Source organism: Corvus hawaiiensis, chromosome 1 (genome assembly GCF_020740725.1).
Source record: "Corvus hawaiiensis isolate bCorHaw1 chromosome 1, bCorHaw1.pri.cur, whole genome shotgun sequence".
Lineage (NCBI taxonomy): Eukaryota > Metazoa > Chordata > Aves > Passeriformes > Corvidae > Corvus > Corvus hawaiiensis.
In genome coordinates this window covers 48,477,320-48,621,498 of record NC_063213.1, presented here as the reverse complement: position 1 = coordinate 48,621,498, position 144,179 = coordinate 48,477,320, and the positions used below count along the sequence as shown (strand labels likewise).

Genomic DNA, 144,179 nt, shown 5'->3' with positions numbered 1-144,179 from the left:
AACAGGAAAACCTGTCAAAACTTTAGTTGTGCAAAGCACAGTTCTCCTTCTCCCTCCCGTCCTTCTACCAATGGAGTCATGTTGTGGCCAGGATTCCTGCTATTTCTTACCTCCAGTTGCTGACCTATACCACGAGTATGCCAACCTTCTCAGAGGGGATTATTCCTCTGCTGGGGAGCTTTCTCTGTCCCTCTTAACCCTCTGCCTTATACCATTCAGTGGGCTGCAATCTCATTTTAGGAGTCACTTAATGCTGCATATGTTTGTTGGTGTGACAGAGCGAACCAATCTCTTGTTGGTATGGTCCCAGACTGTACCCAGTTTAGCCTGTGCTCAGTAATGGCTGTTAACTTTTCCAGGTAGGCTAAAAGCATTTTGCTTCAACGAAAATTCCAGTTCTGTATTTCTGAGCAAGCAGAGAAATCCACAGTAACTTGCAGAGCTGCCAAGTCATGGAATACAGAGCCCTGGCAAAGGAGTTAGGACTGTGAGAGTCTTATCTCCTAAAGGCAACTTGCTGGTATCTGGAAGGCAGGCCCTGATTCTATATCTGTTAGCTACCAATCAGAATCTCTGGAAGACAAGACTATATGGATTTTTGGCAGAGCAGAGACAACTAAATGCAATTATGTATATTAAAATACAGCACTGATGAAAGGTGGTATGGCATATCCAGGGATGGTTTTCAAAAGATGATGTGTATGATCATATTTCCAAGCCCAGAGGCTTGAAAAAGGTCAGTGAATATCCATAGGGAAGCTGGAAAAGCAAGTTTAGGAGGAAGAACAAGGAATACAGGTTTGTTTGTGTAGTATAGGTGTTCTGGAAAACATTCTTTGGATTTTCAACTTGCCTTTTTACATATCGTGTTTTCTCCACTCTGTCCAAACAAAACATGCCGAGGTTCTGACTTCTATTATGCATCAGTTGTTGGAGAGCTCTGATGGGCAGCTGAGGCTCTCCTCATCTTTAGTCTGTCCAAAGAGAAATGCAACAATGGTACTGTCAAACCAATAAACTGCATCCCTCTTGAGTCAGGTGTCACGTGAGGTGGTGCAGAAAGCTGTCTGTGCTATGAGGAACACCACAGAATTCCTTGGAAGGGAGAACAACAGAAAGGACCTTCTGTTTGGGGAGCTGGCTCAAGCACTGCTCCAGCGCACAGTGGCCTTCATAGGAGAGGTTTTTGTATCTAAATGCTTGTAATAAAGCAGGAAAAAAAAGAAGAAAATAAAAAGAGAATGATATTTTAACTGGCACCAGAGACAACTGATGCAAAATAACTCTTATGAAAGTTCCTCTTTTAAAAGAGTAGCTATCCCACTTCTAATATAATCATCAGAAATGACTTGTTGCTGGAGGCTTAGTTCTGTGTAGCATATCACTCTTCCTTTCTTTTTGTTGCCTTTTGTATAATGGATGTGACTGGTGTCATCTGAATTGTTTACTGCATGAAAGATAATTCTTCCCTGTGCTCAAGTCTCCAGAGCCATCCTCAGTACAGTGCAAGGTGATGTACTTCTTGTCCAGCGCATGTCATTGTGAAAGATGAGGGATGAGTCACTTCCCTCGTGGGCAGTGATGACTAACTGCCTCTCCTTTGGGAGCAACAGTGTGGAGCTGCCACACCAGCAGCTGGGCACACAAGGAATCATCACCTCAAATCAGCTCTCTGATGACTGTATGATGTAAAAGAAGTTTATTAAGTTGTGTGATTAAAGACTTTTACAGCTCATAAAGGAGGAAAGCTCATAAGAAGGTAATAAGAGAGGGAATATTTAATTTTGCACCAGTCTTCCCAAAATTGTGCTGCTTCTGAAATGTAAATCATAAGAGATTTGTCTGCAAGTTTTCAAAATATGTCATGTAAGAATTCTTACTGAACTATAAAAACAATTACTTGCATGAGATTTTCTTAAAGAAAAGAAACTTCTTTTAGTGTACATGTCATAAAGCTCTTTAGAAACCTCTTGCTTTATTAACAATATGTAGTAGACAGTTAGAACTAGGGATAGGTACAAAATGTTCAGGGTACTTTTTTGTGTTGTAAATGTTCTGGGACTGACATGAAGTATTTAATTTTTAACTTTTCAACTGAGTCTATATGGACACCTCGAAGAAAAAGGCAAGAGAGAGATTGCAATCCAGACCAGACTCCTACCTTTCCAATAATATTTCCCTTAAAATTACTTTGGAAATTTTGCCCTATAGCAACGGTGGATTTACACTTGGTACAAAAAAGAAACATCATGGATTAAAGGTTTTGTCCTGTTCTTTCCAGGTCCTGAGTCGTACCTGTGATCCCGATCTTTACTGTTTGGGTCTCTTTTCCAAAATTCTGAGAAACTTTGGCTCATCAAAATAGCATGGTTTTAAATGTAAATACTCTAGTTCTGTGGAAATTTTTCTGAGGTACAGATGCAGGTCCAAATTTTGGTAGGAGGGAGAAGAATGTAGTGGTTCATGTCCATATCTCAGACTTGGAGAAACCCAAATTTAAGACCAGAAAAGCCAAACAGGTTTCACAGAACAGTTTTTAGTTATTACTCCTGCATTTTTATGGAAAAAAAATATGTTTCAAGGAGGGAATAAATGTGTGCCATTTATGAGGCAGTATTACAGATACTGTGTATAAACACCAATGACAATGACAGGAAGATGAAAAGTATTCTTTTTGTCTTCTAGTACTTTGTTAACAGCATTCAGATTTCAGGATGGTCATTATCTTTTTGGTTTGATCTTGAGAGGCAGCAGTTATGAATAGGGGCAGGGATAGAACCATATCTCCCCCCTGCTGAGGCAGAAATCTCTTCCTGATTGAAGCCCATGACAAAACTCCCATCAACATCAAAGCAGAAAAATTTCAAGAACAAGAACCTGAATGCATCTGAAATCCACTGTTGGGCAGCTTGGAAAGGTCAAGGGTTTTTCAAAGATTAGTAAGGAAAAGAAAAAGACTGAGAGCAAATCATGACTAGCATAAAGAGAAGAGGAAGTTGACAACTAAGTTCACAGTTCATTGCTAAATCTGTGTTTATGAGGGCAGCTAATTTTGGTGAAAACTGATACAGGCATTCAGCTGGCTTAGGTGTTTCTGCTTCAAATGAAAATGGTATTATTTTTTCCTTGGTTTGATGTTAAGGAAACATATATTTAAGAGTTGATTGTCACAAGTGGTATCTGTAGCACTATTGTGGCTGTTTACTTAACTAGCATATTCTGCAAAGAGAAGACAGAATCTCACAGAAGTAACACCTGCTAAAGTTTGTATTTTATGTATCTCATAACTTTCAATTTCCATGTGTTTGTACTATTAAAACAAAACAAAGCAACAAAATATTTTTCTTCACAAAGTGTTTGAAATTTTATTTTAAAATATTTAAAAACCTTTTGCAAAGGAAGTACTGAAAGAGGAAGAAAAGGTTTTGACATGAATTTGCTGCTTGCTCTGTATATACAGAAGGAGTTTCATTTATAACTTTGGTATTTAAATCTAGTCTCTAAATTCCAGTGATATCTCATAACATGGCTTTAGTATTCAAAACCAGAAAAATAACCCCCACAATGACATTTTTGCCTCTTTTTTTCCATACTGGAGCAAATCCAAACCCTATCAGATTTACGAAGTGAGTTTATTCTCACTTTAATGAGGTATAAGGAGTTTATTGTGTTAAGGGAGCATAAATTACTTCATAAAGCCACAAATGAACTCATTAAATTAATGTCTGCCTTATGAGCCTCTAGGGAGCACACAAGCAGTGTAAGGCATGCCCTCCTCGTGGATGAGATGGGAACTGACCAGCTTGACAGGTCCCAGGAGGCTTTTAGGAAGGGAGGATGGGCTGATGGGGAAGCAGAGTTCTGCTGCCCTGGAGCAGCTGGTGATGCTCAGGGGCAGGCTAGGATGGAGCCTGAGCTTCAAGGTGCTGGAGAAACTGTTTGTTACTCTATCAGGCCCTAATAAATTAGATTTTGGGAGATGGATGATGGTTAAAGCAGATAAACAGAAGTGCTGTGGTTTTCATCCTAGCTTCTCCAGCTTTTTTTTGCCCACTTGCTTACCTGTTGCTTTGCAATTTTAGCTCACTTATGTGTATGCTGAGGTTGCTCTTGTGCTGTTCATGTCTTCACTGTCAAAACAAGCTAAACTGCACCATGAGTTTGTAACTCCGTGTGCAAAAGCAGACTTGGATCCCTATTTTCCTTATTGCTTCCTGTTGTGTTATTTTTCAGTTTCTTGTTTGTAAGTCGCTGGCACAGAAAGGAATTAGTGGGACACATTATGGATGTAGCAGCACATCTTTAGCTGCACAGGACCCTAAAACTGAGTTCATGGCAAGGTTTCATCTCCCTGAATTCTGTAACTCAAAGGTTACTTGTCAATTTTGATGTCTGACACTGAAAGATGTTTTAAAGTATTTTTGGTACAATTAGTGTATTTTAAACTGTAATTGTTTTGTCATACTGAAACATGAATTTTCAGGAATTTATATTTTGGGTTTACTAATTTCAAAGGTAAGACTTAAGCTGTCTGTAGAGCCATCAGAATTTGGAATCAGTTGAAGCTATGCTTCCAGGGTACAAAATAGGGTTATTCTGTTGAATTTCTTTCTAAATCTGTTTTCAGTAGATTGCACTTCTCTGTTGCTTAAGGGTTTAATGTCAACTAAACTCATATCATTAAAGGCATCTTATGGTTTTTGATGAGACTAACACTAATATCAAAGGATGGCATCAAAAGGGAGAGTGTCACTAATCAGTCAGGTGTGCATCTCTCACCTGTAGAGGCAGCAATAATATGAGCTGTGATCCAGAGAGCTCACAGCTTAAGCAAACCTAAGCCTTGATTTCAGTTTGTGACTGACTGTGTACAGAGATGATTGACAATCAGTTGTTGGATAAATGAAGATTTATAGTCCTGAAGGCTCTGGCCAGGGTCAGCTCCTTGCTCTGTGTCATGGTAGTGAAGCATGTGTGCCAGGCAGAATAGTGTAACTACTAAAAACTCAGCTAAAGCTGAGGTAGAGCTTATGGATTGGCTTAAGTGAAAGGAAAAAAAATAGTGTGTGGAACAGAATGTAAGCTTTAATGCTCCATTAATATTTTATTTAAATGCTTTGCTGTGTATCATTATTTTCTTTTTTTGTAAACACTGGCAAAGTGTAATAAAATATATTAAGTAAGATCTATTTAATATTTTATGTTTATGTTAAGTCTCATGTTTATTCAAAAAAACAAATTACCATGTAACATTAGGAAATTAAACATTAAAATGCAGATTTTTCACTTCTGGAATAACTGCAAGGAACAATTCAAAAGATCTGCAGCCAATAATTTTTGAGAGGATGTTTGGGCATGGTGTTGATTAGTAAATACATCTGAAATGTAATCTGTGTCTTTATAAACAGTCTTTTTAGCTCTGTCTTCAGGATTTTTTCTTTATTTTATTCTAGTCAGAACTAAATTCCAAATTTCAGTGTTGTTCATCCTTAAAGTGCAAATAGGAAGGGGGGGTGAAGAGCTCTGTGCTATCACAAGGCAGTATTTACTTTGAAATTCAGGGGCTGTTTTCGTATTTTGCAGACAAGATCCTAATTCCAGGACATTGCTACATGCAGTGGAATCAATGGTGGTCACACCAGGTTCATGACACTCGGAGTAGGGATTCTGCTGATCCTCTTCTGCATGGTCTTCATCTGGGCCTCCAAACTGAGCTGAACTTCTGGAAAGCAAGAAAAGATAACCTTTTATTTAAAAATAAGCAAGTGAGAGATCTCAGGTATTATTGCAAACATCCAGGAGAACTTTCTTTCGGATTGCCTTTCTCTATGCACTTCAAAAAATGAAGTACCATTATGTTGTTTTGCTTTTGTAAATATTTTATAGTGGTTTCCCAAAGTAATCAGAATTTGCATAAATTACTAAAGAAAAACTGAGTTAAATATTAGAGGAAGTTAATGTCAGGGGGTTAAATAGCTGTAAGGGATTCTGTTGTTCTTGTCTGTCTCTTCTAAATTTCTTTCCATGACATTTCTCACACTCTGGAGAAAATGAGTTTGAGAATGAAGTTTATATTTAGGAAATTATTGCCAAATTTGGCCATGAATCAGACACTGTTGATTAATGATAACAATCATAGCTTGTTACAAGCCAAATAGCTCTTTTTAATTTAAAAATACAGGCAAGGTTACTTACTTTCCAAAGGCAAAATATTGTTGGGAGCTGTGTTTAAGCCTCTCCTTGTTCCGTTGCTTGTTATTCAGAGGGTTTTGATGCCATGATGCCAGGTGAGTGAGAATTGTGAAGAATCCAGTTCCTTCCCCACTTTTTGGCCATTCCAAGGATTTCAGCCAGCATGTATCAGTCTTTATTTTCTAGTAGGCTTGGGACATATTTATTCCTTAATTCTATGAGTGTACTTGTAAGATCTATTTTTTGGACAGGCAACCATGATCTTCAACTATTTTGTTTCTCGTTTGTAAAATTATATCTTCAGTGTTGTCTGGATCAAAATAAAAAATTTAAGATCTTAAAAGCCAAAAAAAGCAGGTATTATCCTGCTTTTCAGGACATTTTCAAGGAAGCAGAAGATGGTAAATGTAGAGTGAGTGAGATGGATAGTTTGTGTTTGTGTGTTTTTGTAACAAAGTAATCCGTAATTTGCCTTAACATGAGAGTGTAAGTCATGGTGCTAAGTTATGTAAGAGCTGCAGGAGCTTTTTTGTGTGCTGAGATGGCTCATTATTTTTTTGTTTGTTTGTTTGTTTTAAACTTTATCTGGATACTTTTCTTGCCATAAAAATAGGTGAGAGAGATAGAAGTAGCAAAATCGATTAGTATGTGCACTTTTTTCAGCTTTATTTTTGATACTTTAGATGCAGTAAATCTGTAGATAGATAAATTCTACTACAAAAAAAAAAAATAAGGCAGTTAGCAATAGAGAAATAATTAGCTAATATAATACCTTGCATGTAAAATTAAATTTTAATGAAATATAATAAAATACCAGCTCTTTCTATAATGCTATTCAGTTTAGGAGACACTAGTTCTGCAAAAAGCTTACACTTTCAAATATTTTTGTACCTATTTTACTCCTGGTTAAAGATCACTGATAAAGGTTTTTAATAAAACCTGAAAAATAAAACCATGCTTACAAATTTATTTCTTTTTTTTAATCCCTGTGTTAAAATTTTGGTTTGTTGATGGAGGTCATAATTTTGTATTAGTGAATTGAAATATAGTGAAACAGTTTTTGTGTTGACATAGGACTAGAAGTAAGGATTGAAGCTTCAATATTTCATCAGGTGTCTTTAATTAGCAATTAGTCTACAGTGACAGAGTGCAAAAATTTCAGGTCCCTTCTAAAATTTTGAGGCCAGATTTGTGTGGAACACCTTCCAGGTGACGGAAAGAAAGCATTATTCACCAGGACCTTGCCACAGGCTGGCATTGCTCTACATCTCTCATTTTAATGAATTTTTGAGCAGGAAAAGAACAGGCCTATGTTGAACAGAGACCAAAACAAGCTGCTTGTGTGAGTCTGAATTTTTCCCGTGTCATCCTTTGCCAGCAGGAGCCCAGAGCAGGTGTGTCATGCCTTCTGCTGAAGGGCAAAACAGCAGAAACTTCTACAAATGGTGAGAATAAGTTGTCAGTGTTTGTTAAACTTCCAGCTTGAGGAAAGCATGGAGTCCTTTTCCCTTTTGATGAAAAAGGCCAAGCCATTGAACATAACACCAGCGGTTGGAACACAGCTCTTTTTCAGAATGTCAGGATGTACTTGGTGCCAGATTGGACAGGAGTATTATCTGATATGTTATTAGACCTTTTGTGACCAGACCTAGCCTGTCCAACATACACCCTGTTTAAAATGGTTGCAGACTTCAGACTTATTTTCCTTTTATTCAAGGTAGAAATTTCACATTTCCATGACCTAGGCATCTGCAGTGATTCCTGCTTCTCCTTGGTCTCGTTGGCATCATTGAGAGGAACTGCAGACATTCTAGAAAGGTGTTAAGCATCCATGGCTACCAGCAGTGGAATGGAAACCATCATAGCTACTTGATGAGCCTTTGTGCAGCTTCATGAGCAATCTTTCATTGTAACATGCCACTAAAGCCTACATATCTTTCTATTTTAAATAAATAATAACTTACATTCCTCATTGAGTCTTGGTTAGCTTGGAAACCATCGTCTCTTAAGCCATAGTGTTTTTCCCTTTTATATTTTTACAGCACTTTTAAAAGCCCAAGATACTGATCTTTAGCTGAGACCACTGGAAAAATACATTCAGCTCTTTTGGAAGATGAAATTCCCAAAGATCCGTAATTTAATCCCACCTTTATTTCACGCCGTCTGCCTGATATGGAGCTACTCTGAGTTCTGTAGCATGCCTGTGTGAGTCATAGTTGCATCAGGTAGCTTCAAGTAAGGACTGTAAACCACCTAAGTACCTAATAAATAAATGTTAGCTGATACACAGGACACCATGGAAAAAGGCATGGATTTAATCTGTCTTTTAGCTGCCTAATAAACACTAAAATTACATTACAGATACTTTCAAGCAGTATTAGATTATTATATTTGAAGCTGAAATGAATAAATAGTCATCAGATAGTCATCAGCCATACCACTCAGGTACTGTGTATTTAAGAATGAAATACGCTTCTTGTCTACCGAAAAAAAATTCTCCAGAAGCCATATAACTTTTTCAGGTTGGGTTGCTGCTCCTTACCCCCCTTTGTTGGCATAAGTTTGCTGCCTCTTTTCTTATCACATTTCTTGGTAGCTGTTTCCTTACATGAATTTCAAAATGCTGGTAGGAGCTGCACAAGCCAAGAAAATATGGACTTTGCAAACAAACTGTGAATGACCTGCCTTGAGCCATTTTCTGTCACCAGTAAGCTTTCCCCATGCTTCCACTGAAACCATGTGTACTGCTGGGAGCAAGAGCACTTTTAAATGTTGGCAAGAAAAGACATTCTGTAGGGTTCACTGTTCTGGAGCATTTTTGTTGGTCAGGAAATAGGAAAATTATACATTACATATGCTTGTGTGATTCTAGGGTTGGGGAAGCCCTCTTCTGCTAATTTGCTAAGTGATAAAAGCTAGGAGGACTCATGTTGCCATTTCTGTGTTTCTATAGGAGAATTAGTACCCAAGGGCTATGGTGGTGTTATGTCAAACTTTTACTGAGAGGCAAAAACTCCCTTTACTGTTACTTTCTGAATGTTCACTGTACAGAAGATGATACATGAGAGCCAGTCTAGCTGGACTATGTTGAGCATATTTGGGGAGCACCTCAAAAGTGAGCACTGCATTATGAAATAATTATAAAACTAGAATAGTTAGAGGTAACAATTTTAAAATATAGTACATATTGGGGTTTTTGTTTATATATAAATTGAAAAGTAACTTTGTGACTTGTGTCATGACTACATTTTGAAACGTAATTTTTCAAAACAATTTTTTCTGCAGCCCATTTATTTACATTTTAGTCTAGGTTGTATCTTTCACCAAAAAATCTTTTCAAAGAAACTGAAGAAGCATTGGAGCATGTGAAAACAGCTAAAACTACCTTAAAAACTTTAAGGATTTATTCTTTAATCACAGAAACATGTTGGAGAGTTACTTCGCCTGTGCCAAGGAATTTAAACCATGGGATTTCACATCTGAGATGTTGTTTTCCAGATCTGATATGTTCCCTAAAAGCTCACTGAAGATTGAGGTATTACTTATTACCTGTGCTGCTGAATAAATACAGTATCTGAGAAATATGGGCTATTTTCAGTCATGCAGACAGCAAGACTCAAGTTTCTGATATCCAGAACACAAAATCACAGTGCATAGAGGAGAGTTCAGAGTGTTGAACAGGATGAGAATGTCACATGCTGTGCAAGGAGGAGACTAGTAATAGCATTATGAGAAATTGCAAAGGTGTTTCCTAAATCCAACCCTTCTTAGGGTTTTGAAAGTTGCTTTAGTAAAGTGCTAGTCTCCACATGCAGCTCATGGCTAGAACTTTCTCCTGAGCATGGCACCTGCCTCTAAGAACTAAGGACTCATCTATTTATAGCTAGAAAAAATGTAGTGTTTTAGGCTAGTCCTTGGATGAGACACAATACCCTTCATCTCCCTTTGTAAATCTGTGCCAATAAGCAAGGGAAAGTGGAAAATCTGAGGTCAGGAAAGAAGTGCAGAATGTTTTTCTAATATTGTGGTTAGTCAGCTGTGTAGGATGGGAGTAGCCATAGCTTTTGGTTCCTGCTCCTGGGGCCTTTTTTATTATTCTTTGCTGAAATGGGAAGCAGTTGTAGTAGGAGTAAAGACTGGCTCCTTATTGGAGTTACAGAATCATAGAATAGTTTGAGTTTGAAGGGAAGGTTGCCTCGCTCAATTCCTCTGCAATAAGCTGGAAAATCTTCAAATAGATCGGGTTGTTCAGAGCCCCATCCAACCTGGCCTTAAATGTTTCCAGGGATGGGGCATCCCAAACTTCTTTGGGCAACCTGTTTCTGTGTCTCTTCACCCTCATTCTAAAAAAACCTTCCTCCTAATATTCAGTCTAAACCTACCCTTTTTCAGTTTAAAACTATTATCCCTTGTCCTATAGTAACAAGCCCTGCTAAAAAGTTTGTACCCATCTTTCTTATATGCCCCCATTAAGTACTGAAAGGCTGCAGTAACATGTCCTCAGAGCCTTCTCTTCTGCAGCCTGGACAATCCCAACTCTCAGAGCCTTTCCTCCAAGGAGAGGTGCTCCATCCCTCTGATGATCTGTGTGGCCCTCCTCTGGACCCATGTCCTTCTGGGAACTGTGAGGCTCACTTTTGGGATCCGAGCTGGAAGACTATGTACTATAGTTCTGCAATTATCCAGACAGTGTGCCGCTCCACCCCTTCCCTATAAAATACTATCCAAGAGTAAGAAATCCAGTCTTACTGATTCTGACAGTGCCCACCACAGCAATCTGTGAAAGAGGTTTGGGGTGAATGTGCTGGCTCTTGGCTGTCTGTCATCAGAAAGAGAGGTTGAGGTGCTTTTTGTGCAGGTTAGCTGTAGCTGCTTGGGAAGAGCATCCTGTGCCAGCAGTTTTACAGAAGTGGCAGCCATCGTGCTGAGAGACATCGTGCACAGCCATTGTACATGAAGTAGCTCTTGCTGGAATTCTTTGTTCTTCATCATCAGGTGGGCCCACAGAGAGCCCTGCCCTGTGCCAGGGGGTGAGGGGACAGCTGAGGGAAGCTGAGGAGTTTGCAGTGATTGGGGGTCTGCTTGGGGAACTCACGACTGGTTTGCTCCTAGGGAGAATAGCTGTTGCTCATTTCTAAACATACAAGGAAACTGTTATTTTTATCCCTTTGGGGCATAAAACAATTACTTCATTCGAGTGAAGTCAGAGACCATAGAAATTAATTTGGCACACATTACAAAAGAGGTTAAAGTGTGTTCAATTTTATTCCTCTGGGAAAGATTTAAGTTTAATTTTCATAGCAACATTTTCTGTTATTATAATAAATCATGTGTTTATACATGAAAGTATGTGTTTTGGAGTGCTTGCCCTTTTTCGTCTAGGTCTTTTTTAACATAATCTGCTGAAATTGGAGCGGAGTTAAATGTGTATGCTCTATGGGACAATTCATTTCCACTTGTGTTTTAATCCTGTAAGGGACTCAACCAGGATAAAGCCTTGCTGGAAATACCTTTTGCTCCTTCACTTTTCTTTCATAGCTTATTCTGCCAAACCAGAAGGGAAAAGGTCAAATGGCAAAAACCATCTCAAACATAGGTTTGTTACTGACTTTTTTGTAGAGGTTAATTAATTTTTATTAATTTGATCACGGAAAATTTCATTATTATGTTGGAATTTCGAAAGCTGAAAAAGCTAGATTTTGATGGACTCAAGGGGGATATTTAAAGTGAGCAGGTCTGCAGAATGACTGAGTTGTTTCTGGAAAGCTCTTCAGAAGGAGAACATGATCCTTCAGACTACAGACACAGTAATATTGCACCCTGTACACAGGCATTTGTACTGCTTCTTCCTTGTTTATTCAAAAGTATCTGTAAACTTGGAGGTTGTGACACTGGGAATTTTATAGCTTTGAATGGGACTAGGCATGAGATAGGCTTCCAACACAGCTGGGTACAGAGTCTACCATTTCTTCTTTAAAACAGAAATTAATTTTCTTAAGGATAGATTTCTGGATGCTTTTTTCTGATCACGTGATTTATTTAGAAGTGTCACATGTAGAGAAATATTTAGATGGCTCTCGCCAAAGATTTTGAGTTTCAGTTCTGTATGTTTTTTTTCCCGAGTGTTAGGCTGTAATTTACATGCAGTTCTGGTGTAGATACAAAATCAGTTGATTCTACTCAAAAGATGGAGAATGTTTTTCTCTAAAATTCTCTAAAATGTTGGTTTATAGAAGTGTCTTGCAATAAAAGATAAAATAACTCCTAACACTCTGCTCATTAGCAGTCATGGTATGTCTTTGTGGTAAAACAGAATATTTATTACTGTGCTTTTTAGACACTTTTTTTTGGTAATTTTCAAAATTTTGATGTTAGTTCGTGGCTATTAATATCTTTGAAGTTGGAAAATTAGAGTTTTAGAAGGATTTAATCCCCTTCTAACATAAATTCAAATAAAGAAGCACTCCATCATATTATGTAGTTGGCTTTGCTGCCTGCTGGCCAGAGCACTTAGCTGGCAGGAAGGCAGCCAAATTCTGTCTCCTGTCCTTCATTTTTACCCTGAAGCTTTGTGGAGCAGGGAAATATTGATTAAATTCCACTTGAAGTGAGGGGGCTGGTGAGGCCAGGTCTGCCCCTCACAGGTGTGTGCCCAGCTCCAGGTGCAGATGTAATGGGTGCCCTGGGATAACTCCCTTCTTCACTATCCTGATCCAGAAAGGGATTCTCCTAGCTGTGTCCCTGCCATTTCCCTGTGCTCCTGGCACCTGTGTACCCACAAGCTTGCTGGGTTTGCCCAGATGCACACCATTAGAAGGTGGGCTCAGCCTCCCCAGGGGTATAATCTTTGCTGGCCACTGAGAGCTTGGATCTTCTGTATGGCAATTTTGGCAGTGTGTTAAGGAGAGAGATTGCTGTATGTGTGAGAAATGGTTTTTTTGGATAAGGTATTATTTAAACAGGCAAATTTTTGGAAACAGACCCAAATATTAAAGTTGTTAAAATAATAAATAACAAAAATAATATAATAAAGTATATATTAATGATACTTATAAGCAAATGATTAGCAGAATATAGAGTTTTACCGCTCCATTAGATGGAGTAGGAAGTATATTCTCTGTGTACATACACTGATTTTTCTTGCCAGTATATATCTTAATCTAGGTAATTAAAAACCCAGAGGAATGATCATAAACCAGATCTGAACTAAATTAATGGCACATGCTTAGTTCATGAAGAAGCCTTGTAGAGTTGTTAATGCCTTTGGACTAAAATCCCGGTACTGCTTTCAAATCCATAGCAAAGCTTTCCATATCTCAGGGCCAGGACTCATTACTGTTCTTCTGAATTTCATTGCTCCTGATAAAATTCCTGACAATTCACAGTAAATTCCTGCTGATTCCTGCACAAAGCTGCTTCAGAAAGGAGATGTGAATGGCAGCAGTGACCTACTGCTGCCTTTTTTCTCCCTTCTGAAACACTGGGAAGCTCTGAAGCATCCTTGTCTGTGGGAGATGTGGGTTCAAGACACCCCTTCTGAGGTATGTGTGTAGTTTACCTGGTCTTGCCTTTACCTCTGGAGGATTCCCTGCATACTGAGTGTATAAACATAAATGTTGGTGAGATGCTTGAATAACAGTTTTAAACTGTAATTGTGTACAGTAATTATCATATTTGTTCAGATGTAGACTGAAGGAGTGTTTGAGCTGATCCATTTTTGAGGTGATGAGTGCTTCCTTAGTGACTTGGCTGACTTAGGACAAAAGCAGCCTTTCTAGCACAGTCCTGAATGAGCATTCTGCATTATAAATTTGCTGACTTTCCAGCTTATTGCCAGGTAAAGCAGTCAATGAGTATTAGTTTTCCAGTTTGAGCCATTCTTCCTCATGCACGCAGTCTTAGTGTTGACAGCAGAAGCACAGTTGAAATACCAAGCACCAATTACAGACTGGTTTTACTGTCACCACTAAAATATTTATTTCCTAGGTTCTTCAGAAACTATTTGCCTTTGGGTTTTACCATCCTAATCAGGAGCTTTATCAAACATTAGCTGTCATCTTACAGCTAATTTATTTGTCAGAAACTTCAAGGCTCATGCTGTTAAGTGCATGATATATGAATAGTGTCCACATATTTCCAGGAAAAAGCCTTACGTGCTTCTGGATAGGCAGGTATCTGGTTTAAATGTGAATGGAATTGCCTGAAAACCAGAACAAAGCAGTGGTCTGGTTTGTGGTGTGACTGGGGGGTGTCTGATCCCAAAGAGTATCAAAGGGTGCTTAGCTTTCAGGGCACAAATATGGGCTTCTCAGACTTGGATTCTTGATGAGTAAATATGTATATTCTTAAAAGTTAATATATTCCAATTTAGCCACAGAATTATATCTAAATTCCTTTATTTGCCTTGAGGAAGTGCAGTAATTCATCCTGTCATGGGTTTTGTATATGTACAAAATATACAAGCCCATATGAGTGGGCTTGTACTGTGTATTCAAAAAAACCTCAAACAAACAAAATCCATGTTAGTTGAGGGATGGAGGGAGTTAGAAAGGAAGAAGATTCTTAAATAAACAAGTTAATTTGATATGCCCATTCAAAGGTGCTGGATTTTATTTAAATGTCCACCTAGGCTACTGATACTTCTATTTCTTTATTTACTTGTTTTTCAAGTGGCTTGCAACAGGAAAGAGGTGCAGAGAAGCTGCAAAGAAAAAATTTCTCAGTGATGATTAAAGTTTAACGTATTTAGCAAAGTAACAAGTGTAGCTTTACATGTACGTGTTGCATGTTGCCCTTTGTGTTGCTAACAGAACAAAGCAGAAGGTGCTGGAGCTCTCCCTTTAGAGCCAGCATTAATATGCACCTCTATTTTCTGCTCTGTTATTATTTTTCCAAAAGTCTGCATCTGTGAACATGGTTAATTACCTTGAGTATTAATAGAGTACATCTGTGCTATAGAAAATGACTATTGTTCTATAGCCTGATACATGTGGTAGCCATGGATTAAGATAACCTAATTAAATGTAACAATGACTCAGTCAAAAGATACTGTTTACATAGGGAGTTGACTTCAAGTATTTGAGTAGCTGAAGTCTGATGCGCATAACAACCTTCTTAATGATAATACATAGACATAATTTGGCCTTGTAAAAACTTGTTGAGAAGATCTTTATTTAACAGGAGGGTTACCAGGATGAAACAGCATAAAAAAGCAAGGGCAATATAGATGGCTATCCCTCTTACTATTCTTCTTAAACAAAGGAGTCACTAGTACACACGTATTGATTTTGCTGCAGTACACTTGCATTGTATCTGAAACTGTTATTTAAAATCAATCTGTATTTCTAAGCAAATCCTTCAGTTGCTAACTCAGTTTCTGTTAAAAAAACCCAAAACAATTCTCCCCGTTAATGGTATCGACCGTTGCTCATTGCTTAAAGCAGTACTGAAAAATCTCAGAAGTGTGTTCAGTGACAGAGGTGAGATATGTGTTTAGCATTACCATATGCCATCTATCAGATTTTTCTTCCATTGGAAAAACATGCATTTTATACTTTCTTCTCTTTCTTTTTTTTTTTTTAACATTATAGGAGTTTGAAGATGATTATACTGATTTTAAAGCCAAAATCCTGGATCTTGGCAGATGTGTTGCCTCAGTTCTTTGTGTAGAATTTCATGACTGTTCTAGTTTAGAATCTGTGCTCAAAGTCAGTACCCATATATATGAAACTGTTTCTTTATCATTAGTTTTGGGCATTAAATTACAGCTTTAGTTAAGCTATTTGTGAATTGAATGCCTTGAAATACTGACGTATGTATTGCAGCTGGGAATCAAACTGTGTTCTATGATTCTATTCTTGCTTTGGTGATGTTCTAACTACAGGTTCCTTCCAGAAGTTAACCCATAGCTAAAGCCAGATCTAAAATGTAATTCGAAGAAACAGGGATATTCTCAGCTCACTAACGCTCTGCATTTTGCATTTGTCTGCACGAGGCTTGGAGAATCCATGGATGGCAGGTGTGTCCAGGCTCTCCACCCAGTGTAGTGTATAGTTAACCTGGATAGTTGGAGCATGTTTCTGCTGTAGCATGTGTTATTCTTATATGGGAATAATGAAAATGTAAGATAGGAAATAACTGATTAGGAACAGTTTGTCAAAATATGAATTAGGAGTTGTCATATGTTGAACATGAGTAAGTGAAGTCACGTTATTAAGAAAGAGGTAAGTAAGTAAATGTTCAGATGAGTGGTTGTCCTGAAAGGCACAAGGATGTGAAATCTCACGTCTATCAGCCTTGATGAAGCCTCTAGTGGAGTATTGTGCTCAGGCATTACACTTTGGGAAAAAGGATCTGTTGATAGTCATTGAGGCTGAAGAAGAAGAGAGAGAACAGGCATGAATCTTCAAATACGTTAAAGATTTCTGCACACAGGAAGGAAATAGTCTATTTTCTACACCCTGAACGTACTGAACTTAATTTAAAGTGTATAAGGTTCAAGCGTGATGGCTGGGAAAACCACTCCATGCCAAGAATAATGAATTGCTAGAACAGATTGCTAGGGTAGGTGACAGGCTCTTCATTACTGAAAAATCTTTCAGGGAGAGCTAGAAAAAAACCTCTTTTGCAAATTGCATAGGTGTAGCAAATATCTTCTTGGGGCAAGAACATGAACTAATTGCTCTTGAAGTCCATTTTAGACATACATTCTATGACATTGTATTGCTCTCAAACTGTTTTACAGTATTGCAAATTAGTTGGGCTAAGTATAAGGCAGTAATAATGAATAGCTAACTGCTAATTTTGAATAAATGAATTTTCCTGAGGTTGACACTTTTGGCATTGTTAGCAATTAAATGAGTGTCTTGCATTTAATGTTTACCCTGTTTCTTTCCAAACTTGTAATCTCACTGATTTCAGATAATATATACACTATTACATCTACTCTTTCTAAAGGCAGATAACTTGTCCTAAGATACAGATATCAATGAGAATGGAAGGCAACTTGGAAAAATTACTTCTGCTTGCCACTTGTTTGGTAAGCTTTTACAGGATTAGGTGCTTTTTTTCCTCTAGAAAACATTAACTTAGAAGTAAGAGTTGGAATTTTTGTGAGACTCAGGAGGAAGAGCCTAGTGACTTATGAGAGAGGATATATCTGAGGAAAAAAAGGGGAGAAAACAAACAAGTTAGGAAGTGCAGGGTGGGATTTTGCTGAAGAGGTGGACTTGATGATCCTTGTGGGTCCTTTCCATCTCAGAATATTCTGTGATTTAGAAAGTATCAAGAGTGTGGGGTATATGTCTGGATCTGGAAAGTCGAATTCCATACTTTCTAGGATCTGAGCTAATCTGTCTTTCTTTAGCATTCTAGAATTCATCTGCTGGGGATAATTTAAGAGCATATTTAGAAACACGTGGTTTGTTGGTAAGCACATGACACATACCAACAGTATAGCTTGGTACGGTGCCAATCTCTGAACCTCAGAAACATTTTTGGTGAGATTTCATGTTAGGAGTACTACAGAAAGAACTCTAGTGCTTACTTTGCTGTTTGGGCTTTTTCTCTCTTTATTTTCTTTTCAAACTTTTAACCGTCTTGTAAACTTTCTAAAAAAAAAACTTGTCTGTGGAGATAATTTGCCCAAATTGCAGTATTTCATTGTAAATATTTGGTGAAGAACTGGATAACTGCAAACGAACATGATGAACACATTAAAAAGGTTTGAACAATGCAAAAATAAAAGAGCGTTTTCCTGCTGGTTCATAATACCTTAATTTATATTCTAATAGGCGGGGGGATGAGGAGGAGGTTATAATTAAATCATTAAGAAAAATATGCTGGTTACTTTGGGAAAGCCTAAATGGTCTGAAGAACCGAAGGAATGAATACAGACATTTTGGTCCTACATTTCATAGGAGCCCATAAAGGGTTTTATTGTTCTATGGAGGCAAAACTTTTGAAGATACTTATGGGGGACCTGGACATCCAAGTTATTTGAAAATTGTGGCCTGTCCCTTCCTCTTGTCCTGATCCTAAGCAAACATGCTTTCAGGTGGGAGTACAGGGGATGGAAGCTCCTGTGAGAGCTTTAGGCACACATGAATTAAATTGTTGAGTAATAACAAGTCCAGTGTTGAAAACTGACATAGCTAATAGCATGCAAGGAGGGGACAAATAAAGCTTTCCACCAGAATTTGTTCATGAAGTGCTAATGGTAAAAGAAAAAAAAAAAATTATTGGGTGTGGGTTTCCTCTTTGCAAATTCTTAGAAAGTCCAGAAAATACTTTTATTTCTCAAAGACATGTGGAGAAGTTAAAATCTCTTGACCAATATAAAAATCAGACCTACAGTAAATGGAAAATTCAGGTGGATTAAATTTGTCTGTTTAATTTAAACCAAGCTAATTAAGCGTAATCCTCAAAACAGACTCCTGATGGACCCTAAGGTGTGTACTTAGAACTGTGATTAAATATGTCACTGATGTTTGTCTTTGACTTCACAGTCAAAAATGACAGTAATCTTCTGAGGTATGAAAGAATCTTAAAATCTTAAGCCTTATATATTTTTATAGAAGCATGCAATCATTCAGGTTGGAAAAGACCTCCAACATCATCAAGTACGACCTCAAACCCAGCACTTCCAATTCACCACTAAACCACATCCCTAAGTGCCCCATCTACGTGCCTTCTAAGTATTTCCAGGGATGGTGACTCCACCACTTCCCTGGACAGCCTGTTACAATGCTTGGCAACACTTTCAGTGAAGAATTTTTTTCCTAACATCCAATCTAAACCTTCCCTAGCACAACCTGAGGCCATTTTCTCTTGTCCTGTCACTTGTCACCAGGAGGAAAAGACTGACCTCCACCTGCTACACCCTCCTTTCAGGGAGGTGTAGAGAGTGATAAGGCCTGTCCCAAACCTCCTTTTCTCCAGGCTAAACAACCCCAGCTCCCTCAACTGCTCCTCATCAGGCTCGTTGTCTTTGTTTTCCAGGCAGGAAATCTAGTTGCCCTACACCTGCTCAGGGAAGAGTTCTTACTTTAAACAGTAAAGGAGGTCATTACTGTAGTAAATGGTTTCCCCAGAGACACATGCAGGAATGTGATAATAACAGCTAGCTCTTACCCTGTAAAATGCAGTGGTTCTTTTAATTTTTCAAACTTCAAAAAGCCCTTAAATCCCTACTCCTAAATTGCTGAATACTAATTAAATGATGTCTCCTGTATGCTTTCTCATACTCCAGTCATTAAAATGGTATTTTAATGCCTGTGTATCTGAGGTTAAATGCAAAGTAAACAAAAAGTCATTGTGTTGGGGCTTCTGAAAGGATAAATGTAAGATGAACTGTTTCTTCCTTCCTTCCCTTTAGATAGAGGTTTTATTGAGAGAGGTGAAGTATTTCTTGGTGTTGAACCAACCCAATATTCCAGATTCTTCTTTAGCTATGTTAGAAAAGGAACAATTTTACATAACTTCCTGACTGTATAAAGTGTATGTATCTTTTCTTTTGTTCTTTAAATACTTGTTTTATGTGAATGATGGAAAATCAGTTCAAAAAGAGATGTTGTCTTTTGCTCCAATAGGGCCCATAGTTACTTTTTGCTAATTTTTTTTCTTAATAATGACCAAATCATGTTCACATTCGTAAGCCTCCTCCCAGACCCATACAGAAACTCCAGTGAGTATCTGTGTTACTTTGCCTTCCATGTCACAGCAGTAGTTTGGGACTGTTCAAATATTGACTCAAAAGGTAGAATTTGATGGCTGTCAGGTGGTGCTGTCTTACAGACGTCCTCGGCCACCTTTTTCTCTATATATTCTGCCCCACACTCATCCCAGTTATAATTTTTTTGAGTGAAATTTCGGGGAATTACCTGAATTAAGCAAAATTTGGTGGCAAGAATAGGTGGGAAAGCACAACAGCTGTAGTGTTTGCTACTGACACTAAAAGAAGGACTTACTAAGCTATCGTTTTAAGAGCAGCATGTGCATATGAGAGACCTTTATTTGGTCTGTTTTGGGATATGCACTGCACTGTAAATTCTGATAAATATAGTTGGGTGAAAGTTAAATTAATGTTTTTCATCAAATAATTATAACTTCTCTCCAGTATCAGTAAATTTTCCAGCCCATGGTGAAATTTCTATTTCTGTGCCCATCTGGTCTAGTACTTTCGGTAGAATTTTTGATGTGTACCTTTAGCTGGTTTTCTAGTTACTCTGAAGTGACTCAGATTCAAGCTTCCCTTTCTTGTACTTTTGATTCAGACAAAAACCACCTGTCAATATATCTTTTTCATCCTGATGGAATTTCTTTTCACTGAATGTTTTTTTCTTGGTTAGATCTTGGGGAGATTTGTGGAATGATAAAGCTATTCCCAGGCCATCTTTACATATTTGAAAGCATGTTAAAGCAGCAGGAATAGAACTCTCTGTTTTACTGTGTGGAAGATTCCCAACATAATTAAAATGAAGTTTTATGTGATTATACATATACTGATTTTATTAAGTTCAAATAGTTTATAATTACCAATGATCCATAAAATAAATTCTTTTACAGTTGGCAAAAATTCTAGTAAAAGCTATGACACAGAGTATAGTTTTGGTTGAATAATTCATCAACTATAATTTCTTATTCATAAGTAGATGCTGGAGTATTCTCACTGGGAGTATGCAGATTTTACTGGTATATTTCTGCCATGTGTGATACTTTTTGTTTAAAGAAAATATTACTCTGTTAAATAGGAGTTTCCCAAAGAATGGCATGCCATTAAGAATAGAACTGTGTCGGGATAGCACAGATGCCTCTTCAGGCATCTGACATCGCAGTTAATCAGAAGAAAATGCACTTTACTTGACGTATGTTGAATTCTGGGATCAGTCCTTTTTGTCTCTGTTTTTCTTAATAAGAACATAATCAGTGACAAGTGTTGCTACCTGTTCTTCATGGGTAAGCAGATGGAATCCAGAGAAAGATTTCAAATGGAAGGTCCCTTTAAGTTTGACGTGGAAAATCCGTGTGTTCATCTCAGTGAGGTGATGAGGAATCTCAGAAAAACATATTTGCTTATAACCTTTCAGTAAAAAAGTTAATGATATTTCAATGTACACATTAAAATATTTGTGAGTTGGGTCTTTTGGGGTTTTGTTAAGTTTTTGGGATTTTTTATTTGGTTTGTTTTGAGGGATTGTTTTGGAGGGTTTTTGTTTTACTGGTGTTTTGGGGGTTTTTGTTGTTTGTTGGTTTGGGTATTTTTTTTTTCAAGATGCTGGTATAATTCTAGTGCCACAAAATTCAGGTGTCTTGTTTCTCTTCCAGTGTTGCATATGTTCACCACAAAAAAATGTTAAAAATTCAGAATGCTTGCTCATGTTCTTTTACACAGCATGATGTCCTCTTGAATAGGGTAGTCTAAAGTAGACTATTTAGTGGACCTTTTTTAAAGCATCATGAGGGGACTTTGTTAACATTTATACAACTTTAAGAAGTGGTTTAATAAGTTAAAGAATACAAGAATATAAATTAACTTCTTTCTATGCAGCTTTTCTTTTATGGTTTGAATATAGAGTCCTTTGTGTACTTTTGGATGCTTTCAGAGGCAATGCAAACACAGCTTTGTAACCTCTTTGCCATAATTCTCTCATCTTTTTTTATATTGAATCATATATGGAGGATCTATAAATTTCACTGACAGGTTAAGTAAGCTCAATATACCCTACAACAACTTTGAGTGTTCCTTCCCTCTTCCAGGCAAATCAAGAGCATGAGATGCTGGAAAAAGAAATGTTTCTAATGCAGGAATCCATCTACAGAACTATTTGAAGTATCTATTCCAGGCTGCAAGCACATGAAACAATGTTGGAAAGAAGTGCAGTTGCTCAAGAAAGTGTGGGATATTTGTGTTTATATTAATGTAAGATTTTTCTTAGAATTACTTATAAATTTAGAATATATTTGAAAGTCATATTTTTAATTTGATCCTAGAAGTGCTATTGTTTTGATTTTAAAAAAATCAAATACCAAAGATTTTACTATTCCTTTTGTTTTTGAAATTATAGTTGCTATGTTTTAGGATACCCAGAGTAAAAATATCTCTGTTCCCAAGTGAACAATTTCAAGATAATCCCAAAGCAAAACAAACTTTGTAGTTTCCTTTAGAGTTTTTTAATACCAATAACTTGCTTGATTAATTAAAATAACTGAGTAAAAATTCAGAAATCCATAAAATTCCACTTCAGAACTCAGGATTGTACATTAGAAAGCTCTACAAATCTCAAAGCAAGAGTACAGAAAAGTCAGTGTACAGAGCCCTATGGGAAATCAGTCTTGCAAAGTTCTCTTTCCCTCAAGCTGCTGGCCTTCCTAGGCAAGGTTAAAAATACCTGTAAAAGATCTTCTTTCTGTAATTTTGTTTGTAGCACCCCCAGGAGGAGCTGCAGGGCAGCTTCCCCACATCTCCAAGGTGCACCTGTATGTTGCCTGTGGGTATAGGTGTGTGTTTAATGGCGCAAGAAAGTTGAACTTGTATGTTTTTGTCAGGTACTGAAGCATGAAACTGTTAAAATGCTTGGCTTTTGAGTTTAATTTAGAGAAGATGGATTATTATGTGTGCTTGCTAAGTGATGGTGGTGTAGGAAAAAATTAAGGCCCACGAGCTATTGCTGTAGGATGGGCTTTCCCCAGCATCCATTTATCTGTTTTGTAGCAGAAGCTTGTTCTTTACCAAATGTTGTTGATGCTTTTATCTGTACTTTCTGTTTCAGAGCAGCATTGATGATTGGGCTAAAACCCAGTGGAGAGAGATTAATGTGGAACAGATGGATGTGCAGCTCAGAAGGTTTGCCAAGGCAGGTTCCACAGCCGTCTATTTCTGTAATTTATCTGTCTCAGTGCCACCCCTTCCTCACTCTTCCCACCCACTTGGATGTTTTGGTGGGTTTATTACTCATGTCCAAACTGAATGTTCTGGAACATGCTTTGTTTTGGGGGCTTTCCTTTAAAACTTCATTTTTCTGTATGAGTTTCCAGCCCCTGTGGAGCTGTAGGTAAAACTATGCTGTCACTTTTCTGAGTTGAGGCAGTACGTGAAATAAAAAAGAGGGAGGGGGTTTGTGACAGACCCCTCCAGAAAAAAATGATTTTTACAGGTGGAATTTGTGAAGGTTCATCTGCTCTGCTCATGGACATAGCTCCAGAGTGTTGGGAGCTGCAGGGAAGGTACTCATTTTTAAAGGGAGGGCCCTTCTTTTGCTTGAAGTATCTTCAATGTTGTGTTGACAGTAGCCCTGCAGGAGAAAATTCCAATGGGACGAGAGAAGTATGAAGTAAAAATAACAACAAAGACTCCCCAGGCTATTTGCAGGACACTAGAGATGTGGCTCACAGACAGTACAGTGGTTGAATATAAAGTCTTGAACCTAACAGGTATAAAGTTTCTTCTTGTTTACACATTTGTTTCATTCAGAAACCAATAAGCTTCATTGCATGCCCAATTATTAGTTCTTTAAGAGAAAAATCAGACTTCATCATAGATGTCTTCTCCTAAATTGCTTCAAAAGTGTGGACTCCACCTAGCCAATTCTGATTCTTTTTTTTTCTGCCTCAAAATAAATCCCAGTGGTTTTGGTTCATAGGTTATAATGTGGATCAGTTGTTGGTTTTCAAAATTTGAATAAAATTCTTTTAAACCATTTTGAAAAAAAAAAAATTAAGACCAATTTCCAAATTTTTTTTGTCATTTTTAGAATTAAAAAATCTGTAAAGCTGGAAGCATAGAAGAGAGTGCAAGAGAACGGTTTTTTTTTTTTCAATATACCAATAAATTATCACATACAGTTTTAATAAAAGCACATTTCAACTTATTTTTAATGCAGAAAGCTCCTAAGCAGGATTAGCACAAAATTGTGATTTCTTTTTTTAACAAAAAGAAAATGAAAAAAGAATTGACTGTCATCTTTTCAAATCACAGATAAAAATTTCAAAGTTTTTTAAAATTGATATCCTACCAAGCAGTAACAAAATATTGCAAATACCCCCATCACTCCCCAAGGTTTCTAGTCTGCAAATACTGAGTCTGTATCTCACATCAGCTTCAATGGCAGCTGTGCAAATAAACTTACATTTAGTGTTATGAAGTACAAAACACCACAGTGCAAGACAAAACCAAAAAAACCTGTGACAGCATCAAGAAATATTTCTGCTAGGCTGATTAAGTCCACACTTTTGGTGTAAATCTGAAAGTACATCTGGTATCTAGAGTGCATATAACTATATTTAATTGTATTTTTTAGATTCCTTTTGAACATTTTGTTATATGCTTATGTCTGACTTTTCTTGTTCATTGGCTTATTTTGCTGCCTGCTGTCTCTTTTCTTTACAGGCCAGTCTTTTAGGAGCAGAAGATACTACCTTGTCAGACCTTCTGGGACTCCAGCTTCATAAAGGTAGAAGATGAAGTCCAAAGTGTAGTTGTCAACACTGCACAAGAGTTGAGTACTGAAAAGGTGAGAGATGTACATTTTTTTTCTTCTGTTTTTTTGCAGAATAGTATGTAACAAACTATTTGTTTGTTAAGGTTTTGTTGCTAGAGATTAATGATAGAACTGAATATTTTCATGTGACTTACGTAGGTATCAAAATTCACAGCTTAGCAAAATGAACTTCTTGTCTGTGGTGTAGCTTACCATCACTTTAAATTACATATAATTTAATTAAAGTTCTCAATTCAAAGTATGAAATGTGATATATATAGACAGATGTTATTATTGCTCTTATTATTCCCAGATTTTGGCAGGAATCAGCCAAACATGGACTGCCATGGAATTTTTTCACCAAGAGCATGAGAGAATAGAAATTCCTTTAATTCAGTCCAATGAACAGCTGCTTGAAACTTTATGTAACAATCAAATAAGAATTTGATTAATAGCAATATTATTATTGTATCAATACTATTCACTCCCTTGATACACTTGGTTAGTTAAAACTTTTTTCCTGAATCTTTATTGCAGATTTATATTTTTGCGAGGTTTTAGTACTGGGAATTTACATGTATGCTATGTAACTATATGTATCCTAAAAAATTCCTGTCTCCATGTAGGAGTTAAAAATAACCTCAGCTTTCTCAGCTTGTATTTCCTTCAATTTTTAAAAAATCCTTTGATAATATGCTGTCCGTTTTCAGTGTGTAAAGATGTCTTCTCTTATGATATACAATAGTAACAATTACAGGAGAATTTGTTAAGCTGTTGTTAGCTTTAGTTCCTCTATTTGATAAATTATTTTGATTAGTGCAGGTTTTTTTGGCTTTTTTAAAATTTGTTTTTCTGGTTTCAAATGCAAATGATTCTGAAGAGTAAATGTGTGGTATATTTCATTGAACAAATGAAAGGCTGGCAAAGTAAATTAAACGTGGCAGATTCTGTCATTCCCATTTGGATGGAATTTCAACACGTGGTATCTTCATCAAAGTAATTATGTGCCTTGTTTTCCTTTCACATAGACTGGCAGTTGGTGGTGTCACAATTTGAGACAAAGATCTGCAGGTCATTCCTTCACCTGTCTTTGAGATCTTCTTTTATTTACTCTTTGTTATCTTTTTAACCTCCTGGGGGCACATAGAGACACAATACTGCTGAGATGCAGAAATCTTTTCTGCCAACTCCATACCATTTAGGAAAGCGATGGTTGAAATACAAGTTCATGGTCTGTTATTTATTAATGGCCAAAGGTAACTACAGCAATCAACATAAACACTTGAACTGACACAAAACATTGTGCCTTAATTGTTCACTCTGACCCAAAAAAATCACTGAACCGTTGCATAGTAAAGATGATAATTTTGTGTTGTCAATATACCTGTAATTCAGTCTGCAGATACCAGGGAAAGTTCTCATCATGTACAATTCTGAAAAGCTAATATAGGATAATGTTCTATAGGGAGCTGCTGTGCTTGAAATTTAAAATATATTTCCAATTGTTTAAATCTGTAATTTAGAAACATTGACAGCAGCATGTCTCACTATATGCCAAAAAAAGTATATTTTTTGTACAAGCTGAGAACCCTGTTAAGAGCAATGAAATAATCTGTGGATAAGTTTCTTCATGGTGCATATTGAAAAAGGCATTGAGCTCACATGAGCAGAAATAATCTAAATTAATAATTCTGTTAAAATCTGTCATTTAGAAGAACTCTTTTAGAAGAGTTTTAATAGTATCATCAGTGATATTTGCAGTTCTCTCTGTTCATTTTACTTTTCTTTCACATTCAGTCTAAACGCTGTCAAAATAGGTGTTTGTGCCTTTAATTATTTTTCTTTTTCCATCTAAAAAATAGAACTTAAAGCAAGGTGATTAGGCATATTCTTCCAGCTCTTTTTCCCATGGTTTTCCTGTCCCAGTTTAGTAAACCATATGAAGTATAAAAAACAGAAATAAATTTGAGAGTTGAAATAGCTCCCTTTCTTTCCATATAGGAGTTGGTGACTGACATAACAAATAAAGAAAATGTGATGGAAGCTACAAGAAAGCCAAAGGTGTATGGAAGCTTTGAAGCTCTGCAGAACAGGTAAAATTTCCAGTATGATTACAAACTGTTCTAAAGTGTAGTTCTGCAACAATCAGGAAATGAGAGCTGTCAGATTGTTTCCTTTTTGTACATGTGTAAGATGACCTGATGATATTTTTGTCATTTCTGTTTGACATATCGGATTTGTGCTGCTTTTTATATGACCAATTAAACTTGAGGCATTGGTTCATTATTTAGGGATGGCATGATGTCAAAATTGTCAAATGTCTTAAAAATTTGTTCTGTTTGGATCAAATTCACTTTCTCCCTACCCACACTCTGGGAGCTGGGAGTCCTTCTTTCACACTTGCAACAGGAGGTAGTGGATTCCGTGCAACTAAAATCCTCCTTCCACACAGTTGAGGGAATGCCTTGAATTTCCCACTGGCATTCACTCTTTCTGGCTGTAGAGGCAGCAATGTTTAGAGTCACAGTCTGTTCCTCCTTGCAGGAAAATGTTGCAATAGGAAGTTAAAAAACCCCAACCACAACCCTGTTTCTTGAGATGTCACTTTTGTTCTGAGAGATACCAAGATAATAGCTGGAGTCCCTCAGTCAAACATAAATAAATGAGGCTTCTTTTTCTTTCCAGATAGGCATATAGTTGAGCATTTTGATCCTTAATACTTTTTGTGTCAACACTAACATGTGTTTTCATGTTTTTAACTCTTCGTACATCAAAAATAATATGTGCATCTTTTTAAAAAGTGATTACTTTTCTCCCCCACTCAACTGATTCTTATATACTTCTTCGTTTCTTGTTTTGGTCGTTTTCTTTTTAAATTTATCTGCAGATAACTGCCCTGTTGAGTTAGAAATTTTTTTTCTTCTCCCTTACTTGCTAAGGCTGGACTCTTTGAAAAGTTGAAGAGGAGTTTCCCCCTGGCCAGCCTTAATTTTTGGGGGACTTTTCTGGCACAATTCCATTCCTCTGGTTTCCTTGGTCTGAATGAACAAAAGATTATGTTCTCTTTCATTTTCTGGAAAGGAAACATGATTTGCCACCCTGTCTGTTCCTTACAACTGTGTTCATCATTATTATTTTAAATCAAAAGTGGATTGTATTGTTATGTTTTAATGTTTGGTTTGATTTTTACCTTATCTGGGAGGGAATTCTTGGCTTTAAGGTGATTAAAGGCATGTGTCATTAAAATCACTGCCTCTTTTTCAGACACTCTCTTTGTGAAAAAGCTTTGGCTGTATACTTAGAAAGCAAGAACATACTTTTTCCTCTCTTCTATTTTGGTTTTTCAGCAGATTTGCTAGACATCCTTTAAAGAGGAATACAGCCAAAACAGCTGAGCCTCTTTGTGTATTAATGTACTTCATCTTCTCTACAGAAAGGAAAGTTTTCCAGCTAACCTGGTGAGCTGATAACATCATTGAACAGCACCTTTGCATCTGAGCATTAATTTACTTTGAAAGTAGGAGCATTTTTTCTAAGGAAGATAGTAAACATTTTTTTCCCTCAGCTAAGTACAAGGTGTTCAGCAAGAAGAGATGAGAGGCATGTGACAAATCCCAGTCTGTCTTTGCTGGAAACTTAGCCACATGGAAGTTGCATTTATTTGGATTTTTGGGTTGTAGGTTTGCAGGAATTAGAAATGGAGAAGGTCAATGAGATCATCGAATCTATTCTTCTTCTAGCACAGATAGATCAAATTTCAGGCAAGCAATGCAAAGTGATGATAAGTAAGACTGGAAGATCTATGATGTCTGGTAGGCTGTTGCTGTCTGCACTGCTGATCCTTGCACGAGGAATGTTTTTGTAGCTGTCCTTCTGTGTTCCTGCCTTGAACAATAATCTGCTAGGTTTTGTGACATCAATCTGTATAAAAGCACAGGCACTTTGATGTATTACAGAAGCTTCATACTATGTTATCTACATGCCAGATGATACTCCTGGCCTCAGTTACTATCCAGCCACAGCCATCAATTCTTTGAGTGCTACAGTTTTTAGTGTGCCTCAGGCAAAACCTTTTTTTTTTGAAGGGATGAGTTGTAACAGAAGAACGGATGCTTTCTGAGATGATGAAGGCTTGAACACGGAGCCTTTTCAAACATGATGGTAGGTTCTCATAGATTCTTCACATAACTAAATCTCAGTGATTTTTTTCATCCACATACAAGGCAAGCAAACAAGTCTTCTGTTCTAGGTGTCAGGCATAGAGCATGCTGGTGTGCAGACAGTGATCTTCAAATTCCGTGGTCTTTGGAGAGATGTGTAGCTACAAAAGGCATTTAGATCTTAATAGGCAATTTTTAAAATAAGCATTAGCCATAAATAATAACATAAAAATTAACCATAAATAATAACATTAATTATGGCATTAGCCATAGATAATAACAATTTCAGGACTTCCCAGGTTTTTTGTCCTTCAGCCTCTTCTGACAGCTGACAGGAGTGTAACTAACTCCATTCACTGATTTATCATTTTGGCCCAGCTTTTCCCATAAAAGCCTCATGTGTAGTAATTATGCAACAGTCAGAGAGTCATCCACTTTAAGAGAGGCATGCATTAGTGTGATTGACACAAATCTAATGTAAATGGTTTCCTTATACATCTGATGGTTTTGGATGCAAATAGCCCATAATCTTACCAAACTTTGATAATGTTGCTGATCTTAAATTTCAAGAGAATACAGAGGAAATGTTGCCCTTGGGATGTACATCAGAGAAAAGGAGTATGTTCTGTTCCATGACAAATCTAGATCTAATGGTCAGAAATGTCGAGTTGTGTGAAACGTACTTCATGATTTTGCCCTCTTTGGGACGTAGATTAAATAGACACTTTCAATTGCATGAAATGCTACTTTTAATTATATAAATTTGGAAAAAATAATAAAAAATAATAAAACCAGAACATTTTGTTACCCAATACTGTGTAATTTACTAATAATTCAGTAAATTGTCTATCTTCCTCTTGAACATAAAGTGTTTTCTAAAAGAAGTGTAGAGAGTTTACTTTTTGGAAATAATGAAAATGAAAAAAACCAAGTACTAGAAGTCACACAACTGACCAAGACTGTGGTTGAATGTTACATTTCTCATACTACTTCTCTTCTTCTGCTCCTTTTACTTCATCTTCTATTATAGTCTTATATTATAAGTATTATATCATATTAGTAATATAATAGTCCTGTCTTATCCTTTAGCACACACCTCTCCAAACCTCCAGCGGATGCATCCCCTGTCAGCTGAACAGGGTTTCAGCTGGTTCTGAGCCTCATATTTTCCGACTGGCCAGCCAGTATGTGTGCTAACTGGGTAGTGGTAGGTCAGAGAGAACAGATCAGCAACTTCTGAGACAATAACTTACTGTTCTCAGAACAGTGCTGAATGCATAAGCATTCACATTGCGTAAAATCAATGTTGCTTGTGATTCTAATGATTGATTGTCGCAGCAGGGAGGCCCTAGACTGAATGGACAAATATATGCAGCTTGCCTCTTGGAGATGGATTCTCCAAGATACAGCTACATTTGAGTGCATAGAGACAGAAAAGCCTGTATTGTCTGTGCTTACTCTGGGGCTGCAAACACAAAAACTCCAGACTTTCATATTTGGAGCTCTAAGAGATTGTCTGTGTTCAAGTCAAGTGGATATGTAAAACAAAACAGTATCTGGTATCTCATCTGAATCCTACTGAAGGTACAGTGAGAGAGAAAATGGAGGGAAAAATCCACTCTTATTTCAAGTTTGGAAAAATGCTGACGTAAAGAAAAACCTTTCTGAAGATTAATGAGATGAACTTCCTTTGTATTTTAGTATAAAATGTACCTTTTATTTTATGTGCATAAATTCATGCATGCTTGGGATTTTTTGCATCAAAAGGTGAAGTCTTGGTTGGTGCACCTTGTGGAAACTGTATGTAATCCAGGACATCTGTGCTCCATGGAGGCCATACTGGCCTATGAAGAGAGGAAGGGAGAACAGTGAGGTTTTGACTATGTAGTCCAGGCTGAATTTACCACTTCACAAACCTGGTGGGTTTTAGATGTAGAAATGGCATCTGGTAGGCTGAATGAGGGCTTGACATCAGCCCTGAAGGATTGCCACAAGAAGTAGGTGTGGATACCTCCTTTTTGTTTAATTCAGAGAAAATAGTGTGAAAATGGTCCCATAAAAAGTTGTGATTAACATATTAAATCATTTTAATGCTGTACTAAATAAACTGCTATTAACACCCACTGAAAAAAGAAACATGGCTTTTTCTTCCATTTCTGCTACCTCACAGGCATTTTTATCACATTTTGATTACTGGGTTTTTGTGGGATTATTCTGAACTGAGACAAAAGCTAAAAGCAAAGATACTGCCACAATGGTGTGCTAAGAACAGAGTACACATTCAGTATGTATACAAATACTACACCCATATATTTGTGTCAGGAAGCCAAAGCTATTGGGCTTGTTTATGTCAAACCAAGCAGTTTATATCTATATTTAGTTTTAGTCCCATTTCAGAAGGATACCTTGATTTTTGCTTTGCCCTTTTTTACCTCAAACTTCTCCTGAATGTTTTTGTCCTGCTGTGAGCACTCCTTCTCTTTGTGAAAAGTTTCAGTAGTTTTGATTTTCTTTTCCAACATAGAATATCTGCTGAAGGGAAATATAAAATAGGAAAGAGACTTTAAAGGGGTCATGAATATCTGACAGAAGTGTCTAAACTTTCCCTGTAATAGAAAAGGCATTATATCTTTTTATTGATATTTCCATATATTTTTATATTTTCCTCCTTGGAATTACATGCAGTAGCTGAGATTGGGGTTTTCCCCCCATTAATATGAAACCTGAATATCTCCATAGTCACTTCATATTACATAACGCTGCGTAGTCATCTATATCGTATTTTGTAATCATCCCCTTATTGCTTTGTCTATTTTTAAAATGTCTCTGATCTTTCCTAAGGGCTATTTTTAGTTTGCCAATAAATGTTCTCGTACAATTAGTACAATTTTTGCAAAGTCCGGTACATATCTCTATGGAGAAGACCACCACGTAATTTTCAATTCCATTTCATGTGCATCTTTTTATCCATCCATTCCTCATACCCTGCCTAGCTGACCATCTGCAGCATTTGTGCTCACCTGGATTGTTGTTGTTTTGGAGACGGTTCAGATTTCTGTTTAAACCGGGATTTCTTCTGGCATCTCATGTCTAATACCAGAAAATTTGTATGTACAAGCCAGTTTTTATGGTGACTTAGTTCATGATGTAGGCAGAACTGATTTCTAGTAGATGGTACTGGAAACCATCTGGTTTTAGTGGGTTACCTGAATCTTTTCAGGTCACTGTGCTAAATGCTCTTTATTACCGAGCTGCTTGGAGAACTTTCCTCAGGTGAGCAAGAAAAAATCATGACCATTTGTGCCAAAGATGTTCATGCCAGAGAAGTGTCAGCAAGCTTTCAAGCCCAGAAGGTGTATGTTTGAATCAGCTATATTTTGCATTCACAGTTTGTTCTGCCTTCAGTAATTCACAGTGTGTTTTGTTGTCCTTTCAGAGGCATGTGCCTCTCCAAAGCAAGTCACTCCTCTTCCTGTGGTGACTTTTTATAAGTGCATACAACAGAAATTTTGAATGTTTATTTAAACCAAAGTGCTCACTCTGTGTGTAACTTTTGTTCAGGTAAAACTAAGGTGGTGGCACATGCTGTTGGTTTGAAAGAACAAACTTTCACCGGATTGGGATTGAAATAGGAAAGAATTCTTATTTTCCCTCTGACCTCCTGAGCCTCAGAAATAAAATGGGCTTTTAAGGTGGTGTTAAGATAAGAAGGAAAAAGGCTTGAGGAGTAAAATGAAACTCATTGTGGTCAAAGTAATGTCAGTTCCTGTGCAAAGACTGCATTGTTTGTATGGAGAGGTCTTGGCTTGATAGATGTGTTCTGCTGTAATAGCTCTATTAAAATTGTCTTCTATTACACTTGCTTCTGTATAAAAGCACTAATGCCTTGAGGTGCATCTAATCCTTTATAATAGGTTGTAGTAGTTATTAGTCATAAGTGACTAGGAATGAGGGGTGAGACCTGCTGATGACAGCTGCAGCTTTGTAATGGGTGGCATTTCTACCTTCTGAATAGCTCCTACCTGGCACCATGACTCTTTGATGGTTCTTAGATCTCCAGTTGCAGAGCTTTTGCTTGGCTGTCATAGCTATGCCACAGCTGGGATAATGTCCAGAAACACTGTTTTGCCAACATTTGTGATGCTCACTTTCAGTGCTTTTATGAGTACTTGGAAAATACCCCTTGGCAGGTTAACCTTCGACTGACAGGTAATGACTGCTACAAATAAGAGTGCCTGCTTCATCTATTTCAGTGAATGAAAAGTTAAATGTTTCTTAGAAGTTTGGAGTTCTTTCCTACCTCATGTATATATTATAAGGTTATCAATATATTTGAACATGTATGTGCATGTAGATATGCATACTCAAGAAATTGTATGATTTTAATGGGCATTACATTTATAATAACTGAAATATTTTTTGCATAAATTAATCTATATATTCATTGCCTAGTCTGAAGGGGGGATATGAGCAGCTCTCTAAGGTTAATCAGGAGTTTTCAGCAAAGATTTTTGTTCATTCGTTAAAGTATTTTTTTCACACCACATACAGTGGAACTTTTCTTTTCTGGAAAGGTTTGGGCTTCAATGTAGAATTTCTGGTTAAAATAAGGACTCCTAAAAGATACAGCCAGGCATCCTGGCTGGCTTAATGCTTACAACCCTCAGTTTTGGGGGGCAAATTCTGGGGCTCAAGTCTTTGAAATAGGCAAAGCAGCAACTATAGCCTCATGTTTCCTGTCCTGTGTGATCACTGATACGATATTCCTCCTTGCTAAAAAAATGTTGATGTGGTTAGTTTTCTTTTCTAAAATAAGCACTTTCCAAGTAGTACCACACCATGATTTTACATGACCATGGAAGAGATACATTTGTGGTTTAGGACATTAAAATATAATGAGAAAGTGGACTTGGAATAAGTCATCCATGAAGCATAAGAGTTATAAAAAAGGCCCTGATGTAGAAGTTCATTGCAATGCAAACAATCCCTTTTCTTATGTTAAGGTGTTATATTACTCTAACCCGGGCTCTCCACCTAGCCGTGAGTGGTGCTCCTGCAGGACCAGCTGGCATAGATAAGACAGAGATCATGGAAGATTTAGGCTGTGCCCTTGGCATGCTGGTGTAAATTTTCAGCTCTTCAGAACACATGGATGATGAGGTGAGATAGTCTGTTCAGCAGTATGGAGATTGCTGTTTAGCTTCTTTTTCATGTGAATTGCATTGAAAACTGTTGCTTTCAAGAAAACTATGTTAAATCTTTCACTTTTAATTTTAGCCTGTAGGGAATATCTATAAATTTTTGGTCCAGACAGGAGCTTTGGGGGTGCTTTGATGAATTCAATCATCTCTTGGTAGGAGTCTAGTCAGTGGCATTAGTACAATTAAAGACTATCCACAATAAAATAAGGAACAAGAAGAAGAGAGTAGCTTATTATAAATTATTATATTATAAATAAGCACTTGAGTGCTTATTTATCCTTTACAGGCTATAAATACTGAACCAGTAATATCTTCCTCCAAAGTTCCTCTGAAACTATTTCTAAATGAGGCAGTAGATGGTAACACAAAATCACCTGTGTCATGTACTACCCAAAAATAACCTTCTCTTCAAAATGTAGCAATAAATGTGAGTTAAATCCTGGTCCTACCAGATTACTATTTTGCTATCAAAACCAGTTCAAGTCCCACCATGTGAGATCATGGCATCCTATGGGTGAGAAGTGTGGAGGGATTCAACTTTGCAAGAAGTCTCAGTGGTTCCAGGACTTTCCAATGCTTTTTAGACATGCCTTGTTTTTCCACTGTCCTATGTTCTTTCTCTGGTTTTGGGTTTTTTTTTTTTTACTCAGTATTGTCTCCTGGCCCTTTTAAACCCTCTGCATCCCTACTAGTCTCCTTTATTCTATGTTTCAAAAGATGATTCCTGCTGTAGACATAAATATGCTCCAGCCTCATGCACTCTTTGTGGCTCTAACAGTCCAGTCTTTTTCTTCTGAATTCAGTGCCAGACAGATTACTAAAAGCTGATGCCTACCAGTGAAATACCTCTGTTTGTTAAGGTCAAGCAAGTTTTCCTTTTTTGTCATCTTTCTTTTAACACTTATTTGTGTTATTTTTCTTTTAACGGGTTTGTATTTCTTGGTGAAAACATTACACCGAAGTCGAGAGTTGGAATATTTATTACTATGAACCCTGGATGTGCAGGTCAGACAGAACTACATGAGAACCTCAGGTTCCCCATTCATACTTAAATATGACAAAATTAAAACTGGTCATTTATTTCAGCAGTATATTTCTGAAAGGGGAACAAAAGAAATATTTATGGTTTTCAGTAGTAAGAAAGAGTTCTGAGGAACAAGCTTGCTGCTTTGTAGCTGGCCTGAACACAGAATTCAAGATCTCTTCTTTGCTAGTATGTAACTTAAGTAATGATTTTAAATGAGGGCGTTGTTTAGCAATAGCATTATTACTTCATGTTATTTTAAAAATGAGATTGAATGAGATTTTTCTACTTTGTGTCATTAAAATTTTGTTCTAAAAATTCGAGCAGTTACATTTAGCAAAGAAACAGTAAAACCTCTAAAGGCAACCAAGCCTTCATCTAAAAGCACTAAAGCTCTCCAAAGATAATCTAACTGCTTTTAAAAAGGATGGCAGTTTTAGCCGTGGTTGTGTTGCACTTGACTTCCAGACCCTGTACAGCTGCTGGCTGTGCCTCCAGGGCTCGGGGCAAGTGACACCACTGCAGCCTGTGCCTTCTCTGAGTTCGGGCAGTACCTGTCTGTGTTTCTCAGATGCCTCTTTCGTGCAGTAGTGTTATGGAATACTAACAATCACCAGTGCCTAATTAGCTCATTTTGCTTTGAACTAGGGTCCTTGTCGGCTTTGATTGACACTCTTAATTGTGACTCTCTTGAGATCTGTTTTTAAAAATGTTTGCACACATCAGACATTTGATTTAACTGACTTATTCTTACCATGCTTAAATACTAATCTGTGTATTTGGATTATGGGATTTGTTTTCTTCCCTAGAACCTGTGCTGTGGTTGTCCCTGATACTGAACTGGTCTCTGAAATTATGTTGGCTGCTGAAGGGTGTATTGATGCATGTCTGTTAGCCAGGAAGTTCATCACCTTGTAACATCTCTGCAGGGAGCTGCTCCCTGAACAGGTGAGGGTTCTTTGGGCTTTTGGATTTAATACATATCCATCAACACACACTCCATACCAGTGCAGCTGAATACTGTGTAATAGGAGGCATTTATGTATATTGTCTTATCTTGTATTTTAAAGACACTTTACATCACATGTCTGTCCTTAATAAACTGTCAGACATAAATTTGGAAAAAAGTGTCCTTTCTTCTTACCTTGGGATGTTTGTAATGTGTTAGTTTTGCATTAAATAATTGTATATCACTACTTCATACCTGGGATGACTGACTACATTGTGCTGCTGTGTAACTCCCATGTAAATAACTATCTTTTGGAGAAGAGAATAACAAGGTAGAAATTATTTTGAAAAATAGATAGCATATTGTAACTGAATGAACATTTCTTTAAACTTTCCCCAGTAAGTACAGTGGAAAACTGTTTGGAAAAAAAAAGGGTGAGAAAAAGAATTTCTAAATAATGTAATTATTACATTAGAAAGAATCTGTATTTAGAAGTATTATCTTAAAAATGTAAAACCTAGAAGTTGCATGACTTCTTCCCTGTATATATGCTGTTTGAATAATTTCCAACTGTGTAATTTTTCACAAGACATTTTTAATATTCATTTTTATCAGTGGAATAAGAACTTGGAGAACCCTCGAACCTTAAGCTGTAAACTCAAATAGCAGGCAGGGCCATTATGAAATAAAAAAACCCTTTATTTTCATGCCTGCATAATTTTGAAATTATCCCTAAACATCCTGAAGATTTCCTGACACATTCTTGCAATTTTCTAGAGATAATGAAATTAAACCACGCATATCTAAAGATCATTAATATTGTTTGCTTCACTAGAACAAGGATTCCTTGAGTCTAATGATTACTTTGTCCCAGAGGCACATTCTGAACTGAGAAAAGTAATTTATACCATTGTTTGTCACTTCAGTATTAATCATAGTAACAATAGTAATATTAACATTAGTGTTTGAAGCAAAATCTAGAGTGTTCTTGTTTGTTTACTTTTTAACTCTCATTTGGTTTACTTTTAATGGCAATGGGAGAAATCAAATATCTCTGGGAAAAAATTCTGGGCTTCTGCATAAAATATACAGCAGCTCAGAGAGTTCTGAGAGTATTTCTCCTGTGTTGGGACTTTTAGAAATTTAAATATACCTTTGGGGCACTAGGATCCTAGCCTATGGAACCTGCTGCAGAACAGGGTTATCAGGGCTTTCAAGTCCATATGTTGTGAAGGAAGGGACTTCTGGTCCTGTCATGCCATGGCAAATAAAGTCCTTTTACACTGGGCAATCCAAAAATCAGGCTGCTTTTAAGATGCATATCCTGCTCTTTAACACCTTTTCAGACAGAAAAACAACACAGAAATTTTTCTGAAAAAAAAAAACCACTTCCCTAAATCTAACCAAAATCTTATTAAGCACAATATATACCTGAATTTCCTGGTTTCATTATCAACTCTGTTTAACTTCTTTGCCTAGATGTACCATTTCTAAAATGTGGAGACTCCTTTTCAGTGCAGATAATTGGCATCTTTATTACCTCAGAATTTTTTTCTTACTTATCATGAACTGCCCTGAATTTGAACATTACTTTTTTGAAGTATTATTCTTTGTGATGTATTTAATGCATTTGATTCACACTTACAGAGTTACTGCTGTCATGGAAGAGGATAGAGGCATGGCATCTGTCAACTTAAAATGGTGTATTTGTAAGTTGTGAATTTGCTTCCAGTTTTGTTGTTGTTTTTGGGTTGTTGGTTAGTTTTTTTTTGAGGGGGTGAGGGGTGGAATTGATAATACTAATAGGCTGTATTTATATTGAATTCCTAGATGTGGCTGCAGAATATGCTTTCAAACTTTACCCAGCTGGTAGCCAGTTAAGAATAGGGAACCAAATGGTGGAATATAGAAGATTAAATAGATATACAGATATATGTCTTTCACCCTTTTATTTTTTTTAGTCAACCTCTACCACTGACTGAAAGCCACTGGAAGACTACAGGTGAATAAAAATGTCTTGTTTTACTCTGTTTGTAAAATGATTGTTTTCTTCAAAAGCATTACCACTTAGTTTTATTTCATGTGCTCACATGACTATTTAAAATGCTTTTGTAGGGCTTTTATGACTGGGCACTTCATGCTATCAAGTGTTTTCATAATTGCTGGGTCCCTGAAAAAAGAAGACAAGAACAGACCTGAGGACTGGGTAAAATCTGTTTCTGGTGTTTTGCCTTTGAGTAAAAACAGAATCCTTAAAAAAAAAGGATTTGATGCTCTTGTGATATATTGTTTACCCTCCTTTTCCATGTGCTTTTGTGAGTCTTAAGAGACTTCAATTTGCATAAAATAGTGACAGATGATATCCCAGTTTTCACAGGCCTGATCAGTGACCTGTTTCCAGCTCTGGATGTTCCGAGGATGAGGAACCTACAGTTTTGAGCAGATGGTTAAACAATCTACCCTGGAGCTGTGGAGCTGTACTTGCAGTCAAAAGAGAACTTTATTCTCAAAGTAAAAGAATTCATTGTCTTTAATTACTCCCCTTAAGATTTTTGATCAAAATAATTTCTAGTGGGTTGGTTGTATTAGACATGAAGATTATTTTTGAGTATGTTACAGTATTGATAAAGTGTCTCTCAATGACTCAGTATTTTAAAGGCATTTCATCATGGCAGTGATGTTTCTCAGTATGATAAATATACCCATAAGGATACGTGTATCCTGTTCAGGAAAGCTGTGTGCAGTGACAGTCTAGAGTGATGAATGTGTTTGTTTGTATACAGTAACAAGAATTTGTACTTAGTAGCAAATCCATTGTTGGTCAGATATTTATAGTGAGGTAAGAAGAGTAAAGGAAAAAAACCATATATATAAGAAGGTGTGGGTTTGGAATGTGTGTGGCTGTAAGTGACTTTTGTGTGCTCTGGCTTTTATGAATAATATAATGCACGTTGTGCTATATACATTAAAAACATGCATGGACAGATATGCATGCATGTACACTCAAAAGAATTAGTTGCCCATAAGCTAAATTTAAGCACAAATTTAGTTTAATTACAGACAGGGTGATAAAGTGAAACACAGAAACACCAGGTATTATACAGACCAAATAAAAAGTGCACATATTTCCACCTTTCTTCAAGGAAATCCTCATCTGCTGTATGTGACAGCACACTCCTTACCTCTTTAGGGTATGTTGGAAATAACCAAGCTGGCTGAATGTGACTGATCAGAAGATTTACAAAGGATTTGTGCTCGTCTATCTTGCTCTGTTATCCTGACAGAAGGGTGAAAGACAATAAGATATGCCTTGGGTATTATGAACTTTACAATCAGCCTTCTGTAGAGTATTTTGTTTCCTGCTAGCTGGGTAAATCAGAAGAAAAGCACTGGGGATCATGAGCTTGTTCCTGTTAGACTTTGGAAAATCAGAGTGAATACTCTTCACTAAAACAGAAATCCACAAGCAGCCAAGCTATCTCCATTCTGTGACTCACAACTATTTCTTTGGAAGCAATGTATTACTTTAGGAGACTGAGTTTGTATTTTTCTGAATTATAGATGTACAACTGATTGTAGAATTCACTCTGCTAAAGCAATGGCAAAATTGTGATAACTGTTCTGTATCCCTGGGTTTTCACAGTCCTGCTGGACTGTGTGGCTGTCTGGCAGAATAGGATTTGTTCTCACTTGCTGGGGTAACTGCTTTCATTCCTTTGCGCCAATTCTCTTATCATTTTCTGAGAGACAGTGTTGCTTGATGCAACACCAGCTTCTTTGAGGCAATTCTGCCAAGAAGGTGCAAGCTTATTTTTTCCTATTAAAGGGAATAAAAAGGTAAAGGGAGGAGAACTTTTTTGTGAATAATTCTGTCTCTGTGATAAGAACTGCAACAGGAGAGGAAAGGTGCTCACTGTGTGTCCCTTCGGCGTGGTAGGATGCTCACCAGGAGGAGCAACCAGTGTGTCACTCTGTGTTTATTGCTGGAATTGCAGGGAATGGAAAGGGTAGGGTACCTGCCTGCCTGTGGAACATGTTTTCCATCTCACATTATAAAGAAACTGCCATGGTCCTTGCATAAAACATTCTTCATGTTGCCTTTGCCTGAAGCTGCAGGGTAATAACACGCTGCTGAGGCCACTCGGTCAGCCACATGATGTGCAATGGAAAGCTCAAATGTTGCAAGAAAATTCTACATTTTATGTGTTGTTTGCATGTCCCAAAGGACAGTTAATCATGGCATGAAGTAATGATCATTCAATCTGACAGATAGACTAAGTAATACTTTGTTCTGGAAGGAGAAGCAGGATGTTTTAATTAGGCTTCTAGACAGACATTATGGAATTTATCTCCAAAACACAGACAAATAATTCTAATACATAATGCTTGCCTATTTCTGCTACTAAATGTTGGCAGCTGCATAGATTTTCTTCTCCATTTAACACTTTCTATTAGAATTGAGTGCAGAATATGGCTGTTTCAGACTGGGAGCATCCTTTCCTATCCTTAGGCTTAATGGAAATTTGGGACTAAACTAGCACAGAGGCAAGGGTAAATCAATGTAAACCGTTGGCTGAGTGTGAGGATTTACAGTTAGAGGTCCAGTTCAGGAAAAAGTCAAGAATTTCTACTATTTGAAAATAGTATCACTGACATGCACCCTGTTCCTTCTTTTCAGGTTCTGAAAGTTCTTCATCACATGTACGTGCACACAAAAAAAATGCCAATTTGTAATGAACTTAATGCAGAAGTTCTGACAGCTGATGAACTGTGTGGTTTTATACACCAGGAAACCAGAGAGTGGAAAGATGGCAAGAGACATGTGTTCTTGCTAGGATGTCATTTTCCATCCAAAATGGACAATACCAGAATTCAGAGAATGTGTAAGAGATAGAATTCTTGTGTTTTTCTGAGTTTTGATGCAATGAAATGTGTGTGCAGAGCACTGGTGGTTCTGGAAAGGCTGGAGGGCAGGGCAGGATGCTGGTAGACAGAAAGTATTAGCCTGAACAATGTTGATCCAGCTGCCTTAAAGAGCCAGTTATTTTCTTCCCAGATGGTGCCTCCCTTATCTCACCCATATCATTAAGACTTATGACACAATCCTGTAATCAAAACAGGAATAGGTCATTATTACATAAAATGCAGTCATTTTGCTGTATTGAGTGTTCACTGAATTTTTTTTGTTATTTTTGCCACCTAATAAAAAAGCAAAGGAAGAAAACATGAGTTTGATGTTACAAAAGCTTCTTTTTTCACTGATGTGTCATCTTCTGAAGTTTTAATTGCAATGCAGTGTTGTTGTTTAAGCACTTAAGTAATAAGATTCTATTGAAATATAATTTTCAGGTCTCCTGTCATCTTCTCTGAGAGGATGACCCAATATTACCCAGGAGGGGCCAAAAAGGTTTGGTTTAAACAGGTATATAGATCCTATAAATCCTATAGATCCTATGTAGAATGTAGTCCCTTAACACTGTTATGGATGTTAACAAGGTGAGCCATTACAATTACAGTGGCTTCCCCTCTCCCTGTTTTCCCATTTTCTTCTTCTTCTATTTTTCTGGAGGCAGTTTTGCAGTATGCATTCCCTTTTTCTTTTATTCTTATCTTTCATCTGGTTTTCACTATTGCTAAATAATATTTTAGTACCTAATTAACACTTTATGCCTTGCCTATTTGGCACAACAAAAAGCCTTAAATTAGCCTACGAATACTGTAATGGTGACTGCGCCTCCTAGATGTGAGCTGATGTAATTTGAGATATTAATCATAAGATTATTGAAGCTGGTATTTGGAAAGTCTTGACAAAATAGTTTTAAGATTCCATTATTGAAGTCCTTGCATAACTATACTATGGAAAGCAAGTGTAGGAAATCTAAATCAGTCAGCTTAAGCACAGTAGGATACAGACCCCTTCTTTCCTTCTTAATTATGCAGCTAAACCAATTTTGTGGACTCTCTGAAATGCTGTAATAAAATGAAATCCAAATCTAAAATCTGAATGTAACCTTTGGAAAGTGATTGGAGTTTTGAGCTTTCCTTTTCTTAGAAGCTTAAACCCTAGTAACCCTCTGGTTACTCAGCAAGGTGACTGCCGGGGTGAGCCACATAATCTAACTCTTTCTGAGGAACAGAAAGTGGCTTTCTCAAGAAGCATTTTGGAGCACTTAAGTTTAGGTCCTGCTCTGAATCATTTTCTGATTATTTCCATTGCCCTTGAGAGAGATTTTTCCTCCTCTGCTTTTACCTGCTTTCAGGAGAACTCACATTGGTGAAGCAGGCTAGTCACCTTTTAAATTAGTTAAACTCTAAAAAACCCATACAAGGTCAAGTAAAACCTTTTGAATTTGTCATCCTCTGTATTTCTGGTAAAAAATTCTAGGCATGTTCAAAGAGAGTTTGTTTATCATTGTTCAAGAAATAGTGTGTGCATTGTGTTGCACTCTGTGGGGCTGTAATAAACACAATTGCCCTCATCGTGTTCCTGTTAAACCTGTTATCTTGGCTTTCCTTTGCTGAAAAGTTTACTGATGATTTCTAGGTTCTGACCCTTACAAACAATTAATGTGTGCCTATGACTCTGTCAACGTGGCTGCTATTTGAGGTACACATTTAAAAGCTGCTGCCCCAGCCACTATATCCAGAGCTGGTATTCTTCACCTGAACACCCAGGACCTGGGATGGAACCCATGAGTATCTGATGATATTGGTTGGCATTTTTAACATCCTTCTTGCAGATTAATTGCAACAAACTCCATTATATATATATTAAGTCTTCCTTATAATTTTTATTCTGTTAATGTATTATTTATTTGGTGCCTACATATATTCTCAAATAGGCATTTTTAAGAATTTTGCCGGTTAAGTGGTTTTTTTTCCTCTCTTACATATACTGCTTAATCAGAGCAGTAGTGTGGAGGGTTGACCCTGACTGAATGCCAGGTGCCAACCAAGCCATTATTACTCCTCCTCAGCTGGACAGTGGAGAGAAAAATATGATGAAAGACTCTTGGGTCAAGATAAGGACAAGGAAATCAAATACTCAGCACACTCTCATGGGCACAACAGACTCAACTTGGGGAAATTATTTTTATTTATTACCAGTCAAATCAGAATAGGGTAGTGGGAAAAAAAAACCCCAGTGTTAAAGATACCTTCCTTCCACTCCTACCTCCTTCCCAGTTCAACTTCACTCCCAGTTTTCTCTACCTCTTCCCCCCATTAGCTCAGGGGGATGGGAAATGGGGTTGCAGTCAGCTCATCCTAGTCTCTGCTCCTTCTTCCCTCTCAGGGGAAGTACTCCTCACACTCTTCCCCTCCCTGCTCCATCACAGTCCCTCCCATGGCAGACAGGCCTCCAAGAACTTCTCCAACTTGAGTCCTTCCCTCGGGCTGCAGTTCTTCATAAACTGCTCCAGTGTGTGTCCCCCATGAGGTTACAAGTCTTGCCAGCAAACCTGCTCCAGCATGGGCTCCTCTCTACACAGGTTCACAGGTCCTCCCAGGAGCCTGCCCAAGCACAGTCTTCACACAGGATTTCAGCCTTCTTTGGGCATCTACCTACTTTTGTGTGAGGTACCTTTTTTCCATAATAAGAGAAACTCAGGCTCCAAGTCCATGTAAATAATTGAAAATAATGTCCACAGCAACTGTACACCACAAATTGAAGCCTTAACATTTTCCTATGGCCACATTTATGCACAGATCATTTTTTTGCCAGCTAAATTATCTTCACACAAAGTATGTGAGTTCTAGAGGCAGCAAATCACTTCATCACCTTTCCACTATGCTGTTGAACAACTTATAAAGTTAGAGTTATATTTGTGGAAGACAAGTTGTAGAAGTTATGATAGTATGATATATACCTGTCAGTGGAGGAATAGAAAGCATGAGCTGGGAGCTGTAATTGCCTCTGTTTGAAGGTTTGGTTATTTTTGCACTTTTTTTCAGTGTGCTCTGCATAGGATATTCTCAAGTACTTAATGTTATTTTGATTGCATTAACTCGTATTGCACAACTTTTTAATGCTTAGATGAGAAGGAATTTTCCTGGGGAGATTAGAAGTCTATGGACATAGAGACATGGAGGCGATGATCAAAAGATATGATCCATTTTCAAATCTCTTGTTGTCTTTGAGGGTTAACATTTGATAGGAAAATACAGAGCTTGGAAAAGAAAGATTTATCAGGCAAGGAAACTTTTAGGTGCTCACAGTAGTTAAAGCTATTTATTGCCAACTGTTTGTCCAAATGGTTTTAGGTATGGTGAAAGCTAGGCCAAAAATTAAATTGAAATAATTGAGAAATTAAACCAACTACATCTTGCACCAGTCTTTGCTTCTCTAACAGTTATAGGGCTACTGGTGTTCTGTAAAGGCTGAGGTGGAACAAATGCATTTCAGCTACAACTACATTTCAAAAGCTTCCTATTAGAAGAAGTTAAATAAAATTTTTCAAGTAGAAATACTGTGTAAAAAGTAATCCAGTAAAAAAAAAAACAATTTCTTGTAGTAATTGTTTGAGAATGAAAGAATGGTGTATCCTGTTTCATCACTTTTTGGAGTTTACTCCTAGCCAGAGAGAGAGAAATTACAGTTTGCTTTTAAAAGTAAACTGTGATGTGCAAGTGTTTGATGGGTTTTTTTCCTTTTCAATTTTAGTCAGTCTTTGTTCACGCATTTTAGATTGTACATCTCTGATACTTTATTGATTTACTCGTAATAAAAGGCAAAGCAGTCTTGTTTGTTGGAAATGCTGGAGTAGGAAAACCAGGGTTTATAGGCAATAGGCTTGGTGCTGTCTCTGACTAGACAAGGCTACCTCCTGAGCAACAATTCATTCAGCTACCACACAACATCAGCAGTGCTCCAGAGTTCCATACGGATGTGAGGAACTTATCTTCCCACAACAGCAATGATAAAAAATATTCCACGGGTATTACAGTTTTATCACAACCATTGGATACTGCTCTTCTCTGGGCCTTGGCAAAGTTCATGGCTTTGCAAATCGGAAAACTTTGAAAGTTGTGGCAGGCAAGGGGAAGGGAGGAGGATGAAACTGCTTGGTGCAAACTGGAACTGACACTGTGCTCCCACAAGTTGCTCTCTGATTGCGGATGAGAAAACTTATCTTTACCTCTGTTCACAAGAAGCCTTGAGCCATCTTTGGGTGGCCTGGGTGTCTCTGCATGGTGCCTGTAGGTGTACTGAAAAGGATGGTCAGAAGTTGAGTTTACTTTTGCTAGGTACCATACAACGCCCAAGGGGGGTCAGTCCCTGTCTGGTGGAGTTTGGAGTCTCCGTAGGTGAGATGGATGCAGATCAAAGGAAATATAATGCACAAATGGAGAGGGCTGTAAGTTGGCCAAAAATGCTATACTGGTGGTAGATTTTGGAACAAGAGGAGTCAGAGAGTCAGAGCAAAATAGGCTCATAAAAGCTGTCTGTTTTGCTCTTCATGAAGAACACAATCAAGAGAGAGCCCAGTGGTCAGTGGATATGCCGTCTTTGCCATCTCTCTTTTTATCCTTCCCATAACTTGAACAGGAAACAACTATCCTGAAAAAATGATGTGCCCTCTTTGCTCTACAGCTTTTCATGACATGAAAAGCACTAGAGAAGTAAGTTAAAACACTGGCTTATCCTCTCAAATGTCTGGAAGATACCAAAAAACAATTTTTCAGTTTTAAAACTTTCTACAATTTTAGAGGTCTTCAGATAAAATCTTTAGAAACATTTATTACATTATTATTATAAATTACACATTGATGTGTAATTTAACTGCTTTTGCAATCAGTTGTCTAATTTTCAAGCCAATCTACATTGCTGCTAATGGATTACATTTTCACCAGGTTTAAAAAAATCGGTATCAATCCACAAATCTTAATTGAATAAGTTTTTACCCTGTTTTTCTTTCATGTTTTGTGTTAATTTCAATAATGTGTTGTAGTCACATCAGATAAGCAAAGACCATTTTGTCTTCTTTATACCTTAGTTTTTCCTTTGAAGTGTTTCCAAATTCACGTTAACATGGAATTCTGAATTAACAGAACTTAATCACCTTTTTGCCCCTCAAAATGAATGGAAAGATTAGGAGAAAAGAAATCTGCTGTGCATCAGAGTGAGATCATGAGCTGTTGTAAACTGTCATAGTTCCTCTAATGGGGAATCAGCCTTAAAAGGCTTTCAGAAATTCCTCTGATCAGGGAGAGATTTTTCAGCTAATGACTGCCACTCCAGTAGCAACTATGGCCATGGCTCTAGAGTACAAAAACATAACACTTTCCATTGCAAGGAGAAGCTGATGAAAGGAGCTCCTGGGCAGCAGAGATTGTGTATTCTTCTTGCAGGAAACTTCTTAAATAAACCAAAGAAGTGAAGTCAACATCACAGGCTCTTGTTCTCCAAGTGTGTCACACCCACCAACAGTCTTGTGGCATAAAGTCTGAGAGTTTACGAACCTTCTAACTGCACCTTCTAAGAAAAATTAAGACACGAGCAAAGAAATGGATCATCTCATTGTCTGCATCTCTTCCTTCTGTCCACTGCTCTTTAGCCAAGTTCCTCCTGTTAAATGCTCTGCTACCACGTCCCTCTGCTAATCACAGTGGGTGAAGAACTGCATGACGATCCAGAAACAAGTGCATGGTGTTCCCTTTCCATTGTGTTTACAACATTGTCTTGGTGAGCTGTGACAGAATGATTTTGTACTGTCATGTATAGATCAAAATTATGGCCTCTTATGTGATTTTTGTGTTTGTGTGTACCAGTATTTCTTCCTGGAAAATGCATTCAAGTGATACACTGAAATGCCTTCATGTGTCCTAAACTATCACTCCAAGCAATTATTTGGAACAGTCAAATTGTGGATTGTTTTCATAACGGAAAGAATCATTCACAGCAAATTGCACAAATGAGCAATTTAAATTAAGACTTAGTTCATTAAAAAGAGCTTAAGAGGTGAACTTGTTAAAGTATAGTGATTCACTACTATTCATTGCTATGCTTTTTCCATAGTTCACAGGTTAAAAGGTTTTTCTTACAGATCATACAACTTCTAATCTGCACTATTTTCTGTCAGTTCTCATCATATCTGTAGCCACATAACTTTTTTTGAGGTATCTGCTAGAGTGGGTGAGATTAGCATATAGTGTAGGGTTTTATTTAGCATTCCCCCAAGGCGTATGACTCACCCACTCTGCCTCTAGAACAGCAGAAAATTTCAAAATGTTGCTTGATGGAGGCATGTTCCGATGCAAACTAATATCGGTATATTAAGTATGGGGTCCTCAATAATACTTAAGTCAGGAACACTGCCACAGAGAACAAAAATGTGTAAGTCTATATAGATTACAGTTGTGGACCTTATTTAAAATTTAGATAAGGTTAAGGATCAAGAGGGAGGATTCCTAATTTGCGGTTTAAAATTATGGCTACACACTGAGATAAAAGAACAAAATTGTCTTTTATGTAATTAAGACACTTTAAGCCTTTCATATGCACATGGTTTCTGCAAAAAGTTTTTTCCCTTCTGTGGTAGTAAAGCGGGGTAAGTGCAGTCACAGCTTTTTTCCCCAAAATTTATGATCATCCAGTTGCAAATACATTGAGGTTCTCCATTTCTGTCCTGTCCTCCAGCACACCTTCACTCTTTATTTGCTTATTTTACTTCTTCAGTCAGTACCATCCTTTCAGCTGACTGTGACTAGACAGAAATGGCCTTGGAAGCATTTGTTACCTTTGTTGAGTTGGCCTGTCAAAATCACTGTTGAGGTTTGCAGATGATTCATTTCACCGAAAAATCTAAGATGACAGTACTTCTGTAGTCCTGCTGGAAACTGCTTGCAGTGATGTATTTGCTTATTCTGCTTTGCCCAAGGAACTAACAAGTCTGCTGCAACATCCAGCATTCAGCTGTCCCCATGTAAGTGCAGTTTCTATTTCATACAAGCTCTCATGAACAGGTTGCCCAGTTTTCAAAGAAGCAAGACTATTTCACAACCGTATACTTACATTTCAGTCTTTCTTTTGCCTAGCCCAAAGTATTTTAACACACAGTGCAACACAAAAGAAAAAAAGTCAGTAGTCTCAATTTTTGCCTATTCTACTTATTATACATAGAACAGATAATATATCTTTTTTCTTTCATACAGGCATTTCTTACTGAAAAATATTAAAGTCTTATTAAATTGTGGCTTTCATCATCTCAAAATCAATAGCAGGTGTATCCCAAATTCCTTACATTATTGACTGGATAAAAAAAAAAATCTCGATTAGATGTACATAACTTTTTGAAAAATCTTTTTCTTCTTGACAAACAGTATTGAGTCTGCATTAAATTCTCTGCTGTGCTGTAAGAATTTTAACCACTATATTCCCTAAATGTTTCATAACACCCTTTGGTTCAAATCCCAGCTCTGAGACAGAGAGAATTTAGCCTGCTTGTTGAAGATGAGAGTCCCAGTCACTGTGACTTACTGAAGTTTTCCTTGGCGTTCGCCTATTACTGTGGTTTTATTTTGTGCAAAATAATTTCTGTGATAATTTGAACAACAAAAATATATGACCTAGGAAGGAAGATTGTTAGTTTTCCAGTCCTGCTTTAATAAATTTCTAGTGATTTCTGCAGGTTCTTGTTTCCATGTGCAGAATAGAAAGTGTGCAATTAGCAATCAAGCTTCTGTGGAGGATGAATACTTTCTTATGTATCTGTGGAATACTTCACTAAGTGGCAAAAGTTGAGGATCACATCGTACCAGAGTTCAGAATTATAATAATGCTTAATAAAAGTTTTTTTCTTCTGTGTTTTCAACATGACTTAGCAGCTTTCTCTAGTTATTTTTTCACTTACATATCTAAGGGAAGCAGTGCAGTTGGATAAAAACTGTATAAACTGAAAGTTTGTGTCTCAATATTTTAGAGTTCTGATGAATACATAAGGACCTTTGAGTTAATTTATTCACTGTTGTAGTAAATTTGTACCTAATGGTCTGCACTGACCATCGTGTAAGCACCTTATTTAGGGGAATAGGCTGAAATTTAATACAATCACCTTAATATTCCTTAGTCTGGGAGATGATATTGCATTCGATTCCTGATTAAATGTCCTGATTTAATGATAGGTATCATTCATATTTTTGCACTTTACGTATTTTGGTTAAGTTCTTATTTAATCTCTCCAAGGAGAAGGAGAAAATAATCTGCTCACTGATTAATTTTCTGAGTGTCAGGATACCTGGGGAGTTCACATTCGAAGCATTTCAGTTTCAAAGGATGCAGATGGATATGCTGTGAGATTTTCAAAAGCTGTGAAGTAGTCAATCAAGTAAATCAACAAGACTTTTCTGGAATTCAGAATCCCAGGGTGATATGTTTTCAGAGACTGTGAGTTTCTCTGATTACTAAGGACTTCAACAGTTAAAAAAAAAACCAACCTTGTACTTAGTGAAACGTTTCATGAATTTGAGCCAGCATGATTTTGAATTCCTGATTTTGTTTAGTTTCAATGTTGCTTCATACGGTAATAATTTTTATGCCTTTGCGTTACATTTCACGGATATTTGGAAAAAAGCTGGAGAAAGAACCTGGTCATACCTATGGTCCAGTAAAAGAATGAGAAATTTATCTATTTTACTGGTGATTTGAATATGCCTGAAGTGGATAGATATGGAATGGATCAGCCTCATGCATTGATTCGGCAGCATGTTGATCATTGACCCTGGTGAGCATTTATTGATGCTATGATACACTTTCTGTAGTGTGGTCCATCATGGCAACCCTAAACCACAGAAAAAACAGAAAGCTTCAAAATTAATTGATTAAAGAGAAAAGCATATGCTTCTGGGAGGTTATAAACCATTTTAGAAAAGAGAAGCAGAAAGCAAAGGGGCTATGGAGAGCCTTGGAAGGAAGGTATCCTTCAGCTGCTTTTGATGGAGCTGCTGGATGTTGGCCCCATTGATTGGCTGTTGAGAGCAGGGATGGCTGAGATACAGATTCCCTGAAATGCAGCTTCCCAGGTGTTTAGCCTCTAACACTCTCTGCATTTTCTTCACCTGTAAAGACAACAGACAAAATCCGTAGAAGCTTTATGATACTGGTTCAAATGAACAGTCTGTCTCTGCCATGAGAATAAAAACATAGAAAATGGCCACTGAAGGATAATTCAGTTGATTTGGGTGAAGAAGGTAGTTACAGAAGGTAGTCACAGAATCTCAGAACTGTTAGGTTTGGAAGGGACCTCTGGAGATCATCTAGTCCAACCCCCTGCCAAGGCAGTGCCTCCTAGAGTAGGTGACAACAGGAATTCCCTTCTTACTTTCCAAAGGACAATTTAATTTTTTGGCAGTTAAAATATATTGGCATCCTTTCACCAGAACCTGTGTAAATATAAAGTTTCCAGTCCAAAATCAATGGATTAGTGTTTTAGTTCATTCTGTTACAGGAAGACCAATATCCTGTGTAAATAATTTGTTATCATAAATGTGCATTAGGTTCTTGTCCATATACAAGCATGTCATCTTATGTGACATGAAGAAAATACGTGACTTACAAAGAAAACATCGTGAATGATCTGTACTGTTCTTGCATCTTTTAATGCAGATGAAGTGTATAAATTTTTTCACTAGATCATACTTCATCCCATGAAGGAATGACACCACACGTCAGCTAGATATCTTGTTAAGGAACAAGATGTAAAGAGAAAAGAAAATGAAGCGACAACTCAAATCTGAAACATCTCTGGCTTGGAGAAATCAGTCAGGTCTAATTCAGTGACATGTAAAGCTCCTGTCTCAATGCTCTCCTGTTTTCTTCCCAAAACTATATTCTTTTTGAGATAAGAAACCTTTTGTTCTTTCACAAAGGTTTCAGAGTTCAGATCTCAAAGTCCTTAGTGCTTAAAAGGGTTGATGCTTCTTTCTTTTGAATGGTTTTGAATTCTTTTAAAATAAAGCCTACCCAAAAGTTAAAACTTTCCATTTTTACAAAACAGATCAAATCAAGAAAAATGCTGACCATGCAATTCAGGAATTTAATATAACTACTTAAGAATTGTAAAATAGAGTAAAATCCATTGTGAACACATGGAAAGAAAGAGAAGGCATTATTCTGTGAAGTTCTGGGAAGGAAAGATTTGTTGATTTGAGCAGAGAACAGCTGCATTATTCATGAGTTTTCATTTCACAGTATTTCTTCGAAAGACCTGCTTGTCCTAGTTCAAATGTACACTGACATCTAAAGAAACAAGATTCTCTTTATATTTGGACAAAAAGAATACAAATTGCCAGCAACTCAGAGCCTTTTTTTGTTGTTGTTTTTTAATTTCACTTTTTAGGCAGCCTCCTTTTAATTCACCAGGAGCTGTGTCATCTGGAGAGCCAGAAAGAGTGTTGGATAATGAAGCAAATAGAGGAGCATGCCCCCTCACACTCTATGATGATCTTCACTGGTTTTTTTCTTATTGAGATCAGGTAATTTTGCTCTTATCTGTGATGAGTGATGATTGTGTGCATTCTGATTTGTACTTCTTTTCACCATGCTTTACTCATCCAAGTAGATTTGGAGCCAGTTTCATTACAAAAAAGCTTTATCATCAGAAGCTTTTGTGAAAATGTAGTATCTTAATTGCAACAGAAATTTTGAAAAAATATTATGTGATAGAAAATGTGAGATTATTCTTAGTTTAAAAATGTCAATCCCAATTTGATACTTCCATGGATGTTGGTATCCCAGATTTCCTGTAGGACAGAACTGTTGATTCTTCAACTGAGGTTAAGCCTGGAAATGTACAGTTCTTCAGTGTTTTGTCACTAATATTAATCAAGCTGCATTTTCTTTCTCAATTATGTTAGGCAGAAGCTAACTATTAAAGAAATTCATAATTTTCAGTATGTTGCTTATATGAATCCAGCTGCTGGCAGCTTCATTATCAAGCCTAAGCTCCAGGCAGAGTTTGAAGTGTCATATTATAGCAATCCTGTATTTAATACATGAAATAATTACTATTTCGCTTTCCACTACAATAGGTAGGAGATGAAAGGGAATAGGAGAAAACATAGTGTTTGAAATTTAGTACAGGTTGAAAATCTTTCTGTTCTTATAGCTAAACACAAAGAGCCTCACTAGATTTATTATGACATGGAGAGTCCCCTGAATTGCAGTCTCATGTGGTCATTCACCTGTCAGATGTGCCCCTGGGGCTCGTAACCAGACATGCAACTGCTGTGGGACTGCATTAAGGATGAAGCTAGAAATGAAGTATTTTCTGTGACACACAAGTAGCTATATGCTCACCAGGCTGTATTGTCATTTAATACTTCATTGACTCTTATCTGCTGTCCAATGCTGGAGAATCTTCATCTCCTTTTCCCTTTTTATTTTCAGAGACATTTTGCAGTATTTGCCTTCAACTTCCTTTCTTCAGGCTCCCTGATTGCCATCTATAGAAAGATAGTTCACTTCCACTTCCAGCAACAAGCCTGTACTCCACCAGTAATCAAGAGTACTCGAGCCACCTTACAGCAGTTATATGTCTTCACCAGGCAGGAATTCAAAACTTCCCACCAACTGATATGAAGTTCCACTACATCCTTAATATGAGAGACCTCTCCAATGGCTTTCAGGTCTACATCATGGGCTAATGTGCCTGGCAACACTCTATTATTGTTGATATTTATAATCTAATGGTGGACATTGAATTGTGGACTGATGAAGAACAGATGCTTTTTGTACAAAGTAGAAGATGGTCCCTGCCCTAAGGGGACCATAGTCAGGTAGAGGAGATGGGTAGAAAGATGAGACATAAAATGTATTTAGTGGAAATAGAGCAATGGTTTGCAAACTTTTCTATGCTTACTGTTTTCTTTGGTTGGTTTTTGAGAGGAGAAGGTCAGCATTTCAAAGGGAAAAACAACTTTTGGAAGACTGGGTATAATAAAACAGAGATTGAAGAAACTCTGAAACAATGATAATAAAATCACAAAATTATTTAGGTAGCAAAAGACTTCTAGGATCAACGACACCAGCCATTAGTCTAGCATTGCCATGTCCACCATTAATCATGGACCTAAGTGCCACATCTATATATCTTTTAAATACCTCCATGGATGCTGACTCAGCCATATCCTTGGGTATCCTGTTCCAGTGCTTGACAACCCTTTCCATGAAGCAGGGTCTTCAAAGGGTAGCCAAACACCATACCAGAGATTAAAGACAGAAAGGAGGGAAGGATATAATAGGGTCAGTAAATCCTGGCCTCTCTTGTAAAATTACATGAGTCTGATCCTGGTTTGTTTTTATCTGCTTTTCTGTTCCTTGGAGTGCAGCTCTGTTCTTTCACAGAATATGATTTTTGTCTTCCCACCCCATGGATCACTGTGAAGGCAAGGAGGGAAGGACTTGTCAGGTCTTCTTGTACACCACACACCTTGTTTTGGTGGGATTGCACTGGCCCATCATGCGTGTTTGCACCCATCCTGGTGTGGAAGTTGTGAAAGAAGGAAGTTTGAGGTGACAGTTGAGAAAGTGCTAATTTTGTCATGATGACCTCTGTCCTGTTTTCTTGAGCACTGTTGGAAAACAGGGCTAGTGACCATGGAAGGTCCTGGTGGTGCCATTGCTTCCGTGTGTCCTGTGCCCACCTAAGCGTCCCAGTCAGTGGAGAACAGACATTTGTTTTAACTATATTTTGCATGTTCAACTGGCTGGAGAACTTGCTAATTTAGAGACATTCTGGTTCATGTTAAAGAATGTATGGTTTCAAGCACAGTATCTACTGGATATCTACTAAGTCTAACTAATGTCTTTGCAGAATATATCAGTTAGTCTTCCTTTAGACATCCAATTTTGATGCCACATGACAACATTAAAAAAGAAAATATTTTGTTATCTTTAGGGCATTTTGTTTCCTACACCCAAGTGTTTACAGCAACCAAATGATATTCAGTATCTCTGGATCATGAGTTGGCACATGTCTATGGGAATAAACTAGTGGAAAGCAAAGACTGTAATTTCTATTACAAAATTATGATGGACACTATGGACAAGTATTTTGAGGTATGTTTGTAGCTGGAAAGTATTTTGCCTCATGCCAGCAAGTTAAAAACTGAGTGGTGATAGGTCTTATTTACTGGAACTGTACATTGCAGTGGGGAGCAACTTGAGGAGCTCCTAGAGAGCTACAATGACATGCTACTATGAACCCAATTTTGTCTGAGGGTGCCATGCAGCGGGTGTAACTGGAATATCTAAAAAGGGAACATGTAATCCATCATGATGCTAACTATGCTTGCATGAAGTCATTGCTTTCTGCTGTTGAGGGGTTGTTGCAGTGCAGACTCATAGCACTCTTAGTGGAAGGTTTATGCAGGGCATGCAGCAATAGAGCTGATAAATAGACTTTGCGAGTGCCCTTATGGAAGAGCAGATTGTGGCTCAGTGTTAAAAATAACCTCCACTGTTTGTTTAAACAGAGATTCACCCTTTTTTTGCACTCCACAGAAATTAACACCACTTATTTTCTGAGGCTGGAAAGATAATCTATAATGCTGTAGACAGTTTGCCTTATCTTTTAATTAGTTAATGATGTATCAGGCCTTTATAAGAAAAGCAATATCTGTCTTTTGTTTCCAAGAAAAGGAAAATGCTTTAAAAATTAGGTTAGTTCAAAGCCAGGACAATACCTTAAGCATATACTAAATAATGCATGGCAGACCTGGAGCTGCTTTGCTGCCCAGCCTTGTACTTTTTTAAACCTAAACCAGCCAAGACTTCTAAGTGTCATCATAGATTTATTTTATTTATCCATACCTTTTTTTTTCATATGTATGCTTACCTTACTTCAGTTTAATGTAACTTGTTTCTGTCATGTCAGGGAATATCTTAGTACCCATCATGGCTCCAAATCTCAGCTTCTGTTATGTTTCTAAAATCTGATTTACTACATTTGCTTTGTTTTTCTGCACAGAAGAAAACCAGCCAGTTTTCAGAAGATGAAGATTTTGCTGAGTAAGTGAGGCACAGACTTCATTGTTGCCCTTGTCATTACTTGTAATCTTTCTTCAATAGATACCGTCACTCTGGTCATGTGTAATATCAGTGATTTCCAGAAAGAGACAGAGGCCCCTGCTGGCAGAGATAAGTTTTGTTGAAGCAGTTTGTATTATTGGCAGTGTCAAATGGTTTAACACACAAACTTTTCTTCTCAGTGAGTTGGACTAGGATTTCAGTGTCATCGTTTTTCACTTTGCGCGTAATCAGACAGGAGCTGTGTAAGAGAAGGACTCTTGACAAAGCAGTCTATTGTAGAAGTTTCACTCCAAGAGGATTAAAGAAATGCTTAAATTTCAAAGATAACCATATGGACCTTTCATAGGGACCGTAGGTTTTTTTAGGCTGATTTAGAGGTTGATGTGATAATCATCAGACCTCCAGACAGAAGCCTTCTCAGGTATCGCTAGTTTTGCTTGAAAATATTGGTAAGCCATTATCTTCTCTCTGAAGCCTAGTGACTGAGAGTAGTATCTTAGTTTGGCAAACAAAGTGGCAGAGTGTCCTAGGCTTACAACCTGGCAGTCCTGGAAAAGTAATTGTGAAATTAAATCCCGTAAGTTTTTTCTGCACCTTTTATGGGTTTTTTTATGGATCCATTGTTAAATAATGAATAAGACTGACAAAGTTCTACAGTGAAGTCAAAGAGAATTGGCTTCCAGTAATGTTTTTGTTGGACAGATTTTAGCTCTTTATTAGATGCAACCAGATTAGACACATTATCCCTTTATTTAAGAAGGTTCTCATCAATGTTTTTTTCAAGAGTTTTTTCAATAACTTTTTTGAGTGGCATGAGACATAAAGAGAATGAAGGGGATATTTCATTGATACATGTAAGAAAAATTGAGCAAAAGGTCCAACATGCTGTCTCTAAGATCTGGTCTTTCATCTTCTAGAATCTGCATCTGATATTAAAAATGAAATTTTGAAAATAATTTTAGATGCTTATAAAAATTTTTAGAATATAAACTGCAAGAGATTTCTGCCAATGTCTCAAACATAATTTTCTGTGAGAGGAATTACCTCAAACACGCATTTCAAAATTTTAGCAATTAGATCTTGTCTAATTTTGGGGCAAGTCCTCATCTGGCCTCAATCCTCCTATAGTATTCTATGATCAGCAAATAACAGCATGCTTTAATTATTCTGGGAGAGATATTCCAAGAGTAAATTAAAGTTTGATGCAAATTCGTCATTAAGTGATTCATCATCCTTCAGCCTTTGTGGTGCAGACTGCCAGATGTGAAATTCTCATATGCTCCTACAGCCCAGTCCACCTCCCTTCAAGCTCACTAGGACTCTGTTCTGAGTTCAGTAAGGGCCCATCAGAATCCTGGTGGGATTCTTTGGAGCAACTCAATGTAAAGAATGTGTAACCAGACAGCTCTGGTCATTGGCAGACCTTCAATATTTGATAAAGGAAAAGAACTCTTCACTTGCTCAAATAGTGCAAGCAATAGCAAATGCTGATGTGAAGATAATGTACATTTAGGTGTCAGGAGAACATTATTTCAAAAACAGACCAAAAAAAGAAAGGAGGGGAGGAAAAAAACAGGCTTGATGCAATAAAAAGGAATTGAGAAACTTTGCTTAGAAGGTTGTTGAAACTACTTTATGTTACTGTTACTTTATTGGTGTTTTGTCATCAGGTGCTGAATCAGTCCTATCCTATAAGCTTCTAGGGGTTATGAACTTCTGATTGGAGTAGGTGGTAAACACAGCTTGTCTGGACTGGCAGGATACATCTGCTCCCTGGAGCTTTTCCAAACTACACAGAAGAAACCAGGGCCTCAGGGTAAAATAATAGATATTATTTGAGTCTGTTGAGTTCACTACTTCAAGAATGTGTTTTGTTGCACAGGCTTGATAAAATCACAGGCAAAACAGTGGAGTTTACAGTAACAAGTCCTATGGTTCTTGTGGTTTCCAGCTGTACCTCTTGTTTTCTTTATTTGTGAAACCTGTGTAGTCAAAATGTATTTAAGTGCCTGCTTATATCCTTCACAGAATTTTAGTAGTTTCTCCACTTTTCCAAGGCAGCTGCTTCACATGTTACAAAGATGTGGTTGGAGTTCTGATATTTATAGTTAGTGGTTTAGTACAAATTTTTGCATGACATTGAGCATGTATTGGTTTAGGGGTGTAAAGTTGAAGTGGGTGAACATAAGAAAAAGTTTTGTCCTTGTTGCATGTGAGTCCTTTAGTCATCTAAACTGCCCATGCACAAAGATTAGGAATATAATTGAGTGAGATGCTCTTATCAGGTTTACAGACCTTGCAAGGCTGAGCCCTATGTGAGCAATCAGCACAGGAGAGAACATTTTGGTCTTCACTCTATGTGGACAGCAAGCAATATTTCTGAATTTCAGATGTGGATGAATAAGGATCTGATTGTGGCCAGATTTGGTGGATGCCAGTCCCCAAAAAGCCCTTCTGTTAGCCTTGGTCCATGACCAAACCACCACAGTGTGTGTAGCACAAGGCTTTCTCAGTCTCTGGTTTTCTGAGGGAAGTAGATGCTGTTCTGCTTTGGAAAATGCAGCATGTTCTTCAGTGTGTTCGCGGTGTCTAACTTCTTGTGCCCTCCTTCCCTGGTCAAATGATGTGTAGTGTAAGATGTGGACTTAAGTGGTCATTTCCTCCCTGCTGTTTCCAAGCAGGAAAATTTCTAAGCCCCTGTTAATAAGCCTGAAGATTTGCTTTGCTAGGTTCTGTGACAGCTTGTTCATAACAGCCAGCATTGACCTTATTCTGTGTTTCAAATGTGGTCACACTCAAATGTAACTGATGTGGGTTGTGTTCTTTCTGGAAACCAAAGACAAAAAGCATTCCATGCTTATACCACATGGTCCCATACCATGTCTCCCTCTGGGCTGCAGCCAAAAAAACAAGTGTAACAGTGTGCACCTCAGTTTTGTTGGGGTTTTTTGCAGCTGAGAAAGCTTTCCTAAATAAATTCTCTAACAAAAAAAAGTCTTTCAGAAACAACAGAATTTAAAATGGATCTGACTCTTCAATGCAATTCCCACACATTTTTGGTATGGTAATTGCTGTTCTTGATGGAACTTTCATGGCTGCAATATCCCTTTTTAGTACATTCATGGAGAGACTTCTTCAATCTTTACTACTAGGTCATGTCAAAACTTCAGTGTGTGATGTGGAAAATAAGACAAACTGCATTCCCCCTTGGATATTGTACAGCAAATTAGTGATATGTAAATAAACTGAGAAAAAGTAAGAAGTCACCGATGTGTTGCCACCACTAACGTGTATTTCACACTTTTTCTCTATCAACATTTTAACAGAATATGAGTGATTGCCTCCTTTCCTTACAGGTAGATCTTGCCAGTTTGTACATCAAGACTGGTGCCAAGAACATGCCCACAGTGTTTTTGCTGACAGATGCCCAGGTTCCAGATGAACGCTTTCTTGTGCTGATTAATGACTTGTTGGCATCAGGTGATTAAAGCAACAAATTTCTTGTAAGATCTTTTCCAGTGACAAATGATCTGTGTTTTCATTGAACTTTAAAGAGATTATTTCTTTTTCAGGTATTTGTAGGGGGAGATTTTAGAGTGGCCAAGTCAAGCCATCCAGCTTGCTTAAGACGGCACAGCCCGTTGAGGAGACAAGGCTTACCATTCATAAGTGCATTGATTTGGGGGGAAAGGAGAATATCTCTTTGACTTAATGTTATGTTTGTTTTGGTGTGATTTCACTAATTTCAAGCAATGTCCCTGTGACTGCACAACTGTAGCATGCAGCAATGATGCCTCACCCACGTTTTGAAGATTAGAGAATCTGGACTCTGAATGTGGGGGTGTGGGGATAGGATGGAAGAAAAAATGCACATCTGGACAGCTGGAGTGTATCTCGAAGGATTTTTTTAAAAGTTATATTTACTTTTGCAACCCGACTAGTAAGCAATTTACCAACAGCCTGTGAAATAAGGGACCACTATTCTGAGGGGCCCATAATTTGCAAGTGAACTTCCTATCAGGGCAAATATTTTGTCATTTCAAAACAATGTTGTTTCCTATCCCTTAAAAGAAAAAGAAAAAAGAAAAGAATAGTTCCTTTTAGGCAAAAAGACATAGGGAACAGGAGGAGACTGTTTTGTTACTAGATATATGTAGTATCATACCATAGCTCTTGTTACGTGCTTAAATCCCATTGGGGTGAATACCATGTAGAAGATTATTTGTCATGTGTTGTGTAAGGCGTCTCCTACCTACCCCTTTGTCTTTTCACAGGAGATGTTCCAGATCTGTTCAGTGATGAAGACATGAAGGTCATAGTTGCAGGAATTAGAAAAGAAGTCTGAGCCCTGGGCCTGATGGACATCAGAGAACACTGTTGGAGGTGGCTCTTGAGAGTGTGGCTGCAGTAGAAAGTAAGGCATATTTCAAGGGCAAGAAACAGTGATGAGCTGATCAAAATAGCAACATATTTCAGTTATCTCATAACCCAGCATATGTTGGCATACTTCTCTTGAAAGCTCACTTGCTGACGTGTGGCACCGAAACTGCCTCTCTTGTGTTACCCCTGTAATAACCTGCCTGTGTGGAGGCTTGGTGTACACCAAGTGTGCTCTCAGATCTGTTGACTTCCTGCCTGTTCATAGGAAAGTCACATAGCTGCTCTGTGTCTTAGTTTCATGGTCTTATGTCTTGGACATAATGATGCACTCCAGAGTGAAGTGAGGTGCTCATGAGGTGTTTGTGGTGTTGTTAATTCAATTGTAAATATGCTCCCTAATTACAAATGTTGTAATTCTGTATGTGTAGTCAAGTCTTAAGTATTTGCACAAATAATTGAAATTTCACAGAAAATGTTAATTCTTTCTACTTTTCCTATGCCATTTAAAACTGGAAAAGTAAAAATATCCATGTAGCTGTTTTCAGATTTAAAACTTTTTAGGAATACACATTAATATGATACCACAATTGCAACAACTGTCTCTCTTAAACCCTGTTTTAGAGGCACTGTTTTGGAGGGAGGTTGTAGTTCTCTCCTGAGAGCTGGAAAGCAGTATCTGGGAAAACTGGTTTTGCAGTGGCATCTTTAGGAACTTTCAGGTTATGTAGGCTTCAATTTCACACGTCATCTGAAACATCTGTTTAGCTGATAAGAAAATGAGAAGTCTGAAAACCATTAACCCTTAAGAAAGAGAATGTTTTGAAAGGGATATATGCTCCATACTTTTTGTATGAAAATGCTCAGCTTCATTGGGGATGAGAAGAGCCTTCATATAGCAGATTATTTCACAGTGATCTTCTATGTTTCTCAGTTTTCTGAGGTGTTTAACCACCACTGTTCTAAAGAGCAATCTGATTTGACTATGAGTTTTTGCCAAGTTCTCACCCTTTATAACATACCACACCACTTTCTCTTTTTCACCCCTCTCCTCTTCTCTTTTTCAATCCTGCTTAAATTTTGCTGAAGTTCCCTCCTATCTGTAATTTTGTTGCCATTACTTCTTCATTCCACAAATTTATTCTGCAACATAGAGGCCAGTGGAGATTTGTGTGACATATTCTGTATCATCTTCACTTTTACAGACTTCAGTGACATGGTCAATAGTGGTGCTTACCTTCTGCATATCCCTTTCTGACTGTGCTATTTGTCTCTGTTTCATGACTATTGCGTTCATATATTTTTTTAAGATAGGATGGGGAAAAAATTATTTCTAATATCTCTCTTCATTTTCTCCTTTCACATTTTTACCCTTTATGTTTTCCTTATTCCCACAGTAACCTTTCCTTTCCTTTCCTTTCCTTTCCTTTCCTTTCCTTTCCTTTCCTTTCCTTTCCTTTCCTTTCCTTTCCTTTCCTTTCCTTTCCTTTCCTTTCCTTTCCTTTCCTTTCCTTTCCTTTCCTTTCCTTTCCTTTCCTTTCCTTTCCTTTCCTTTCCTTTCCTTTCCTTTCCTTTCCTTTTAAGGGCTTTTTGAAAGCCAACTTTCAAACTCCTTTTACCTTGCAACAATTTCACCAGTCCCCTACTGTGCAAATTAGCACTTCTGGAGGCAAGAACAGGAGGTATCTATTCATGTTGCAGGGAAGAAAAGTAGAGACATTATAGTACTGAAGGAGACATAAATTTCATGACTTAACACACTGGTAGATATCTATATGAACTTTTAGTTGCAGCGTGACCTATCACCTCTTCATTTCCCTAGATTTGAAGAATAAAAGACTAATATAATGTGAAAGAGAACAAAAGGGTGAATTTAGGCACTTTCATAATGTTAAAGCTCAGTGAAGTGATATAGTCTCATTTTTCCCTTTCGTTTTGGAAAAATCAACATCCTACATTAAGCCACGTTTTCCCTCAAGCTCACTTATAATCTTACATCCTGCAGTTCTGTTTATGCTGAGGAATCTGTAGCTCAGGAACAAAAACTACACAGGGCTGTTCTTTGACTCTCTTTGGGTTTGTGTTGCTTTTGTTTTGATTGTTTGCAATCTGGACATTGCAGTCAATTCTGCTGTCAATGTACTGAGAACGTGCCATGTGTGTAGGTGCAAATTTAAGTTGAAAGTACATCAGGTGAAGACAATGGGTTGCACCATTATAAAATATGGGTCCACAGCTGAAGGGTATGTGAGGACAGATATGCACATGAGAATTTTAAGAACTTTCATAATGAATGATGAAATAAATTATAAAGGAAGAATGATGCTCAAGCAAACAAAGTTGATGGCTGAACATTGTAAATGTTAATGCACTGATGGGTCTAAGGCACACACAAGATGAGACATTTCTAAGGCTCAGCAATATACTTGGGTTCCAGAATTTTTTCAATATCCCAAATCTCTGTGCAGTAATCACTCTTAAATACTCGGCACATTACCAAAATTTTTTGGAAAAGTAAAGGCCAGAAGAAGCAATTATTTCTCAAAAGCATGAATATGATGAGTTCAGTCAGTCTTGCTGTTTCTGGAGCTCCATCTGATTTTATTATACTTTACTTTACTTGTCATGGTAACCCATCAGCTTTTCCCCAAAGATGTGAACACTGTGACCAAAGGCCTCACAGCCCTCATGCCCTACACAATCATACCCCCAAATGTACTCTTTCTAGTAAGTATACTCTTTGCAGCCTTTCATCTTTGCATGTTTTCCAGGTTCTCACTTCAGTCTCCTCAGTGTTCTTAAGCATTACTATATATTCTAAAGTCAGACATGCTAAGTGATTTTTCTTTTGAACTGAATCTGTGTTCAGTCCATGTGTATCCAATTTTCTTCGTGAGCTGCTGATGGGTACTACAAATACTTGCTCTTCCTTCCTTGAGCAAGTTTCTTCATAGTGTATTTTCCTCATGTAAAATTTACAGTCCCTCAGTGGCTGTTGTGAAGTCCCAGCATTAAGAATGAAATTTGCTTTAGGGGAATGCCATTTCTCCAATTTCCTTCCAACTTGGCATGACTACTTTAGTCATCACATCCTTACAATGATCTCCTCTTTCTATAGTCCTGTCAGGATTTAGGTGGCTCCCTATTTGCTGTGGAACTCAGCAGTACAGTATTTTCATGCTTCAACCAGAATTAAAGTCAAACATAGGCAGAGTGGGTGTCCTGAATTGCCACAGGCAATCTTGTCCATATTTTTATGATTAATTTTCTTTTAAATTATCACCTTTCATTTCCAAATCCTCTTTCATTAGGACACATTAACCTTTTCCTTTTGGTTTGTTTTGCCACTGACAGAACATCTATTTTTATCTGTGAATCTGCAAGGAACTTGTGAAGCCCCATCAGAGCTCAGCTTTTGGCCAGCTCTCATGGTTTTTCCTTTGAGGGCATAAATACATATCTATCTGCTTGAGTGCTTAAGTCCCAGCCAAAAAGAAGTATGTTTTTAGGGTTTATGATTCTGTGTTAAACTAATACTGACCTCAGATTTGTTTTGATTTTTGGTTCGGGTTTATTTTTTGATGTTTGTTTTGTTTGGTTCAGTGGGGAGTAGCTATCGAGGATTTCCAAGTCCTGTAGCACAGAAAACATCTGTTTCTGCAGTTGGCAGGCTCTTACAGAGTTCCTGTTTCTGTATGAAAAGCTCCAGGCTTTTCTGATTTGGATGTCAGCCATCTCTTCTTGAGCACTGAGAGAGCTGACTTTTAAGGATACATCTGTATTAGTAAAACTACGAAGGGCATTTTGTGGTCCTGAGGACTAGTAGCATGAAATGGCTGGCATCCATATGGATTTTCCTGCTCCTGCACAGCTTTTCCTGTGCTCTGTTCACAAAATGATGGTGGTGGCGTAGAGCTGGTCAGGACTGATTCCTGGTCTGTGCAGCTCCTCACTCCTGCAGCAGCACTGCTTAGCTTCATATGGGAAAACCACGAGAGTGCACTAACGCTGAAATAGGATGGGCTCCATCAGACCAGTGGTCAAGTATGCGCCAAGATGCTCTTTAGTCTTTTGTCTTGCTCTGTTCAAAGCACTTAGTGAACCTAGAGGGCTTGCATTTTTGAGAAGAGCAGGAGAAGGTTGGACCAAAACATATAGTGTAAGATGCACATCAGTAGTGAGAGTGACATGTGAGTGTGAGGCTCAAATGGACACTTGAGAAAACAGGGGGGTTGTGTTCTTCGGAGTGGCGAATGCTTCATGGAAGTTGATATGGATTTCACAAGATAACAGTTCTTTTTTCCACAATGATTGTCTTCATTACTCAGTTGTGTGTGTTTAAATCTCAAAAATCCTCAAAGAAAGGGATGTGTTTATCTTGGAGAACTTACTACATATTTCTATTTCTATATGATTTCTTCACTGTAATATTTATATCCTGGTTGTCTTGCAAGATATTCTTCATTTTTTACATGGAGAATTTCCTATTCTTTCCTATTCTTGGGTTTTTTCCTTCTGTCAAATTAAGCTGTAATGTATGGCTTGGACAAAAGATAAATGTTTTCAAAATAAGACCTTCTTGCTTATGCAAAGATTGTTCAAAATGTAGTCAGTAATAATTACTCAATTTTCCTCACAGCTCTCTTGCTATCAGATCACATGGCATCTTCATTATTCTGTGTGCAAAGCAAGCAGTGCACAAGGTCCTTTGTAGTATAGGGAATTCACTGGGGGGAATGCAAATGAACCCCGAAAACATGCCACATCAAATCTATGGTGAGAATTTACCAAACTTCGCTACAACTAAAGGAGAAAGAAGGGTTATGCTGTGGTCAGGATCTGGTTACATTCTTTTTATGACTAGCTTTTCAAGTATAAGCTGTATCCTATGTATTTGTTCACAAAAAGTAATTAACAAATAGATAGTTATCAGGGTATCATATTATATCCAGGGCTGTGCTGTAATTTTCTGCCTAACAATACAATGTAGTAAAAATCTCTCAGCTATGTGTTTTAAGGAAAAATAATGGAAATTATGAATAGTATGTTATGGTCTGAGCTCTAGGACTAGCTATTCCAAGAAGTAATTTATTAAATGATTGAGACATTTTTCTTCATCCTGTCACAATAATCTACGAAGTTTTTGTGTGACTCATTTTACCTATCACTACCTTTTTATTGGATTTGATAATTTCTCTTCATTCTCTGTAAGGTTTCTAGAATTCAGTTTTGCAGAATTCATCTACTTTCTCTCTTCTTAGCCTTCGTAACAGTTTCATTCAATAGTTGTCTACTGCTTTGTAAACCTGTACTTGTAAAATTGTGCTTATGCATTTGAATACATCTGCCAAGGACAAGGGGAGAACAGAGGAGTTCTGGGTGTCAGGAAATCTAGAATTTAGATATTGGAATAAGGTTTCAAGTAAACAGTCCTAAAATTCCCATCTTACCTTCTCAGGTATCTGCAGTTCATATAAACTAATGCAGCTCCTTATACATACAATTCTTCTAAATTGCTCCTAACAAATTACACTGGATAGGGAAAGCAACCTCTCCCCTAAAGTTCAACATAAGATTGATATAAACAGTAATCATCCCATACAAACAATTTTTCAATATTTAGGGAGAATAAAATATTACTTAGGATACAAGACTAAAGAAAACACCAAATTCTGATTTGCTTCTGGCAAACGTCCCAAGACTCTGATTTGAACTCTTCTTGCAGTCCAGTACTTAAGGAGTTAAGTTCATATATGAGCAATGTGAGGAGTGTAGGAGGGTGTAGAAGATGAAACTTCAAGCAAGTCTGTGTATGGTTTGCAGCTTTGGAGGAGTGATAGATTCAGTTTGGCACCACTGCTATAGCAAGGGCACTTGTGAGAAACACATCAAAGCAGGGACAGATCTCTCCAGGCTCTCCATTGCTGCTGCTACCACGGCAGGGATGGTGTGCAGATCTGAGAAGGTGGCTACTAGAGGAATAAAAAAAGAGAAAATTAAGTTCCCTGGGCTTCAACATGGAGCTGAGACACCATGAGTCTTGGTATTACAAATGACTGTAGATTTTTCCCAGAAAATGAAGTGATGTGAGGGAGAAACAATGTCTAACTGAAGGACACATAGTGTAACCAGGAAACAAATTCAGGAAACTCAGCAGTGTTCAAGATTGCGAAACAGACCTAGCAGATTCTTCCCCTACATTTTTTCTTCTCTGATTCAGTTTTGTGGCAGACACCATTTATTCTTCTATCTTTTTGGTTGTTTCTTCTGTGTGTGCCCATCTTTCTCATCAGCAGTAAATTCCAAGATCTTTCTGTGTCTTTGTACAGTTTTAGTGTAATTTTCACCACTTGTCTGGAATTCTACATGGACATTTCTGCCATTTGCCTCTTCAAACATTTAAAGTAGATCATTTTTTCTGTACCTTAAGCCAACTTGCTGATTGGTCTATCTTTGTGATGTTCTTAGACAACCTGGGTATTCTTGGTTTGACTTGGTTCTAGTATCTAGGTTATTTGTGTAAATTCCTGTCTTGTGTTTTCTAGTGCAGAGATGTATTTTTAGAAACTATGAGATAGTAGCAATTCTTTTCCATTTTCCTTTCAATCTTCTTTCCAGATACTGTTGAACCTTTTTTCTGTTGTTGCTTTCTCCTCATTCCTTTATCTCTCCTACCTGATTGCTTTAAAACTCAGTGAAGTATTGAGCCAGTTCAACCTCTTCCTTTCATCACCTCATTTTACTTATTTTCTTTCAGCTTTCTGCTCTTCTTCCTTTTTTATCCAGTTTTCTCTTAATAGGAATGTCAGTTCCCAATTAGTCCAAAGGAAAAATAAACTTGTCACTTCCCTGGCATGCCTGACTGGGCTGTGTCCTGGCACTTGTGGCTGTTGGACAAGTTATAAACTCTTCTGAAACCATTTGGTTATTTTCTATTGGAATTAACAACATCAGTGCCATATGGTTTGAGAGGCCCTGTACAATAGAAATAGCTCCTTTTTGTAAGAAGCATATAGGAGAGACTCCATTCTTGTCTTAACAGCCTGATGTCTGGCATTTTACCAATTAACCAAGAGCATATGCAATGGCCAAAGCATGTGCTACCTGCAGTAAGTAGGGTCAAGATACAGCTGAGGACTAGAATAACCCTTCCTTCTCAAATGCCAGTTGCTTTGTGTAGACCTGGTGATATCAAGACTCAGTCACAGTTTTATTTTCCTTTGAATACTTTGGCCTACCCTTTTTGGGCATCTCTTTGCACTTCTATTAAGAATCATCCCTTAAAATTCCCATTCCTGCTCTTTTAGAGGGGTCACACTGCATATTAAAGTGTCAGGAAGAGACTTGAATAGATTTATAAAGTCAAGAACTGGGTTTCTGTCACCATGGCCAGCTGAATGTGCACCTTCTGGCTGTCTGCATGCCAGACAGTCCCTGTGCCTGCCTTATCATCTATAGCTATCAAACTGAGTAACTGATGCCAACGTGGAGAGAGCAGAAGGAAGCTGCAAAAGTGCCATGTTTGTACAAGGGAAAGGGTGCAAAACCTATTTGCCCAGGGTTGCTGACAAAGTTTATTATCTGCCAAATTTGGCTTGGAGCCTCAGCTCTGTACTGGCTGGTGCTGGACCATGGTTCATTGCATGCCTCTCTTTGATGGCCTCAACTTGCCGTGTGATTCTTTTCTCTCCCTGTTCCCTCCCTCCTCTCTGGCACATTGTCGTGTGTTTCTGTCCCATCAGTGCCATGCTGTGAGAGTGAGCTGAGAACTTCCCAGCCATAGTTAACTGCCCTGCTATTGACTGGCTTCATGAGTGGCCATGGGAGGCCCTTCCCTCCAGCAGCAGGAGGTTCATTGAGGAAGCTGAAGGGGTCGAGGTACAGTTTCAAGCCCATCAGTTTCCTAAAAAAGCAACGGAGATCACTGAAAGATCGATAACTGAATAGGCTGGGGAAAAAAATTTACTCCTTCCTGCATACTTATTGCCTTTGGTGTTGTTCAAGTTCACCCCTGCTAAAAGCTGAATTTTAATGGTATGTCACTGCCTTCAGGAGAGTTTAGGGGGCTGTCTAGCACAGGCAGAGAAGTGAGGGAAAGAGAAGTATGTAATTCATAACACTGTCTTTGCAGAATCCTTCCATTCTAGTCTTTTTAGGATCTTATAGATACAGAGTTTATTTAGCCCTTTCCAATTCAGTTAAATATATTCACTAGAGCTGTAGCAAGTGAGGCTGAAATATTGCTGTGCACAGTCCAGGTGAACCAAAGAGTTCTCCGTCTATTCAGCAAATAGAAAGGTGGAGATTTCCCCTGTAAAGGCAATCCATGGCACTACATGGCAAATACATTTAGCATTTTAATATCTGGGCAATTATTCTCTTTTTGTTGCTGGTTGATGCAGAGCGTAACATGTTTGTTTTCAGAAAAAGCCCCAAACAAACCACATGCATTAGTGAGTTTCTCTTCAGGGGAAAGGAATATTCTCATATTCTTCTAAGAGTTTTAGCCAGCTGCCTCTGATGTCCTTCCTAGCATGGGACAACATGCAGCAACTTCCATGCTGGCAGTGAGACTGCTGGAGTTACTCACAGAGATCTGGAAAATGCTTACTTTCCTTCACCAATTGCCATTGCAGAAGTTTCCTTCTGGAGATTATATTTATATTATATTTGGGACCATTTATTTGGATAGGGGGGTTTTGATCATGTAAGACTGAGGATTTCAGGAATTCCCAGGGAAGAGCCATCTGGTTTTAGTCGAATGTAGCACCAGGCAGCTCTCTCTGCATTTGCAGTGTTTATCCTCCATTCAGACCCATACAAAACACAGCAGTAGTGGTGAAATGAAGGTGAAGGAGAGGAGAAGGGATGTCTTGTGCTGCTTCCAGGGAACCCGCGGGCATTCCCTGTCCCCGGGGCCGTGAGGGGAGCGGGGCTGCGGGACTCAGTCCAGGCTCCCTGGCTGCTGCTCCTGCGCTGTCCTGGCTCCGCACTCCGGCGGCACACGGATGCCTCCTGTAGGACTGCGGGGGAGGGAGAGATGTTTGCAAATAAACCTGGCATTTGTATGTTCCATCAGCTGCTCCTGCTTTATTTTAACAGAGATGTATAGTGTCATCAGCATAGTTATTTGTTGTCTGGTGAGCTGGAGGGGGCGAGGGGGGGGGGGAGGCGGGATATCCAATTGCATTAATTTTTTATGCGATACTAACTTCTTATTTGAAAGAAACAGAGAGGATTTAATGGAGAAAAGAAAATAGAATTTACTTTGACTTAAATATATTCTTTTCTCATGTCCTTATCTAATTATATTTTTCTCCTATGAAAATACATCTGGTCACCAGAATTTAGTCATTCAATATTGCTGTATATAAATATATAATAACTATACATCTATACATCTAATATATAGTATATTGATAAAATGTTTGGGGGGGATTATTTTAAAAAAAATAAGCATTATGTTCCTCTATCATTCTTTTCTTTTTAGATATTTAAGATTTCACTGATCTTAGCAACTGTTAATGAGTTCCTTTTTTCAAATTGGTGTTAACTGTTCCTGGTGAGTATCTTTACTGTTTGATTCCCAGGAAGTGACATAAATGTCAACTAACAAAATAACATGATGCTTTACTGACAGGGAATTAAGGGGTTTGTGTCATCAATGTACATGAACCAGTACTGGGTGCATGAGTCATATGCAGCCGATGGAAAGACCAACAAACAAAGAGCAGGATGCAAAAAATAATAGGATGAGGCAGGGGAAAGATTTTAAAGTGATGAGGAAAGTGTACTCAGAACAGAGGCGTTGAAATAACAGAGAAGCCATGTCAGTGCTATGGGGGGGGAGAGGAGACAGTAAGGAAATGCCAAACTGAACCAGAATGGTAGGAGAGGTGTAAAGCAAAGGGTCTGAGAAGGAGTAAAAGGAAAGTCAAGGCAAAATGACCAAGTTAGTAAAGGGAGGGGCAACAAGACAGCTGCAGAAATGTATTAGGATATCTAAAGAATGAGAGGGGCTGGGGGGAAAAGGACCACCCTGAAGAAGAGGGAATGCTAGAGTCTGCCGTCCCCTCTCCATCAAAGATTTTTGGGAAGTGGTCTCCTCTCCTTCTCTCTAGTGCTGGTGTGCTAATGTGTCATTTTGCTTGCTCCATTTTAGATACTTCAGGGAAGTCCTTTGTTCTTAGCACAGAAATCTTGTTAGCAAGTGCTCACTTATTCCTGGGCTTCTGAAACATACTGCAGTCATCCTGTCCCTTATTGTTGATCAGCAGTGTGAGGTCTACTGCTGAGTGATTATTTTGTCATAGTTGACACTTAGCTCCTAATTGTCTTTTCTACACTTTCAAAAAGTTGAGGAATAGTAGTTGATAAAGGATTTTTATTTAATGCTGTATAACAATATTACAGATTACTTTTAATTAGGGTAGCTTGAAGTTAAGCTAATGATAATTTTTTCTCTTAAGGGTTCAATACAAATACGGCATCATATTTATGTTGCTTTAACAAAAAATAGAAAATTTCTGGGTTTAAATGGTGAAGGAAAACCATAAAAAACTCACAGTGATTGTGGGAACCAAGAAGGAAGTTTCTGGGGGATTTGTTTGGGTTTTTTTTTCTCTACCTCTTTGTTTTCAAAACAATAACCCTTCTGGAAGACACAGGCTATCCAGGGAAAGAAGTGGGTCAGGTTGAGCTCAGCAGGGAGATGGTGAGCTGCACGGTCAGTTTGTTCCGTGGAGGGTGCTGCTGTGAACGTCCCTTTTGCCTGGTGTGAAAGTATCTGAACAGAAAGAACAAGCGATCCTCCCTGATCGTGGTGCCTGTTGGAAGCAGGCATTGTGAGACCCTTTTCAACTGGAAGGACATTAAGGGCAAGAAACAGTGAGTTCAGAGGTATTTGAAGGGAAATGGAAAGTATCAGAAATTTAATCAATTCTGATGTCTTTGATTTCTTGGGAGAGAGGAGAGGAAAAGAGCCCTCTTCTGTTTCAGTACTGAAATTGCTAAACCTCATTTTAAAGGAGCACAAAAAAAGAACAGGGTGTAGCAGCTCTGAAATCCATGTACTGAGCTTCATGAACTTACAAAGGTGCTTTTATACCTCATTTGATATAAGGCACGATCTACAGTATTTTAAAATAATCTGTGTCCAAGTTCAGCATGACAGGCACCCCCCCCCCCCCTTTCTTACTTTCATCTGGTGTCACATATGACTTAGTGCAGAATAAAAGGATCAGGATTGTTTAATTCACCTCTTTGAAAATAACAACCATATACATCTCTATCATCTTTGAGTATTTTATTGTTGCTGGTTTTTATGCTGCTTCTCTGCTGCTTAGCACCAAGCAGCACACATTGTTAAGCATACCAAGGATAAATTCATTATGCTCTTAGCTCATCCTACTCCAAGGTATTTTACAACATGCAGTGTGGCAAAGAAGCCACCTGGAGCAATATTTTGCTTTCTCTCCTTGCCTCTTAAACTCCTTCCTGTCCACCCACTCACATCTCCCAGGTACCTTTTCCTTCAAGCAAACACTGACTTGGCTTTTTTTCTCAATTTTGATAATTGCCTGCAACATGTGTTAATTTTCAGTGACACTGGTCTATTTTGTTCTTTGCTTGGCATGTTTCAGCTAGCTCAACCTAACTGCAAAGAGTTGAGATTTATATATTTGATAGTAATGACTATTTTGCATCCTGAGAAAAGATAGAGGGAGGATGCAGGCAAAATTCCTGTATAAACTGCTCGTAACTTGCCTTGGGGTTTTTTTCATGTTTAAAGTCCATCAGCCAAGGCCTAGAGTAGAGAGATTGTATAAGAATGAACCTACTTCACCCTCATATTTTCTTTCAGAATGTATATCGGTTTAATGCTCAGTTGTCTTTAGCACTAATGAATGGCTTTGATTTGTACCAGCCTAATCTTCATTACTGGCTTCAAGCTACTTTATGTTTTCTGGTGAACTGCTGTTAAATCAGATTTTGTTACTGTATCAACTCTTTTTTGTTTGCTTTTTTTTCACCCATAAAGAAGGCTAAATTAGCAATAATAATTTCCTTTGCCTACAACCCTGAATGGGCATATATTGAAAAGTACAATGTAGTATTAAAAAAAAAAAATCCTGGAGATAAATGAATGGCAGAATAAAAAATTTATGCTAATGAAATTACTGCAATTAGTAGTTCCACAATGACCCTTTTAAAAGCCACAGCTGTTAATGTCAGGAAGTGCTGTCACCGCTGACCTTATCATAAGAGAAAGTGACAAATTGAAAATGCAGGGAAGACCAATCCTCAAAGAGGTCTGTTCGGGAACGATTAGTGTTTTCTGAAAACCAGTGTGAATTACAACCAGCTGCTCTCTGGCTCGGCGTGGCTCCCATGCTGTGCCATTTTGTTAAGCTCGATAACAATAGTTATTTTGCCCCATTGAGACAAGTTGTCTCGGGCCACTTCCAGCTCCACCGGAACCCACTCCGTCCCTCACTGATTTACAAATGAAACTGTTGTTAGAGGGCTTTTCAGGGCTGCTGAGTAGAGACCTCTCATAAGGATCATGTGTAAGGAGGTCGTCTTTCACTGCGAAGAGAGGTACTGCAGGGTCCGTATGTGTCACAAACAATGAAAAAAGGAGAAAAGGGCTGAAACACATTTCAGTTGGAAGTTAAATGCTGCTCAAATCTGCATAAAATGTCTATTCCTGCTGACTAGCCTTGCTTTTACAAACAATTTTTTAAAAGATGAATTTATGCTACTTTGCTTCCACTAATGATGTTCTGGTTTTTCCTATTTGTAAAGCAATTTACCTCTGCTTTCCTTAAATGCAAATTATTCTTTATTTAGTTCTTGCTTTAATTTCTGTTTTTCTGATCATAGGTGAAATAAGTATTCTTCTAAACTAGCTCCGAAAAAGCACAAGAAAATAATGAGTTTTCTTACTGAGAAAAATGGCAAGTCTTACTGCATCAACCTGATTGAAATATTAATGATGTAGGCTTAAAACATTTGACTGCATCAACAGCCACTCACGAGCAATTTTCCCAAAGTTCCCTAAGCATTATTGACAATGCTTTGGTAAATTATGTGTGACTTTCCTAAGAGTTGGTGTAGCTCATTTAATTCATATTAATTGATTTTTAGGCTTCCCTTGATTAATTGAACTGGGTTCGTCTTGTACAGAATGCAATAAATAATCATTAAAATGAGGGAGATGTGACTCCACAAATTATAAAGTTTAAGTGTGCTGGAAGTCATAGAGGACAAAATGAAAGTTAGTTACAGTGATGAAGTTAAATGGGTTTTCTTAGAATTTCCCTTTTAATTTTGCATAGAGTACTCTTGCTTAGACACGTATGTGAATTTATTCTCATAATATATGTGGATAGCGTCCTTTAAAACAAACAAAAATTAATTCTGGGGATTTCTTATTTCTTGTTTATCCTGGGAAAGTATACTCTAATTCAAAGGACTGGAGTGGTATCTTGTATTTGCTAGTTCAGTTTTCAACAAATTTAGAAAAAGCACCTTTGAGTTTTGATCCTGAACCCCTCTTCTTGCTGTCAGAGGTGAATAAAGACAGGCATTTAACCTCTGCATTTTGATCAGAAGCACATGACTTAATGACCATCTGGAGCTGTTTTACATGTGCCTGGCCTGTTTTGATTTTTACATAGTTTGTGAAAAGAAATTTCCGGTCTCTGGCTGCATTTTGGTCCCTGTGATGAGAGAGAAACCCCACGTGGGGATGTGGGACCCAACACAGGACCACAGTAATGCTCTGGGGACCCTTCTGCAGTGTGCTGAGATTTGCTTGCAGCTGGAGTTATAGCTGGTGGTTTCATGCCTGGGTGGCACATAGAGAAGGGGGTCCACTGTCAGAGTTTGGAGTGAATCTGAATTCCATGAAGTCATAGATACTTTTCTGGTCAAATACCCCTTGAAGCTGATAGAAGGTCATTTTAGCACAGAAATGTTCCTGGTTTTTTGCCTTTTTTGGTATCTAGAGGCTCAGCTTCTGGAAGGACTCCACAGTGGTCTAAAGCCTACCTTCATTACAATTTGTTAGTCTATCTTTCAGAAGCACAGATAAGCAGGGATGGTACAACTTCAGAAATCTAAATTGTGGTGTCCTGTTCTGTTCAAACTGAAGTTAATGGCAAAAATGCACGTCACTCCAAATAGGAATTTGATGATATATCAAATGTGGGGGGACCAGTGTGATTAGAGCAACCACTCTACCGTATCTCTGTAACTGGTAGAGGATTTCTCTTAGGCAGGAGTTCCAGAGGTGAAGTAGAACATCCATAGAGTATTAACTCTGCATATAGCAGTATAGTGAACTGCTTTAATCTCTATTTCTAGTTTTTAGGAGCGTTTATCAAAAAATAATAAAGTATGTTGAAGCGCTGAGCTTCTGTGGAGATGAAGACTTGATAAATGCCAGTGCAAAATTAATTAATTTATATGCAAAACAGTAGGGGAACACTCATTTTGCTTTAATGTTTTTTACATGATGACAACATTATATTTAGGGTAGATTGAAGAGTTTTGTGAACGAGACATCCTTAGAAACATGTATGGATATACTTAACTCATATAGATATATTTAAGTTTAGAAGCATTTGTTTCTGTGTTTCCATTTGTTCTTTTTCCTTGGTTATGTACAGCCACTCATCCAGGACTCCATGGTTTATGGTGATTTCATGGCTTCTGCCCACACCAGTGTGAATGTGCTGAGTGCCAAGTACAATCACAACAAGAGGCAGTACAATTACACCACTCCAAATAGTCTTCTGGAGCAAATAATTCTTTATAATATCCTAGATGAAAAAAGCAAGAGGATGTCACAACACATGGAGCACTTGGCTGATAGCATGCAGAAGCTTTCTTAAGAAAGAGGGAAGGCAGTAACTTTCCAGGTAAACTGTGAAAGTCACAACTTTTTCTTTCATTCTTTATAAATAATCTTGATTTTATTGCAAACAAAACACAGTTGTTGCATCACCTTTTCATTATTTGTGGGTGGCATTTTTGTGTTTCTTTGAAACTACCTGATTTTTGAAACTGGGGTTTATGGTTTTTTCTTTGCATAGAAGCTCTTTGAGCTCTTTAGCTGCCTTTGGAAAGAGGGGACTATCCATTTAAGCAAAGACCAAGTCTGGAGGGAGGGGGAGTGTAGTGGGGCTACAGTAAAAGGGTGGGAGGGGAAGCAAGTGCCACAGTAAAAGCTAAACCGAGGGAGAGAGAAGAGGCAGCTCCATACGCAGGGATTTTGTGGGTGGCCAGTGACCAGCTGAGGGGTAATGAAAGCAGGAGGAACACATGTGAAGCCTTTCCATCAGGTGTTGTCACCTCCTTGTGAGGCTAGTGCCACTTAGCCCCCAGTCAGTGCTTCTGCTTACAGTTCATTGGTGGGTGATCAGCCCACAAAGACAGAAAGGAGGGGAAACTGCTTGGAAGCCTTTACCCCATCCGACCCACGTATGTGTTCCATAATCCCTTTTGCATATTCTGAAGACAACCCATAATCCAGCGATTTCTTTATTAAAAACTAAAATTCTGTGTGCTTTTATGCAAATGAAATTCTCAGCTGCAGTCTTTGCATAACATTGCATCTTGATGCTGCTGTATGAGGCTAATAATGGGAGCTGGCTGGCTTATTCCCACTTTGTCAGCTGAAGACCTTAAAAAAATGGTCAACAGAAAAGGGATTTTAAAGTCTGTTTTCAATAAAGTAGCCCCTGCTAGTAAATTATTAAAATGCTCTTTTTCTCTGATTTCTGATTTGTTGATGGCCAAATGGTAATTGGACAATTTCATGTGCTGCATGCTGTGCTGGCTGACAGACCCACAGCTCCAGGCACTATCTAGCCAGGCACTTGAACACTGAGCCATTTTTACCCTGCACTCTGGAGCTTTATAGAAGAATATCAAATGAAGCATTGTTTAGTATTTTTCTTAAAGAAAAAGACATAAAGTTGGCTCAAACAAATTGAAAAATATAGTGAGTGGAGAGATGTCTGATCTCTACAGTCATCTGTTAAAATTATATTATAGCTTTGTCAAATCAAAAAGTCACGTTTTGAAAAGGTAAAATTTGTAGGTTTTGTAAGATTTCAGGAGCCCAGCAAATCAGGAGAGCCCTCAAGACCTTCCATGTGATTGAAATTTAAGCCCTCTAATATTTGTCTTCCACTTTGTCTTATCACCCCTATCCAGATCAGATTAACAAGACCCCTCTGGTTAAAATATATCTTGAATAGCTGTCAGACAAAATGGTTGGTAGGTTAGCAGAAAAACAAAAAAAAAAGCCCAAACCATGCCAAACCCAAAGTTATTTGAAGCAATTTCTTTATATGTGAAAAGATATTGTTGCTGGGTATTTTGATATGAGTTTCTCACCTGGCAGGCAATGAATTGCTATTTCAGCACGCTAACAGGTAGTTTTTGTTCAGCAGTCTCTGAGTGTGCCTTAACCTTTCAGCAAGGCTCTGCTGGAATCATCTGCTCAGAGTGAATACCGAGCATTTTCTATCACATCCTTCTGCCTTTACGTTGGCATCTTTGCTGGCTGCCACATCTGTGCCTCTTTTGCACTGCTGAGACACCTGGTTGCAGCCACAACCTCAGCAGCAGGACAGACATCTGAACATCCCAGGCAAGCTGTGGAGTCTGTGGTGGGAGCACTCAGGCTGTCACTATTAAATTATTTATGTCAACAAAATTCTGCCAGGTACAAGTGGAAAAAAGATACAAAAAATGAAAAGACGATGCTTCTAGTTAGAGACCCACAAAACATGAATTTGGTTTTCAGTTCAGCTTTTGGGTCTCAGAACCATGCCTAATGACCTTAATAATGCATTACCTTTTGCCATGTAGGTAGAAGATCTAAAATCCGAGTTTGCTGCTCAAGAGGCAGAACTGCAACTGAAAAATCAAGATACTGAAGATTTGATTGCTAAGATAGGGTTTCAGACTGAGAAACTGAGCCAAGAAAAGGCCATTGCAAATGCAGAGGAGCTAAAGGTCAGTCTAATTCTCCTATTTACTGACGTTGAGCTATATTTAGCACAAAATAAACCTTTTTAGGTGAACAGTTTTGAACAACTTCCTCTCCAGGGAGCATAAAGTCTAAAGAATTATTATACTTGCACATGTAACAGCATTTCACACCATGATTACCACTTGACCTTTCTTTACATTATGCCTTTTCCTAACCTTTTAGCTGTTTTAATGAGATGAAAGAACAATAAATACTGAGCTCATTCAAGCATTAATGCATGTGGATCTTGAGAATCAGACCTATTTGTAATACAGTAAAGGTCAAAGAGTCATCTCTGGGCACTTCAGATTTCTAAAGGCTTTGAGGCTCTAGGTAAATTGAGCAACTCAATTGATACAGAAGTTCATTCCACCATCTTACAAGGTGCAAACCTTGAATCTTAAGATTATAATAGTATTCCTGATAATATATGTCTTCAGTGTTAAGTCTCCTTCTTTTTGCTTCAGCCTATCAGCATCAGTTATCAACATCTGTGTTGGAAACACAAAGGCTTACATGCTTTAGTGCTCACCACAGAATTAATAGAAATGCATAATTTCATCAGGAGTCAAAAATTTCCATCTACAGTTGCAAGCATGGCTTTTGAAATAAAGCACCAGCAGTATGGAATGCTATAAATTGAAGGTCCTCTGCCTTCAAAGTCTGGAAGGCTCATTCAAGTCTGGCATTTTGCTAGAAAATCTCGTTTACCTTGTGTCATTTACCAATAGTGCAGAGAGAAGTTCTTAACTGACTCGTAATAGTTGATAATTCCTGATTTTGAGCTATGGAAACTTCAAGTTGCCAAGAATTCTGTAGTTTCCAGATATTGACCAACAGGGAAGACTTGTCCTGTCTAAACAATCAAAATGGTCTCTCATTTTCTTCTGGTTTTTTTTCTTAAACACTTACCATTAGATGATATTTAATACCTTTCTAATAACCTTGTGTCTGAACCTAATTTTATTAAGAGAAAAGTGATTTTTGGTACTGAGATAAATGAAGACATGATCAGGACCTTTATATTTCTCTTTATTATGGTTACTACAGACTTCAGCCTTTAGCTGATCCATATCTTATACAGGCCTTAAAAATGGTCATGAAGTTTCAAGTCCAAATAGTGCAATTAATTAAAGGTGCACAAATGGGATCCAACAGTTCAACATCCTACCAAACACTTTTCAGTGATGCTTTTCCTGTATTGGTTCCATATGCTTCTGATAAATTTGAATGTTCAAAATGCACCCTTAACACAATTTTAATTACTTCATTAAGCAGCTAGGTGAAACACATAGAGTGATTATTGTGAGATAATCACATCTTTGGGCCACTTTGTTTCAGGGATGAAGTTCAGCGCCTGACACTAATGATTACTGTACTCCACTGTCCATTGCTTTATTGCACTTCTGAAATGTTTTCATTGGAAATGAAAGTGTCATTTTGTGCTACATTAATCTAAAACTGTTTCATAAGGCCAATGATAGTTTCTAAACACTAATCTTCTATCATTTTTGTGTTACCAAAAAAAGCCCAGAAAATGAGAATACATCTTCAGCTAAGTAATTTGTAAAGACTCTTCCTAATTGATTAAAATGTCACCCTTTAAAAAATTATTTTTGCTTTCCTCTTCTATAGATTTCAAACTGGAGCTTACAAGAGCTTTTTGAGTTTTACAACCTTAAGCGAGTAAATACCTTGGAGGTATTGACTTGGAGTGAAGTATTACTTAAGGAAGATTAGGTGGAGAATGGAAATCACTTTAGATCAGACCTATTAGGAAAAGTGAGGTGAGACTGGATTCCACATAAATGTGGCAGGGCTACACACATGTGTAGTAATAAACAAGGGTTTTACCATGAACATGATGCTGGTAAGGTTTTAAAATAGTGAGCAGTAACACTGCTGTCATTTTTCTGGCCATTTTTGTGTTCTGAATGTTGTCAGCCAGAGCAGTTTATACATGAAGGTGCATATGCCATTGCCTTTTAAAATAGGACCTACCCCTTTAAAGAGAGAAAACGTGCAGAGTATGGTGTAGGTATATGTGTGATAGTGACACTACCTGAGGATTAGGAACAAAGATGGATCCAGACTGGCCAGCTTTTTTTATTTACCGCCCTCAGCTGAAGTGCATTTTTTATTTGCTTGGTATAATTGAGCCACCCCACTCATGGTCTGATTGCTAAAGGCACACTGCTTCCATCTTTCCTAAAAGCCACCAAGAGCTCTATACTGAAAAAGTTATTGATGTGAAGAGGACTAAACTTCTAGAGACAAGCATGAAAAACTCCTTCCCTTTGTAAGGGGTAGTAGATTTGAGAAATACTGTCCTAAGGCTTATCTGCAACCTGTTCAATTTTTTTCTCTCTTAAAAAACAATTATTCTGTCACATATTTTTGGAGCCGGCATCAGCAAGCAAAGAATAACTAAGCATTAGGAAAAAAAAGAGAGAGAAATATAATTAACTCATGTGACTTATAGTAGGTGTTTATTTTAATGGAAAATACCATGCCATATTAGAAGAACAATATACTGTAAATGTAATACTTGTTCATGAGGTTATGTCCTTAAAAACTTGAACAGAAGGAGCATGTGGCTGTTCTAAACTTTTCACTTGCAGTTAATTTCAGTAGCAGGGGTCTCAAATTGTGTCAGAGAAAATATAAACCACATCAAAACTGCATGTGTAAATGCATTATTTAATTTTTTAAATATACATTGCTAAGATGCAAACCAATAAACATTGGGAATTGCAATCATAAAAGATACATCACAAGAGATGGGGGACATATTTAACTTGATTAGTAACTTGTCCTTTATAATGTAATGCATATTGATTTTTAATATTTGTTATTTCCACAAACAGTATCTGTGGGTGTCCTATCTAATAAATGCGTACATGGAAAATGCTCCCAAGAATTGTAGAAACATGTTTTGTAAGGATATTAAATTCTTACAGAGGCTTGTTACTGCCAATGCAGAGTGCTTGATCCAAGTATTAACATCTTGATCACTGTAATATCGTCTTTCTCTGTAATTAAACTAGGTTTAAGCAAGACCTGACAGAAAATGAGCCTGTGAGATGAGCATGAGGTACAAAGATAAGGATGAACCAAGTATAACTGACTTTGGCCTCAGGCAATGTATCTTTAAAAGTGTGTGTGGTAATCTTGCAAACACACAACTGCTGATGATACAGAACGCCCCCCAGGGTTACTCTCCCAGATAAATTTGCCCCAATGAAATCATAATCCACTTTTAAACAGATAATTAAATAGTTGCATAAAGTTGTGGAGGCACTCAGATTTCATGTAAGACTGATGCTAGCTGATATAAAGTCACTGATCTAAGCCACTGTTAAGCCAAAGCAAGTGTCTTGGCAAAGCTGCTTGAACTGATGACTGTTTAATTTCCAAACCCAAAATTAAGTAAGTACAGTGTTCTCATATAGGATACTTCCATTTCTGCCATTCTGTCCCTTGTTGTGACCTGTGGTTTCAGACTTGGAACTGAGGAATAAAAAGAAGAAGGCAAATTTGGCAAAAGATGGAGGCTAGTTTGACAAATTTTAAATGCTTTCCTATACCTCAAAACTGGAGTGAATGCTTGACTATTTAAGGAAATCTTCAGTGCAAAACTGAACTAATCATTGGTTTCTTGGTATTTCCTCTTAGTATCTAAAAGGAAACCCTTTGAAGATGAAGAAGGGACAGTGAGGGGAAAAAGATCATGGTTCTCAAAATTTTCGCAAAAAGTCTTCAGTCTCTTATTAGCTCCAGCTTTTGAATTTTGAACCTAGATCATGAAATGCTTGCAGCTTATCTACTGCAATGGCTTAGGCTACGGAGCTCCTCCCAGTGTTCAGTAACTCCTCAGGAGTAACAGACTGCCCTAATATCACCCAGCTTTTTTGTACAGATACCTTATCGGGTCTCATATCCTGCATTACTAGATAACACCCCATCTCTCAGGCATGTCAGTCACACCACTCACTTTGGCATCATCTGCAAATTTGCTGAAGGTGAACTTGATCCCACTGTCTGTGTCACTGACTAAGGTATGAAACTGCTCTTTCTGTGTCTCCTCCCAGCCTCTCATGCACCCCCAGTCCCCTCACCAGCGTTACAGTACTAAAAGCAGAAAAGGCCTTGGCTCTGTGTAAGCCCTGCTCAGCAATAACAAAAACATCTCTGTGTCCTCAACCCTGTGTTCAGCACAAATCCAAAACACAGCCCTACACCAGCCACTGTGAAGAAAATTAACTCTACCCCAGCCAAAACCAGCACACTGTCACATAAAGGGAAAGGCCCCAAGGACCAAAGCTGGAAAACCTTTATAGGAAAGGTAATTATCAAAGGGACATCAGATAATATCTGACATGAGAGAAGAAAATAATAGGTAAAAAAGAGAGTCAGAAAAAGAGAAACTAAGTCACAACTTCATTGTCTTGTATCTTGAATTTAGGGGGAGAAGGTATGACCCTGCATTGTTCTTTTCTGTGTACCTTTGTTGACAAACTCAAGCCAGTCTGAGCACCACTGGGGTTTATTGAATGCAAAAATAGGAGAAAATGAAAGGGAGAGCATTTCGTTGTATTTATCTCATTTATCTCTAATTCCTCAAGCAAGACATAAATCACAAATTGTGTTTGTGACAGTGAATACTTCTGGCTTTTGGGGCAAATATTTTTGCTTTGTACTGAATCACGTGTTTAAACCAAATAGCTAGTGCAGGGTTCCTGTTTTACATTTGAGATGAAAGTAGGATTTAGCTTCTGCTTCTCAAAAAATTGGACATTATATACACTGGAGCTTCTCACAGGTTGATGGCTCTTTGCAAGATTTAATCGACTATGATAAGGAGCATATTTCTCAGAATTGTCTGAAGGTTGCCAAGGAGCATTACTTGAAGGATCCAGACTTCAACCCAAATTATGTTCATACAAAATCCTTTGCAGCAGCTGGTCTCTGTGCCTGGGTCATCAATATAGTAAAATTCAGTGAGGTATGTAAATATCAGCTCTTGAACTAACTCTGATGTGGGAATTTCTGTTAATGAATTTTTTATTATTTCAGGAGGCTCAGCTAAGTGTTCTGGGGAGCATGTAACATCAACCAGAGATAAAGTGGGAAGTGTTCAGTTCTTAGCAGTATGTATGCATGTATTTCTTTTTATTAGGAAGTGGTAAAAAAGATGTATCTGTCCAGGACTTTTCAATTGTCATTACAATGCAACAGTTGGCAAATATTCTCCAGATGTACATGTTTCACTTGAAACATTCATCCTGAGTCTGGCTGTCTGGAGTGTAAGACAGGGCTTATCACTTGTGATTCCCTCGAGCACCTGGCAGCAGGATTTCTCCATTCATCCTAGTATTACAGCATGCTCTTATTCAATTACAAAACAGTAAAAAACTTATCAATTTTAGATGAAATCTACTGAAGTGTAATGACTGTCTGATTTCCACCTGTATTCTAAAATCATGAAAGTGATACATGTAAATTAATTTTAGTTGGAGAGTAGATCCACTAAGATTGCATTCAGTTCTGCTAAAGATATCCTTCTATAACTATCATAAAATCTGCTGTAGTCAATAATGAAAGAAATCTTTGCCTGACTCATCTGAAGAAAGATGGGTTTAAAGCAAAGATATGTAGTGAAAGACTACTAGGATTATCTGAAAGTTTTTCATCAGGAGTCATTTGTAATTTTTTGTAATAAAGTGAGACCAATTTCTTCTCTAATGTACCAATGTGGTATGTCTTTTTCAAGGTGTATTGTGAGAGAGAACCAAAATGTTGTGTGCTGGCTCAGGCTAACATTGAATTAGCAGCAGCTACAGAAAAAGTAGAAGCTATCAGGAAAAAGCTGCTTGTAAGTACTGCTTGATTAATAAGCTTTGTTCTCTAACACACTGAGCCCACTTAATTTAATTTTTATTTTTTTATTTATTTATTTATTTTAATGTGTTTTATTTCTATTGATTTTATTACTGTCTAATTCAAATATTAAAGGCATGACCTCTTTAGGGATTATCACCATTTTCCCCCGAAATGTTCTGAAGAACACTCCGCAGTTTGGGGGGCAGCACATGAAGCTGTTTATCTGAAATGACTGAATTTCCTCAAAGCCATCTAGGCACATTATAACCAATAGATTAATAATTGAAATGCTGGTTGATAGAAGTAACTGGCTGTGAGTTTTACAAGGAGTATATGCTAAGTGTTTATATGAGTAATGGCCTACTGGAGTATAGCAATAATGGCCAGAGAGGGCTTTAGAAGCTCATTTGTGCTAATGTTTGTCATTAAACATATGGTAAAAACAACATCAAATCTCCTTTGATTTTTTGAAAGATCTCCAAACACAGGTACAAGTGTGCACACATGCACATAGAAGAGCAAACTTTGATAAGCCTTTTACTGACGAGTGTCCTGTGAGTTAATGATATAACTGAAGACCACACTTGTCATTAAGTATCTATTGAACTTTTGAGAGGGATTATTTGTTGTTTCAGTATTCATTTAATGGAGCAACTGCAGCACAAAGCACTCTTGATACAAAGACATCTTAGGGTATCTTGGGAGATGGTGAGTGGAAGGAGTTTCTGCTGCAAACTAATCACTCTCACTTAGCAAAGAAAGCTTCAAATGGTTCAAAAGCTATGACATTAATTAGGTTTAAAAGAGTTTGACTTGGCTTAAGACTTTTTTGTTGGTAATAGTTAGGTCTGAAATCTCACAATTTAAGACATCAAGCAATAAACAAAACTAAAATATCTGTAATGTGGGGATTATTCTCACTGTTTTCTCTTGAATTTATATTTTAAAAGAATGAGCAAGATTCATTTTTAATTGAAATTCTTGGAAGCCTGTGGGTTATGGTATTTCAGAATTTAATTCTTTATTTCAGAAATTTACTGGTTTTCTTCCTGGTATTATAGTATCCACTTTTTTCTTGTTCTGAAGGAGATGCAGTTTTAATGGGTAAACAAAGATAGCTTTTATAATCTCACTTTCTCTTCTGACCCCCACCCCAAAAATCCCATCAGCTGCTACAGCAGGTATTTTTCTTCCATGTGAAACCACCTGAGCCTTACGACCTTGGAGTTGCCCATTCAGATCAAAATCTGCCCTAATGAAGCTTGTATCTGCACTAAAAGACAGCTTTAGGGAAGCATCACAGTTTTTTTATTTCACACATCTATACTGATGTATGTTTATTATGTACAAACATTTTCAGACAAAAATAGCCTTCTAGTGTTGTTTTGGGGTGATTTTATTTTTTTGTTTATTTTTGATACACAGCAATCCCCCCTGAAACTCATGGAGTCTTTTATTGTTTTAATGTGTTCCTCTAAAAGGAGCACTAATATATCTCACTTCCTTGCCTGACAGTATCTAAAATAACCTTTTCCTGGTTTAGGTGACCTTGCATTCAATCAGCTTCCAAATTTGAATCATCCTTTTTTTACATTTGTTTACTTCCCCTTTTTTAATATTTATTTACTTCTCCTTTCTTCTCCTCATGCGTTTTTGTGAGGGTTGTTAGCAGGAGTCTTTCTCTCAGCTATGCTTAGTTCCTAACAGGAAGAATCCTGTACCTCAGGCAAAGCTGCAATTCCTTTGCATTTGTCTGTTTCCTGTGTTAGGCCAACAGTTGTCATACTGCCATTTACTATGGATATTTTTACTAACCACTTTATAAAATCCATACTGCATATTCAACCAGGATTTCCTTTACATGGTGGGAGGATCCCATTAGAACTATTATTTTTATAAGTGATTCATACCCTAGCTGGTCCACTTGATGAACTTTTCTAAAGAACTGTAGCTGTAATTTTTAATTCTCTAGCAGTTATTACTCATAACAGTAATTAGCTCAGAGCTCATGGGGTAGTTGAATGGATAACTCTATAGTTGGTCAAATTCACTGTTGACAAATGCAAAATAATACATATTTGACCTTTCTATGAATACTTCTTGATTGCTATTTGTTTATTAGTAGCTTATGAAAGAAGACATGGGGTCTGATCTTGAAGAATTCAAAGAAAACTTTGAAGTTAGCCCTGTATTGAGCTGAGAGTAGGACTGGATTACCCCTAAAGATCCTTCTAAACTATACCATATTATGATTCCAAAAATAAACCAGAATTTTAGTTTATCCAGTAATGTTTTATGAGATGAACTTCATCTAAAGAATAAAAAGGAAATAGCTGTCTATGCAGTGTGTATACTATATGTGCTAGGATGTATTTGTAACATTTAACAGAGCAAGTGGTAATTGTTACCTAGTAAAAACTGCTGCACACATCACTAAGGAAAACTTGGTTTTGACTTCTTTCTTGTAACTGAGTTGTGACTTAGTCCAGAAATTTGAAGATGCCAAGAAGAGATTCAGTTTTAGTAAAAGAAAAACCTTAAAAAATGTATACACTTACATAATTCTTGTCTTAATCTACCATTTCCTTACTCAGTATTATTGGCAAAATTATTTTTTAAGACCAATTATTCCTCTTGGGAAATTCTGTATTTGTTTATTGTGGTCCACATGCTGCCTTCGTCTCTCAGGAGGAATGCACAGTCACTATTTTTAGGTGCTCTACTATACAGCCTCAAATCATTTCACTTCAAAAGCTTCAGTTACAGTGCAATCCTTTGCACAGGCCAGTGCAAAATATTGTTCATTCAAATGTCTTGCAAATTCTAGATGGGAATAGGATTCTCATCTATTTTTCATCCTTTTTTCCATTTGAGAGGTGATTGAAGTTACTGATTTCCACAAACTGCTTTTGTACTGTTGGACTGACAATTATTTCTGTACCTGTTGTACTCATAGAACAGAAACCTCTTAATGGAGAGGATTTAAAATGTTATTCAAAGAAAATATTTGAAAATGATTGGAGTAACCTGGTTTTAATTATAAGTTTAATTTTTTCTAGCAACTCTGTGGCAGACTGGAAATTATCAAAATGTCTATAAGTAGTACATAACATTAAGACACATAAAAAAGATATTGATAGCTTCCCCAGGATTAGCAGCTAGAAGGAAAAAAATAAAATTTCAAGCTGGCAGGCACCAGGACTTCAAAGAATCTATGAATCTTAGAAGGAAGTTTGTGCTCTCAGAACTATAACAAGATATAAAATGTTAATCCGAAAAGCTTCACCTACAGGAAATTCTATGGCTGAGAGGTGCATTTCCTCTGATGGTTAGTGCCTGGTTTTCTACCTGTAAAATGTTAGAGGATGATGAGAGGCTGAGTTCATTAGACAAGTTCAGTATTCAGATGGAATGAAGTCTGCAGACTGGTGAGTACAAAACAGGATCCTTTCCTGTCTTTGCACTTTGCTCTCTGGGTTCATCATTTTTCTCCATTTAAACACGCACAACCTGGTCAACAGTGAATAAATTCTCTGCAGATTTTCATCCCTATTCCATGATCCTGAACTGCACTGTTCAATGTTACATTTAAAATCAGCTCAGCTTCCTCTGATGGGAACTTGTATCAATCCATATGCTAAAGGACATGATGTGCAACATGCTGTTCATGGGGATGACTCCTATGTACAGCAGTAGCATTAACCAGGATTAGCTGATGAAAAGATGCAAATTCAGCATGAAACACTAGCATTTTAGTGTCATCCATTTTTATAGTTCGAATAAAATGCTGCAGACATATTCGCCAATTTTCTTTGACTTTTCTAGAGGGTTTTACATCTAGCAAAGTTTCAGCAGTTCCATTTTTCCATCCCTGGTACTGCTTGATCTGCATAACTTATCATTCAGTATTTTGTAATGTGGACCCCTGCCCCATGCAGCTTGTTCCAGCTGGCTCACATCAGGCTTTTTAAAGGTAAGATTCACTGTGTAAGGAAGTCTGCGAAATTAGTATAAAAGGAAGGTAAACTTGTATTTTTTTTCTGGGAAAAGAAAAATGAACCATGCAGGCACCTCTTAGCAACAAGTACTTAGATTTTATTTACCTTAGCTGCTGATAACCCTGTGCACCCCATTAGCCTGTAGAAAGCTCTTAGTCCTTATCTGAGTTGTGTGAGTAAACAACTCAGAGTTGTGTCCATAAAAACAAGAATTCTTCTAATGTTAAAGGAAGGTCACTCTCTATATATGAATGTTTTTCTGTACCTCTCTCTCTGGGCTGTCGGCTGACTGTATCCAGTCTGCAGGATTGCCCCCTATTCTTCAGTTCATTTCTTGCCCTTTTCCCTTCCAGTCATTTATTTGCCTGTCTCTTTTCCATCTTCCTCTATCAATTTTCTGAAGAATAAACTTGAAGGCAGAGCATCAGAAGCTAGTGACCTCTGCTTCTGCATTCATGGATATTCTGTGCTCCCTGACTCATAATTCAGCTTCTTTCTCTTGGCAAAGAGAGAGAGGGAAGGAGAGCTGTCCATATTTTTCATATGGAAATTTTTGTGGCCAGCAATTCTGAGTGATGATAACCAGTGCCACTGCTAGTAATCAATAACACACCTTCACCAGGCAGCACAGTGAGACTGACCTCCTTTCACTTTTCATGGGCCCCAGAATATATCTTTAAATGAGAAATGGTGAGGGGATCGACTGCCCCCTCTGTCAGTTCGCAGATAACATCAAGCTGGGCAGGAGTATTGATCTGCTGGAGGGCAGGGAGGCTCTGCAGTGGGAGGTGGACAGGCTCTCCTCCCAACCAATAAGTGATAGGACAAGAGAAGATGGCCTCAGGTTGTGTCAGAAAATGATTAGATTGCATATTAGGAAAAATTTCTTCACCAAAAAAGTTGCCAGGTAGAGTCAGAATCCCTGAAGGTATTTCAAAGACGTGTGGATGTGGCATTCAGGGACATGGTTTAGTGGTGGGCTTGGCAGTCCTGGGTTAACAGCTGAACTCAATGATCTTAAAGGTAATTTCTGACCAAAAATATTCTATGGTCTATGGGAACATTGTAATAAATATTGTTACAGTAATCTTTTTTTGGATGGTAAATATACACAGGCTGGTACTAATACTAATACAGTATGTAATTTTAAACATTTAAAACATTCTGAAGATGATTTAAAAATACTCTGTGGATGGTGATGCCCACAAATCCTTTCTTGCGTGTTAAATTTTTAATATCTCATCAAGTCCAACAATTACTATGTATTTACAGTAAATTGAATGAAAAGGCAGTTAGGAAATATGAAAAAGGATTGTTCTCAAGAAAAATTGTTTTATAGGTATTTTGAGTGGAAATAAATCAGATTTCTATCCTTCATGAGGGTAGTTATCTGCTAAAAATATTTGTGAAAATTATGATTTTACATTCATGTGCATATCACAACAACTATGCCTATAATATGAAAAGAAAAAGAAAAAAAGAGAAGTTTAGTAGTGCTAAGGCTAAAAAGTTGGGCCAAACTGATCCTTTTTGCAGAAGTGGTGCAAAAAAATCAATAAATGATTGTATTTATCATTACAATAATTGTTATTAATATATGAGAGAACTTAAAATATAGTCTGTGCCTAAAAAGGATTTTACAAGGGCACAGTCCAGCAGGCTTGCTACGGAGAGTAATGGCTCTCTGCTGTGATTTGTGGAACATAGTTTCCTGGCACTAGCTTCCTCAAAAACAAGTGTTTTTAAAATACATGATTTATCCTATAGAATTTAGGGTGCTGGGGTATAAAGTGCAATATGTAATTCTGCTGTTGCCAGACTTTATTTATGTTACATGCTATGAAAGGATGACAAAAGGGAATAGTGTGTTTTGTAGTGACAACTTTCCTATTCAGAAATCATAGGATAAGAACTGCTGTGATAAAGGAGACTATTATGTATCAAAAAAATCAAATCCCACAGACATTGAGGCACTCCTTACTGTTTGTCTCTCTCATCTTTACTACCTGAGCCTTTGATGGATGAGTGCACTTGAACTTTAGTCAGCTCTATGTTATCATGCAGGGAAATTTGAGGTGTCTAGAAATAAGTCTCTCCTAAAAAAGAGTAGAGAACTGTTACTGGGCTTGTTCTTCTGATGCCTTGAATGCTAGACTGATGACATTTTACTTATAGCCCATCTCTGTTAGATGCCTTTATTGAGTATAAGCCCTCATTAGTCTCTCAATTTAAGATTCATCACCATAAAAAGTGGAATGGCTGCCTCATTATCCCTAAAGAAATCAAGTCAGCCTTCTTTATTAATCTATAAGATGCATCTTTCCCCCTTTGTCAATAAATTTCTTGTTTTTAATTTATAATTAATTTCTAAATTTCCTGGTTTTACACCACCAATTCAAGCATCAAACCTGACAGAAGAGATCCAAATCTCTGATCCTGCAAAACCAGCAAAAATAGCTTTTGTGGAGGTATGCACACCTTGCTCCTGCTGCTGTTCTTTCATGAAACCTGAAATAGGAAAATTTTGCCCTCAAGAGGATCTCACTGTTGTTGGCTCTGTAAGTTACTCTAGAGAAACAAATCACTTTGAGGCAATTTGTTTTGAGTCATGTGCAGTATGAAACCCCTGAAAGCACAGCCAGGGATGTTGCTGCCTTCTGAGCAGAGTGCAGAGAAGTGTGGTTGAAGTGCAGATCAGCGTGCAGAAGACCTGCATGTGTTCTGCCACTAGCCATAATGTCTGCCCATGAGCAAATTGCTGAATCATTTTGTGTCTCCAGGCTCATATGCAAACTGAAAATAACAATTCTGTCTTGCATTTTTTTGACCAAAAGTGTTGTTAGTAAATGTACTTATGTTGGTCCAGGAGCTGCAGGAAAAAAACCACAGAATACAGCAAAACATTTCCTCTGAAGTTTGTGTCCCTCAAAGTTAAAGGTACCGTCTACAATTATTGTCATTAAAATATATTATTTAAAAGAAAAAATAATAATACTTTTAAAAAACAAGCAAAGCCTCCAAACAACAAACCTTAGCCACACTATTTACGCATCCCTTTTCTGCATAAGCTCACATCTTCACTTGAGAAAGCAGTTGAAGAAACAGTCCTATGTCAAGATGATGTCAACAGAATAAACAAAATTACTTGGTTGAGTGACCTGGGGTAAGAAGATTTTGCCTGAATGTTCATCCTAGTGTGAGTTTTTATATACAAGATGACACTTATTAGAAATCATTTAGATTAAAAAAATAAGACCAAACCAAACAATCTGAAACCACAAATAAACTCTCAGCAAAATTGTGTGAAGTAAAATGTGTGGCACCACAATTTTATTTCCTAAAAATCAAGTACTGCTGAGAAGCCAATATTGGCATGATTGCTAGAGAGAAATCTCAATAACTAAGTCACCACATTTATACACAACTGTGAACACATTGTGACAGCCTGGGCAGCCTCTGGTTAATGAGCAGAAAGACTGAATAATCCTCTAGGTCAGGATGGAGCTGCCCTGCATCTGCCCTTGTTGCACTTTAGATTGCAACTAAGTGGAAGGCACCCGCCAGATATTTGCTATTTGCTTTTAGTTTTTTTCCCTTTTACAGAAACTAATAATTTTTAAATAAGAATTAAATGTATTTATGTTAAAATTATATATTTCAGTGTGATTATTAGCTTTATTTGCAGACAAACATCATTAAAGCTACCACATGCCTATTTAACAGAACCATTCAAGTCACCCACAGCATTGCTGATCAGTCTCTCCTAGGTCTTTACAGAAATTGTTCTGTCTCAATCCATCATCTAGAATTTTAATGACTCATTTTTTTGACAAATAAGTGTCTATGACAGGAAATAGAAAGCACAAGGAATATTTACACTATGACATGAGCTCCCAAGGGAGTCTGAATAAATATTTTAAGTTGGATTTCTTAAAATCTCTGTGACCTTGCTTTCTAAGATCAGAGTGTGGATACATTTGTTTGTGCAAATATCTCAGCAGAGGCTAGCAATCAATATTAAACCAGTTTGGAAAAAAAATTATTGTAAGAGCACAAAACTAGTAAAAAACCCCCAGCGCAATTAAAACAGAATCTATTTTTTTTTAATCTGATTCTGAAATTATTATGCTAGAAATGTAAAATATATAAATAATCTTTCCTATGGTAGAAAAACAGTAGAGTTGATGTTACTATCTGCATATGAGAACTTTTGTTCGTCCCAAGACACCTCAGATGGTCCCTACTGGCCTGGCCTTGCAGACCTCCAAAGCCTCTGGAAGCTCTGTGGGAGTCAATGGCCTTAGCCCATAGTTAGTCTCCAGGTCTTGAAGATTTACACATAATTAAAAGAAGTTTATCTCCAGAATTTGAGGTTTTATTAGTGATCTTATCGTGGAAGTTAAGGGGGAAAATATTGGAAAGGATTAATTGAAAATGTCAAGCCTTTTCCTCTGAGAATAAATTCTTTTTGACTAGAACAGGAGATAGTTAACTTCTGAAAAGCATCAAGACTGATGATTTTGTCTATATAGCATTGACCTGGAAGCTCAGCCATTCAGACTAATAAATCAGGCAATTTATATTTAATCATTAACTAACTCCCGAGCTGAACAGCTGTTCAAAATTAGAAATGGGTCACCCCGGCCAGGATGACATTACAGGCAATCTATAATGCATTAGAATAAAATTATAGTGATTTTTAACTGTCTGGAAATTTATTACACTGCATGTTCCAACTCTTAAACCCTTGTTAGCCAATGTCACAAGTGATTTATGGTGCTTGGCTGGTATGGTAAAATTACTGAAGATTTAAATAGACAATCATTCTATGTTTAGCAAATCTTCAAATTTCAAAGCTCCTTTGGAGAATGAGGTGGGTGCTCTTTATTGTTTATGGCTTACCAGTCAGTGACAACAAGAAGAGAGAACGGATAAATCAAAAAACCCTCTGGTAAATTAATGGATTTATTGTCTTGTTACCCTCAGTTAATGATTTAAAGAAAAATCCAATGACTTCTGTAGGCAAAAATGAATGTCTAAAATACTTCAAAACAAAACTGCTACATTGCAAAGATTGCTGTTAGAGCCCTCAACAGGAGTGGTCCTTTACTTGTCAGATGTTGGGCATCTCTGATGAATGGAACTGGGGTTTAGGAGGCCTTCACACACCAAATTCCTGTGTTTATACTGTGAAGCATATACATGCTAGCTCTTTTAAGCAGCATACTTTGATTAAAGATACTTCTATTTTCTTAGTGGATCGTCTATATTCCTCTTTTATAACAAAAGCCTTTGAGTCTTCTGTTGTCGTTAAATTCTATGTCTGTCTTCATGAGATTGAATGTTTAACCATTTCAGTAAGTATTTAGGATTTTTCTGAAAAATAAAAGTGGAAAATACTTCATAAATATAAAATGTAACGATTATTTTGTTACTTTGGTTTTTTACACAGAGAAAATTATTTTTTAAATGAGAGTGAGTTGTTATTTGAGATTGATTTTATAATCTGTACAGCTTTCAAGAATGAGCACATTTAAGAGTTTTCTTTTAAGCTCTTAAGCAGCTGACACCAGCAAAAAAACAAGCATTTAATATCAAATTATATTAAGTACAGAGCATACTTTCTGTTCATGATTACATCATGTAAAGGACTGGAAAAATATTATTTGATTACTATCATTTCTCTGAAAAACAGCTGTCTGTATGGGCAGTGGTAAATGACTGTCCTTATAAGTAGTTCTGAGGTATTTTCTTTCTTTCATCCTGGCCCTTTCTCTGCTTCAGTCACTGGAGAATGATTTCCTGAGGTTTCCCTAAAGCAAGTGAACAGACTATGAAACTTTATTTTATCTGCATGTTTCAAACAGTACAAACAAATAAGAAAGGTTATGGCAGTTTATCCCTATTTTACATCTAGAATTTTATCCATTTGAAGATGACTCTAATGGGTGATCAATTTTTACCTTCCCCTCCATGCTGAAGCTATTTGAGCATGCATTCATGCGTATGTTCATTCCTTTGCTGGGAATTGTACACACAGAACAATCAAAGCATAACGTGCCAAATACTGCTAGTTTGGGGCTTATGCCACGTCACAAATCCTCACTGAAAAAGAGAGGATCCACATCTTAAATGTTAACTTTCTTTAAAGAAGATGTTTTCATTTTTCTGAAACTGTTTAATAACCAGCTAAAATTTTAAATAGGTGGTGGGCTGTCTTTACACATAACTGGAATAAAATAACAGGCTCCCACATAGCTGCTTATAATAAATCATCAATATCTAAGACCGTTCCTGACTATTCATCCTAAATATCCCAGGGTTAGTATGTTAAGATGAACTCTACAGAAGAACAAGGGAAAACAGGGCTCTCTGTGGAAAAAAAAAAATTATGAAGAAAGCAATTCTGAAACTAAACTTTGACAGAATCATTGCAGCTGGAAGGAACCTTCCGAGATAATCTAATCCATCTCCATTGATCAAACAGGACTGGTTGGGCCAGATTGTCCAGGACCATGGAAATTCCACAGCCTCTCTGGGCAGCCTGTGTGTTTGGCCACCCTCATCTTCTCTCCTGTCAAAATTCCAAATCATTGCAGCCTTAGCTGAGTGAGATGTCTGTAGCTAGTAGGTAAAAGAAGACAGACAAATAAGAACAAAAAACCCTGCAAATCTTCACAGGACCATAGAATGGTTTGGGTTTGAAGGGACCTTAAAGACCATCTAAGTTCTAAACCCCCTGCCATGGGCAGGGACACCAACTCTACTGCCTTTCTCCTCCCTTTGGAAAAAAAGTGTGAAACAAAAAGCAGAAGTGACATCTTTATTGAGGTTGAAACAGCTTTTTCTTCTTCTTCTTTTTTGTCTTCTAATATTCTTGTTTCCTTACCTTTTCTCAATGTTGCTGGAAATGCTTCCACTGGCAGTAGGACACCAGATGCTGTAAATATTAGAGTGTGTCCACCATGCTGTATCTGATCTAGACAGAAGCACCAATTACTGAAACAGAATGTTTGACAAAGGCTTCTATGGTATTGTTTTCAGCTTCAAAGATTTCAAATCACCACCATAAATTCTGGATTGCTTCCAGCTTTTGCAGTCTTTGGAGTGTATCTCTTGCTGACAGAGTACTCCTCCTGTTGTACTTTTCTGTGCTTCTGGTTAATAATACAGAGATTAAACATTCTGTCTCTTCCATGGTGCTCAGGAGATAACATTTTCCAATTTTGCTTTGCAGTCCAAAAGCACGTGTTGGAGCCAGTCCATCGAGAACCTCAAAGCACAGAAGAAGACTTTTATGTGGTGACATCATATTGACAGCAGCATTTATGTCTTACTTTAGACCCCTCATAAAACGATATCACCAGGAACCAAAGGGACATTTCATGACTCCTTCTCTAAAGGTAAAAAAAGTAAAATATTCTGTACAAAAAGGGAGTCTCCAGTGGAGTGTATGGTTTGTTAAAGTTGCTGTCTTTCAAAAATTTGAAATACAGATCTATATATAAAAGTGCCTCTTAGAAGGTATTTGTTCTCCAGGACACATGTATATATGCATGTGTATATATATATATATATATATATATATATATATATATATATAGTGTGTGTGTGCACACAGGCATACTTTCCTCAGATTACAGGTATCTTTAGAGGGAAATGAAAGAGAGAGGTTCTGTGCCAAAAGAATATCCCTTCCCTTTCCAACTCTCAATGCCAAAGTCTGTTCTTTGTGACAGCTTTGTAAGAGCAAGTGCTGTAAAAATGGTAGAGCTGTACAGAGAGACCTATTCTGCTTAGATTTTAGCTCTGGGAAGAGCATGTAGTTGTGATAATTCCCATTTTTCTGCATGCAGAGGAAACCGTGATAGTACTCAGTAAATGCATAGAAGTTCCAATCCTTACAGTTGTCTCTGCAAAGCTTTCTCCATCCTTACTTGTGAAGCTTTGGACAATTCCTTTCTTCCTTATTGCAAATGCTCCCCACCTTCCCACTTGTTTCCTATTTCTTATGAGCATTGTATCATGATTAATTCATTTCTTGTCAGAAATATGTGAAATGGGCAGCGCTTACCTTATTTTCATTTCATAGATCTATAACGCAGCAGGTGAGCTGAGTTACGAGGACCTCTGGAAATACAGTTAAATACAGCTTCGAGTTTCCAAGGTCAGCTCAGAATTGTGGGGACATCTCTTTGTAGACATTTGCTTTGTGCTAGAGTTTAGCAGTCACTTATTTGTGTAGAGCTTTCCTTTATCTGAAACCTGTCCTTTTCGACCAAAATCTTGTTTGCAGATAAAATCCTTTCTCAGAAACCTCCTTCTACCTTGCAGCCTAGTTCTGATAGGTAGAAAAAATTGCCCCGTATATTTTCAATAGTAGGACTCTGGAAATAAATGTCATTCTTAACTCTTTTGAGACTCCTCTAAAATGGATTGAACATTTTTACGAATAAAAATAAAGCATACTTTGATTTTCTACTTTTTAAGATACTTTCACGGAACAGAAGTGAGACAAAATACCTCATTTCAGTTTTGTTTGTTTTCCTGCAAGTGAGGAAGAGTGGAAAAGAAGAGACAAATACACTTGAAAAGTTATATTAAGATAGATGTTTATTAATAGTCCTCTACAGAAGGAACAGCAAGTAGTTCTATGCCATTAAGTATCAGCTTTGTGCAGATACAGTGACAATAGATGTACCCATATATGCAGATATTTTTCGTGCATTGTGTGAAAATTAATATTAGGAACCTGATAATACCCCAATGCTATTGTTTTACACAAGGAAGTATTTCAGCTCATGGAAATGATTGTATTGGTTGTCTTAGAGCCCACAGATAAAACAAATCATGTTTTCAGTCTTTTGATATATTTAGATGAATGTGTTACACATGGGAGATAGAAATGTTGCATGCTTGCAGAGGGGAGTGTATGCCTGCTGGGACCTTTGTGCTTGTATTTTCAGCACATTCATCAAAAATTAGGTTGATCTTGGGCTCAGAGATTAGAATCAAGGGTTAGACAATTTAAGGTGGTATGTGTTCTGTAATATTATGGTAACTATGACACTGTGCCACAGAAACTGCATTAGAGGTATAGTGTCATTCTTATTACTAATAATTGTGCAAATTTGGCTCAAATTAAATATATATAATGCTTTTCATTATAAATAACTGTCAGATATACATGAGGGGTTTTTTTGTTGTTTCAGTGCACACTTCTAAAAGAAGATCCAATCTAAAAGCCAGTACTGAGGACTAGATGAGTTCAGGGAGAAGGAAAATTTTGATGGAAGAGTTTTTAAGATACTTCTGAATGGGAGACAAGATAGTTCAGGCTTAATAGTGATGATGCAGTGCTTTCCTTTATTTATGGCTTTTGAATTCAGTCCAAAAATCACTAATAAGGAAGCCTGGAATAACACCATGAAAGAATTGGTGGGGGTTTGCCCTTTGCTTCAGGAAGGAAAAAATTAATTCCAGGCATCTGGTATAGCTCTTCTATTATGCTTCCTCCAGCCCTTCTTGTTTGTTCCAAATAACTCACTTATTCACTCTCTCTTACTCTGTTGTGCTTCATGAGGCATTTCCCTTCCCAGCCATACCTGTCTGGTAAGCACTGATTTCAGGTGTTCCATTTCTGTTTTATTTCATCTCCTTGCAAGTGCCTGTGAGAGGCTGGCATCCAGCAAGCGTGGCTGTGAGATGGCTGCTCTGTGGCAGCCTCCTCCTTAGTGCAGGGGCACTCACACGAGAGCATTGCTGCAGCTGGTGCCCCACAGGGAGCTCCACGGCTGCCTCTGCCCCCAGAGATGGCCCCATTCTCTGCCTTTTGAGTGAACTGAACTATATTAATAAGGTGCCATGGGAATCCTGCTTTTATAATTTTTTTTTTTTGTGGATAAATACTGATTTATGTTCCAGAAATAGCTGCTCAAGAGCATACATAAGCATTGAATTTGCAATATCAGAATACACTGAAATGTATAATATATGGTGCATTTTTAACTTTATTGAACTATAAATATTTTTATGAAGTAAATGTCCTAAGAGAAAACACTTTTTTAAAATCTGTAATAAATATGAAAAACTGCTTCTTGTCACATTTCCTAGTACTTTCTTTTCATCTGAAACTCCACAGGGATCCTCCTTACTTTTCGGCCTTACTTTAATTTATATCCCCCCAGTTATCTTGTGCATTGCACTGAGTCATGTCTTGCTACTTGGTAACCTTGCTGGATGATTGTATTCCACTCTGATTCTAAGGCTCCTGTTCCTATGACAGAGGGCCTGGACCCAATTGCCACGTTGACAGATGATGTTATGACTGTGGCATGGAGTAACGAGGGTGATAGGATGTCAACAGAAAATGTCACTATTCTAACAAACTGTGAGTGCTGACTTCTGATGATAGATCCCCAGCAACAGGGAACTAAATGGATAAAGAATAAATATGGAGCTGACCTTAAAGTCATACGTCTAGGAAAGAAAGGAGATGTGCAAGCTGAAGAATTGGCTTTCATGTTTACTGCCTTCAAGTTCCCCTAATTTTTGCAAGGGATTGGTGTTTGTTGAAATGTACTTACTTAAAGAATTGAAATATTACAACAGCTCTGCTTATTTATCCATAGCATCATTTTCCTTTTAAAATCATGCTTGAAAAGGCATCCTTCTTATGTTCTTTTCAAGTCTTGAGCAGGAAATGAAGTGGAAGTTGAGGTGCATTTCTTGTGAGGGTCAAATCACTTTTTCAAAAGCTAAGGTGCAAAGCCTGATGATAATTCCTTATTTATACTCTTCAGTTTAGTCAGCAGAACACAGCCTGCGCACCTCACATGTATGTGCAGTATTAAATGCAAAAGCCAATATTGGGTCATTTCCTGGTAAACAAACATGGTCTTAATTCTTATTGTTGTTACTGAATTATATGTAAGCTGATAGGACTAGCATGTAACTGATCTCCTCGTGCATTTTCTTATCTTTGCTTAGAGTTAGGGAGATAATGGTCTATTTCAAAGGGGTTTCAGAGTTTATTTTACTAAATTCCAGATATAACACACAATTACACAGCAAATGGTCATAGCACTGCCTGATTTTTAAAATAGGTCTTAATCATCTGGCCTGTCTGTTCATTTGAATCAGCTCTTTTCCCTCATCTGTCCTGGTTTGTTTTTCATTCTTTTTTCAACCCTCAAAAATAATCATGATTTTTCTTTCACACTCAGTATTACCCTGCTCTGTGAAGCTATATTGAGCTATACCAGTGTCTGCCATGTGGGGCTGTACCCTCATATTTGCTTATAAGAAAAGCCCCAGCAATGCATTTTTTGTTTAATATGAGGAATAACAAGAGCATAGGTAGAAAGATGTTGAACTCAAACCTGTCAAACTCTTAAACACTGGGCAATTCTTTGTGAACAGTTTTCCATGGTTTAACCACGTGCTTTTAGAAAAACTTCGAGATTTATATTATATAAAGGAAATCCTTCTATAACCAGCATTTATCTAATATTGGGGGGTGGGAGGAGGGAATTTTATTTTTCATATAAAGTGTTATGAAGACCATTGAAAGAGCTTTAGCTTTTGATGAGACTGTACTAATTGAAAACGTGTGTGCCTCTATTGATCCCATGCTTGATTCTCTGCTTGGAAGACATGCAGTTAAAAAGGGAAGGTATGCATGCTTGGGTAATCAGAATTTTTCCATGACAACTGGATCTATATTGCTTTGATTGCCACATTTTGCTTAGTGCTTCAACTCTTCATGAAACAGATGATTTCTTTTTAAAATACAATGGCTAAAACCTGGTGATGAGTGGATATTAAAATGTTGGTATCTGCATCTGAATAGATAGCAAAATTATGTTCTCAGTTTCCAAACTGGACTCAAAATACTATATAGATCTGTGTTTCTCAAACTCAAGTGGAATTCTTTACTTTTTTTACTTCATAAAAGGAATAAAACAAGGTGGAGCGTATATTATAATTCGGCTCAAAAGAAAGGAAAGTATTTCCTTTCTGAGTTAGGCATCTATAGCAAGAGGGAAGGCGTTGGAAATGACAGGCTAGATTTGGGTTCAGCAATATAGGGTTTTCCAGCTGCAATATCAGCTTAAGAAAACTGTTCCTTCACTATGCTGTAATTGGTTTTTGGGCCACCCCTTGAAATAATGAAGTGGTTTAAAAAGGAAAAATAAATACAAATAAACAAAAAGCCAACCAAAGAAAAAACCCAAGCAAACAAACAACCTGGAAAGTAAGGCAAATGGGGAAAAACTGATATGGTAGAACACAGGACAGAAATGGGTAAACCAGAGATGGGGACTGTTTACATTGGTATTTCTGCCAACCTCCCATGTATCAAACCAGTCCAGCTGATGCTGGTCACGAATTCATCAAGGCACATGTCCCAGTGGTGCTAATGCCTGCTCAGTTCTACCCAGAAACCTGCTCTGCTGGCACCAAAACTCACATGCCCCGTTTTTCATGTGAGTGCCCCGAATACTCAAATTCAGGGCCTGTTCTGGGCTCTCCCTCCCAAGGAAAGGGTGAGCTCCATCCCAGAGATCTGCAGCTGGGCATTCCAGTAGGAGACTCAAACTGGGTAACACAAGGCTGAGTTAATGGGTGTCCTCTGTTCTGACACAGCAGTGGCAGGAGTGGTAGATGGTACAAGGGAAGGTAACCTTATGTTTTGACATTTTGGGTTGATGTCTGTGAATCTCATCTTTCATTCCCATGCTCCCTTTCTCCCTTATATTTTGAAAAATTGTCAAATTTAGAAAATATAATTAAAAATATTTTCTAAGGTATAATTTGGGTACCTGTAGATATACACTTTCAGGATGATAATTGGGAAAATAAAGGAGTTTGTACATGGTGCAAGAGAATTTCAATCTGTAATATCTTCCATAACTTTTCACAAAAACTTCGCATGAAATTGTTGAGTCCTCAGTGCAGATGTCAGCCTAAAGAATAATGTTGATTTGTGGTTGCTCGAGAGTAAACTTGTTAGACTTCATTAAATACTTCATCTGCTGAACTGAAGTGCCATGTCATTGATTCTGCTCAAATGTTAACTTATTTTTGTGTGAAAGTGTTCCTCTCTTCTATTCTTGTTTGCAAGCAACACATCAACAAGCTGGATTTTTCATGTTGGAGAATGTGATATTTATTCTGATACAAAGCCAGACATCCTCCTGAGGCATTTCTGGATGGATCTCAAACGTTAGTCAAAGAGTGATTAGAGTGCTTGCACAGCTTCACATTGTCAAAAGTGAAAATATGAAAGAAATTATAAATAAAGAATTTATCTTATTTTGTTCAGGTTACCCAAGATTTTCTCTCTCCCTTTCCCCTGATATTTCAGGCATTTGTGCCTGCAAAGTAAATCTAAGCAGTAAAAACCAGCCCAAATCCCCTCGTATACTTGAAGCTCCTGGAAGATGCACTCTTGCCCTGCACTGTGAGACCTTGAAATGATCCCCCTTTGTTGCATTTTTCTATAGCTGAATTTGAAGTACTTCAGAGTAAGAGCCTGCAGCTTGCTTTTCAGAATCCATAGTGAAGAAACTCTAGTGAAAATTAGAATTATACTAGTCTAAAAGAGAGATCAGAATTTTCACAGGCTAACAGACCTTTAAGGCATGAGACAGGGGGATGGGAAACAACAGAAAGAAGTTGGATTGAAAAGGACAAGGGTCACAGCAATCTAGTTTGGCATTTACTTAGCAAAGGCTTCCATGTAGCACAATGAAGATGTGTACATGGACACAAAAACAAATATATGAAGGTATTGAAAAATAAGTTCTTCTGCTGAATATTTTAGGCAGCGTTACATGACCTGGCATTCTGTGCCTGGCTGAAGATGCACAAGTCACCTTTGAGGGGCACTTGTGTGTGTGTATATACATAAATATATATATATATACACATGTACATATTTACACACCACAATATATATACACACACACAATATATGCCCCATTTATTACCAAATAAGCAGAGTTTGCCTCATTCCTGATTCATTCCTGTCATTTGTTTATTTTAGTAGTTCTGTCAGGTACTTTGAATTTTTTTTCCTAATAAAGAAAGACTAGAAAGGTATTTGTGATAGATATGGTGCAGTCCAGCAGTTGAAGTTCATTAATAATTGGAATGTTGCAGAGTATGAAGTAATGAATACTAATTACTCCTTTCATGTCTGACAGCACCCCATGGACCAATACATCAGCCCAGACTTTAATTTGGTTCTAGTAATGGTTTCATCAATAGTACATTAATTCTGTGTTTGAAAAGATGTACAGTTGAACCTGACCCACACAGTAGATACCACTGTCATAAAATGGCCACATACTGACAACAACTGGATAATTACAAATAATTAAATCCACTGAGCTTCAGACAATCCTAATTTTAGGTAAAATATATCTTATCATATCAATCGACAGAAAGCATAGCAAGGGAAATTTATCAACTTGTACTCCTTCCAAAGCAAATTTACTAGCCTGTTTATTAGAGAACTTGCTGATCTGTGAAGCACTTCATGAAAGTACCTCTCCCCTTCCTTCTTTGCAAGATGGTTCTTATGTTGCACTCCTGGATATTCTGTAACACCAGCTCCTGGTATTGTTTCCGAATGAAGGCTGAGAAAGAAATTCTCAGCCTTGGAGAACTTCAAATGGATAAATTTATATTTTCCTCAAAACCAGGTGACCACAGGGTGAACTAAAGGTATTTGTTATCTCTGAAAAGCAGACTACATGCTTAAGTGCCTTAGTATATATCTAGAAGCCTAAAAAATTTTAGGTGTTCAAATAAGTATATATTTTTATATAATTTCAGAGCTGCAAAACTGCTCAGTTTTTCCTAGTGCACTTTAGACTGTGGCCTTCTGTTCAAAATGTCTTTAAAATGCTACGATTTTTGTTAAAATATTTCATGATCTTTGCTTTGAGAAGCAGAAGAGAAGGAAAAATAATCAAGGAATTTTAGGAAGATCTCATTTGTAGTACATAGCTTTATGTAAACATGGAAGCCATAAGAAAAAACGTAAGTAAAATTTGGGTGCAACGTATTAGCAACACATGCAAAAATTATTCAAGACGCAAATAGCTTTTTTGGAGCAGATAAATCAAGCCATAATAGTAAACAGGTATTATTTCTACATGGTGTTGGGTTTTGGCCCTCACCTGCGATAAGAGGAACAATGCCATCGGTTTGGTATGGATGGCCTTTAATATTTGAATTTTACCTCTGTGTGTCCTATCCTGTTTCCCCAGCACCACTCTTTTGGAAGTCACTGGCTATGAGCATTAACTATCACAGATCAGTGTAATTTTGGCTCACAGGAGAGAAGACAGAGGAATAAATTCCCTGTTCATAAGGCTTCTATTTGCATTTGCATGAACTGTTACACTTGCTGAACTCCTTTGCACAAAGAGGTAGTCATGTCTCTTCAGCCACAAGATCAGATTATTAAAAGATTTTTTAAGATGTCTTGAAATCTGATTTATGTGCAAATGTAGCTTGTATGAACAAGTTTCCATTCTTATGAGGCATGACTATTATTCACGGAACAGCAAGAAAATTTGCTCCATTTCTCCACAGGGAGAAGCTTTCCTTGCCTTGAACATCTCGCCAGCTGTGCAGCTTCAAGGCAGTGCTTTTCCCACTGAACTAGTTTGACCAACTTGCACAGTTTGCCTACTGAGATTGCCTAGTAACAGCTCCACTCTGTGCTTTTTTTCACCTGATTTATTCAACTTCGTTCTCTACATTACTTGTTGGGGTTTGCAAGTTGGTTCCAGAAGCTTTTAATTTTAAGCAGCAGGAACTGAATGAAGGCTCCTCTGGAAAATGTGTTTATCCCTCTTTCTTCCCACTGAAAAATATTATTTCCCTTTCCTTTCCTGTCCAAAAATTTATCACTTTTTTCATTCTTGCTGAGCTGATCCAAAACATCTCTCTACAGGAAGCTATCCTGCCATTCTGCCATTTAGAGTTATGGTGTGTTTTGGAGAACGTCTGCCCTGAAAGGTATGCTTTAATTTTGTGTTGCATGAAATTGTCTGCTAAGAAAAGATTTTGCATAAACTCTCGAACCATTTCATTATATGAAGTCATGTTCCTATATTCAAAATTTCTCACCTTCATGAGTTCCTGTCCTTGAAAGACCTAGGCATTGTTACCTTAGGCAGAACATACACTAGGGAATAGCAGGTCTTTGTGTCAATCAATCAGATTTGACAGATCAGACAAGATGTTACACTGGCCCTAGTCTTCTCACAGCTGAGTGCTCATGTTATCATCTGGAATTTATTTGGTTTTATATTTGCTTTTGCAAAAAATAATTTATACTCAAGGCATATACAGGGTTTTTAAAGCTTTGTAAATCCTTTTTGAATCCCTTAATCTACTTTATTTCAAAATCTATGAGAATTTCAATACAAAAAAAAACCTAGTGGGGAACAATCTCTCTTTAATTTACTTTGTTCTTAAATACCAGGGAGTTGGGACTCACATGAAAGATGCTCTGTCTGTTCCTGGGTAGAGTGCTGCATTAGTTCCATCCATTCTATCTGCCTCAGCTGATGGAATAGGATATCATGAGGAAAACATTGCTAAAAGTAGAACTTGTCCTTAGAAATTTATTTGGTGACTATTTTTTTATGTTCCTTCTATCATGGACTTCCACTATTCATGCCTATTTTGCTGCATTTCTTCATAATCCAGAATTAACCTCTAAACAGATATCTTTTACTGAAAAAAAATGAAGTCATCCTTCTGGGTTCCCCACCTCTCTGTTTATCATTGTTGCTTATACTCTTGAACCATGCGAGAGCAATAACAAAACATTTCTTTTTCCCAAATCTGTAATTAACAGAAAACCTACAACAGCTGCAGTAATAAAACCTACCAAGTCATTATGTAGGTTTTGCCTTTCATAGGTGATAATCACAGAAATTGGTTATTTATTGCTTCTGTGAATTGAGAACTCCTAAAGGAAATAATTTAATCCAGAACTCTAAAGCTTGTTATATTGCCTCATAGATGTTCTGAAACATAGTGTGACTCCCTTAGCAAAGCTTTTTCTTCTGACAAAGCAAACTGAAGAACTTGTCTTTTGTCAGATCTCTTGTTTTGTCTGTGTGTGTGTGTGTGTCTTGAAAGCAAAGCAAGATTGCTTTCTCCATGTCAAGCTCTACAGTTTTGTTCCTTCCAGCTGCAGCCAGTTTTGAAGGCTGTGGAGGGACCACGTTGCAGAACTGGACAGTGAATTCACATCCACCTGAGAGAGGTTGTGTAATCTAAAGGATATGACCATACAGCTAAATTATTGCAGTATTATACAAGCATAAGCCGGGAAAACCCATCTCCCATAGTTTGCATGGCAGTATTATATGATATACATGTCTGATGTTGAGTTTTGTAGAATCATGGGTTTCCCAGCACTAGACATAGTAGGTTTCCTTAAGGAATTCGCTTAAAGTATATAATAAGCAACTCTGTTTTCTTCCTTGTCCCTGGTGAAATGCAGAAGGGTCTCAGCACACCATTTCATTTAGACCATGTCTTCTGGCTGAGGGCATGTCAGAAGCAGGCACGGGTCTTAAGAGCTGAAACCTATGTCCCTGGCTCTGGCAATGACCTGGGATAGCCTAGCAAAAAGCAATGTTAAAATTTCGACAGAAGGTACTTGGTTTATTCATGTTCTGATGTGACTTTCATAAATTGCATTTTAAGTGTTTAGTATCTATGGTAATGCAATCACTGAAAATTGAGTTAACAAATGCCCATTTGAATTTTATGAAAGACGTTTGTGTCTACCTGTGTTCCATGTCATAAATGTTCTTTTGACCCTTTTTTTAACAGAGTTTTATTACTAATATTTGAATCTCCTTTCTTGGCAGAGAACATTCAAAAGCATTGCTGTACAGAAAATACTGGTTTTGTGCTCATGTGTGGCAAGTGAATCCTGCAAATTGACACACTGTTCACTGTGCAAGTCAATAACAAAAAGTTGTGTCACTGGATCACACTGGACCAAACACATGGCACACACTACATGTAGTCTACAAGCAATCTTTCAAATTTTTTTGGTGCTGTGCCACAGAAGTAGGAAGGTGAACTTCACATTGCCTCACTGCTGGGCTCCAAAATGGTACTTCAGCAGTAGCAGTGTTGCTGTAAAGGACAGGCTTCACCCCTCACTGAAGATAAGGGATCAGGAGATGACAGTTCTTCAGTAAGGGATTTCCGTGAATAAAATATGAACCTAGTATAACTCATTCTTTCATCCAACAGATAATTAATTTGGAATGAAACATTTAGTGAATTACCTGAAAAAAACCAATATTTTTATTGTTTCATTTGCCAGCCATTCCCTCTCCTCTAGTCCATCCATTTGTTAGAAATACACGTCCCTGCTTAATTTTTTAGGCTATATATTTAAGGAAATTATAGGAAAAACTAACAACTATCTCATTGGTATTTGTTTGAAAACTTTGCTAGGTTTCTGGTAAGTAATGATGATAGACATTTATCCCTAAGCCAGACTCTTTAGGACAGCAATGAATAATCTCCCTGTGTCTGCTGTATATGCAAATGAAACTACCTGAATTAAGAAATACTCTGTGTGTTCTTCATATAGTTTTGGTGTGTTCAATCATCCTCTTTTTGTTTCTTAAGTTGCAGGCACCTAAAGTTTGGGTTATATGCATTTGCTATGCTGCTAAGATCATACAGTAACCATTGTTTGCAATCTGAGATACTTATGAGGTTTTAATTTAGTGAGATCCCCATTCTTGTGCATTTTATTCCTTCCCAGATGTACCAAGATTGAAGACAAAAAATGTGAATTCAACAGGAATTTTCATCTCATCCTTCACACTAAACTGGCTAACCCTCACTTACAAGCCAGAACTGCAGGCTCAGACCACCCTCATTAATTTCACTGTCACCAGGGACAGGCTGGAAGAGCAGCTGTTGGCTGAGGCTGTTCATGCTGAAAGGCAACACTCACAAAAATGTAAGGTAAGGACTATCTTTTGGTTTTTCTGTTGCCTGCTCTGAAATTTTAAGGCTAGAATTAATATGCCTGTTTGAATCTACTGTACAGTAATTGTTAGTAGCCCATATTAGAAAGTTTTTAAGAGTCTGCAAAGTGTAGAAAGTACTTCTACTGATTTGCTCAAATCTGTGTTCCCAAAGGGCCTGTCTTGACCTAAAGCTCTGCTAGATATTAAATTCATTGGGATGTTATTCCCACACTTCTCTCTACCGCTTGGTTTGCTCTGCGCATTGCATTTCATTTACCGTGCAGGATTAAAGCCCTCTGCAGTGCTTTGTGCTTCAGCGATCTTGATCCAATAAGTGTAAATAAAATTTCATGCCAGTCAGAATGAGGATATGATGGCACTGTTAGGAGCTAGGACATTTGGTTAATAAATCATAATTTATTCCTGCAAGGGTGCAGTTCTGTGGCTGCTGCAGTCATACCAATGTATAGCAACCTATGAGGAGAAATGCTTTTATAAGTGGGTATAGGAAGGACTTCGGGCAGACTGTAATCTATGAGATTAAAAAGTGAAAAGAAAATACTTAGGGGTGTGAAATGAATAACAAGAATACCTTCTATTTCTCTAGTGTGTCTTTCCAGTTATTAATTAACTGATTAATAAATAAATTAATTAACTAATAAATTAATGAATTAACTAACTTCATCCTCAAATATTTGCTCCACCTGTTTGAGGTACTGCTGCTTCATGCAAGGGCAAACTGTGTCAGGGAGTTTAATTACCCCAAGAAGAATGAAAGCCATATACTTGGGAATGCAATCCGAAAACAGCTGTCCATTTACCCCTGCATCTGCACAGGGCTCCACCTGGGACTGCATGCTTACAAGGCCTGTATCACCCAGGGTTTTCAGTGAGAGTCAGAGTCTGATTGAGAGCTCCCCATAAGACTAGTCAAGCTCTTGCACTGTCACAAGGTCAGTCCGGCAGAGCAGACTTTGACGATGTTTTCCCACACTGTTTGCTGCCAAAGTGAGGTTCTCCAGCCTTGTGTTATTCTCTGGTTTTCTCAGCTGCCACGTAGATTACCACTTGCCATTCCTGGCAAGATCACAGTCCCTTTGTGTAGTCTCAGGAGGAAGGACACTAGGAGAGAGATAAAGTTGTAGTCTATGACAATGTAAGCCTTCTCACTTTGGGTGTCCAGAACCTTAAATCTAATATACTGGGACAGAAAGCAAACTGTCCTTTCAAAATTAAATTAACTGATGTAATTAAACAGAAAATACAGCTCGCAAATGCTATAAAACGTTATTTCTTGCTCTAGTTGTTTAAACACAGTGTTTTTGTTGCCTCTGCTAGTCAGTGCTCACCAAGCAGCAGAAGGGTTTCATGGCTGAGCTCTAGCAGCTGGAGGATGACAGGCTGCTCAGCTTATCAGCTGCCCGGGGCAGTCTCCTAAACTACAGTGAACTTGTAAAGAAAATCAAACCAGCAAAGTCAGCTGCAGCAGAAATACAACCCAAGGCACTAACAACTGACCTGTTTCTAACAACTTAAAGTCACCTGTAAAATGTCTATTATTAATTAAGTGTAACATTTCTATGAGCTCAAATAGGAATAGTCAAATTGCTGTCTGTCCAGAAAGGGCTGTCCTCCCCATATTCATATTTTCATATCTACAATATGTAGTTGTCACATGTTTGATTTTTTTTTAGGTGCTTGAATTAGTACTCATAAAATTAATAAATATCAGCATAAAATTTCAACAAATATATTAATATATAATTGCCATAGTTTCACAGGTAAACAGGCATATTGCTTCAGAGGACAGTTATTCCCTAATGTTTGTCTAAGATAAGAAGCTTACTTCCTTAAATATTTGCTACTGTCTGAAATAAAGTCAGTTTTCTAGAGACTAGACTATCCATATTCTTTTCTGCATGGATAGGAATATTTTGGCAATTGTATGGGATAATCATGGCACATTAAAAAATAAACAAGACAACTGTCATCATTCAGATAGCTGAAGCCAAAGAAAATGAAGTTCAGGATAACACGACAAGAGAGCATTACAGACTGACAGCTGGAGGAGCATCCCTTCCTTACTCTGGAAGTATCAGCCCGGGCAGTGTCAGCCCCATCTACCAGTTTTCACTGAAGGTAAAAATGTCTCCTGCTGACTTGGTTCCAAAGTGCAAGGAACAGAATTCGGCCTCCAGCAGTGATGCCTGATACATTAGTTATTACTTGTACCAGATGTTTACATTGGCAGGGCTGCCTGTCTGAGGAAAGAGAACACGATGTGATCTCCTGCTGGTCTGTAACATGGTACATCCCCACGGGGCTCTTTGTTGGCTGCCTCCATTCTGACAGTGTTTTCTGACTCTGCTTGCAAAAGTTTACCTTCCTTGTGTTAAGCCATCCCACAGGGCCAGGAAGGAAGAGTTTGGAGGAATTCTGTATGAGCAATTCCCTGTCGTAAATCTACCAAATGATCTAGTGCTGTGAGTAAGGGAGATCACCCACTGCAAAATTACGAGCTTGCTTAAGTGAGAGAGTCTCCATGCTGAGTTAAATAAGGAAGCTGAAGAGTATTGCTGTTCACAGCCCTCACCCCTGGTTTGCTGAAAGTTTCCTTTAAGAGCCTCTTGTCAGCCCCTTGCATGTCACACTGCTTAGGTCAGCTCATTATAGGAGCCTACAGTAAGAAACTGATTCTCTTATGAGTAGAAAAGCAAAAAAAAAAATGCAACATTCAAATAAATAAAAATAATTGTACTAACTTTCAGGCCTTCAATGCATCTTCCACAAAGCAATCAAACAGGCTGAAAAATAAGGGGGTTTCAGTGTTTTATCTCTAACATGAGAGAAGCTGTCATGTATTCAACCTGGCTTTTCACAAGCCAAGGACTTTTGAAAATGATAATCTCCTTTTCCTGGCCCAAACTTTTCATATTGGTGATGCTGACATTTGCTGGATTTGCTGTTTCTTTTCTGTAAGGTGATGCCTGTGCCCAAACCCTATGGTTGTGCAGTTTCTCACACAGGATGACTGCTGATTCAGTATCAATAATAATTGCAGAAGTCCCAAAGATGCTATCATGTAATTATTTTCATTTAAAATGCTGCAATGACTTCATGAAGTAGGCTGAGGAAAAACAGCGTGACTTAGATGCTTGCAGTTGGATAATTAGGGTTGAAATTGATTTGTTATATAAAGTTAGAAGTAAATAATACATATCCAAACAACATTCAGGCTGTTGCTTTTCTTTTTAATTTTAGTAACTGTATGCTCTGGAAAAAGTCAGGGCTCAGGGGTACTGGGAGGCAGAGGTGTCTCTGAAGCAAGTCTGATGACTGTTTTCAATTTTGTATGCTGTCAAGGTTCTTCTAAGTAGTAAAGAGATAGAACTCCTTGAATTGGATTTCCTTTTTCAGTTCAGAGTTGAACACAAAAGAGTCCTGTTGACTTTTTAACTACTCAGCCATGGAGTACCTACCATTAGAGTAGTTTGGGAAAATTGCTTTTCAGTTCTAAATCTTTTTTGTTATTATTTCTGCACACATGCCTCAACTAGACAATTTCAGATAAAGTCATGCATTCTACCATAATTTTTTAGTAGAGCTAGTGATGTTTTCAAAGCAGAGTTTTCTTTACTATTTGAGTGCCTTTTTCCTTAGACATCACATACTGTATCTTGTGAGGAAATTCTGTTTTACCATAATTTGTCTACTCCCCTAAAAATAGAATTTTAACTCCATGCCACTCCCTACTGTAGTAATAAATGTCCCATACAGGGTTTCCAGTTTGTCATATCTAGATGTTTAACAGCAAGCAGACAATGGCAATATCAACCAAAGTAAACTCTTACCAATAATACTATTTTTATGTATTGTGCTTGTGTGTATAGATATGTAATTTAGTATTTTAAAGCAAGTCCTGAGTCCCTTGGTTGCGCTAGGGTTTTTTACATACCTCAGAAATTATCAGCGTCATCCTGTCTCAGTCATCATGCAAAAGGTACTGCATCTGTATTTGGCTTGCTTCCAGGCTATGGCAGTGATGGATGCATTCAGAGGGGTAGATAAAGATATTTAAAGATCCATCAAGAAATGGAAGAAGTGAGTGGACTCAAATTATCCAGAAAAGGAGAATTTTCCTGGAAGTAGACAAAAAAAAAGCTCTTTTCAGAAACTAGTAATACTGTCCATCAGGACAGAATGTCGAATGCTCTAAGGTACGAAATCTGAGGGTTCATTTTTCAGGGCAAGGGTGTGTGAGGGTGGTGCCTTGCATATGTCTGACAAATTCAGATCTTAAGAAGCAAGCAAGTAACTTCTAAAACTGGGTGGTGAACCAGAACTTGAGATCAGTTACTGTGGTCCTTCACAGCCTTTTGTCCTGGTGAAAAGTTTATGAAGAGGTGGTGTGGTAAGACATGAGTCACAGTGTATTTGGAGAGCTGTAATTTTGATTTCTTTTAGATTGAATATAGGCACCTGAGGGGAACAGTCATTGATAAATAGGCATACAGTAAGCTATCCTGTTAATAGCTAAAAATTCATTTTTCAGTGTTAGTTCTCATTATGGTATTAGAGCTGGTAGGTAACCCCACAGGATGACAATTTTTCAGGTCCCCCTTTTGAAAATTCTGTGATACTAGGAAAGACTCTGTGTGTATTCATCTGTGAATACTGGCACAGTTCTTTTCCGGTTGTACTCTTTATGTCTTTTGATCCCAAGTGATGGTCTTATAGACCTCTTGCTCCACACCCCACCACCACCATTTTACCCATTTTTACATGACTTCTGAGAATGCAAGTTTTGTCCTGGGTATTTATTTTGCCCAGCTGCCCCAGCTTTATGTGACAGTATTGCCTGCTTTATTCCTTTTCATTGAGAAGTTGCTGTTTTCTGTCACATGGCCACCATCCTACAGGGAAATGAGGACAATCATCTTCTTTCTTTCTTCACTGCTTTCTTCCTTTCTTGCCTTCAGTTCACTCTCCCGATGATTTCTCTGATGAAATGACCATCAGTGGAAGATGCTCAAGTCTGAGAATGGTGCAGTCCTGAAGTACTTATCAAGGCACACCTTTTGTGTTTAGCAGCTGTTTTTTCATATACAGGAACTTTGTGCAGGAAAATCTTGGCTCAAGGTGTGGGAAAAGCACAAGGATGGATTTAGCAAAATGCTAAGAAGAGGGCAGCCCAGCCACTCCTGTGTTTTTCATCCTGTCTTCATGACTAGACCCACTTGAAGATCATGAGACAATAGGTAAGCCTCTTATTTGCTTCTGGTTCAAGGATCACTTAACTTTCCTCCCATTAAAGAAAGAAAAATTGAGCTAGAAAGTGAAATGGGGCATGCAGGACTAGAAATGTAGATGAATTGATGTATGGTTATGTGCTTGTGTGTATGTGCTTCTACACATATATGTGTAGATGTATTTTTTTTACTGAACAGAACAAAGACTTCTGGATTTATCTGTCACTGGGATGGAATATGCATTGCTGTGGGAAAATTTGGCACAGTTTATTTTCCGCAGAAGATTCAAGTTCTGAAGTTTCTTCCACCCCCACCATATTCGTGGCAATGGGGTGGATGAAAAGTGTAAGGCCATAAGCACTACAGTATGAAGAAATTTTTAGAGCATTCCTCTGCTTGGCATAATGCAGGTTTCCTTTGTACTGTTTTCTACCTTTTGACTAGATGAGGGCCAGAGGGCAATTTTCTCCATGCTCATGTAATCTTGTGCCCCCTGTGACTAAATAATGGTCATTATACAAACTATATTCAATTGTATAGGGCTCTGTGGCTTTATACTTAGGATTACTATTCCCCACAGACAATAGTGAGAATACCAGGTTAATACAGCTGTGACCTCACTATGCTCAATTTAAGCTCAGGCCTCACAAGGTGAGAGGCTTGTTCATTTACCCACTGAACCAATCAGTTAAAAAACTGATGTGATATCTACCACATGTTGCTCCCTTTTTCATGAGGGAATTGCTCTGTACCCCCCATAAGAGTTTCAAAAGCTCAGTAACAATGCCGAGCATCTATCAAAATGTCAAAAGGTTCATTATCTTAAAACCAAGGGAACAGATTTCTGCAGGCTTTTTCTAATACCAGCAATAAGGCCACTGTCGAGAGCTCGCAATTTTGCTAGTTGAAATTGTAAGGGTTTAGTGAAGTGCTTCAGAGGAAGTAATATGCATTGCACAAGTGATAGTGAAATTAATGGGGGCATTATCATTCTTTTTCCTTTCTGCTTTGCTTATTTTCCTATCTCCTCCCCCTCTGTCACTCACCCTTCCCCAATTATTTCTATTGTAGGCAAAAAGCTTGGGTTCACTATAGACTCTGGAAGATTTCATAACATCTCTCTAGGACAAAGGTGGGAGATGGTTGCAAAGGAGGCACTGAAGAAAGCTGTCCCTCATGGCCATTGGGTTCTTTTCCAAGTGAGTGTCAAACTGTCTCTATGATGGGGAATACCTCCTCAGCTGGAGGGATGTTCCCAGAACACAAAATATGCAGTGGATTACAGCAAGAGTTCTGAACAACTAATAATCTTCTTCCGTTTGCTTTTGGTGTAACACGATGAACATCATATTAATAGGGTGTATGTCATGTTTTGCTGAACAGTGCACTCTCCCAGGAGGAACAGGAGAGATAAAACAGAAAGCCCCTGGTGGGTGGGTAGGACTGCCCTCAGGCACACACTTCCCCCGCCTAATTAAGAGCTCCTATTCCATTCAGCAGGCCATAATGGAGACTTTAATGAAATGGGTCTGACTGTCCCTGGGGAAGCTGTATAATTAGTCCTGGAGTGCTGCTTTTCTGAGATAGCAGCCTCAGCTCTGGCCAGCTTTGTACGGACCAAGAACCCACTCTGCAGTGGACAAAGAGATCCGTGGGATGCCCTGGCAAGCCGTGGTTTCCCAGCACAGTAATGGAGCAAACAGGAGCACTGCAACCATAAATGCTGCTGAAAACAGATGCTCCCTCCCCAGTGTTTTATGCTAAATAGCCAATGGGTATATGTGACAGCCTGTCAGCCCTGAAGCCAAACAATAAATGCGTGTTCCAGGCCTTGATATTAAGGTAGTTATGGGAATGGAGTGATTCCCTCCTCTCCTGGTTTTAACCTCAGCAGCCTGCTTGGTCTGCCAACCAGGTTGCCTGCAATAAATGAAGAGATGGGTTAGAGTCAGTGTTTTCTGATGGATGAAACAAAACCACCATGGGATTTGTGAGGGGTCCCGGTGTGCTAGGCACATTGGGAGCATGCACAAACTGCCCCCTTTGTCAGCAATGAAACTGGAAGAATCTTTAGCCATATTTCATGTGAGTGAGCTAATCATGCCAGTCTGAAAACAACCCTGAATAGAAATGTTGTGAAGGGAAGAGTCAAGTTGGTTTTCAGGGGAATTTCAGGGTTCTCAGCTGCTCTGGGGGCAGAATGAAAAAATGGGAGATGATAGAGGCAGTGTTGTGTGTCTGAAGCCACAGGGATGGAAGGGGAGCATCTGAGAAGCTTTTGGTGTTACAGACCTGCTCCATTTTCCAGCCCATTATGCCTGGCTTCTGAGAGAGGAGAGAGGCAACAATTTTGCTGTGAAACTTTTTGATAGTGAAGAATTGTGGGAAGTCTGAAAGGAAACTTCATGAAGATGTTGGACCAAATCCCAAATGGCGCTAAGCTAGCTAGAACTATTGGGATTTGGATGCACTCAGTGCTTCTCACACTTTAGTCTTCTGAGTTTGGGCGCAAAAACCCCGTAAGCTTATGTTTCAATAAATTTTGGAGCAAAAAGATGAGGTATTTTACTATTGATTTTATTGGAGGCTAGAGAGTATATAATTAGATATTAAAAAGAAAAAAACAAACCAACCTACACCTGCCATTCTGACTGACCTGGGAAATACTTTAAAAATTATTTTGGCTTCAGATCTAGCAAAAGCAGTTGGTACAGTGGTTGGCAAACTGGCAGAAGAAAGACTGACTTCATTTTTTTGATATCAGTTTTAACTCTTCTGTCACTTGTAATTAATACCTCAAATTCAGACATCTGATATATTGAATTTTTTTGCTGTTATTATATTTAGGCTTGAATCACTTCCACTTTGCATTGGGTGGATGCTGCCTATATGAAAATTCAGGTGCGTCCAGGCTGCAGTCACGTAACGTGATATGAAAGTCTCCCTCTTTTTCCATTCCCCTATTCCTTTTTCCACCTGGCAAGGGACAATTTGGGAATATCCCCCCAGCAGACCTCATAATAAAGTGATGCAGCAGCCAGGGCGTGGCATGTTGTATTCTTTGGCTGTAATTCCTCCTGCGCTGCATTGAGATTGCCAGTGCAATCATTAGGTTCTGGCACGTCAGTGAAGGGCCAAAGAAAAGCTCGCAGATGAGTTTCAATTTGAGTTGAAATGTTAGGACAGTAACAAAGAAAGGTGGAGTGTTGGATAATGGTGTGGTTAAAACATCTTTAGCTCAGCTACATTTTAAACTTTTCTCAATATTACTGTTTTCACCAGTAGGTGCTTTGGAGGCAGACATTTTCCATTATAACTCTCTTCTCTGATCTATCAGTGTCTTTCCACTGTGTTCGTATATCTAGAACTTTAAAGACAGTTGCACTCTGAAGTAGTCTGATATACTTCCTAAGCAGCAGGATAGCTGGGACCATTTTTCTGTCTAGCACTTCTGTCTTGCTCCTGGTATGTCTTGGACATGTTTTGTCCTAGGTTCCCAGTTCTACAGGGCACTTAAGTAGAGTCCAGGTGTCTTCTGAGCAATGCTTGTCTTTGTATGTGATAACACCCACAACCACAGATCACTTAACCCTGATTTTATAATATTTTCATTAGCTTCAGAATCAAGGCCTTAAATTTTAGAAGCTAACAGTGAAACCTCAGTACATACCAAGAAATGACAATAACTTAACTGTTTCCCATTAAAAAGTCACAATGACAATGTCTTAAGGATAACAAATTTATTTGGTTTTGTACAATAACCATATTGGCTGTTTTTCAACAGAATATTCATCTAAGTAGCCGAGTGGTTCAGAACCTTGGAAAAACTCCTTGGGCAATACAGTATGTCATTCTGATTTCTGTGTCTTTATCAGTGCTGAGCCAGCTCCAACCCCAGAAGAGCACATCATTCTCCAAGGAATACCAGAAAATTCAATTAAAATTACTGATGAACCTCCTACAGGGATGCTGGCTAATTTCCACACTGCTCTCTATGGTTTTGACCAGGTAAAAGCAAGTTATTATTTTTTCCCTTTTGTTTGGTTTAATTACTCCTTCTCCTGTGGGGAGAAGTGGTAGCATTAATGACCATTCTCTGGGAGACCAGGGCTTTGGGACCATTGCGATTCCAAACTATCCTGAGAGCTGCAGGGTGCCAGCCCTCTGTGCCCTGCACTACCTCTGTGTTTCCCATCAGTGCTGGGCATGAGGAAAGGCGTGACAATAACACAAACATTTATACTATTCGGTATAGACAAGCACAGGTATGCTTACAAAGACAGAAAGAGCATTTATTACCAGCTTTAGCACTTATGAAAAAAAGATGTACATGCTCTAAAGTCAGAGCTCTTTCATTTAATGGCACTTGCATATTTTGCTCTGCTCTAAATTTGGGTTGACCAAATGCATGGTCATGACCATTCTCCCACAGAGTGGATTTACATATCTGGGTGTTCAGGCAATGGCTCAGTACCCTGTATATGGATTCCTACAGTCAGGCATAAAGAAAGGAATTAAAGAGTAAGGGTTATGTGCCGTTTGTTGTTTTGTCTTTTGCTCTTTCCCTGTGTGAGGTTCTGCTGGGTGGGTGGAAAGAAGAAGGAGGAGAAAGAAGACATGAGAATGTGGAGAATAGGCGCATCACAGGTTGTGCATAGCTTCCTTCCCTCCAGATCCCTGATCATCCCTGTCTGCTACCCCAGGAACTTGTAGAAAGATCTTCAATCCCGGTGTGAGTCAGCTTCCCTGCAGCAGTGGAAGTGCTGGAGCAGTCGCTTGTTCATATGAGCAAAGCAGACCATGGTGAAGGCAGCCGAACTGCACACTTTCACCTTCCAGCAAGGGATTCACATCAGTGAATCAGCTCTGTTACTTGAGCACAGCACACATGATGGCAGAGCTGGGATGTGAAAAGGATAAGAGTTCCTTTAAAAAGGAATACTAACCAATGCCAGGGGAAAAAAATAGGAAATAAAAAAAGCTGTGTCCAAGCTACAACTGGATTGATTTTGATGGCATGGGTTGATTTGGAAAGATATTTGTGAGAAAGGAAGAATAGCTGTGGTTTTGTAGCTGAGCAGCTGACTATTAATACAGCATTTTGTTCTTTTATCTATTTTTTATAACTTATTATAATAATACTTTTAATGGAAAGCTGTAAAAGTTAGAAAAAGTTTTTAATAAAGGTCGTTCATGTACATTGTTGTCCTGCTTCAGTCTGTGTTTAGTGAAAGAATATATATCTGTATAAATTTGAATTAACCAACTTCTAAGCTTTGTACTTAGAGAGCTCTATTTTCTCACCCACTATTCTGAGCCGTGGGTATTTGTGGCTTACCACAAATTCCTGTGCAGCCACCATCTTTAATACATTTCTGGTTGAGATATTTAATTTCTTTTTGTTCAATGACAACAAAAAAATCAAACTATGCCTAATCCAGATGGAATATATTTCATGGGTTTGTGGTTTTATTCAGGGTAGAAACTTGTGTTGTATTTTTCATGGTTAAACTCAACATTCTAATTTAAGGAAGCTTTTTGGTCAGACATAAAATCCTTCACCTTTGCCCAGATTCTGCTGCATGTTGTTCAGTTCAGGATGATCTATTTCCTTTTGAAAGACAAGACTTTATCCCTCTGATATTCCTCCCACACATCATTGTTTTCAAGGGTATCAAAATAATTTTGTTATGTTCATTACTTCTTAAGGATAAAATATAGAAAAATATCAGAGAAATAAGGATTAATTTCTGCAGGTTTTACAGTCAAATGCCAAATAATTTAAAAACCAGCTGAAGCCCTGTGCTGAATCTCATTTTGCTGAGATTCTCTACTAACACTATAAATAATGAAGGCAAAAAGAAAAATATTAAACTTCAATTTCAACCATGACTCTTTGGGAAATGGTGAAAAATTCCAATGAGTTTGAAAGCTTTTAAATAAAGCTAAACTAGTAAATTTTACTTGAGATAAAATCTGTGGATGATTTAGCTAAGAAACTGTAGTGGTTATCTAAGTAATATTTATGGAGTTCTAGGTATAGTCTCAGTTTTTGTTGGTTTCAGTAGCACAACAGTTCTCCTTTCCTAAGGGACATTTGGGAATAAAATGTCACTATCAACAATTTAGCATCTGGGAATTACTGCAAAAAATACTGCCCAATAGCCTCTGATCCTTTAGAAACCTCTTTCTCACTCTCCTTCCGTCTCCAGGCTTGTGAGTGCTCCCTTTTGGCAGCTGAGGCTGGCACACCTCTCGGTAGCACTGCTGGTTGCTAGTGCATAAGTTACTCCTTTTTTCTTTGACAGGATACCCTTGAACTGTGTACCAGAGAAGGGGAATTTAAAAGCATCCTTTTTCCTCTGTGCAATTTTCACACTTGTGTTGCTGGGAGACTGAAGTTTGGCCCTCGGGGCTGGAAGGGAAGGTACCCGATCAGCACCAGAGACCTCTGTCTGTGTCACTGTTCTCGGCAACTCTTTGGAGACCCACAAGAAGGTAAGAAGTGGTCAGGTAAACACACACCAAGGTCATTTCCACTCAATCACATGTTTATACTGAATGGGGGGGACACAGTTCTTTCCCTGAAGCTGTTATTTAAGTAGCTGGCGTTATATGATGCTGTTGCTGAGTATGAAAATAAACCAGATCAAAAAGGGTGGGGGTTATGGGCTTTTTTCTGGCAGTGGATGCTTGAACTTCGTAATATAGGTCAAACCAGTTCCACATCAGTAGCTAAGGGGGAAAAAAATGCCCTTCATTATGTTAACAAAAACAGGGGTTTACATGTGCATATATGCCAAATTCATTAGGCAGGTAATGAAGCATTTGCACAAATGTAATTACAAACAGCAATTCTGACAGTTCATAACACTGCATTAATAATCACTACAATTAGTTCTGATGATGGAAGCAATTTACAGCACGTCACATGTATAAATAATGGTGCATTTCCTGAATGTGTCATTATTATGTATTAAGGATGCCACCTTGTTGTGACTTTCTCAGTAATGTTCCCCTTGAGTCAAAGTTAAGGATACATGAGTGATTTTTTTTCTGAGCTACAGCATATTTCATACTTGTATAGTTTAAATACTGACTTGAAGTCATTTGTGTGAGTTCTGTATGTGAAAATGTGAAATGCCTAAATAAAAGGCAGTAATTATTTGTTACTGAATGATATAGGATATTATTGAATAGATCCTCCCATTTTAGTAGTTTAAATAAATTTCAGAGATATTTATAAAGAAAAAAAAGAGACAGAAGTGTCACCCCTTGATGATATAGTTTCTTCCATATCTCCCAGCCTGTATCTACTCTTAGAAATTAATTTTCTATTTTCTTCATACCCCTAGTAACCTTTATTTAGGTTTTATATTTAGGTTTTATTATTTATAACCTATATAGTAGGACATCAAGCTGTTTATCCTTTTTGTGGTACTTGGTGTCATAGTGAAATAATTGCTTAATTTTATTATGATGATTTAATAATTTTTCCTATTTAGAAAACAAGTCTATAAAATCAGCTTATTCCAACCGTTAGTTTTCTTTGCTAATAAATCTTGCTGCTTTAAGCTGTTCTTTTCGAACTACAATTCATAAGCTGGATAATTCATTTTGCTAATTAATGAGAGGGAGGATTCTGATGGCAGGGAATACTAGAAAGGTCTGTAAGAGCAAGAATTATTACTTCTCTCGGTAATATTGCTTATTGGCCTTTCTCATTGTACTGCTTAGTGATTCATTATCCTGTGGCTTCATAGGGATTTTTTAATGTAGATATTGGAGAGAGAAATAAGACAATAGTTTTTTTTTTTAAATGTGACTTTGTATGTATATATGCATGTCTATGACTTTGTGCGTATACATATATGTATATATATGTGTGTAGTCTTCCAATTTATTGTCCTTTGGGAACAGCTTCCTGAAGACAATTAGGCATTGACCAGAAAGCAGAAAGCATAAACTGGGCAACTTGAGTGAGCCCATCAGCTAGTGGAAATTGTATAACTCCGCTATAACTTCCACTGGTTTATAGTGTTTTTCCATGAATATTTAATCTTGTATCTCAGTTTTTCCTGCTGTTCAGACAAACTAGCACACCAACCTGCGATAGTTAAGGTCTCTTCATGGGAAGTACAGGATGCCTGATCCTGCCTCACTGTCCCACTCTTGCCCTCCACCTTCTGGTCCCCACACACGTGCTCATGGAGTTGTCATTGGAGGTTGTAAAGGGGGGATGTAGATTCTGTCCTCTCCATTATCCACCCACCCGGCAATGGCTCTGTGGGTTTTTTGGGTACAACAGACCAGTTTTCTATAGAGTACAATGGCAATTATGTGAACCTGACAGCCCAAAATATTTCTAATGCAAACTCCACGGTTTTCTCACACTCACAAAAATGTCCCTTTTATATCACCAGCTTTGATTATTCCAGTATAATCAATGTCCCAGAAGTGTGCAGCTGAATGAGCTTGTACTGCATTAGAATATTGATATACTCATCCAAAACACAAAAGACAAAGCAATTTCTTGAGATAAATATATATGAAATTAGAAAAACATTAAATGAGGTTTTGCTGCCGACAAAGAGAAAAGCAGGTTTATTCTCACTGCGAGAACGTTTCGTTCTAAATCCAAGTTGTTGGCATTTTTCACAGGGATTCTCTGTTCAGCCTTCTCATCACAGGCATGCAGCACGGCATATTATATTCCAGTGGCTTTTTAAATTTTTTTTTTTCATTTTCTTTGAACCAGTCTGAAATAAAGATGGATTAGCATTTCACATAATCAAATTGCTGCATACAAGTTTATGTAGCAAGCAGGCTGGAATAGCTTCAGCTATTTTACTTGTTCTGTTCTGTCACATCATGCAACATTTAAAGCCTATAATTAAGTTTTTACTTGAACTGTTGGGAGGCAAATACTGCTCCCAAGGGCGTAAAGGTTCCTGTCTGCAAAGGTTTCATCACAAACTGGCATATTTTGCAAACCGAAGGGGAGCAAAAAGAAGTTTCAATGCTCTGAAGCCAAATAAAAGAGAAAGACAGTGGTTCCTTTAATAAAGTGTTTTACCACCCTTAACCACATGCTTTATCACTGGCATTATGACTAGAATTCTACTATAAACTTAATGCTTATATGACGTGGCAGTAATGGGATTAATATTAATTCAATTTTTATCGAAGTTCTTGAATACTTCCCAAATTCCAAAAATGTAGAATTTCAGTAACTAAATGTTCCCTAGTGAGGAGATATAAAATACTGCAATCAGATACAAGTTTTTTACTTCTCCTCCAAGAAAGGCACAGTGACAGGTTATCTTCCTGTCACTCATGAGAATTATGTTTTTAAAGATCTGTATGGGAAAATACATGCACTTGTTCATGAAGTTATGTTCTGTCATATAATGTGGTGTTCTGAAAATGTGGTTTTCTCTAAAGTTTTTTTTTATAAGGGCTAAGGTAGAAAATATAAAGCTCAGATAATAGATTTTACACCATTACTGAATTTTAATCACAAATTCGCTATTTTTGTTCATATACCTCTCACTGGATTGAAATAAAAGAAATCCGGTTTTAATGTTATTTGCTGAACAAAACAAACCCAGCAATGCAAATGTAAGACCATGCAGCTTTCTGAAAGGAAGTAGTAGGATTTCTTTTGTGTCTCTTAGCAGCATTTAACTGAACAGGTTTGGTTTGTCCTTTAAGCAGCTGACTTGTTTTATTCAGCGATGCATTCTATTCCCCAGGTGGGTTCCATGGGCAGACTTGCATTACCTCCTCGGTGAGATCATGTAAGGTGGTCACATCACAGGTGCCTGGCACCGCAGGCTCTGCTGGGTCTGTCTGCAAGAATTCCTCAGCCCACTCCTGGTGAGAACTTTCATACATGCCTAAAGCTCTTGAACATGTACATAGTGTGTTCAGCCTAAGGGAAAGAGAAGACCACATGCTTTCTCATTCAGGCAGCCCCACCTGTAGCAAGGTCTTGTCCGGCTGTGGGGGAATAAATTTGGCAATGATTTATCGTGAGCAGACTTTGGCTGAAAGGGTTTGTGAGTTGGTGTACCGCTCGTTTACTTTTGCAAGTCCCATTAATTGGTAACTTGAATTCAGTACTTCATAACACTACTTGTATAGTCAGCTCAATGACATTGGATACACTTAGGTTTCCATTTTCCTAGGAAAACTATTTAAAGGTGCTTCCATTTAGAAATGTTTGGGTTGGCATGGGAAAGTATCTCTTACAGAACTGCGCTTTAGCCAATGTGACTGATAGCCTCACCAGAATGGCACTGTCCTCAGAACTTACACTTACTCTTTGCACATTTTCTTCCTCAAAAAAATAATAGAATGGAAATGTTATACATTTCCTTGCATCTCCCTCTTTCTAAAATAGGGAAAATAGCTTGTAAGACTGTTTTTAATTTTCCACTATTCTCTCACACACCTGTTTCTGTAGCTTTGTCAGGTTATCACCAGCTGATATTACTGAATTATTCAAATTTCACTATTAAGTTTTTGTCTGGAAAGAAGTGTATGTGGAGCATCCATGGCTCCAAAGTGCCAGATTGCCAAAGCTGCTTCTAATCAGCAGCAAATGCTAGAAGTTTTGAGGCTACAAAAAGAAACTGTTATTATAACTTTAGTTCTAAGAAGTTTTGCACAGAAACTACTTTAATCTATTTTCATATACACACAGTTTTATCAAATGTGGATATTTATATCGGGGTGTGTGTATATATGTGCACCCATATATATAATATACATATATAATATATGTATTGTATATATGTATTTTTATATATATATTAAAAAATATTTTAAAACCCTGTTTTCTTCTCCATAGCTGCTGAGGAAGTCACTTTAGAGAACTGATTGTATAAAATTTGCTAAAAACTGCCAAGAAATTTTTCAAGTGCCCTTTCCAGAATTGTTATTCTTCATTATCCAAAGGTAAAAAGCTCATTTATGAGAAAAAAAAAGAAAAATTATCATGTTATGTGTGTGCAGGCCATTTGTGGAGCCAGGCTAAGCTGGGAAAAGTGCCCCTTTCACCCCTGGCAGTGGGCTGCAGCCTGCCTTTTGGCTGTGAGCGAGAGGAGCAGGCTGGTGTCTCCTTGGTCCAGAACAAGCGGGTTTTCATATGTCAAAGAGCCACACTCAGATGAAGGCAATTGGAAGTAACTGCTCAGAAGAAGATGCCCAAGAGTAAGTTGCCATGGAGATGGAAAGGCTAAACACCACTGTACTCCTGACCCTGAAAGAGGCTGATTTCTCCACATGACAGCTGAGGTCGTGGGGGCATGGTGGGAAGCTCATCCTGCCGGCTCCAGTTCTGCCTCTAGCCTATGGATAAGTAAAGAATTACTGCTTTACTACTTTAGGTAGTCCATTAACCTTCACAAGCCTGAACTTTCATTCAAATAATTGCAAAATAAGTATAGATGGTGAAACCTGAACAGAATCACTGCTATTTGTATGGCCTTTGGAAAGTTTAGGGACCCAACCCTGAGTGTGGATCCACTGGTATTTTAAACAGTGAGGTATCTTTCTGAGCTTCTTGCTGTAACTGGAAAAAGTTAAAGCCCAGAATTACTAGCAAAACCAGAAAATCATTCAGTGTCTGGCAGCCAAATGAATATAAACAGGATGGCCCTTCTTCAGCAGTGGGGCTTTGTGTTCACTGGGGAGATTACCTTCTCTTTTTAACGTCTTGCCTTATGATGAGTTCTTTTAGCTATAAATTCATCCCACAAGGTCCGTGAGAATGACCCACTGTGCGCCAGCTTTGATAGACCTCGCCCGGGAACAGTCGTAAAGACAGAAGGGCAGCAAGTTCCTGCTACACACCCCAGTAACCCACAGCCTCCCTCTGTGCACACAACTCCCACAGATGCAGTAAAGCCTGATTTCAGTGCCAGCAGAGAGACTGGTAAGTACAGATTGTCTGACAGAATTGATCTTCCACTCGAGGTAAATAGCAGGGCTTTTTTCAAAACCTCAGCACTACTTCAAAGTGGCGTCTTAAGATACAGCTTATTGTGGGTAAGGTTAGTGGTGCAAGTTCAGGCACAGGTAAATGGCTGGTTGCAGAACTAAAATGATTTCAGAAATAAGTGCTTACTGGTGTTATTTTGAGCAGTAGCTTGTTGTAGACTGTTCTAAATGCCAAAAGCTGTTAAATGTTATTGTGATTTTGTGGAGTGGACCCTGCATTAGGAAGAAATAGCTTTTGTGAAAAGTACCACTTACAGCTAGAAATATTTTTCAGCAAAAACAACTTCAAGCCTTGTTTAAATTGCAGACAGCTCTATGACAATAAGTTCAGAGAAATTCTTTGAATCCAGTGAAGTTCTTACAGCACAGGAGACGGAGAAGTCTGTAAAATAAATGTGATTGCTACAGTGATTTTTATTGTGATTTACAGTGATTTTTATTTTTAAAATGTGATTTTTATTCTTATTTTATTTATTACTTTTTATTTTATTTAGGAGGTCAGCCCACTGAGAGTACATCTCACTAAAATCCTGTCTACCTACATAAATCTTGATCTGCTCCAAAGTCCCAAGACTTATCTTAAATATCCTGACAGAGTTAGGGTCTTCCTGCTCTATAGGAACAGTGCAGTTAATAGTACTCAATATTGGCTCAATATTGAGCGGGCTGAGACCTTAATTTTTTCTCCTGTTAAAATTATCACCACTGTCTATCTCACTGAACCCAAAGCACAAAACCCCATGCAAGACTCCTACACTTGGAGAGATGCAGTGGAGTAGCTTGATTTTCTTTTCTTGTTCCAGCTCCTAGCTGCCAATAGCCAGGCAGAAGAGAATGGAAGGGACATCAACACATAAAGAAATGTCCTGACTTGCAACCATTCCTGTGGGAAGTGAAAGGGGACCACTGTTTCTGACAAGTTGCTCATATTCTGACGTGTGATATCACAGTTTCACACTCCATTTACCTGTCCCTTGTACCTGTCTCTCGCTGTGACCTCTTTAAGGTTATTTTGAATGCAGTGTGTTTGTGCAAAGCCCCTAATTAATGACACACTGAATAGAACTAATGCTATGGTTCGTGTTAATACATGACAGGGTTGAGGTGAGTTGAGGGTCCAGTCCTTCCTCTCCCGCAGGTATGACTCTCTCCTGTCTCAGAGTCATCTGCAAAATGGCATAAGAATCCTTGCTTGGCTGCTGAGGGGATGCAGACTTTCAGTACTTAAAATGAACTTGCCTCAGTAGTGACAGTCCTTAAAATAAACGCAAAGCATCCTCATGAAGGAAGAAGTGACCCCACTTCCAGAAAATGGAACTGTCAAGAAATTATGCAAATAGTAACTATGCTGGGTATACTTTGGTAACCTTGTTCCATTGTATCTGAACATGCAGGTGTTGTGTCCACAGCCTTGAAACAAATTTCTGAAACTTCATAGATACACAAGAATGTTTCAAATACTGGTGTCAGCATTATCAGTAACATTACTGATTCTTTTACCACAGTTTGAAGGGGAACTGGCACCATGTTTCTTGGCCCCAGAAAATCTGGATTATGATGGATACCATAAATAGATGGAACAGATGAAATGCTTCCACCTGAAAGCACTGTACTATATGGACTGCACCCCAATGCTGAGATGGGATTCTTGACAACAGTATCAGATAATCTCTTCAAAACTCCTTTGGAAATGCAACCCATATATACATGGGAGAGGGATCAGGCCAGTCTGCAGAGAAAGATGTGAAGTTCTTCATCCAGTGTATTGTCAGTGCTGTTAATGACAGGTGGAATACACATCTTACTGCGTTACTTCAGCAACAGACATAATTTCTGGAGGTGGGGAGGGGGGGGAAGGCATCAAATTAGAAAAGATCAGATGAGTGTTAATGGCTGTGATAATGCACCAGCCTGGCTAAGGTGTACTGCACTAGGAACACATTTGGACCAAAGGGATTTGGACCAGAGGAACACCTAACCTGTTATGCAGATAATTTCTTTTTCATGTTGAATTTAACATGGGGTGGGAAACAAGGTATGGACCTATCTCCTTTTTTTTGTATGCTTTTATAAGTAAGTACAGCAACAAAAACTTACTAACAAAAAGGCGTGGTTGGTTGAATTGGTGGGTCTGGTCTTGACCTCTGTCCTTTGTTCCCATCTCCTGCATGATAAAACCTCTTAGGGTAGCTTTCCTATGCCTTCCCATTTGTGCCAAGCATAGGAAGTCCCTCCTAGACTGCAGTCCTTTTTCTGCTGCACTCACAGCACAGCCTAGAAGTGGTGTGCAGGCTTTCCATGCCAGGAAAGAGCCCAAGCAGAGGCTCTCTCACTGCTTCCCTTCTTGGGTACTTGATCTAAACAGGAGCCCGTGGCTGTTCCAAGGGACTTCCCCTGCAAGGAGTAGCAGAAGAGAAGGTTTTCAGGGAGTTTTAGTTTTCTGGCAGTCTGAATAGGTAAAACCTGGCCAAGGAGGCTGTCTCATCACCTCTTAGCCTCAGCACCTCACCACAGAACCTGGAGTTTAGCAGAACAATAACACTGCTATTGTTTTATAATAACAACCTGATAAACTATCAGGTTCTGGGTTAAATGGACCAACCCTAGTACAAGGATAAGCTTTGTCACTTAATAAGGAGTTAACTGGGACATTGTAGTTCTGTTCATAGTCAAGATATGTCAGACACACAGATACATTAGTTTAGCCAAACTCATTCCAGAAAAATGTAAAAGAATGGGTTTTAAGCACAGAACATCACTGGTGCTGTGCTTAAGAGATTAAATGAATAAAGGAGCAGGGAAGGAAAATGTAATCACAAATCTCAACTAATTCTGTTTTCTGATCTTGCCATCTTTTGCATCTTCCTCTCTGAGTGTAGATCTGAGAAACTATGTCCAGATGCCCCAAAGCCTGGCATATGATGAGACTGAGCCTTCAGCTCCTTATCCTTACCAGAGTTAATTAAAGTCCCCTGTGACTGCCACTCTGGTTCTGCCTTTCTCCATTCCTTTCTTTACTCTCTCCTTTTCCTCTGAGCGCTCTTTTTTTTCCTCTTATCACTATCAGATCATGGAGGTTTTGCAGGAGGAAATGTGACAGCTCTGCATGCAAGTAGCCAAACATTGCTTCATCTCCTGGGGGAAACTTGTGCTTTTCATGCTCAGTTCCCATCCACTTTAGGGAGTCTGGACTATAATATATGGCATTCATCATTAAGTCTGCCAAAGCTAGGGATGAAACAGAGGCTGAGCTGCATTAATGAATGCTGTGATTTCAATTCCTGCTCATTAGTACTGTTATGAATTGTTCTTCAGTTATGTTCTGCCTCAGTTCCAGAGCAGGCCTGCAGGGAGAAAGGCTCTTCTTGGGGGTGATTTGTGTGCGCCTGTGCCTCTGCTGTGTTTTGCCTAATGCCTGAGACAGCAAGGACTGTGGGTGGTGGAGGGGGTCATGGAAGCTACTAGGTACTAGAGAAACACAAACTACTGATCACATTTGACTGAAAATCAAGACAATTCCAGGGTGTATCCTAGTAACAGCAGTCATCCCAAGTCCATCCCAATGTGTTAGTAAGCTTCAGGGGTCAATGCTACCTGAAAATGTAAAGCTAAATAGAAGCTGCTAAGTGTTAATTGGTTTGCAACAATTCCTCTCAATACCATTGCCAAAAAGACAGCAAAGGTGAGGGAGGGAGCATCTCTGGTTTTTATCTAAGAAAATGAGATGTTTGTACTCTTCTGTAGAAATCAGACTTGAAAGTAGAAGAGTCATAAAGAGTTGATTGCTGGGATTTCTATTGGCTCTGTTGTATTGTCCTGGACAGGTCAAGAATGTTCTGGATGATATTCTTGAGATGCTTCCTGAGAAGCTTAACGTAGCAGAAATCATGCAGGATGACTACTGCCTGGAGACCCCATGCTCTTGTTTGCGTCGAAGACTGTAAGATGATGAACTTTTCAGAGATCCATAGGTCTTTTAAACAGCTGGACCTTGGTCTGAAGGCAAATTACTTATTTCAGGGGTTTTTGTGGCTTTTTTGGAAATGAAAGAACAGTTATTCTTTATGTATGCTTTTTATTTTTCTCCAAAGGGGGAGCTGATGTTTTCTGCTCACAGGGAAGAGCTGCAATACACACTCTTCTGTGATGTTATGCCAGACACATGGACTAAACCAGCACATCCATTCACACACAGCTTTGTCCACTGGTAAGTACCCCACAGTGACAGGGTTTAGCTACTATGCACAGAGCTATTCCAGTGACTCAAGCCCAGCAGCTCTGTTCCATTCATTTTTCTTCCAAATTTTGTCCTAATGAAAAGTCAGTTTTCCTTTGAAGTGGGTTTTGTAGAAATGCCAAGCACTTTGCTAAAGCGAAGGCTCCGTCACCTCCCTTTGTCCCAAGTACTAGGCGTGTTCAGCATCTTGTGGAATTCCTTTTCCCTTAGCCTGCCACCACCAGTGGTTAGACATGGATGAAATAAGCATTGTTTTGGGAAATTCTTCTGATACCTCATGGCAATGTATGCTCCATTATGCCATTATTCAGAGCCTGTGTCAGACTTCCTTATGCTCCTGATTTGGACTTTGCTCTGGCTTATTGGTAAATGCACGAATGAAGATGCCATCAGACAACTTGCATTTAAGAAGCCATCAGCTGTTAGCAAATTCTGGCAGTTTCTGAAGGTCTGTTAACATGGCTCACGGTGATGTTCAGGTTTCTCCCCAAGACAGCATTTTACAGGATTGAGCATACTCACAATTCCCTATTGCCAGCAACCCATCTCATGCTGATGACCTTCTACAACTGGTTTCAGACATATACTTGCATCAGGGAAACAACAAATTCCACTGAAACAATTACCTTATACTTATATAATCTTATACTTTCTGGTGTCTTCAGCAATGTACTTTCTCTGTAGACAGAAGTACTCTTTACACTTGAAATCTGTAGTTTGTCTAAAGTTAAGGCAGGGGCTATTGATGCTTCTCTTTTAGGGTTACTGATTTTCTCATGTGGTGCCGAGAACTCAACATCTGGACACAGAACCTTGTGCTGCCAGCAGTGGTGGGGCTCGCTGGCTTGTTCCATCCTCAGTCCTTTCTGACAGGTCAGCAACAACGGTTGTAGGGCACCAAGCATATGGTTTTCAATGCCAGACGTTTTTCTTTAACCATTGGTGTTAGCTATGTTTGTGATGCTGTTTGGAGAGTTAATCACAGTTTAAATAAAAAGATAAAAATCACCTTAATATCAGAATAATCATCTCCTGAAAGCAGGGAGAACAACCCAAACTTGTCCTCAGGCTACTCAGCAGTGTGAAGACAAAGCAGCTAAGGAAATAAAAGCTCGAATTTCATAGTTTAAAAAAGGTTTAAGAGTGCAAGTTTTTCTACCTTTATTATTTAACCAATTCAGTGCATATGTTATGGTACCATTCTGTTTTCTTCCATAACAGTTATGAGGCTAAGAAGAAAAATAAATCAGTCTCCCAATCCTCTTTGTGTAGTCATTGCCACAGTAGGGACGGAAAACGTTTAGCAGTGTAATGAATAAGCAGTATATCTCATTTCTTGTCACAATCACAGCATATTAGCTGAGTTGGTTAGAGTATGGTGCTAATAGCACCAAGGTTTGTGGGTTCAATCCCCATACGGATCATTCATTTAGGACTTGGACTTGATGATCCTTGTTGGTCCCTTCCCACTCAGAATATTCTGTGCAGCTATGAATGTAAGCTTGTATTAATTCTGAACACCACAGTGAAGCCATAGGAGTGCTTGGTAACAGTGTAGCTCAAATTCTGCATGGTCACCAAGGGGACGGAGATAAATCCTTCACTTGCCTAGCAGAAAGGTGGCCAGGAGCTCCTCACAGGACACTAGCAATGGCAAGGATGTCATTTGAATGGTGCTTTTTGAAATGTGAGCATCAACTTTTCAGAGGTTTTTTTTCAGACATCTGTCAGTCCAAGGGTAATACGGTTCACTCCTCATCTGGAGATGAGGAAAGTATCAAGGAACCTTGTGAGTGCAGTTTAGGCTGGTGTTGGTGTTTGCATATATAAAATTTCCTGTCACTGCAGTCTCTGCTTTTAGTAAAAGGGCCTGTTGATGAAACCACAGGTACAGTCTGGGCAGCTGCTACGTACTCATCTCTGCATTCATACAAAGAGATGATGCACAGCAGTCCAACTAAATCTAAATCAACCAAATCTAAAATCTACACTACATCTGTATGTTCAAATGTAGCCTTAACTATTTAGCAACTGTTTAAACCCAAATGATTCTGGTCTTGCTCTACAGAACACCATGTAATGCATGTGCTACAATTACGGCGGGAACCACATGGGAGACCCAGTGGGGCCCATAGCAGAAGCACAGTTCAGGAATTGACTTCAGCAATGCCAGACATTTTTTTAAAGGCTATTCCACTGGATCAAAGGGAAAATAAAAATTATTATGAATGTCCAGCTTATAAAAGCAAAAGCAGGACGACAAAAACTTATGTTTGGACTTTCTGAAAATCAAGAAGTCAAGTAAATGGGTTCTGGCAGGAATAGCTTTACTCCTGGCAGTTTCGTACTAAGCTTTCAATAAAACGTGCTGCTTTCTCAATCTGCCTCACAGTAAAAGCAAAAGGAGATAAATGTTTTTCACAGTCAGCTGGAGCAGGAGATTTGCCTCACAAAAACACAATCCTTAATGTAACACTTGTGTGCTCTATGTTGTTATTTCCTCATCTGTCAATGTTGTGTTCATGTGTTTCTCCACATAATGATTATTGATCCTCCAAGCACCACTATACCTGCTATGGGAAAGTAAATGGTCTCAGCAGACGTCCCTCCAGGGCAGTGGCTGGGCATACCCTACAGGGAAACATCAGCATCGAGGTGTAGTTTGAATCACAAAATACTCCTCTTTAGATCAGTCTTTATTCTCTCTACATAAAATGAAATGTTTATCTTACAAGAATTTTAACATACTTTAACATGCAATACAAATATTTTGCATTTAAACAAAGTTGTTTGAATGTCTGGTTGTACAAATGAAAAAATATCTAAGTATGAACTGTAACTAAAAAAAAGTAATCCTGAACTCTGATTTAGACCAGTTACAACTGCTGGGTAGATGCTTCAGGCAGCAGGTGCACTACACAAAAACTGCTGGTGAGAGGTTTTGTTGGCTTTTTTTACTGGGATGATTTTTTAATTTTTTTTTTAACACTCTTCTACTTCCATGTTTCAGTGAATAATTGCACTTTGGAATAAAATTTTTAAAAATCATTCTCCCACTGATTGATTGCATCAGCTTTGGCTGGAATACAATGGCATTCGATGAAAGTACCCTTTCCTTCCTTGCAAGAACAAGTTCTATAAACTACAGGTGGTTGAACAGGTCCAGAAAGCAAAGCTGGAAAAATGGATCTTTATGGTCGAGTTGGTAGACAAAGGTGTTTTGTTTCTTTGAAGACGGGGATGCCTTGAAGGTAGTTGTTAAACACCCGTTCTGCAAACTTGCACAATTACATAAATAAAAATATTGCTCAAATTGACCAAGCTCTCCATCATGTGGTTGTGTAGCTCTGTTAAAAATTAACCACTCAAGGTTCAAGAGTGCCGTTTCATTTAACATATAGGTCTGTGCACGTAGATTTCTCTACCAAAACATTTTCCTGAGAGATCCTTTGCATAAGACCATATCAATCAAAAAGTTCCCAATACAGAAATTAATATGCTATACACTACAATTCTATTTTATATAAAACATAGTAATAAACTTTTGAAGTCAAAATTGTTAACATATTAACCAGTTGCAGGCACAGCTTGAGTTCAGTGTTGTCAATTGTCCTCCGCCAGTTGTTTTTGTAAACTAGAAGATGTGAGAAAACAGTGTTAGTGCTTTTTAGGAAACTCAGCTCCCCCATAAATTTCCACTGCTGAAGATGATAACTTCCAAAACAGCACTTCTATACACTTCAACCAACCAAGAGGGATTTCAAAATAGGCAAAAGTCTTTCCATTTTTGAAGTGTAAACAACTGTTGTCTGTGTACAATACACCTCACTTTACATATACCTCACTTTAAAGAAGCTGATTTCAGCCTAGGAGAAAATCTGAAATCCAAGAAACTTCTTTTGTATAGATGCAGGATTTGTCCCAGGGCACAAGAAGTCAAATGTTATTTAAAGGGTTGTAACAGTTTAAAAAGGAATCAGCACAGGGCAGAACTCTCACCTTTCCAGGTACTCCTTGACATTGTTGTAGCCGTAGAACTTGGCCAGGTGGATGAGCATGCCGGTGGCACAGCGCCCATCCCGCCGGCGGCAATAGCTGCAGTTGCACACCCCGCGACAAGGAGGACAGATCCAGGCCTGCAGGGGCGTGAGTGTGGGAGGGGGGTAAAAGCAAGTTATGAAAAATGCTATATTTGCCTTCCTGTTGCTCCGAGAAATATGAGTACAGCTTCCCTACCATGCGATTGTTCAGAGGTTTTAAAAGCCTCTGACAGCCAGCCAGCCAACCTTATTAACACTTCCCAAATTCTGCAGGATTAGAGGAATTATTAAGTGCTTGAATACTTCTTACTCTTGAAGCCTCAGGTTCTCTGATGTGCTCAGTACTGATTTTCAAATAGACTGAGGTCTTCTATAATGCCTAAGGATAATTCACTCTATGCCAGGCTGACTGTAGTCAACTCCCTAGAAAGAGAGGGATACCCACTGTGACAAGTTCCTTTGGCTCTACCTGCCTGCCGGTATGGCACAATTCCTGGGACTGAATTAACCAGCTGGTACATGAAGTCAGGCATCTCCAAGCTGCTCAGCAACTGCACATAAAAGCACAGGTGCTAACAGAGCAGCCACTGCCACACTGGGCCACCACATCAGAGTCATTAGTTAGTACTACACATCTGTTCTTGGCAAAAAAGTTTGACCATGCTCATTTTACCATGAGCATATTCTTATCATCACAGATCACTAACAAAACTGTATTCATTACACTTTCATTCCAGGCTCAAGAATGATACTTACTGGATCAAGCAGAGCAGACTTCACATCTTCACCATATCGATTTCGAAGACATGGTCCACAGAACTGCCCCCTTACTCCTCCACAGCCCTGGTTGCGACAAATTGTCTTTGTGTCAGTTGTCTTTTGTCGACACTGGTGGCAAGTACTACCCTAAAGGTGGAAAGGAAGAGAAAAACATACGTATGAAGGACACCTTAAATGCTCATTGATGAACTTCCCTAATAATAAGCACAAACTTCAAACCAAAGTCAAATTAAACAGTGAACAGCAAGTTCTGTCATTATGATAAATCATATAGCAACGCTAGGAGTTTTACAGACAGTGCCCAGTTTCAGTTGCATTGGAAGTCTCAAATTACATTAGCCTCATGTCACAGCTCTGGTCCTTTCTTCTCTCTAGGAAAAACCTTAAACTATTGAGAAAATGATCTTGTAACTCATCTTTGCCAATACCATGAAGCATGAAATACATGGTAAGCTGATCTTTATGATAATCAGTAATAGCCATATCCAGTGAAAGCAAGGAAGGAGTTCCATTAAGAACTCTGGAAACTGCACAACATGTATAAAAATGTCATTTCTGGGGGTACAAAGAACAGCAGGGATCACTATTATTTAATGGTACAACACAACATTTTTATTAGTGAAAGAGATAAAAAGGATGCCAACTCTTACCAGGGGCAAGTAATAGCTATAGCAAGCTTAACTTAATAGCTCTGTGGCACAAAACCACTTCTTCTCAGAGGCAAAAAGCCAGTGGGGAATATGAACCACCACAGCCAAGCCCACAGAAGTCTGGCAAAGCTTTCAAAGCTGTACTGTGTGCCATAATAACGATGAGCTATACTCCCCAGAGCCTCAGGAAAGGACACCTTTTAGCAAACACCAGTGAAACAGTGAGAGACTTTTCATTTCAAGCACACAGACACACTGAAGAATATGGCAACCACTTACTAGAACTTTATCATAGATTTTGTCTCTAACAGCGATTGCAATGTTGTCCAAGTCCTCCTCAGTTATATCTTCTACTGGACGATCAGATGAATACTTTGATGATCTCCGTCTTTTGCGTACTCCACAATCCCCCTGCTAAACAAACTCATCTCAGTATGTATTGTTTGTCTGATATCATGAAGTCTCTGTCACCACACCTGGTGACAAATTCCTTCATTTACAATGTGTATGCAGTCCAGAGCTGGCAGACTACAGGCTCAGGCAACCACTGGAAGAACAGGGTTTCCAAATCACTGCCTGTTTCTCTCCCTCTCCTCCATAATCTTTTCTCTACTACACTTTTTATTCATTTTATTTAATTCCTTTCCATCATTACTACTTCTATTTGCACAAATCCCTGACATGTTTTACTGCTAACTGTTCTTTGCATTCCCTGCACTCCTCCACTGTAACTCTTAATACTCCATTTCTTCCCTCTCAAAATAAGGAACTGTGATCATCCGCCTTCCCATGCTTTCCTCCTTCAATCTCCTTGTAAGTTCTCTAGTTTCTTTCTCCAATAACAATCTCTAATGTGCTGCAAAAAAAACCTCTACTGAAGTTTTAGGTTAGTCCTGCCATACTCAGCCCTTTCTTATTATCCTGTTATTTGGAAGAGAGTACTCCACTCACGATTAAGTGATCTTTTTTTCCTTCTAAATACCATTCTCTTTGACTCCTATTCATGAATAAATCTCATCTGATTCTTAGCCTTCCCCATACCTGTCTCTGAAGACCTCATTTGTCCTTCACTCTAGATCAGTTCTGTTCCATCCAACACAGTAATTTACCAGCCTAAGTTCTCATTTAGTGCTACTCCTCTTCTAATAGCCAAGTTCCCTCTATAATGTTTCAACTGTGCCCAGCACTTGTTCCTACAAGCAGTACTGGGATCCAGCCTGTAAGAATTCAAACTTTAAAGAGTTTTCCTCATAAGGGCTATACAGAAAATATAAGCAAGACAAACTACCACCATAAGCTAGAGGAGGGAAAAAACAGATTTTTAAAAATAGGAAGAGTAAAACCTGCAACTTTTCAATGGCTAGCCTGTACATTACCAGTTTGCTGGTGCAGATTCCTTTAATTCATACTCAGTTCAGCCATGTAACTCACATCTTCCCTCTGTTACTTCCAGAGGATTTCTGCCTTTTTTTCTGAGTCTGGTAACAGAGAAGATCTGCTTTGCCACCTCCATCACCCTACTGCCTTGCCACTCCAAGGCCTTCTACATTACAGGCTCTAATAATTTCCAGATGAAGAATAAATAACGGACCACAAGTAAAATGCCTTTATATGCCTGAGTAACACTGGTCACAAAAAAACCCACTTAACAGGTGAAAGATGAGACAGAAAGGCCTGGAGATAACTTCTCTGAAGCTAATCCCAACCAAAGATTTTCAATAACTTTGTGTAGGATGTGACATCTGGTCTAAGTGCTGGCCAACAATTTAAATGTTTCCTAGTTCCTGACTACTAGGGATATCAAAATCTGGCAAATACCACACTGAGTCTCTTCAAGAGGTTTTGTTGCCTATAGCTACGGATGTGTTCTGCAAATTTGACAGCCGACACAGTGAATTTTTCCAAGGCAAATTTTTCTGGTGGACGAGCATTTCTGGTTGGGTTCATTCGACGTGTTATCTGGCCTTCAGAAAAAGTCCTCCTTGGGGTTTTCTTCTGTTTCTAGAAAAAGAAGGAAATTACAGTGTCTGTCTTTTCAGTTATGCCTGTAGCGTCAAACACTAGGAACAATCTGAAAATCTCTGTACCACACTTGTACTATCATGAATTGATCTGCCATTCTCCCACTCATTATTTGTTAAGCCAAACCCCACCAATTACACTCCCTACAAACTATACCTTTTTGCTACTTTTAAAACACCACACCATCATGCCAAATTCCATTCCAATCAACATCACAGAACTACACCAAAATTTAACAGGCTGCCACCTTAAGGTGGAAGCTAGTTCTCACTGTTCTTTGGTAGCTAAATATTCAGATTTTCCCACAATCTGACTACACAATTGAGGAACATTGAGGAATATGCAACTTGAGGATCAATCTGAATTCTAGTTAATTTTCTTTCAAACTTTTTAAACTGAAAGGGCATTAAGAAGCTGCTTCATTTAGTTCGAGATTCCTAATTTGGAGATTCTTGGGAGGTGCAAGATGCCCTCTTCCTACTCTCACACCTGCCAGTTACTGTGTGATTGAATTCATGCAACGGAAGTCCTGCATGGACATCTACCAAAGACACGGCCCTTCAATGTTTCCTCAAATCTTTTCAGTTTATAAGATACATGGGAAAATGCTACTCTACAGAGAAAGAAGGGTTGACACTCCTCTGCTTAAAGCTGAGAAAAGTCAGTTGAAATAACTACTGTATCATTCCAGTTTGTGTTAAATGGTTCAACTTCATGGTACTTCCCAACCAATAGCAAATCTATAAAAATGAAGTGACCAAACCCGAAGAAAACCAGAACAAACTGCTGAAAGTTTCTGATAAAACCTGTTAATCCTAAGTCTAACAAAAATTACTGCCACCACCAACCAGTACCGGGAACTTACTGAAGGAGTCGAGGCAGGTGTTTTCACTGGGAACAGGTCCGGTATGGAATTCAGTTCTGCCAGCAGCTGGGCAAGCTGGAATCAAGTGATGTCACATTGAAAACTCACTGCAACTTGCAAAAAAAGCCACACCACCTACTATCCACTCTCCACATGCACTTCAAATTATAGCTAAGCATGTACATTAAACCTTTCTGGAAGCACCTAAATAAAGTGGGGCTCATAAAAGGGGCTCATTTACTCCTGAATGAGCAAGAATTCTGCCAACAATACTAACTTCACAGCTCCCACTAATTTTTACTGGGAATTAGAACTAGCCACATTTACATAGTATCTTGTCAAAACAGCACCAAAGGAGTGCATTACAACATAGTAATGGTTGATAACGAGAAATTCAGTTCATATGATAGGAGGGAGAAAAGAAAGACAGGGTGCCAGAAGACAGTAAGGTGTTCTCAGTGAGCTTTTATTGACAGTAGATACATCTGTGCTCTTTGCCAGAGACCTCAGTGTCCCCTTAAGCAGGGTAGACACTGGGTACACGCTCATTACAAAGTCACAGAGCAACTAAGCCCCACTGGCAGTTCCCCCCATGCATGTTCTGATGCATGTACAGCATCAGAAGCACTTCAGCAGGATGATCATTTCTTGCACTGTGTATGAGTTGTCTTGGAGGAACATTTCCACAGAAGCAGTGGCTGATAGGTACAAAAAAAACACTGACCTGTTCTGGAATTCCAGAATGAGGCTAACTTCTGAAAAGCCAGTGGAAGTGGGGATGAGCCAAGCTGCTAGCTCTGAGCTTGCCACAGCCATCAAGAGATTAAAAGCTGAATACAGTATTTCTCAGTAAATACTTCAGTGTAGCATTTATTAAGTGCTATTTAATGCCATTACAGTACTGCTCCTAGGATGCCAGTGAATTTCACAGTGGTTGAACTGCAAGGAAGAGTGGAAGGTAAGAAGGACCAAGGAGCAGCAAGACCAACACAACAGCAGTGGGGACACATGACAGATTAGAAACGCAGGTACAACGCTGAAGCAAGTTTTTACACAGGAGCGAGCTGTAGGCCCACACCAAGAGGTATTGTTTGAGCCCCAGGAGTGCTTGGCAGCTGCAACTCTTCCTGAAACACAGTAAAACTGAAGGAGCTACTAAAGACTGAACATCAGTTCGGATTATATAGCAGCATGATAATTAAAGAGAGCTGATGGCATGTTGGATAATAGAGGAAAAAACATTAGGAAATATCAGTTGCTCTTTTCCGCACCTACACACAGGTTCAGCAGTTATATAGTAAAACATTACTGTAAAAATCACATCCCACACAACTGAAAAATCATATTTATCATCCTCAGCAGTTTTTAGCTGGCTTTCCAATCAGTAACTGCAGCAGATTTGTCATACACAAACAAAAAGTAGAAACACTATTGTTCAAATGACACCATATAAACCACCTGAAAGGGCCAGCGGGTTTTCTGACATGTTCTGAATATAAGGCTGCAAAACTTGGTCATTTGTTACTTCATTCACATCCACATTAAAAATGCTTAGTTCTATTCTGGTTTTAAATTTGACTTGAGGTTATTTTAGGGGTAAATGTCTGAGTTCTGAGGGTCCTCTAGGGTTTTCCCAGGTAGAAAAATTCACCATAAGATTTTCCCAAAGTTCCAGCACAAGCTAAAGGTAAGTATGCTAAAGGTAAGTACTTGTATGTAAATGTCAGAGAACAAAACACTGCTCTTAAGTCTTACCATGGCTTTATTTTCTTTTATATTTATGGCTCTCTTAAGCAGTGCACTGGAACTTTCCTCCTGTGTTTCCTTAATGTCTTCTTCAGACTCTGAAGCAGAGCCCTCTACTTTGTCTGACCGCTTGAGGCTTATTTCTTTTGAAAGAGGTGTGAGAGATTCACTGTCCTTTAGAGGTAAGTCAGACAAAGCCTGTTCAGGCACTTTTTTCTCAGATGACTTTCTGGTGGGAAACTGTAAAGCAACACGAAGGCCAAAGCTTCTTCTCTTGGGGGAGAACTTCTTCTCTTCTTCCTCCTCTTCCTTCTCATTACCCAATAAATTATCACGTTCTTCATCACTCAAGTCTGACTCCACCATCTAGAGGCAGGAAAAATCCCGTGTTACATTATTGGCTCTGACACAAGGGAGGTCATTTTTAAATCACTCGTTCTAGACAGCAGTCTTTCCACCCATCATACATTCACCTAAATTAACAAATTTAATTGCAACTTCTGCCTGTGCAGAGATCAAGAAAACATCTACATACTAGTATTGCCTAAGATAGAGACATGGCTGTCTCCAGACGAACAATCTTGCCCAGTACAATCTACAAGCAGTGGAAGCATTTCTAATATGTGATGCTATATTAAATAAAGCATTTTTTCTCTTTTAAGACAACATGTTTTAATTCAGCATGAAGAAAGAACATCACAGTGTATCAGAAAGACTCCTACTAGAACATGAGGTTTACACAGAAGAGACAGAAAAAAAAGAAATCAACATATACATTCACATGTAGGTGTGACTGCCTTTACCAGAACTTCTTTCTTGTTCACATGCACCTCGTTTGAAGCAAAGCCCTCAAACACTTCCGTTTCAGAGTCGGTGTCCTCAGTGAAAATCCTCCGCAGCTCTTCAGTGAGGTATCTGGACTGAAACCGGAGCCCCTGCAAAAATACCACTCCATAGCTGTGAGAGACAGTCAGATAAACAGTATTCACACAGCCACAATAAACAGGTTTTGAGGGTCAAGACAGTGCCAACCAGCTAGCATACTGTGAAAGCATTTTGCAGGCAAAGCCTGTCAAAAGAAACAAACAACAAGAAGACAACATTCAGAGTTTCAACACTGAGTTATTTTAACTTAGCAAGACTCTTTTTCTTCATTTTGAGGACAGGGCTTTAACTGAGCTACTTGTTGTGGGGTAAACTTTCTTCTTCACATCTTCCTCCCCTTCTTCATTACTACCCAATAAAAATAAACTATCAGTTTTCTTGCATGTAAATTACATGTTGTTTTATATATTTTCTTCTGGATGTAAAAAACCAGGCCTTGAACAGAAGAAAATACAAATGAGAGATGGGGTCTGCTCCTCATGCTGTTACACCATCACTGAACTGACCAATATCAACACAAATCCACAGAGCTTTGACTAGCCTAAGTAACATCCCTCCACCTTTCAACTTCTCAACTCTCTGCTTTTTTGGTGCAGTTTATCATTCACATGTGTTCCCCTCAATTTCAGCCTACAGACCAGGAAGTAAAAAGATGTCATTAAAACACTCTTCTTGATATGTACATTACATCCCAATTAAACACAAGGCTTTTACCAAATAGAAATATATTTCCATACTTCCAATAAGAACTAGTAGAAAACCATCTAGTGAACTTGCTCCTGTTAATCTCTTGAAAGACTGCTCCTGGTAGGAATATAACCCATGCTCACATCACACCTGCTGCTTCAAAGTCAGCAACATATAAGTTTGTTTCCCCAACTTTCCTCTGTTATTTCTTCCTCCCACACAAGAAACAAAAATGACCTTTAATACAATGCATTTGCAAAATATCTTTATTCTTCCTTTCAATTCCTTCCCTTCCATGACTTTAATTACACACTTCTTTATTTTAAGATAATATCTGGTGAAAAAAAGATACAATAGATGAGTGGAAAAACTTAGAGGGGAATGGGAGGGGGGAGCCACCGCATATGCTGTTTCTTTACACTTAAATATCTACAAATTATTATGGGTAATTGTAATGAGTTTTCTCTGAGGAAAATTACTTTATTCTTTTGTTGATAGCTGCAGTGCAGCTGCTTGAGAAAGGAACAAACACAATAGGGAAGTTACTTTAAAGTTAAATTGCACTTCTTGGAGGAAACTGAAGTTTTTATGTATTCTGTGTTTTCATGAAATTCCACAATTAAGGTTGAGGGGGGAACTATGCTATTTGCTAGCTAAAGTAACTAAAAATAACACACCCAGAGCTATGCTGTTCATCTACGAAGAACAATCGACACCAGGTAAAACACACATCAGGGATACCTATTGGAGAAATTGTGGGAACTTGGCAGAAGCACAGAAGTTATGGGAGCAGGACTGCAGAAAGCCTTGAGGAAAAGCAGGCACACAGAGGTCACTACCTGTTAACTCATTTGCACCTCAGCATCCAAGGGAACACCTGATGCACCAACAGCCCATTTGCCACCCCAGCAGGGCAGCTACCTTGCCTCCTTTCTCAAGAACTGCTGAATTTTTCTGATCTTCCCATCATTTTGCCATTCACACCAAAACCTTTTCGTTTCCTGCACAACAAGGACCAATGGGTTTTTGCAGCAATAGTGGTGTTTGGCATCATGAATGCCAGATGATGGTCATCCTGATGCAGGGCCCTGGTGTGCAAGGACTGCAGATTATGCTGCAGTTGGATAGAACTCAGGGTATTTTTATTGTACCATTTAGTGCTAAGGGAATTAAATTCAATACCAATTGAGATTTAAAATAATACTCATCCCAAGGGAAACACAGGAATGGTAAGGAAGGCTGCAGTGGCAGCTGTAAATCTGGAACAAGTCTCACTGGGATTCTCAGCAATGCATGTTAAACCAACAGTACCTAGCTCTTCCACAGCATTTTTAATCAGAGGATTTTAAAATACTTTGCAGAAGAGATCATTATCATAAACTCTATTTCACAAGTTGGGAAATCAAGGGAGAGAAAAGTACAGTCAGGTGTCTGCAATCCCCAAGCAGGCAGAAGCTCCCACACAAGGCTTCCCCTCCACCACCACCTCTCCCCACTGACCCTTGTGATTCTCCCCACAAAGACACAAATACAAGAGCAAGCTACCTCCTGGTTTTCTGAAGTTACCAGTACTGCTGTCTAGCAACAAGATTATAAACCAATTTAGAATCCAGTACATTTCATTACATTTTTGACACAATCTTTCTCCATAGCACAGACTGTGGCTCTTACCCCCAAAAGGTTTCTGTGCTCTCCTGGGGTCACTTGCCTATAAAGGCTCAGAAGCAGTACATAATTGTACAAGCCTTATTCTGTCTCTTGGCTAACACTAATCATCTTTCTTGTCATCAGCACCTCGTAACCAGGTGCTGACCTGATGGACTAGGAAAACAGAAGAAAAAAAAAAATCCATTTTCTAACTAATGAAACAGAGGGACCTTTGCAAGAGCACAAAGGACGAAGGTATCTTATAACACATTAGCTCATGTCTATCAAGCATGTAATTATAAGTTTCTAACACACTAAAAACTAAATTTTTTGCCACCCAAGACATCACACCAGCTCTATTATTTTCTTATTAATTCAGCTGGTATCTCCAGCTACCAAATCAGAGAAGAAAAAATATCAAATCATTGTGCTTCACCATCAAGAGAGCAAAGAACCAGCAAATCGCACTATCGCAGCAGGAGCTGATGGTTTCTCTGCGTCACCACTGTTAAAACATGATTTTAGTGCAGAGACAGCATGGAGAAACTTCTGGAATAGATACCTTAAAGTCTGCATACTCTGAAATGCCTGTCTAATATCAGGTATTTGTACTGTCTTAAGTATCCAGAATGGTAATTCTCTTTTCCTGTTTGCTACTAACCTATTTCACTTAAACTCACCTTCCAATGAAACTCATTTTTTTTTTTATATTATGAAGCAGTTTTCAAAAGCAACCATTAAACCCTAAAAATGATACCAAGATTGTTTACATTTATTTTTAATATGGGGACTGCAAACTGTGGGTTATGGTGCGAGTTATAATTCACACAGTTTTGACACAGACTCAGAGTACAACTGCATCCCAAGAGCATAACTGGACTACAGCAATCTGTTCCTACCTCTTTTCCAGACTCCGGGGAATCAAAACTAGCATAGCGGTTCTCTGACAAGAAGCTCTGTTTGGAAGCATCATCTCGGAACCCTGGAAAATCTTCAGTGTCACTGGGGGCATTGAAAATGTTGGCCACATCCTTGGGTATCTGTTTCTGATTCAAAACAAGACAGAAAATATGAGTCACACACACCAACTTAACAGGAAAACTCAAATTGGCAAAAGTACAATTTATTTTTATATTCCTAAGCAAGTACAAATCCGTACCACAAAATATGTTATGTGTAAATTGTACCTTATTCAGCTAAACTCCAGGAAAATTCTGTATAGACTGTTTTAATCCCTGAATACAGACTCGGGATCTGGGATTAGGGAGGGGATGCGACACACAGGGTGTTCAACTCCACAAGGAAAGTACTTCAGTGACATAAAAATACATGTGTGCCTCGTGCTTGCAAGCAGGAGCTATGGGCACCTTTACCCATGGGGAAACCCACCACCCCTCCTGCAGAGCAATGATGGCTCAGAGCTAAGGAACACAACTTCAAACACAACACAGTGCTAAAGTACAAAGAAACCTTACTGTTAGATCCCACACTACCTTCATGGATTTTAGCAGACACTTAGCTAACTCCAAAAATAAAACCAATGCAACTCATTCTCCTTGACCAGTACTGTCACAGACCTTCTCCTGTGACATTTGGTAAGAAAGTGAAAATGTGTTAACCAAGAACACTTCCCTTTTGCTAGAAGCCTTTGATGTGGCCCACCAGGAGAGGAGGAAGCACAGCCAAGGGCTGGCAGCAGCCTTCCCAAGGTGACCAAGGTCACAGCTTCAGAGTTCAAGAAATTCAGTCCCAGCCTAGGAGACTCTTAACACACATCCAAACATTCCACTGGGCCATATACTTCACACCAAATACTTCAGATAAGCCTCTGCAGGTACCAGGATAGTAAGGAAGCCTTCAGACAGTTCCCACATGGGCTGCTTTAGGATCTGGTATATGTATGGATGAACAGATCAAGCCGTAAAAACCAAGGAAGTAGGCATTTTGCCAGGCTTCAGAACACATTCTTACACATCCCAGTATCACCTGCAAAACCATTCTGCTAGTCACACAAATGCTCAGGGAGAAAAGCGTCTGCATTCCTCACCACCATCTGGATATTCATCTCTTACATCCCCTGGACCACATATACATCTCATACACACCACTCTAACTTGAAACAAGCCTCTGCTGTCTGCTAAAGCCACACAGAGACTTCCCACTCCTCTCATTAACTCTCAGGAACATGAGATCAATGACTGCCTGGTCAGAGACCAACTCCTCATCTGAAAGTGCTGTTATCCAGCCCTGAATATTCAACAGTACACCTCAGAGATGAAGTTCAGAACCAAGAGCAGACTGCTGTTTTCCACTGTCACAGAAAACCAAGGTTGCTCACACATGGCCCCATATAATGATTTTTTTCATTTTTTTAAGTTTAATTGTGCCAAGGGAAATGACCCAAAGGAGGCTCATTCTCCAAAAGTAATGTTGCTGAAAAAGTTTGACTTCCATTAAAAGAGCAAGCAGTACCTCCACTGAAGCATCACTCTCTGAAATAAGCTACAGTAAAGGGTGAACATGAGCCTAATTTTATTTTTGTTCTGCTTTTATAAAACTGATGTAGGCTGATACAAAACCAACTTACTGTTGCTTGAGCAAGAGTAGAATTCATCTCTGAAAAACTGACCCTTCTCAGGTCTATAATGGCATGACCCAATGCATGGCTGCTAAAGCCACGCTGTCCACATCCAAACCCCTTTGGATATTCCCTCACCCCTACCTCCTACAGTGAACATCCAGAATCCACTTCCGTTGCTGTGACAGAATTCACTCAGAACAGAACAGTGTTAAAAATGAAGCATTATGCATTTTAATGGAAAAACATACAAGGAGCTGAGGGCATCACTGCTATGAATAAATTGCTTCCAGGAGCCACTGCATTAGTTCTTGTGCTAACGTACAGCTGTTAGCCACTGCTGTGATTATTGTATGCCTGATTTCTTCTTCTTCATCTATTGTTTCTGCATCTGCACCAGAGGAGTCATTGAGGGGCTGTAATTACTGATTATGAACAATAACAAAAAAATTCTTTCCCAGTAGAAAACTTTATTTTTTTGCATTCTCAACTTCTAAGGTACTGGTACTGATTTACGCAACTTATTGCAGAGCTTCAAGGATTTTTAGTTTGTGACTTGCTCCCCATAGCCTGACTACAAAGAATCTCAATTTGGTCACTGATGAGTCCCCATTTTACCAGAAGGGCTTACATTAATAACAGACAACACCTGACACACACAAGGTGGACATACTCCAGAAGTTTAGAAAGGGAAATCTCATGAGGAATCTTCCTTAACAAGACTATTTCTACATCTGAAATCCTGTATTTCTACACCTGAAATCGTAAGCCAAGTTTATTTCCAGAAAAAGTCCACTGACATCAAAGGCAAGCTTGCAGCAAGCATCTCTGTCATGATGGGTTCATTCACTGTCATTTACTGTGTAGTCCTGGAAGCCACAGACATTTCCATCTTCATCTTTCAATTAAAATACATTGTGAAACTGATCTACAATCAGCATCAGAGCCTAGGATTTCAACTCTTGTCAACAAATTAATATACACCAAGAAAAAAAAAATATTTGTCTAAACAGAAATGTCAAAATGTTAATCTACTCAAAATACCTGTAAGACACAGGCACTCCAGGAGAGGATCTTTTTGCCTCTAAACCCCTAAAAAAGTCACAAAGGCAGAGATGTGATGAACATTCCAAGCTTGCTCAGGGAAAATATTTCAACATATTCTGCAGCTGAAATGCTGCAGATGTGAGAAACACTGTCTTTTAAAAATACCTGTTAAAAAGGCTAAATACCAGAAGTCTAGTAAAAACTGAAAATAATTCACAGCTGCTGAAAAAGTAAGTCTTATTTCTGGTAAGAAATCTTATGTCTATTGAACTCATTTATTTTTGCACATAAAACACACTTAGTTGTTTAAAACCCCTACAAGGTACTTTTCAAAAGCATCAGCAAACCTTCCCCGCTACAGAC

General features: G+C 38.2%; 2 protein-coding genes and 2 long non-coding RNA genes across 5 annotated transcripts in view; 3 read left to right on the top strand and 1 right to left on the bottom strand.

Moving 5' to 3' along the window:
- Nucleotides 1-23,047, top strand: part of LOC125325980 — a 24,069-nt gene extending 1,022 nt beyond the window's left edge. Inside the window, exons 2-3 of the long non-coding RNA XR_007203649.1 lie at nucleotides 21,949-22,111; nucleotides 22,962-23,047. This is a non-coding gene — a long non-coding RNA (uncharacterized LOC125325980). The remainder of the gene's footprint in view (nucleotides 1-21,948; nucleotides 22,112-22,961) is intronic.
- Nucleotides 23,048-31,852: 8,805 nt separating this feature from the next.
- On the top strand, nucleotides 31,853-139,053 carry DNAH11 (dynein axonemal heavy chain 11). The gene is given in 49 exon segments (XM_048321285.1): nucleotides 31,853-32,181; nucleotides 32,881-33,019; nucleotides 33,022-33,037; nucleotides 33,832-33,988; nucleotides 34,106-34,147; nucleotides 34,149-34,251; nucleotides 34,957-35,062; nucleotides 35,863-36,001; nucleotides 38,118-38,149; nucleotides 38,151-38,224; nucleotides 38,323-38,434; nucleotides 49,495-49,609; nucleotides 49,611-49,724; nucleotides 51,847-51,948; nucleotides 52,387-52,504; nucleotides 52,507-52,625; nucleotides 53,897-53,954; nucleotides 53,957-54,187; nucleotides 54,190-54,235; nucleotides 56,700-56,837; nucleotides 58,364-58,509; nucleotides 59,304-59,436; nucleotides 75,899-76,091; nucleotides 76,294-76,440; nucleotides 78,092-78,157; nucleotides 80,673-80,801; nucleotides 81,279-81,461; nucleotides 82,230-82,331; nucleotides 93,575-93,631; nucleotides 93,633-93,749; nucleotides 96,604-96,840; nucleotides 97,899-98,011; nucleotides 105,167-105,248; nucleotides 105,250-105,372; nucleotides 107,376-107,516; nucleotides 109,408-109,561; nucleotides 109,564-109,594; nucleotides 110,487-110,635; nucleotides 111,698-111,825; nucleotides 114,411-114,422; nucleotides 114,424-114,473; nucleotides 114,475-114,634; nucleotides 116,935-117,124; nucleotides 120,382-120,505; nucleotides 122,393-122,567; nucleotides 124,138-124,375; nucleotides 126,724-126,839; nucleotides 127,630-127,742; nucleotides 139,043-139,053. Coding segments are annotated over 45 exon segments (5,109 nt in total). The 5' UTR covers nucleotides 31,853-32,061; the 3' UTR covers nucleotides 122,454-122,567; nucleotides 124,138-124,375; nucleotides 126,724-126,839; nucleotides 127,630-127,742; nucleotides 139,043-139,053.
- LOC125325978 lies at nucleotides 39,334-44,364 on the top strand. The gene is made up of 4 exons (XR_007203644.1): nucleotides 39,334-39,700; nucleotides 40,681-40,885; nucleotides 41,352-41,424; nucleotides 42,547-44,364. It is a non-coding gene; the product is annotated as an uncharacterized LOC125325978 (long non-coding RNA).
- On the bottom strand, nucleotides 129,548-137,858 carry CDCA7L (cell division cycle associated 7 like). 2 transcript variants are annotated; one of them, XM_048303663.1, is made up of 8 exons: nucleotides 137,776-137,858; nucleotides 136,982-137,338; nucleotides 135,227-135,301; nucleotides 134,158-134,340; nucleotides 132,619-132,750; nucleotides 131,666-131,815; nucleotides 130,869-131,005; nucleotides 129,548-130,503 (listed from the first exon to the last, which is right to left on the bottom strand). In XM_048303663.1, the coding sequence occupies exons 2-8, from the start codon at nucleotides 137,336-137,338 to the stop codon at nucleotides 130,473-130,475; spliced, it is 1,065 nt and encodes a 354-aa protein (XP_048159620.1). In that variant the 5' UTR covers nucleotides 137,776-137,858; the 3' UTR covers nucleotides 129,548-130,472. The 2 variants fall into 2 exon arrangements, with proteins under 2 accessions (XP_048159620.1, XP_048159612.1); XM_048303655.1 differs by having other exon boundaries at nucleotides 132,619-132,753; nucleotides 137,748-137,824.
- Nucleotides 139,054-144,179: the final 5,126 nt, after the last annotated feature.

Excerpts from the sequence above, each read along its gene's own strand:
- CDCA7L (XM_048303655.1), bottom strand. The coding sequence starts at position 137,338 with ATGGTGGAGTCAGACTTGAGTGATGAAGAACGTGATAATTTATTGGGT. Across the intron at positions 134,341-135,226 it reads CACCTGCCTCGACTCCTTCA|AAACAGAAGAAAACCCCAAG; the intron begins GTAAGTTCCCGG and ends TTCTTTTTCTAG. Across the intron at positions 130,504-130,868 it reads GTCAAGGAGTACCTGGAAAG|TTTACAAAAACAACTGGCGG; the intron begins GTGAGAGTTCTG and ends CACATCTTCTAG.